The sequence below is a fragment of the Lytechinus pictus genome, chromosome 11 (assembly GCF_037042905.1).
Source record: "Lytechinus pictus isolate F3 Inbred chromosome 11, Lp3.0, whole genome shotgun sequence".
NCBI classification, from domain to species: domain Eukaryota; kingdom Metazoa; phylum Echinodermata; class Echinoidea; order Temnopleuroida; family Toxopneustidae; genus Lytechinus; species Lytechinus pictus.
The window spans coordinates 26976657-27120835 of NC_087255.1; the positions used below are offsets into that span (position 1 = coordinate 26976657).

The window sequence follows — 144179 nt, forward strand, 5'->3', positions numbered from 1 at the left end:
CGTAGTCATGCATCATAGTCGATCGACGTTAGTCTCACTCTCAAACTTGATATTGAATACGTGGGACTACTCACCCGATAAGTGTGAAAGGCTTTTCCGATGGCGGTGATAACATAATGGTCTTTTGATCTGGCATGGTAGCGCATTCCATGTGGAACATTGTTGCATACAAATCCCAACGATCTGTATCCAGCAAAAATGTTACTTCCTCGATTATATTTCGCCATAATTGTCACAGACCTCCGGAGTGCTCGAGCAGAAGGCGCACGTGTGGCACTGGCTTTGCTTTACGTTTACAGTTCAGGAAAACATAAAGAGCTAACTTCATTTTACAATTCACCTAGAATGCGGTCATGACTAGTTGAAGATACTTCTTTATTTCATAAAAGCAGAAATATTATGGTGTCGCTTAGTGAACAAATGGATACCCGGTTTTAGACTTTTCTGGCTGCTAACGTTAGGCCCTTTTTAAATTGTATAAGTTTCATTGTCTTTTTAGCTATGGCCAGGTGGGTACCGTAAATAAATTTACTTCATTAGTTCACTTCTATTACATTTCTATACCTTCAATTTGTTTTTGGAAGAGTTAAACAGAGTCAAAATCGTATTTTAAGTTTTGGATGGGTAATAAGATGCAATACAGTGTATGGTGTTGAAATTGACATGTATCTGTTTATATATCTCAATCTCTTCTATATTGTAATCTACCTCTCTTTGCTATATCTATTTCATCTGTCTCCCTCTCTCTTCTTTATTATCTCATTCTCTTGTATCTCTGCTATACCCAGGACCAAAATCCAATTGAAACCAGTTGGATTTCCAACTGGTTTTAATTGGTTTCAATTGGTTTTAACTGGTTTCAATTGGTTTTAACTGGAATTTAACAATTTCCAGTTGAAACCAATTGAAACCAGTTGGGCAACTGGAAATCCTAACTGGAACCAGTTGGGTAACTGGAAATGACTTCCAATTGGAAATGATTTCTAACTGGAACCAGTTGAGTAACTGGAAATCCCAACTGGAACCAGTTGGGCAACTGGAAATCCTAACTGGAACCAGTTGGGTAACTGGAAATGACTTCCAACTGGAAATGATTTCTAACTGGAACCAGTTGGGCAACTGGAAATCCTAACTGGAACCAGTTGGGTAACTGGAAATGACTTCCAACTGGAAATGATTTCTAACTGGAACCAGTTGGGCAACTGGAAATCCTAACTGGAACCAGTTGGGTAACTGGAAATGACTTCCAACTGGAAATGATTTCTAACTGGAACCAGTTGGGTAACTGGAAATCCCAACTTGAACCATGCAGTTGTGTAACTGGAAATCCTAACTGGTACCAATTGGGTAACTGGAGATGACTTCTAACTGGAAAGATGGGTAACTGGAAATAAATTCAAATGGAAACCAGTTGGGTAACTGGAAATAAAACTGGAACCAGTTGGGTAACTGGAAATGATTTCCAATTGGTTTCCAATTGGAAATTTTCCAGTTACCCAACTGGATCCAATTGAAACCAGTTAATTTGCATATTATCTGCCAGTGTGCACAGATTAATGTTTTATGAGATTTATCATCATTAACAATGTATCTATTTAATTCTTTTTAATTTCAAGTACCACACTTTTTAAAGATAAGTATTTAGAATACTTAGCAGTGAAGACCATGTTCATAAATGTTATAGATTATAATTAAAACAGATTAAAAGATAATTAGTACACCACTAACTGTTACCAAATTACATCAAATAAAAATACATATATTTGAAGATCTTCCATATAAATATATACATATGAAAGTCTGTATTTTATCAATGCCATTTACATTGGTATTAATAGACATATAACATTGCTTCTGTGTTGGCATATGAGCAATAGTTAGTGCAAATGCTAATTAATTTGTAACTAATTAAGTTCATTCCAACTGGAAGTTCCAATTGGATCCAGTTGGAAACCAATTGGTTTCAACTGGAACCAATTGAAACCAGTTGCCTCCAATTGGATTCAATTGGTTTTAATAGGGAAATTGGAACAACTGGAACCAATTGACACCAATTGCCAACTGGTTCCAGTTGCCCAATTGGTTTTAACTGGAACCAATTGGCAACTGGTTTTCAATTGGAACCAATTGGTTTTAACTGGAACCAATTGGCAACTGGTTTTCAATTGGAACCAGTTGTTCCAATTTCCCTATTGAAACCAGTTGGCCAACTGGTTTCAATTGGTTTTGCCCTAATTGGTTTTAACTGGATTTTGGTCCTGGGATATATATAATATATATATATATATATATACATACCTATTGAACGTCTGCTACCGGCAGTTTCACGCCCGAACTTAAGGCGATCTTCAGGCAGACTGACGTTATTGACTATTTGTGTGGTGCGGCGGGTCAATTTGACGCTTCGGTGGTTTCCGGTTTGGTCGCATTCGGTGTCTGCACTTTGAAATCAGTTCCGACCTTTTGTTTAGTGAGTTTCTGTTTATTATTATGGACACTTTTTCCTCCAGGCAAAGATTGCACAAGCCACTTTTTCTTTGGTTTAAGTTTTACTTTTATTTGATGTCCCAAGTTAGCGTAGATTCAATGTTCTTTTCCTTCAGATTCCTATTTGAGAGTTGAGTTTTGTTCCGGTATCTTTCATGCTTAAATGATTTGATGTGGTTTTTGTATCTATCTTTGAATGTCCCCCCCAGATCATGGGAACATAAAATCAATATATATACATATGTATAAAACCAAGAAAAGACCCTGGATCGGGGGGCACTTACATTGACGAGTGGATACCATACGCGACCATAAAAAAACACAGAAAAAAGGTAACCCAGGGAGCTCCGGCCCGGAGCTCCCTGGGTTAGTAAAAAGGATGTCTATTTCAAGATAGGGCACATTATATACGTAAACACTAAAGTAATGAAAAAGGGTATTTATTTCGCTAGGAAAGCTCGTGCTTAGGGTCAAATTTGCGAGGGTATAATAAAGACAAATGTTTTAAGGATGTACTTTTTTGCCCCATAACAGTCAACATGTGTTTAGACTAAATTAGAGTCTGATTTGCGGGAGGTGGGGCCTTACTAAACCCGATGTACAGGTAAAGGCGTGGTAAAGGTAATGGTAAAACCGACATCCGTGACATATAACAATAATCGCTCTACTTGTTTAGGGGTTCAATTCAGGGATTACTTGCCAAGGGTATCGTTTTGTTTCCAAATACTTGCTAAAGGCAGGGTATCACATGCAAATACTTGTTAAGGGGTGCATTTTCAGAATATGGAAAATACTTGTTTAGGGTGCTTTTCGAGACCCCATGGTTGCGCATGGTATCCACTCGTCAATGGAAGTGCCCCCCCCCCCCCCCCGGATCCTGAAGAGTGCTCTACAATTGAAGGAGCTGGTATAATCAGAGGTAAGACAGTTCAATCAACATCGACGGCCTGATTGGTAAGGAACTTTCTCTCATACTACACAAACGGTAATCCATGTTACCATACCATTCTTGAGCAGTGAGCTAAAAATTAACAGGTGGCCTTATTTACCCCACTCTCCCATATAAATATATTCTCTCCTCTCTCTCTACTATATAATATTCTCTGATCTCTTCTACATTATTTCATTTTCTCCCTCTCCCACTCTCTTAGCTATATGTTTATCCCTTTTTCCCATATCTCACAATCTCCCTTATATCTCATGAGACTCTTATGAAAACGAAATTTAAAAACAATGTAAAAAGGCTGTTGTCTTGGTAATAGCTCATAGACATGCTTTATTAATGGTTTCTCATATTTGTTTTTCACAACTTTTTTTTTCTCTTCTCCAAATAGCAGCAGACATTCACAAAGTTTTCTTCAATAAATTTTGTACATCGAGGTATTACTTCAAAAAATAAAAACACAGGCATCACAATGCGACACATGACATAGTACTTTGAATCTACAGACAGGTAGCTCATAATAAATCTGTACACTTTCATTTGCTCTTGTATACACATATATACACACACATCAGTATAGTATTTAAAGATTTCTCGAAGATGAAATTCATTTATATTTTCTCCTCAGCATCAAAAGGCCTTTTCGTTCAATCTGACAATAAACCGGTTCATACAATATGAAAAAATTCTAATCTTACCAGTAATCATTTTCATGGTAACTAGTTTAGGACACCAAACCGTCATCTTAATAATTTTCATCAAAATACTGTTTTCATTCAGCATTACCATTATGCATAAGAATACAATACACTGTATATCAGAAATCAAATTAATTTTGGGTAATAAAATAAATACATCCAGGAAAAAATAGAAATTCAATCAATAATAATTTTACTCTATAAATTATGAAACTAAATATTTTTTAATAGTATTTTTTTCTGTTGAATGATGAAGATAAACAAGGGAAGAATAGATGGATGAATTTATCAGATGAGTGTACAAAGGGAAATAGAGACACAAGGGAGGAATGATCTAAAATGCGATAATAAAGTAAACACAGGAAATAATAATAATAAAACATATCAGCTACAAAGACATGTGGACAATGAAAATATCAAAGGTTGGAGAATTTATCCAATCTTTTTTGTGAATTCATCAGAATGTTGACCATTTGTATTAACATTCCCATTTAAAATACCTTTACCTCTTTCAGATAAGTACATAAACCAGATTCAGCCTTTCTTCGTATGAATCCTTTAGACAGCTTTACAATCACACTAGTGCATGACCTCAATGTGAATATTGACTTAATCTTGTTGATGCAAAAAAACGTTCCAGTCACATTTCCGCACACAGCATCCAAAAGAAATGCCCTTGTGTGATGCATGATGCTAAAGGTGTGAAATGTGCATAAATTGTGTACCTCTACAATATTTTACACCAACTTTCAATAAGAACTCTCTACACAGGTATGTATCATGGGGCGTAATGAGTCTAAATGTAACAATTATTCATGCACCAGATCGCAGTGTAACATGTGTGTGCATCATGTAATACACCACACACACAAAACATCACATACGATATAAATTGTAATAATTAGAACATCACCTTCAATTGAGAAGCATAAGGTCTCATATACCTAATATGAAGGTGAATTAGGTGGCAAGTAAAACCATCTGCTAACAAAAAGGAAAAAAAAAAACTCATTGTTTTACAACAGTCTATCTCTCTGTACCCAATATATATATAGTGGAAATGTAGGTGATTCTTGATAATGGAATATGATGTATATACTAGCTTCACCAAACTGAATGGCCTGAATTTAGAAAGGTTTGACTCTGTGATCTTAAAGCAGATTTCATGCAATGATTCTGTTATATTCAGCACATTCAGCACTACCTTTGTGAATTCGGGCCAATGGGTCCACTCCATTCTTATGTAAGAATATGATGTTAAGCAGTATCAGGAATATGCACAATAATGTCCATCATTTGCAACCAAATGACAAAGAATGTTTCACTTTTTTGTTTGTTTCCAAGTGATGAGAATAGATGCTTAACATTATCCTAAAGAGTCAAATTCTTAAAATGAATTACACCACATTCTTGTATTAAAAGAGTATTCTCATGGATTGCAAATAAGAAAGAAAAGATTATGATTGCCTCCTGGACACAGTTTTGAATAAAATTCTCTAGCAAGAATGATCTTGATTGGCCAGTGCCAATCAAAGATCAACTGAAAACACTTGTGTAATAGAAACCTGGGGAAAAATAGAAAAGTTTAACTCATTCCTCAAATACTCCATTACTCTTCAAATTTCTACCATGGGAATTCTAGTTAAGTATGACAAAATATATGCATTCGATTTATTTCACACAGCAAGACCGGGTGGCATTGCAAAACGTGCAGAGTATTATATACTTGCTAACACACACACACACACATCACTAAAAGCACACTATCAATCGTGCGGTAAATCAAGTATTTACACAATGAATGCAGATGAATTCCTACAGGTAGTTCTCGAAGATTGATAGAGAAGGTAAAGATTTATCAGCCCCCCCCCTTTTTGAAGTTCAAATGCAAAAAGAAAGAAAAAACTCAAGTGTATATCCTACCAGCATTTATATAGGATGAATTAAATGGAAAGAATAATAATCATGAATAAAATATGTAACGTTTCATGAAGCTCTTCAGCACTGATAATTTAATGTTACGTTGCCATAGTAACAATGATAAGCCAGTGCTCCTCAGTCAATCTAAGCATTGATTTCACTGAAACTGACTGAACTGACCACTTTCATGAAACAGCACCCTAAATTTCAGTCATAGGGATTTTCTTCAGAAGAGAAAAATAATTTGTCACGGTCAGCTTTTGTATGTTCCAATGCACTCTATGATGACCTATTCTGATGATAATAGGGCCTACATGTACAATATACAAAGTTATTTCATGATATCCCTAAATTCATTATCTCATTAACAATTTGTGGAAAAAAATCTTGTTTGTGAGCAAATCTTTTGATCTCCTCGGCAATGAGTAAATGCTCATTATTCTTATTTTGTTTTGAGTGGTTATTGGTCCTGAAGAGCAAAAAAGGCCTGATATAAAACATTTCTTTGTTGATATATACCAAATACTTTGTTCAAGGAAAAAACAAATCCACCCCTCCTCTGCCCACTACATCCCTTTAGTTTTGTACCCCCCCCCCTGCCACTACCTTGAAGCTATATATCACACCTACATTACTACAACTACCACAGTAATGCAATATGCTCATATGAATAAACTCTGACACCATTTCAAGACACTTCTATATAGGAATATATTTAGAATTTGATAGAAAAGCTTTGATAGAAGAAATAGTACAAATTTTAAAAATCAATCTTTCCAAGATAGAATAAATTCTGATAGAGATTTTACATGTACGTGTGTGCACAATTTCAAGCACAGTATTTACAGAGTGCACTTTAAGATATAACACCAAATCTAATATGTGGTACAGCAGGAGGCATCAGCTGTAATTAATGATAAATTTGTTCTTTAATACACATAAATCAAAGAGCTGTGTATTAAGGTCAAGAGTTAGTTAGAGGGAGATAACTCTTATGGCTATGGGATCTATTCTTAAAGACATGAGTCTGAAATAAGTAGACTAAGTAGACTTACTATGTACTATCATCATCATCAACAGTACATTATAGGGACAATGCAATATGTAGTCTGAAAATATAGTCTCCATGCTGGCTTTATAATATGGAAAGGACAAATTTTACAATCTAAGACTCTATTCTGTAAAAAAAAAAAATAAAAAAAAAAATGCCACATCCAAAGTCATAGTGAGGCGAATATAGTTTCCCCGCAACACATGAGTTTGATATGTGACCACAGCCATTCCTGTATGAAAGGAAGAATTCTTGAAGACCTTTTTCACAATGTAATCTAAAGATACAGGCATCGGCTCTAAGACTCATGTGTATTAACAAGTTACCTCCCTCTAACAAAATCAACCAGCTCTGCTTAACATACCTCAGGAATGTATTTGTAGTTTTTGTACATAATTATTTCCATGGCAACAAAGCAAGCTAAAACACTGTGCCTTGGTTGTCCATAGAAGATACATTGAAAGACAAAACAGATTTATCTGGCTATACAACAAAGGAAATTACTCAAGTTATTTTTGACCCAAAATATGTCAATTAAAGGGTAAAATAAAAGAGATTTATTAAAGATCCCGCTAATTTTATTTCCAAACCAATGAAAAGCAAGGAATTTTTTCTTCAAAATTAAAAAAAACCAGCAATTTAATTTCACTTCAACATTCCCTGCAATTAGAGAGCAATTTTTCACTGAAGAATCATGAAGAAAAGAAGAAAATAATTCATATCTTCAAATGGCAGTTAACATCTCAATGAAATGAAATTCTCATTCCTTCTGTGGATGGTCATTATCAGCACTTTAGAATTATTCCATTGCTCATGAGATAAGATGTAGTAATTGTCAAACAAACTGATTGCATGGCTGGAGCTAATGGTCCAATTACACTGTTACAGATAATATCAATAATATCAAAGATACTAGAAGGGGAAGATCGGACACTTCCACGATTGTTTGAAACGCTCCCAAACGCCCGAAAATGCTCCTTGGGAAGGGCACCCAGCAGCGTTGAGTAAGTAAACCATGGCACATCTGCATGCAGCTGTGTATAAAACATATGGGGGAAATGAGAGAGGAGACTTTGGAGAGGGCTCAAGGGTGGTGCATGGTAATGATTCCACTTTTGATTACCCAGAAACCTCTGAAATATATTCATCTTTAATTAAAGAAAAAACAAATTGAATGAATTTTTTTTTGGAATGTACAAATCGTCTATTCCTTCAACCCTTCACCATTTCTCTCATATGTTTTGTACACAACCATCTCGCGATAGGCACAGAGGTAAAAAAAGGTTGTTACTTACTCAACGCTGTGGGGCGCCCTTCCAGAGTGTTTCATTACGCGGTCTATGTACTGTGCGATCTTCCCCTTGTAGTATCTTTGATAATATTTCTTAGAACACCTTTTCCCAGTTTTAAACTACAGATTCTATGTAACAAAGAGTGGATCACCATTTTTAGGCTTTGAATTTTACCCATTAATTCCCATCATTAATGGGGTATAATTATAATTCAAACAAGAATATAGTTTTATCAAACCACTGCACATGAAGAGATTATACAGTGTTTGTTGAACAAGAAACCAATGTTTGGCATGAAAAAAAATTGCTAAGAAATAGATGATCATCTGTACATCATATACAACTTATCCACTCTGGTAAGAATAATTCTCTAGCTTACTCATTAGGTAGGCCTAGCATTAGTCCTTGCATTATGCACCACTACGTTTGATACATCATCAAATGCAAGACAACATTTTTCCTTCATAAGAACCATTCATTCAAATGCCAAGTAATTTTCTTAATGCAATAATACTGTAATCAAGCACAAATACTATTTCATTCATCAAAGGTTCATTTGAAGAGATAAAAACAAAGGAAAAGGTTAGTGTTTAGTGGGAATTAACGTCAATAATGCTGAAAATTAAGAATACCATATTTTTTATAACCAGATTTCTAAAATCTTTCATTCTAAAATTAAATTTCAATTGAGGAAATTGTTGAACCCATTAATTTTGCCCCAATGTTATTTTTTAAATGAGACATAATATGTTGATATTGAAAAATGAAATTACTTGCAATTCATTCTATGGATATACATGTACATTTGGTAACAGCAGTTTTAACACCTTCATTGTGTTTTCTTTGTCTTTGATGCATTTTTGGCATTTGTTCCCAAAGAAGAATCTTCATAAAAGAAAATACAACGTAATGAACTCTTATATTGCAAACATAACTTTGAATTTATGTAGCCATCTTAATTTCAAATCACAAACTTGAATACAAAATGGCTGTCTCTAATTTGCCTATAATGCATCCTTGAACCTTGAAGAATCAATCACTTTGATGCTCATTTTTGGAAGCTAAAGTGATAAAAGCAGTGCATGTTGATAATTTCATCATACTATGGTTTAAAGTCAATTGTTAAACTAACTTACTCAACTTACGTTTAACCATCTCCTAGCTTTAACAATCAAATAAACACCGGACTGCCATGTTTTATTTTCTGCATACTTAAATATACAGTGCACATGTATCATATGCTAAAAATGGTAGTCTAGGGTATGGGACCAAAGCAATGATTCTAATAGATTTCAAGATGAAGTCACTTCAGCTATTACTTATATCTGCACAATCACCAATCTGTTATTTCAGGATCTTTGGCAAAGCATACAGGCACAATAGCAAAGAATAAAGAACCAATGATGACTCAAAAGTATTTTCTAATCAATTATCTGGTGTAAAATTGTAATGCGTTTCTCTGTTGTATATCTGTTCAGCAAAAAATAAATCTTATCATGATTTCACATTAAACCATCAATGGTTCGATCTTAAAAGTGGCTTGTACGACACGGCATGACAGACAGGTGCTTGAGGGCCTTTAAATCAAATGCCCCAATATCAAATACAGTCAAATCGCAAAATTGTCTAATATACACATATAGCAGATTGAATACTTTGCATTTCTATACACATGATTTAAGATAAATCTTAAGTTGACCCTGTGGATTTTCTCTCAGCAACCCTCTCTTTGCTGACGATACCTAATCTCTTGAGGCTTCGCTCTTCTCTTGAGAGGGCATCGCAAGCAGAGTCTGCTCTAGGTCTAAGCTGAACATCAAACATGTCCAAGGGTACCTTCTCATGGTCTGGGGAGAGTGCCCTTCTTAAGAGAGGCGACGGTGGGGTCTCAAGGTTCCTAGATCGCATGTACTTCTTCGTCTTTACTTTCATAGGTGCTGCGAGCGTTGGGCTGCCCAGCATGTGTGCAGGGTAGGACTGGGTGGTGTTGGAACTCCCTGGAGAGTGCCCAAGACTAGTCACCACAGCCAAGGGGCTGGGGCTACGAACAGGAGATTTGGGGGCGGGGGACTGGTTTGGGGTCCTGGCTAGTGGGGACAGTGGGATGTGACCGACCGACTTCCTACGATTCCCACCAGGTCTAAACGAAAAGGGGAGTTTGTGAGCAAGACCTTGCAACGTGCTTGGTCTGGATGATGTGTAGTGTCCTGCAGGCGAGTTCGGGCAGCTTGATGAGGGAGAACTGTTAGGTGACGATGTCAATGGCGTACTGCTTGAATGTTCGTTAGGTACATGGAACATGGGTGGGGAACGCGGCGATCGTGATGTTGGCGACCTTGGCGACGTTTCTGACCCTCCCTGCCTACCTAATGCTGCTAGACTAGCCCTGCTTCCATCGGTTGATGCCCGTTTCAAACTGGATCTCCTGAATACTGCACTTCGTCGTCTTCGCTCCACGGAATCCCGTTTACGCTTGGGTTTCTTCCTCCTGGCCATCTTACTGGACGTTGAATTCCTTCGTCCGCAAGTTTGAATGGTAGTCTTATCCATGGGTACGGCATGGATTACAACCTGTGTGTCGCTGCTCATGATCAGTTCAACTATCTCACGGTGTATCAGGCCCTCAACGGGAGAATTGTTGATGTGAGTGACAAGGTCCCCTGGTCGTAATCCAGCTTCGTATGCTGGACTTCCTTCCTCAACATGCTGTACATACAAAGAAACAAAATACAATGGAAAACATATTACCTACGTAGGAATTGACTGCACTTATTTCATTAAAAAAATCATTTGTAACCATTTCAGATAATTAACTATCTACAAATCTATAACAAAATACCCACACCTCATTCTATGATGTAAATATCCTGACCATCAAAATATAAATTTTCAAATTTTTCTTCAATCATAAGAACTTTTGGTATTCAAATGAGTCAAATCAATCTGGAGCCCAAAAAGAGTATAAACTTAAGGTCTGAAACAGTACTACCCTAAATGAGAAGCAGACCATGTAAATGAATACTGTTGACTTACCCTGACCAGGTGATGCAGTGTGTATATGTTAGACTCTCCTAGGTAGACCTTGATAGCTTGCATATGGAACCCCATGGTCTTCCTCCTGGGTGGTTTCCTAATGATGATGGGTGACTTCATGTTACTCATCATGGATGGATCCCTGGAGGGAGAATCATCCCTGGAGCTGCTCGATTCTCCACCGGGAGAATTGATGGGAGACGGCACATGGAGCTCGTCTGGAACAACAGAGGATTAAATTGGTAAATAAAAAAGTGTGTTATTATTTTTCAACGATTCATATAAAGAAATGTTGGATAAGAAGAGTCAAGGGGCTTCATGTTCATCATGGAGGGATCCTGGGTATTTTTTTAATAGTAATAAACTGTCCCACATATGCTTTTCTGTGTTAGTGATCATCAGAATTATTGCTTTTTAGCTAAGATTTCATGATTTTACAAAGATGAGTTTACATTAATGTACCAGATAAAGATTTTTGAAAATATTTTGACAATTAACCTTGATTCAAAAGACTTTCACATGAAATAATTGTTTGCTGCAACTACTGTCTTATCTTTAAAGTAAAATCTTTTGGGACCACAGATATCTCTACAACTTAAGAGGAGAAATTTGACTTAGAAGAGATATATAACACATCAGTAAAATTGCTCTAAAGAAACCCCTGTTCTCTTGTAGAAGAGGCTGTCACACCTGGGGCTTGTTTTAAAAAAGTGAAAACTATTTTAAAAATATTGTAACTATGCAATTATGGCAAAGTTATAACAGTCCTACATGAAATGGGCCACAGGACATTTTAGCCAATATATGTTGACGTATGTATGACAAGCTATTTGATCATTTCATCCTATTTCTTGATATCAATAATTAGTTACTTGATATGAAATAATCAAATTCTTGATATCGAGAATCTAATTCCCGATGCCAAGAAAATTTCTTGATATCAATAATTAGTTACTTGATATGAAATAATCAAATTCTTGATATCGAGAATCTAATTCCCGATGCCAAGAAAATTTCTTGATACCAATAATTAGTTACTTGATATGAAATAATCAAATTCTTGATATCGAGAATCTAATTCCCGATGCCAAGAAAATTGCTTTGTGTCATTGACCATTGACTAATCTTGGGATCAAGAATTGATATCAATAAAAAAGACGAGTATGATAAAATGGCTTGTCATACATTGTCAGCTACACTGGCCAAAACGATCAAGGGCCCATCAGAGGTGAAATTGATTCAATCAACCATAACCATGGAAAGCCATCAAGGTTGACATATAAAGTGCATCTTTTTTTCATTTTTTTTTAAATAGATATGTATATTCACATATTCATTGTTTTCTTGACAATTCAGTATACTCCTCCTTGTTCACAGAAGGAAATAATGCAAATTTCCTGAAGGGAAAATTATGACAATGAAGGATTTCCATATAGTTGAAGTTGATCGGAACAATCACAACTCTTTTTAAGATGGGACCCAGGTATAACAGCCCCTTTATGGGAATATGTAAAGAATATTAAATAACCTCGTACCTGATGGTATAATAAGAGACAGCATACTAGACGATGCTGACTTGACTACCGTTCTACTCTGTCTCTCGCTGGACCCTATGTTCTTCCCGTCTCCTGCACCCAGGAACCCGGATGACCCTAATGACCCCTGAGACTCCAGCGACGACGCCAACGGGCTGTCCTCATCGAAAGAGATGGAGAATCGTGGGAGAACCTCCCGGAGGGGTGGCTTGTGGGAGATGCCGGTACGACGACGACAGCGTGGGGAGGAGTCGTGAGGCGGGGTGCAGGGAGAGGAGGAGGACGCATCGGAATGCTCGGCCGTCTTAGCACTGGCAGATGCAGTCCTGGGAGTGAAAAGGACAAGAGGGGATGTTAAGAATTATAATAGCATTCAGTTTTTTAAATCATGCCAATTACAATTGAGTCTCATACAGTGGTCTGAAATAGAAAATGAGAGGGTAAAATGAAAGAGAAAATAATCCTGTTATTGGAACTTACACTGTATCACAAAATATCATGACACGAATCTACTACTTTCAAATACATGTACAATGCATCATGAATAAGGAAAATTTTGGGTTAATCTTTTGAAGAGATGACACTTTGCCGTAGGCTTGAATAGATAAAGAGAAGAAAATTATTTCATATTATTTCAAAACTGCTCTACTTTGACAAAAGACTGCAAGTAACAAAGTGAAATTTCCTGTAAAGAGCAACATGACTAGATGTCAAGAAAATAGCATGAAGGTTAAGCTGGTTAACCAGCTATAATTCATAAATGCATCAGTGTTTTTCTATGAAAGTTGGAATGGAAGAAGATATTGTTTTGTAGAATGTACACACAGCAAAACTCAATTTCAATTAATATGTCGCTTGCTTCCTTTTATCGAAATAGGGCAACACAGTTCAAAATAGGTAGAGTTAAACTGATTGTCATTAGATGAACATTTACATGAATTGACAACTTTTTACAAATAATCAAATCTGTGATGAATGCATACGATTTCACTCTGATCACTGTGTACAAGTGTAATGTCATGCTTTTTAAATGCTTGTGGCTTTGGATTAAATTCTTTTTAACTCTAGCTATATGGTGACTTTCTGTTTGTTTATACATCTATTGTAGTTTTGTGATATTGTCATGCTGCTTTTATGATAGTTTTATTTTGAATGTTCAACATTGTATATACGTTAAATAGAATATTGAGGAAATAAAATCACTACCCTTGATTGTGCTAAGCAAATTAAACAAATAACCTATCATTTAAACACAGCATTCTATCCCATTTCTTCCTCCATAATTAAAACGAAAATGAAACTTAGCATTTTAATTTCCCTTAATTCAATGTCACAGAAGCTTGAATCTAAAAAAAACAAAAAACTGTACTTTCAAATTGAAGAAACCACACCAGTCCTCATCAAATACCAGGTGGGTGTTTCATAAAGCTGTTCGTAAGATACGAATGACTTTACGAACGACTGGTGATCCTTTCTTGTGCTCTGTGATATCCCTATGTAATTGATTTATGACCTAAGAACATGTTCCAGTCGTGCGTAAAGTCGTTCGTAACTTTACGAACAGCTTTATGAAACACCCACCAGGGTTGTAAATGTAGAAATAGAGACATTTGCCAAAATAGATTTGGTTAATATAATTCTTACATTTATCTTGACAAGATAGACAATCCAGACATTATTGAATGTGCACATAATGCAAATATACAAAATCTAAAGCACATAAAGTAAATGTGCATTGTTTGCAAGAAAAAAATAAAAATATGAATTTCATTCCCTTGCTTTAATAATGGACAATTTTTTATGCATTTATTTTCATTTTTTAAACACTCTGCATAAATGCTCATCGTAAATGCACTACTGATAATGCTTCTTCTTTTTTTCCGAAGCATATGGTTAAGATTGATGACACATTTTTGAAATATTCAGTTATTTTCAGTAATCATCTTTTGATACTAGCCCTCTAAAGTTTGATAACAATACAAACTATACTGCTTTCGGTAGCACAGATATTGTGTGGGTCTTCAAATTGTGCAATATCTGAAACCTCAATATATATCAGCAATATACCCAATGACAACTCATGTTAAACATTTCTATTTCATTAACCATCTGAACACTGCTCATTTACATTAATTAAGAGATAAATTATGAAATGACCAATTTTCATTTTAAGATAGCAATAACAACGACTGTAAAAAGTCAAAGTTATAAAGATATCAAATATATACTTCAATACATGTGAAAATCTATGTTGATTTTCAAAGTAACATAAAAAATTGTCTGCATTGTAAATAAATGATAATAAAATGGCGCAAAAATTAGATGCAAAAGAAAATGAAGCGCAAAAAATAATAACTATACCAAGAAGTAAAACCTTAAAATCATGAACAGCTTTATGTATGCAAAAGTCACATTTATTTACTTAAAAAAAAAAACCATATCGAATGAGCTGATCAAAGATGGTATGACCAAATTTTGGAAAAGAGTATCACAAATTATTGCAATAAATCTTTTTTTTTTTTCAACCTCCACCTTTAAAACAACAACCCACATGAATCATTTTCCTTTCCTGTATGAGTATCAGAGGAGTGTTTCTTGAAACAAATAATTATTTTCACTGACAAATTTGCCATGAGCCAATCAGATGCAAGGATTTTGGTAGCTTATAACAATAGCCAGTGAAAATCACAAATTATTTGTTTCATGAAATATTACCTAGGTGCCCCCAAATCAGTGACTTTGATCCTCCACAAACTCACTTATATCACAAGTTAATCTCTGGTATTGTGAGGTGTAGGTGAAAAACTTGAGATAAATATTGAAGATTCATGTTAAAGTGACAGAGTAAAAAAGCCTTCTGATGAAGAGAGTGAAGACAATAAAAGCAACAAAATCATTTTAGATAGAAAATGAAACATTTGATCACTTGTTGCACAATCAAAACACAGCAAAAAGATGGACCCTGTCACATAAGCATACCGAGTCACCAAGAACGGTACCGTCTACCAAAAAGATACAGTGTATTACATTTTGAGGCAAATTGTCATTTTAGGGTGGTCTGTATGCGGTAACAACCAACAATAAAATTTTAAAGAAGAAAAAATTATGAAAAATCAAGCTGCATGGGCATATTTCACTGGTCAAACAATTGATTGTTGTAAGCTCATGTAACAGGGTCCTGTGTTCACAACACTTTGTGTATTGTGCTTTTGCAGATAGTGCTGACACAAAAATATTGAGAGTAAATATAGATGACAGAAAGCAGTGTGCAAAATTGCAACTGGACAGACTTTGCACTGACTGCACATGGAACTGTCTCAGGCAAACGTTTTACCTGTCTCTCAAAATATTTCGATAAATAGAAATAGAGCCGTGATCATCGGTGGCGAAGCTCGCCGAGAAACGCCTCGATAGTCGTGTGAACTCCCTACGTTGCGCAGGTCGGTGAGGAAAGAACAAGCATGGTGGAATAAGTCACCAAAGAAAATCTTTAAAAAAGAAACGGTGTACTACTGCTCAGAGTCTTGTGCCCATGACAGAATGCAACGATGTGATAGACTCTCTTTCTAGCATACCTCATGACTGCTTAAGATATTGGGACACTGCACAGAATGGGAGAAGGGTAAGTGCAACCAAAAGGGTGATGCGACATTTGCTCTTGCGGCAATCGCTTCTGCCTTACATTTTTTGGAAAACATAGGAGCATATTCTGAACTCTGGCTTTATGAAAGCTCTGGTAGAGAAAAACGTTACGGTTTAACGATAGATTTATAACACAGATTATAACATTTATAACCATTTATAACACAGATCACTTTAATACAGTTCAGTTCAAGTTATTAGCTCATTTGATACTAAATTCATTGTAAACTATCTGAAAATGAAAACCAAAAGTATATTTTTCTTCACCAGGAAAGACCTCAGTAAACGACAGAATCATATAATGTGAACAAAATTTTGATGATTTTGACTTTCCATTATCTTAGCACAGAGATTGTCCATGGGCTAACATAAACTAGATATCAGAATATATGAGCCATAGTCTAAAGGGCAAGGTTGTGACACCAATGTTGGTTTAGAATACTAAGTAAGTGCAGTCTAGGTTTGAAGAAAGGTTTCAAGTTGGGTTTGATGTGCAGATTTTCACATGGAGCAATTGTCGCAAATTCTTCTTGCATTACTCCTTGATTCCAAAATGATATTAAGGGGTCACATCAAAAATTGCAAAAAGGGGGCTAAAGCTTTACCTGTCTGGGAGGGGGAGACTATTTCCCCGGTCGACATCTACTGTCAGGAGCTGCGGCGAGTTCCTAGCAGGCAAGGAATGATGGGATAGATCACTAAGGGGTAGAGAGGCACTGTGAGACCGCTCCCTCCTTTCCATATCGTCTGATGACTGTGATACGCTGCTGCATGATCGACTGAACCGCGGAGAGTATGTGGAGAAGTTGCCAATTTCAGGGATATCCTCATCATCATCCGAGTCTAAGTCATGGTTGTACCTTTCAGAGCGTGCTGGTAGGAGAATGTTTAAATTCAAATCAAATCTTTTCAATTCAATTCCATTCCATTCATTTCAATTTGCATTTCTTTAATTCTTGATTTAAAAAGTATATAAAAGACATAAGAAATTATTCATAAACACAGGTGAAAATGAAAATGAAAAGGGGAACTGCATAAATAAAGCCCATAGGCCTTGTAAAAGCACAGATTTTACAATATTTCCAACAATTTATCACCTTATTCACTAAATAGCTCATACAAATTTCATTCAACACAAACACTCAGTGATAAAATCAATTCAGGGAATAATCATCACTTGTCAAATAAAACAAAACTAAATAACATATTTCATGAATTATCATGTTACTGATTTTCAATGACAAATTTCTTGTCAACATACACGGAGCAAGTATTTCAGTAGCTTATACTAACTCCATGTATTAAAAATATAATCGCCATTGACATATCTTTCAACACATACAGCACCATGTAAGTGATATTCTTCGACAAATTTCCTTTGAGCTAATCAGGAGCAAGCATTTCAGTAGCTTGTAACATTCGTCTTAACCACTCACCATCAAAGTAACTGGTGTCTTCTTCCCCTTCCAGCTGTGGTATAAAATCAGCCTTCTGTCTGAGCAGACCGTTCCAGTCTACCCCTTGAAAGAATTTGTGTGCCTTGACGTCTTCGGCGCCCCCGGTGCCAAACCTGAAGAGGGGATCTTGCTGTAGGAAGCTGTTGATCAGGTCCATGGCCTCCTCGGAGAGGGCATCATCTCCTTCGGGCCATTCAATCATGACTGCAGGTAGAATGTAGGTCAAAAATATGTTTGTATAGTAGGAGGGGACACATTTTGAAGCAATCAATCTCCACTCCCCTAATTAGTCACATTACCAACAACCACATCACCAATATACCTCAAAATACCTTGGTAAATGAGATGAACACATTGTTGATTGCTCATAACCATACTTGATATATGTTTCTTGAGCAATACACCTCTTAGGAGCATTTTCATACGCCTAGAAATGTAGAAATCACAACCTTGTACATCTAGATGGCACAGAGTAGGATCCTGGCTGATCTATTATGTCATCTGTAAATGTGTAACAGACACTTCTGTGACAAAGTGGTAATCGATGAGTTGTCACAACAGCAACTCTTGGCCATTTTCATTGAGACATACTCCACTCCTTGCTTCCGTCCACTTACCATGAATTGTCTGTGCAAAGAGTTCTTCCGGAGTCTCCCCAAAGAAAGGGGGGCATCCTACCAGAAACTCATAGAGGACCACGCCCATGGACCACCAGTCCACTGGTTTCCCGTACCCCTGTCTGAGGATCACCTCGGGGGCGATGTACTGGGGTGTCCCGCACACCTGCTGGTCCTGGAACTGTTTGGTGTCTCGGTCGATGTTGCCTTCATACAAGTTTGTAGTCACTGCATAAGAAAATAATGGAAATGGTGATAAAATGAAACGAGTATGCCTCTGCCATAACTAAGCTGTACATAACACCAGCCTTGTAATCCCATTATAAGCATCAAACTTAAAGGTGTCATAGCTATGAGTAGAAGCTCTTCGCCTGTTCTGATACAGAATCCAATCCTACAATCAAACTTTGATAAAAATGTATTGAAATTAATTGGAATGACTTAAAGGCATGCCTATCTAAAGTGAAGACAGGAAAAATCTGGAGTCTCTGGTATAAATTCAAATCTGCTTGAAGGACCGAATGCTGATAAAGGCTAGTTTCTCACTTTCCATCTTAACTACTGATTGGTCTACACTGCTTTGTATACTTTCTATTTGGTACTCATCCCACATAGTCAGGGCCACAAAAGTTATATCATGGTAACTATTATGCCATCCATCGTTATCTTTCATGGAATCCAAGATATTGATTGGCCGATGACCATTACTACCAAGGTAGTTACCACTGGGTGGATACAATGGGCCCTCTCACTAGTTCTTTTACTAACGATTTTGTCTAATAGCTATTCAACCTATCTAAAAAAAAATCTTATATCTAGTTAGACTATCTCCTTTTGTCTAATATCCACTTGGTCTAAATCCATATTTCATTGTTCCAAATCAGCAATGAACTAATCCGAACATTTGCTTTGCCCAATTGATCATGGGCCCGGCAGCCGCTGTGCAGCGCCAGATCGACGAGGCTCTATCCCTTTAATAGCTGAACGCCAAACAAGGTAGCAAGCAGCAACTCCCATCTTTTAACGTCTTTTGGTCTAACGCAGCCGGGGTTTGCACTCCCGACCTCCCGGTTGTGAGACGGACGCTCTACCAACTGAGCCAACACACCGGTCAAATGAACCGTACATACACCAGATTTTCATTAGACAAAGTAAAGAGAAATAAGTAGACGAAGTGGAAATTAGACCAACTGGGCATTAGAAAATGAGAATTGGACCACATTGATCTGTAGCACAAACCAAACAGCAATTTAACCAATATGATGGTACACCAAATGGGCATATCCCAAGTGGTATTAGACTATCTGAGAAGTAGACCAACTGCTAGTAGACCAAGTGAATATAAAACACATATACTCACAGCTCATGATACCAATCTTCGACAGGCCAAAATCAGTCAGCTTGATGTGTCCTGTTGATGTTATTAACATACTGAGGGGGAAGCAGAAACAAGCATTGATTGAAACAACATTGAAAGCAAGATAAAAAATAGTTAAAAACATGGGCTAACAGTGTGAAGACCAACACATGCCCATAGCAGAAGCTTTCCAGTAATATAAAAACAAATTAACTGATAGTTATAATCTGCACATCACACCAAGATTTCATACAATTACATCAGGGGATCATTTCATTTGCTTGCTTGTTTGCTTGCATTTATTTCTGCGTTCAAAAACACAATACAAAAATATTTACAATTACAATATACATGAAAGGAATTGTCAAGACATTTTATCTGACAAGTACTGTTTTATCCAACAGTTATGGTAACAGTGACTCTCAGCCAATCTCTCTCCATGAAATTTGTTAGACCTAATAACTTCTTGTCGGACGAAAATGTGGATGAAATGCTCCCCAGGGGAGCGTTTCATCAATATGTTTACCCGACAAGTTGTCAGATCTGACATCTTGCCCTGATTTTGATTGGCCGACAGGCACTGTTCCCATGGTAACTGTCGGATAAAATGGGACTTGTCGGATAAAACGTCTGACAAGTCCTTTCATGAAACGCTCCCCAAGTCTTAACGTCAAAGACTTAATTTGTCACTTAATACCAAAATGTCAATCGAAGCTGAAAAACAGGAAAACACCTTCTTTTTATAGGAAATCTCTGGGTAAAATCAAATACCCCCCATTTTTTAAACAGTGTGGGTGGGGGTAGAAGGGCAACCCCTCGAAAAACTCAACTGGATAAAAAAAAACTTACTTGTCAGGTTTGATGTCCCTATGAACTATTCCATAACTGTGTAGATACTCAATGGCTAGTACTGCTTCAGCAAAATATAATCTGAAAGATATGTGGCAAAAAAAGCCCAAAACAATGAAGATACATGTATGTACTGCTTCAGCACAGCAATATATAATTTTAGAGGGATTAAAATAAATGATTAAAAGATGGAATAAACAATGCTATTGATTTATCATTTCAAGCGTAGAAGACTTACCAATAATAATCTAGTCAAATTGATTGAAAAAAATAGTAAAAACAAATAAGGATGATGATGCCATCTGCTGCTTATTTTTAAAGCTATTCTTAAAAACAAACATTTTTTTTTCTTCATTTAACCCTAAATCTCCCGGGGTATTTTGATTCTTGTCATTCCCGGGGGGGGGGGGGGGGGGGGGGGGGCATTATAGCCCCCCCTTAAGATCTCGGCCGCCGATCGCGCAAGCAACGCAAAAATTTGCACGCTGGTAGTGTGTGATGTAATCTACAAGGCTGTATGGTAAAATTTTCCAAAATTATGGCCCCCCCCCCCCCGGGAGAATTAGGGTTAAAGACAATCTTACATCACAAAACATCCTCCAAACATGTTTACTCATCTTTAAAATGATAACAAATATGAAGTATCCTCCAAAATGTGTTTTCTTTGTCATTTACTGACGATAAAACGTCACAATTCTTCTATAAACTTATTTCCTACATCACTGAGCATTCCTGAAGCATGTTTTCTTAACACTCAATGACGTCAAACCATCACAAAAACAAAGACAAAGCACACAATCAGAAAAACCCCAGCTTGGGCACAATACATGGGGAGGGGGCCAAGAAAACATACTAGGTATCAAAACAAAGTCATCATAATTTGTGATCATAAATCAGAGCGTGATACGTCATGGGATTGTAATGACAGTGTGAAGATTGACCTTGTTAATGAATACATCCTGTTATGAAAGAGGAGACTGACCTCACAGACAAAAACAAAAGGAGAAGGATTGTTTAATGAAAGTAAGTGATCACCGTTGGTGAAGGTTATGGGCAAACTATCACTTTCGAGGCAAACTGGATGCGACTATCTTTTTAAAGCAAAGCTAAAGAAAGATAGCGAGTCCATCCAGCTTGTCGAGGAAGTGATAGTTTGCCTCCTCACCTTCAATCAAGAGATGATTATATGCTTTATGTGGAACCACTATAAAAACAATAATATTCCGCATTTATATAGCACTTAATACATCGGAACGAGGTCTCTAAGCGCTTTACAGATATATAATTACAGTAATATTATTACTTTACAGGAAGAAACCAATATTTTCACTTCTTTACAAGAAGGAATTAAGAAAAAGAAATCAAGGTTTTTCCTCTGGTAGCTTCTAAGTAGAATTTGCATTGAATAAAGAAAACACTCAAGGATGTAAAAAAAAAAATCCACTAGCTCTCTTGGCCCACTCCATCCAAAGTGACTAGTCTTCTGCAGGGTCCAGGTGCCCGTTTCATAAACTTGTTATAATAACAAATTTGTATGAACAGTTTAAAGCTACTGAAATCCTTCAATTTAATTGGCTGATAGTAAACTTGCATTTGTTACTATAACAAGTCCTTATGAAATGGGCCCAAGCCTGGTGAATAGATTATAAAGATAACAGTTTGAGGATTAACGTAAGACTTTGAAATAAAGTAAATATTTTGAAAACAAGATAGTATTCTTACCTGGCTAATTCTAGAGGAAGTGGCCCTATGTGTTTGATCAATGTAGCTACGTCCCCTCCTTCTACATACTCCATCACCATACATAAATATTTCTGATCAAGGCAAAAAATAAAACAAATGGAGTTATGGAGGAGATCATTGCATCAATTTCACTTAAAATTCACTATACTGAAAATGACAGGTGATTGGTAAATTTTGATTAGGTTATAAATGATAAATCAATTTCTTTTTCCTGAACTGTTTTTTGATGTGCTAATTGAGGCTAGTTTCATACTTTACCACTATGCTAGTGTTGTCATAATGGAAACCAGATGCTGTTTTGCTTACAAGTATCTGTGCAACCAATGTAAATCTGGAAGCTTTAAAGTTCCCCTTTCTATAAATGCATGATTGTCTCAATAAATCAAATAATGCACAGGTTGAGGCTTGTGATGTTAGTGGCAGTGCAGGCACCTGGGTATTTACAATGTTATAAAAGCACTTCTCACTTTATCTGCAGGAAGAGACCTTGATTGAAACTTTAATCAACAAGCACAACTAAAACTTGCTGTTTTTCATATTCTATACGCGAGTCAGAGTCAGTGATTGTTTCTTCGGGACACTTTCCTTGAAGAGATTGCACAGCTAACTGCTCTCTGCTAGTGTGTCATGCTAAATGCAACATTGCAAAAACCCTGTGTGTTTCAACACCACACTATTTACAATACCATTGAGTGTACTGCATCGCCACACAATCCCCACCTGTGCATTATTTGTACGATAATAAACGTCCTAATCGTACCTTTGTTTCAAAGCTACAGTAGAGAGCAACAACAAAAGGGTTTTCAGCGAACGTGAGGATGTCCCTTTCAGCGAAGACCTGCTCCCGTTGGTTACGAAGGGCGATGTTCTGCTTGCAAATCTTCTTCATAGCAAACCTCTGTTGGGATTCCTTGTGACGCACCAAATAAACAGCACTGCATTGAGAAAGATGAGCAAAGTTTTGAAAACAACCAAGCTATTATGTTAAACAACAGGGCCTGTATTCTCAAAGAGGTTTTTAAATTGATATACGGATTTCTCTAATTAGTGCAGTGAGGATTAAGCACCCTTTGCAAAAAGTGTGCATTTATAACTGGACTTTTCTAAGTGTATGCAATGAAATATGCGTACCCATAAAATGGTTTTGTACCATGGTACAATTTAAACCTCTTTTGAGAATATGGGTCAAAAAGAATTTTAAAAAGCACAGAAGGAATAAGACATCTAAAAGTTCAGAATTATAATTAGACATACAAGTATTAATTTAGGAGTTGCTTTATAAACACGATTAAAGGACAGAAATAAATTATAATACTCACCCATATGCTCCATTGCTGATGATTTTGATGTTTTCAAAATCTTCTTCCTTTGGTTCTTTAAAGCAGTCTCGTCTGTCAACATTTCCCTTGATAAATAAATGAATTCAACAATATGTTTTACTTCTTATCATCATCTCATTCTATATTGCATGATATATTACTCTAATTGACCACATTCTAAATATTTCATACGATGTTAGGGAAATAAATCTACATACATATTATCTAGAACAAAATAATTCGATTTGTTTATTAAAAACAAAAGCATGCATGTACCAAGTTGAATCCAAACTTCTTAATAGTGCTGTTGTATTTTGAAGGCTTTGAAGGCAGCCCATTTTAGATTTTAAGAAATTAAAAATAGTTACTTATTTGAAGATGATTTCTATATAAAAATGATAGCTCTATATATGACAATGGATAATTTTGTTTTTATGAGCAGGAATGTAAAACTTTCAGAAAAAAATCTGGCAAAAAACCTACAGATCTTTTCTATTTTCATGTTCATCTTTTTTTCTCTCTCCTTTTCTGTTGTTGCAAAACCTCACACAATACAAAATACTAAGAAAGAAAGAAAGGTAACATTTGGAATACTTAACCTAACAATGAACATTTCCCCCCACTCTTTATGAATATGATATATCTCAGTATTTCCCAATATTCATCTTTCCTGCCCCCAAGCCCTGTTATAACCCCTTTCGCTTCCCCCCTCCTTTCACCATTTACATTTGCAAACATCTGCACAGAAGAATGTTTCATGAAGTAAAAGTCAGCAATTTTTCCCTGACAACTGTTATAAGCTACTTAAATTCCTTGCATCTGATTGGTCAAAAAACACATCAGTTTGTGAAATTCACTAACAAGATACTTTGTGAAACACCCCTCAGGACTTACCTTCTCATCCTCCCCTGAATCCTGGCGGGGTGGGGAAGGGGAATCCCCACACAGGTCACCTACATCTGGAAAGTGATCAAAATATGCTATATGAGGTCAACCAGAGATAAGTGAGTAGGAACCAATCACAAACAAACATGACATGAAATGCAACAGGTGGGGCATGTGGGTCATAATTTATGCAGGATTATAAAATTTGCATTCATTTTTTTTTTTGGGGGGGGGGGAGTAATGATGATATATAGGAAAAGATGCAAAAGCATCATACAAATTCAATTTCATATAGTCAAACAGGCATGGAAGTGCGTGAATTTTTTCAAACCACGTGCAACATGGAATTGATAAGTATGGGAAAATGCGTAAATACACATGGGAATGTCATTGTGTCATCGGTGAGATGAAAAAAATTATGATTCAAGGGTAAAAGTACAATGTATCATACAAATATTCACAGCAAAAAATGCACAAGCATGCCATTGTGAACACCAAACATTATTTTCATTTTAAACAGGGGTATAAGAGAGGTTAAAAGGGTAAATTGAACCAAACCCATATTTAGTTTGTGATTCAGCACGAAGGAGGAGGTTGTTGAGGACCATAAGGTTGGAGGCACACGATTGGTACATGTAGTTGAAGGAAGAGAGGTGTGGAGATCAGTACACGCAAGGGAGGATTTCCACAGCCAATGTGATGTTGATTTCCATGGTAACCGGAACGCATCATGTCCAGAGTATGAAGACAGCAAGGGAATGGGTGGTTGGTTGGTAGAGCACACGGGTGGGTGACAGTAGTCAAGTGGTGTTGAACATAGATTTGGGAGATGGAGGGAGGAAAGAGAGAGGAAGTTTGCACATGCAAACGAAGCGGAAAGGAAAAAGGTGAGGTGAAATGTTAGTAGATGGAAGTGGGCAATAGTTAAAGATGAAATGATGGTAAGGTATGGATTAGAGGTAGGGGAGAAGGATCAACAGATTAGTAGATTTAAAGAATAATCAGGAGTTACAAGAACCAAGAGGAGAGGTAAGATGATGATGGTGGTTTTGTGCGAGATGGTGATGGGGGTAATGACATTGATAATGATGATGATAGGGAAGATGATGATGATGATGATAATTGTGACATGGTGGTGGTGGTGATTGCGTCGGTGATAATGAGGGTAATGACATTGATGGTGATGATGACGATGATGGCAAAATGGTTATGATTGTGAAGATGATGATGATGAGGATTATGGTAATGACAACAATGAAGATGATCGCAATTTTAATGATGATAATACAACAATGATAGTGGTCAAAGTGGTTATGATAATGATAATCAAAATATTTGAGGTAATGATCATTATTTTGTTGAAGAATTTAAGTTGAAGACGAAAAACACCAAAATCAAAAGCCACAAATGTAGAATAGCACAGACCACAATGGTAAATGGACACAAAGCGGGATTAAGACAATATTCATGCAGAAAGACGTCAATGTATCAATGATAAGTCAGCAAACAGTTAAATGTTAGCAAAGTGATGAGAAATGTTATTTCAGGGTGGTATTGAAAAGAAAACAGACAAAGAAAGACAGGGAGTAGGGTGTGGTTTGGAAGAAAAGAAAAAAGGAAATATTGAAATTAAAACCAATTGACACTTTTCACTTCATACAAACTATAAATATCCACAAGATTATATACTTTGCAGTGCATATTAAAAAATAAGATGAACAAAACTCCACAACAAACACTTCTAATAATAATTTTGGTGAGTTTACGCTAAAAGCTTTTACAACTTTGCAAATGAGTATATTTTCAATGAGTGCACACACAAAAGCACTTGTAACATAATAGTCACACATGACAGTAATAGTGATAGAAATAAAAATTGTTTGGAAATTTGCTGGAAAGCTTAATACATATACATTGACAAAATATACTAATATATATGCTGCATGTGACTTAAAGAAATATTATGCATATACAAGAGAATATTTACATAAAGATAATAGGTCACTGCCTTGTAATACACATGTGGTTGGATTGAATGAAGAATCTAAGAAGGGGGGGGTGCCTTTTACACAGTAACTTAAAATTGAAGCCCTATAAAATAATTCAGCAATTCTAGATTCTGACCAGTGCAGTAATGTGTTACATATATTCAATAAACAACTGGGAATTTTTGGTGTGATTATTTGGTCAAATATGAAGAGTTCTTCTGGGCCCGTTTCATAAAACTTGTTATTATAAACAAATTGCAAGTACAGTTAAAACCTACTGAATTAATTCAATCTAAATGGCTGATAGTAAATTTGTTATAGAAATCATGCATTTGTTATTAAAACAAATCTGTATGAAAGAGGCCCCTGATCCAGTGAGATGCACATTTTCCATGGGAATAAACAAAGGCTCTTTGAAAATACCACTGCCCCAAGTAGAATAACAGGTGAGATAGAAATGTTCTAACAACGATTGCGCAACTTTGTTATGTAACACGGATGGGGGATCTAGAATGAGTAATGTAAGAGAAGACACTATGTCTCACCCAAGGGATCTTTGTTAAGGCCAAGCTGGTGGATGATGTACTTTGGAAGGTCCTCAGAAATGGTGGATCCAACTTTGGCCTGGTCCTCAAACGATTCCAACAGCTGGAAAAATTCCTCAGGATCAAATTCCTATACAATAAAGAGGAATGAATCAGAAGACGTTAATGGGCTAACACCATTTTACAAAGAAAAAGACAAGATTTGTTTCCCTCTCAATTCACTTATCAAAAGATGTTAACAAAAAAAAATCAGTAAGGATATGAAATGCCTACTGAGTCCCTTCCACTCAGATAAAAATTACTTTTTTATGGGGATTGATTTGATAAAGAGATTCTTGAGTAAATCCAATCATAAAGCAATTTGTAAAAACTTGAACATCACCAAATATGGATTTGGCAAAGAATATAAAAACTTCATGTATATTTCAAATTCAACTAAAAGGGGGAAACCCTGTGATAAAAGCATGTATTAATCATTGGACACTTTCTCATTTATACACTCTAAGTTTAGTTAATGTGCAAAATCTGCCTAAGTATGGCTTTAAACCATAAATCAATTCAAATCTACTTTTCGACATCAAGCAATGATGCCAGCACGTCTCATGGGGTTTGACACAATAATTAATATGCACTAACCAGGCATTCAAGAAGCCCATGTCTATTTCAAATTCAACTAAAAAAAGGGGAAATCCTGTGACGAAAGCTTGCATTCATTATTATTATTATCATTAATATTATCAATATACACTCCAAATTTAGTTTAATCTATGTAAAAAAATCTGCATAAGTATGGTTTCAAACCACAGAACCTAACAAATCCACCTTGGTGAATTCGGGCCTTTAAGTTTCGACATTGAGCAATGATGTAAGCATGTCCTCCGGGAGGTTCGACACAATGATTAATACGTACTTACCAGGCATTCAAGAAGCCTAGCGGGTCTAGCTAGTATGATCAGGAGTTCTCGTACTACCCTTGTAAATGACTTGGCAGAGACTTGAGATCTATTCTCAGCCTATAATAAAATCCATAGAGAAAAGAAGATTTCGATTATAAAGTTAATGATTAGTCATTGGCTCAATGATAAATAGCTCTGCCACTTGTTAAAACTAATTCCATTGGCTCTCTGAATGACCCCCCCCCCCCATTTACCTTCTATCAGCAAAATTGAACAGAGATATTTTTCTGGATGAAAATGTATTTATAGCCATGATTTGTAACAGGAACTAGAACTGTGTGAAAGAATCTTGATATAACCATCGCAAATAATATTTTGATGATGCTGTGTCACAAATACTGCTTAAAGTTGCATGTACATAAGACAAATGATATTTTGATGATAAAATGCTTCTGATAGATGCATGTATAAGACTTTGTAAAGCTTATTTTTGTTTAAAGAATTTCACTTTACTTCATTCATTTAAAATCTAGTGATGCTCAGCTCAGGTAAAACCTATATGTTCTTGTTCACACAAAAAAAGGTCATTTTTATTTAATTAAATGTTGCACTAGTGTCCCTTCCCCTTCCATTTTTTGCTATTATTATTATTATGTAAGACCTTTTTTGCTTCCAGAATAAAAACTAAAGAACCTCTCAGAGATTTGCAATACTGGCAGCATCCCAAAACCAACTGCAGAGAGCTAAAGAATGATTTCTTTGAAAGAGTGAAAAACAAGTGGACAAAACACATCAGGGCCCTGAAACATAAAGCTAGGTAATCAATCTTGGGGATGAATATTACGAGTGATCATGCACAGTAATCAATGCAATCAATCGTAGAAATCAGCAAGGCAATCAATCGCTAAGTTTCATGTTACTGGGTCCTCATAATAAGAGGACGAAGGCATGTGGAGTACCACATTATTCATATCACATGCCACGTAGGTGGCTTAAAAAGAAGTGCTGCCCTCTGGAGACCCATACTTGACAGGTTTGGTGTAAGCTAAGAACCCAACTCTGACAGGTTTTCGATGCCAGGTTCACCCACGAGCCCAAAGAGTGACGTGGGATGCTCCACAAGTGGTTTGTTTGGAAGAAAATGATTGACTTTCATTTTCTTCATTTCTGAAAAGAACATCTTGAGTCGATCAGTCATCACCACATTATTTTGCTCTCCTTATGAATCACATGGGGAGTGTTTCACTGAAGCAAATACTCAGTGATTTTCACCGACTTCTTTGTTCTGAGCCAATCAGATGCAAGGATTTCAGTAGCTTATAACAGCAGCAGGTCAAAATCACTGACTATTTGTGTTGTGAAATGCTCCATTAACTTGATTGCTTGCTATTAAAGGAAAATGCTGATTCATATCATGTTATGACACATGTCTCATTGTTTGGAGAATAACATCTGTTTCTTTTGATGTTCTTATTTCTATCTGTTACGCTACATTACTGACACTGGTGCTCACTTTCCTCATATCCACTTTATTTACAAATTCAACACAGATGTACAATTCATCATAACAAAAAAAAGTGTGGAATTAAACTCTTATTTTAAAATGTTAAACCTAATAACAGTTATCACTAATCTTCTTTTCATAAAGTTGTTTAAGGGGCAGGTTACAAGTTAATCTTTGTTCTTCATACTTTGAAAATTGGCAATTTTTCTACTCTCTGAACGCACAACTGAAATATCTTAAGACTGTGGATCTAAGAGTCCAAGCTATGAGTGGCCTGAATGGCTTGCCAAAGTCAACCTGGTCTGTATTCCCTGGTAAATTTCTGAAAAAGTATTAGACTATGTGGAAATTAAACCGGCTGGGCACTTGACTAAACGACGGTGAGCCAAAGTGATGGTTAGAACAAAGTGTGGCAACTAGACCATATTTGAGAGTAAACCAAATGGGTTTAGCCAGAGATGTGAAGTTCAAATCTACGAGTAAGATTTTCCATGACTTAGCATAATAGTAGACCGGCCAAAACGATTTTTTTTACTTTGGACGACAAAATTTGTTAATGCTTGCTAATGCTTGGCATCCCAGCTAATAGTCTTGCAAAAATACCCAGGAATAGCGTACGGCCGGATGCCAAGCGCAATTTTGCGTGAAACTGTCTTTTTTAGCGTAAAATCTGAAAGAATGTCGAAAATCACGCATTTTGATATTTTGACGGATTATTTTAATATTTTTGATTATCTTTGATATGCAATTATTTTTATTGAGAGTTTCAAATTATAAGTCTCATAAATATGCATTTCAAATTTGAATATTACACACACACATATGGCACAGGGAAACATAAAACCGCGATTTCCTCCAAATAAAATTTTGTGAAAACTATCAATAGTTTGAAGTTTTTTTACGCAGCTTAAATTCTTCGATTTAACTGCGTTTATCCATCAAATGTATAGTAAATGTCCTAATGTCACAAATATTAAAAGAATTTTCAAGTAAGATGGAAGATATCTCACTTTATGTTATCCAAAAGGAGACAATGTGCATTTTACCAGATGCGCATTTTGAAAGAAAAATTGAAAATACCGTACATTATGTACATAATTACATGTATAAGTACATACTGTACTAAAGCGAGTTTTTAATTACATGTATAAGTGCATTCTAAAGCGAGTTTTTAATTGAATAGCACAATTTGTCAATTCTTTGCATCCCAGCTAAAAGTCTTGCGGAAGTCCTGAGGAATAACGTACGGGCGGATGCCAAGCGCAATTTTGCGTGAAACTGTCATTTTTAGCGTAAAATCTGAAAGAATGTCGAAAATCCCGCATTTTGATATTTTGACGGATTATTTTAATATTTTTGATTATCTTTGATATGCAATTATTTTTATTCAGAGTTTCATATTATAAGTCTCATAAATATGCATTTCAATTTGGAATATTACACACACATATATGGCAATATGAAATATAAAACCGTGATTTACTAAAAATAATAGTTTGTGAAAACTATCAATAGTATAATGTTTGTGTTCCGCATCTCAATTTCGTCAATTTTAGCGCTAACCGAATAAATACATAATAATTGTTGTCATGGCACATATAGTGAAAACAAATGTTGAAATAAGATGCAAGATATATCATTTTATGTTATATATGCGAAAGATAACAATGTACATTTATCGGATGCGCATTTCTGATAAAATACAAACAGCGCACAATATTACATCTATATTGCACATACTAATATTAATCAGTGCGATACTCGCCATGATAGTATATAGGATTATGTTTACTTTTGTAGAGTTCGATCTTCTTGCTATTTCCGCGAATTAATTGGTGCTGAACGTAAATCTACCTGTGGCGATATTCATAAATAGGTCTGATATTTAATTTGCCGTTACCGTGGTAATATTAATTTTGTAGGAATATCTATATCCAAAATCATAGAAACAGGAGCGTACCTAGGATTTTCCACGGGGGGGGGGGGGGGGGGGGGGGGCAAAACCTTCGGCCAAAAAATTTGACAAGCAAAAAAAAGTCTTCAAGCTCGTAGTTAGGGGGGGGGGTAAAAAAGGTCTTCAAGCTCGTCGGGGGGGGGGGGGGGGGCATGGATACGTCTTTTGCATGGGTTGGGACTCGTCAGGGGGGGGGGGCAGACTGCCCCCTCTGCCCCCCCCCCCCCCCCCCCGTAGGTACGCTAGTGCATAGAAAATAAACATTTATGAATAAAACGATCGAATTAGCATTTTTAAACTACTCTGTCAATCTACATTTTACTTCAATTATTGGATTATCAAAGTCTAAAAAAATATGGCCGTTGCCACGGCAATACCTATTTTTTGTCTTGCCTGCATGCATAGCAGAGCAGGACTAAAGGAGCCAGGGGGGAGGGGGGCAGGGGTACATCTCCTGCATGAGTTGTGACTCGTCGGGGGGCAGTCTGCCCCCCCTTTACGCTAGTGGTATATTATCTTGAAAACGGGACACTTTCAGCTCCATGTAATCCTTTCGGACACTATACATGACCTTAGGCAGCGGGGGGAGGGGGGGGGGAGGAAGAGGCAGTTGCGGCCAGAAATTTTGTAACTCGTTTTAAGTATGTACTTATTCATGTAATTATGTTAATAATTTACAGTATCTTCAATTTTACATTAAAAATGCCCCCCCTCCCCGCTAAATTTTGCATGCCCCCTTTCGCAAAATATTTCTTCCATCTTACTTGAAAATTCTTTAATATTTGTGACATTAGAAACGATCGATATTCAATAGATGAACCAATTTAAATCGAAGAAAATAACTTGTAAAAAAACTTAGAACTATTGATAGTGTTTACAAACTTCTATTTTGAGTAAATCACAATTTTTTTAATGTCATATTGCCATATATGTGTGTGTAATATTCCAAATTGAAATGCATATTTAGTAGATTTATAATTTGAAACTCTGAATAAAAATAATTCCATATCAAAGATAATAAAAATATGATGATAATTCGTCAAAATATCAAAATGCGTGATTTTCGACAGTCATTGTCTCCTTTCGGATAACATAAAGTGAGATATCTTCCATCTTACTTGAAAATTCTTTTAATTTTTGTGACATTAGGACATTTACTATACATTTGATGGATAAACGCAGTTAAATCAAAGAATTTAAGCTGCGTAAAAAAACTTCAAACTATTGATAGTTTTCACAAACTTTTATTTTGAGGAAATCGCAGTTTTATGTTTCCCTGTGCCATATATGTGTGTGTAATATTCAAATTTAAAATGCATATTTATGAGACTTATAATTTGAAACTCTGAATAAAAATAATTTCATATCAAAGATAATTAAAAATATGATGATAATCCGTCAAAATATCAAAATGCGTGATTTTCGACATTCTTTCAGTTTTTACGCTAAAAATGATACTTTCACGCAAAATTGCGCTTGGCATCCGGCCGTACGCTATTCCTGGGTATTTTTGCAAGACTTTTAGCTGGGATGCCAAGCATTAACAAATTTTGCCGTCGAATCCTTATCTAGAGCACTTTTTGACTTTTGGCCGGTCTACTATAAGATCTGTTGGCATTGTATATACATGTACATGTAATGTATATGGGGATAGGCTGCCACACAGGCATGAAAAAGAGATGGGGGGGGGGGGGTGAGCAAGAGTCGCAAAGCGGAAGTCTCACACCTAAAGCATGGGTCTTGGTATGTCTAGTTTAGCCCATGTAGTAGTAGACAATCACAGAAGTAGACCAATTCCTAATGGACCAAGTGTACGTAAACAAAATAAACATAAAATCAATACTAAAAATAAACAGAATATCATTTTTAAAACTTCAGAAAATTACTTTCGAAAAAATCATTTACTTACATCTTCTGCTAGCATTTGAAGCTTGTGCGAGACCTCAGTGAAGTAGATATGGGAGACCTGGTCCTCTTGTGATTTCTCCAAGCAATCCCGGGCTAGTTCTACAGTTTGATGGACCAAGAAAGCATAGATTGCATCGTGTCCCTCCTGGCTCATATCCATTGAATACTTGTTGATAAAATCCTGCAATGAGAAATGCAACCAGTATACATCAAATATTAATACATGGAGCCCTTTGCCTGAAATAACTTGGGCTAAAGTTAGTAGGGAATGTATACTGTACTGAAATCATATGGATGTTCAAGGTGTTAATATATTGCCATGACAACAATGACAATGACAACAAAACCAACATCAATAATAACTGAGTTTACATCGCAAAATTTCCATATGGATACTCAACTGTGTATGAAAGAATTTGGGGAAAATTACAGTTGAGTATGGCGCATGCATTTGTACATGCTGTGAATTTATTTATATCTTAGAATCTTGTGAGCCAAAAAGTAATATATTACAGTAGTCTAATTTGTTAAACAGAACGGAAATAAATTGATCTCTGCTGATATTATGAAAATGTTACTACATCGGGAGATTGTAAGGGAAATAGAAGACAACAGGGAGAAAATGAGGAGACTTTTGGGAGAGACTGGATCTGAACTTACAGTGAGCTTGGCTTCCATCTGTTGTTTAGCCTTGGGAAATCTCTCCTTGTAAAGGCTATTCATATGAAGCATCTCATGATCTGCGTTACCAACCAAGGGACTGCTTGCTCCACTGTATTGCCATGGAAACAAAAGAAAAACATATGCAATGTTTATAAAGTCAATATCACAATTTGGACAATATATATGACCAATGTGCATGGCTATACTCCGATCAAAATACTTCTGTGTACCCCATTAGGGTTACAGAGGATGAAGAGTCACTCTTCCTAATTTTAAGCATTAAAAAAAAATAAAGACAGGAACAAAATCAAGGATCCAATGTGATAGTGGATGACAGTATTGTGGTAAGCATCTACTATCTAGTAGAAATACATTAGGGGAATAATTGATTCAGCCCAATATTATAAAGACAATCTGTAGATGTACTGATGCCCAAATGTGGTTACCGGTATTCATAATTTACATATTGCTTTAGCTATTTATAAGTAATTCTGTATACATACAGTATTGTTGATACTTAGAAATATAAGCATGGATTGCATGCCCATAAAATATGGCATGAAGGTAAATTCTTACTCCTAATTGCTTGACCAGTTTGTTAATTCACCGAATTAACCAAGTGCATGTAACCGGCTATAATTGACGTGCACGCATATAATCCGTTATAAAATGCCACCATTGCTAACAGAGTCACCGTAATTCATGGTTATAAACCAACCAAGAATTTCTGTAGCCCTAGTAAATTTGAAAGTCCTTTAATATTTATCGTTAGAAAACAGAGTGTCCAGACACTTAAAATAATCAAAAGAAGCAACCTTATGGTTAGCAAATTCACTATATGTTTTTGATACTGTATGGGAATGAATGGGACTAGCTGTTTAATATGATACAATTACTATTGCTCATAGCCAAGGATATATTTTACAGTGCATACATGTAACAGTTTGATACATGATTTAATGCACAATATGATAGCACATCTGAATTGTAATATTATATTGTGGAGCAGAGCATTGCTTTAATACTATAATTTACATTATTGTGTACATCACGTTTGACCATGCACCGCATCATACATATACAGGAGTATAATAATAATGACAAAAGAGGCTAGAAATAATGATCATCATGTCTTATACTCTCATTATCTCCGAGATAGAATTATGGTAATATAATGCTCGTATTAAATAGGTGCATACTTAAATACATTCAAGGTTGAACACATACATGTACGTACATGTATTGTATCTGTTTTCAACTTTTTGTATGTGAAGTACCGTATCAAAATGTTATTCTGTATCTGCATAGCTATTTTGCAATGAAGGAGTGACACTTGGACGTAACGAGGAGGGAGTGACTTTTTTAACATATGCAAGATAACGAATACAGGGAAAGATTATTTAGGCACAAAACAATTAATTGTACCAAAGAATACAAGTAGCGTACTATAAACATACAATGTACATTACAATTAACTATTTACAACTCAAATCATCTGTTCTGTTAACTGCACAGTAGCTACATGTACTCTTTTTTCAGTGGAATGCAGTGTAAGAATGTTATTAAATTAATTAAAATGGTCTTTACTAGACTTGTAATAAATTGAATAACATAAAGAGATGGGCTCTTATAACCTTATTTCTGTTCGAGGGCAGCTTTTTTATTCTAAAATACAGCTGTATTCTAGAATAATGACAATGGTGGGAACCTCATATCAGGGAATAATTTTGCTGGTATCGCATCACAATTAGCTCCACATTTTTGAAAGACTGCTATACATGAAGTCTTATGTATAGCATATTTTTACATACATGTAGGACTGTACATTATGGTACTTTATTTAGTTGAGAGCTTTTCTCTAATGATCAAAAATGCTATTCAAATTTGTAAAGCAAAATTATTTCCTGCATATTGTCTGAAAATAGTGCCTGTAGAGAACTCCTTTGAGGCAAAAGAAGGTCGCCACTTCTGGGACCGTTGCATCAAAGTTACTGTCATGGTAACTTTGCCATCCAATTTCATTGATTCCTTGATTTTGACTGGCTGGTGAGCATTGTTACCATGGTAGCTACCACTGGATGGCAAAGTTACTTTAATAGTAACTTTTATGCAACAGGGCCCTGGTCATCTGAGCTGTCAGAATTTCTCCTTTTTTTTGGGGGGGGGATACAAGGTTTTAATAGCCCACTGGACTTCTACAGTACAAAGGATGTGACAACTTAGAAACATACAGTATCTTACTGGAATTGAGTAGAAAAAATGGGGGAAAAAAGACATTGCTACGACTGACACAAAACAATTCTCCTTTACCTAAAGACATATTTGTTACACAGGGATGTCACTTTATCACTTATAAAATTAAAGACAGTCACACAAAAGAAACTGACTCCAAACTGTCTGATGTATGTTTTTGGAAATAATGTACTAGATTTGGTTGGTCTGGCTGCTGTGACTGTACCGTCAAAAATGATGAAGAAAAAACAGATTTCATCTTGAATAGATGCTTTTCCACACACTGAGTAAAAAAAGAACCCTGTCTCAAAATTAACATCTCCAAGTATCTCATCAATAAAAGTCTAAGCTATAAACTAAATATGTGCCATATAAATGATTGACCAATCAGACCCATAATAAAATATATTGACCCTTTCAACTATAAACTGTAAATATCGATTACTTTAAAAAAGTTGAAAATGAATTATTGGACTAGCCCTCATGAAAAAGTCAATGTGTGATGGTGGAGGATTTTTCAATTCAACATTTTCTGAGCCAAATGAAAGCCATAAAATAATCTTTGGCAAGTACGGGTATACGTTACCATTTTCTGTGTAACCAACCATTCTTGTGCAAATAATATTGGTATGTATCCCAACACATGATACCGCAGACCCAGTAGAGCATGATGAACCAATGATCCCATATGTTTATATTTCTGTATCTTTTTTTTTCAAAATACTAATATAACCATGCCAGAATACCATTTAAGTTGTCAATACATCAGCGCAAGGTTTCACATTACCAAACTTTTCTTATCCAGTAAATGACTAACCAATCAAAACATCTTTCGTAATAAAGATGCAATGAATAGGCTTCATGATTTTAATACTCAATGAGTAACAGGAATAATATAACCCTGACCAACATTATATTTAAACATGAATTTAGAACCTTTGTTGATAACATTTCCATATGAACAATAAAGAGTGGTGGGGTTAGTTAGTTGCACAGTATATCACATATGTACCAGCATGCATTTATAAAGATCCTCACATAAAATCGGGGAAAACTGCCAGGGTACTGACGTTAAAGATTCAATGCAACATGCCTTGTACTTACAACAGCCATACATGTATTTCATCCATAAATGCGACATATCTCAAAACAATGATCATATTCATAAAGAGATATTCAGTCTATTGAACAGGATTAATCGAGAGATAGTTCTTCTTCAAATACTGTAGGAATCAAGGTTTCATTCCATAATTACTAATCGAAAGACAATCACACTATTAAAACAAAATACAATGGGTGAAAATGTCGTCAAAATGCTATTTAAGGCATCATCTCTAATTATTGTTATTCTTGTTTTCCTTTCAAATCTAAAGCCTCAAATGCAATAGTCATGAGATAAAAAAATATTTTACCCACAATATCTCATATCTTAAGGGCTCTAGTGGAAGTAGACTACCAAATCTGGATGTCAACACAAGATGTTTGTCTAAATTTGTTGAAAAATCATCTCAAATAGATGGAAAAAATACATTAGTGCAGTAGACAAGACAGATTGCATGAAATCAAATCATAGGCTACTGTATGTGGTAGAAAAATAGACCAGCTTGCTATAAATGAGGCAGAGTAAATATTTTAAAAAATGGTGAAGTTTTCTGATATTGAGGCTTACGCAGACTGGGATGTGAACGAGATGATTGGTCGATCGGGCAGGGACAGCCAAGATAGGCTACCAATAGCAAAAAAAGGTTGCAAGACAAGCAAAAGTGACCACGTGGGAAAAGAAAATGAAACATTATTAGGTCAAAAGGGTAGAGAATAAGAGAAAATCAAAATGCAAATCAAAATGGAAATTTGAGATTAAATAAATGTGAACAATGAAAGAATATATATATTTTTTTTAACAAGGGTACAAAAAAATTATCAATTCACTGCATTTCAAATTCCACATCTATTTGACTATTTCTACACATATAATTATGAAAACACATTTGTTTTTCCAAATTGCGAAAATACATTAATCTGTGCACACAAATATATATTCTAACAAATAACCATGAAAAAATATAACAAATCTTTAGAACTTCTGTTTTATGATGTACCTGTCATTCAAATATTCTCAATATTAGAAAAATCAATTTGGAAAGAGATAGAAGATAAAATACAATAGCATACAATTCAGTCACATTAGAAGGGACTTTGCGGTATCTGCTTGCAAAACAGTTGCAGATAGCACTCGATTGAAAGATGAGCTGAGGAGCATTTCATGAAAAGTTTTGTCAGTGATTTTCACTTACTAACTTGCTCTCAGCCAATCAAATGCAAGGATTTGCAGTAGCTTATAACAATAGTCAGAGAAATCACTGACTATTTGTTTGATGAAATGCTCCCCAGATATGAAAAGGAATTAACTTGTTCTGTTTTCCAACACGTTCTGTATCGTTTTCAAGGTAAGTTGGCTAAACATATAGAGCACGGTTTGAGGCATGGATGTACATCAATCACCTCCTGGAAGCAAGAAAGGCGTAACTGAACACCGATGGACACAACCAAACTCCCTTCTGGTTCTCATCTACCATATCATGTTAGGATACATTTGACGTGTGTTTAAATGCAAGCCCGAAGGCATGCATCTCTTGACGTGCTCTCTGACTGCATTGCAAGCACGTCCCACTGCTAGTAAGAATGCAGAATCCATGCAAACACCAGGGAGAGGGAGAGTACCAGGATTGGGGGCAGAACAGGGGAGTGTTTCATGAAACATCTTTGTCAACAACTTTCAGTGACCGATCTGTTCTGAGCCAATCGGATGCAAAGATTTCAGTAGCTTAAAACACTAGTCAGTAAGGAATCACTGACTTCTTGTTTTGTGAAATGCTCCCCGGGGATATAAGGTACGTGATGGCTGAGCTGGATATGAAAGTGGTCCCGTAATGCGAGATGGGGAAGTTTGATTTGGCGACCGTGTTACAGGAATTTCACTCTCATTGTTTGTACTCATGGTCAGGAATAAATCACTTTTACAGTCTCTCTTATCTCCCCTCTCTGCTTTTTCCTTTTTCTTTTTCCTCCTTCCTCATCCACCTATCTATGTTCTTTATCTTCCAATGTTTGCCTATATCCTACTGTAATAAAACCATTACTAAAACAATAAAGCACATTTTCTCAAACAACAATGTGGGAAGGAAGTAGGCAGTAATGAGGATACTAAAAGTAAAGGGGAAAATATGAGACGGAAGGCATATTCAATCCTGATATTCAATTTGGAGGGAAAATGAAAATAAAGGCAGAATAATATTGGGCTGTTATACATGGATGGTTGCAAGATGAGGAATTTTAAACAGAGAATCATGGGAAGGTAGCAACTAAAGAGTTTCGCTGGACAGTTTCCAGAATTTTCTGTGAAACCATTCACATAATACTCCTCATAGCATGCACACAAATTTAAGTTTCATCTACAAGATACGCTGCAGAGCCCTTTGAAGAATACAACAGAAGAAAGAAAAGCTTACCTAAGACTTCTAGATCGAGGTCTAAATGAAGGTGATCTTCTTCCATCATCCTGATCGCCTCCTACGTTGCTCTCGCTGCTGCTGAAGTGCTGCGAGAGAAGCTGGAGATCCTCAGGGGTGGGTTGGTAGGGTAATTGGTGAAGACGCTCCTGGCTTGAACAGGACGACTGCATGAAAGATATGGGGAAGGGGATGCGGGAGTATCATTTACCATCAATTGGAAATTCAAATTGTAGATTTGCAATTGAGTCAGGGGTGTCTTCAGGGGTGGGTCAGTAAGGTAACAGGTGAGAATGCTTGTGACTTGAACAGGATAATAGCAAGAAAGACATAGGGGATGCAGCAGGGTTGCACAAAATTATTTGCAATCGATTGTAAATTCAAAGCATAGATTTGTAACTGATCATAATAGAAAAGTGATAGGGTTTAATAATACCAAATCAATTTATTTAAACTCTATAGAAGACCCGCAAATTATTAATTGCAAATGTGCAATTGCTGGACTTATATATTTGTGACCTAAACTAGTTGGGACTATTATTATTTTAGATCATCTTCATGGACTGAAAGCTGAAAATCTTATCCTCAATAGTTCGAGTCCTATTTGTTTGCAAATATTATCTGTGTGAATTACGGATGGTTGGAAATTCCCTTACCTCTGACCATGTAATGTTGGTTTAGAGATCTATGCCATAGGCTTTTGAAATAAAGTTTTATGCAGAAGCTGGGTCCAAGATACTAGTTTTTGAGAAGTTCTAGAGGGTTATCTTGATGGTGATAATTCTGACATTCCTTGAGAACAGCACTGGTCCAAAAGAACAGGAGTGACATTGGGAAAACGATAGGGAAGTGCAAGTGTGAACTTACCGATACAGCTGAACTGGGTGTGTTCGTACCATATCCCGATGATGGTAAAGATGCCAACGACCACCTTCTACCATCAGCCTGACGCACAGAGTTGAAGGGGAAGTGGGCATGGGGATGGACTGGTACCCGAGGACTTTCTAATGGACTCCCTGTGTATTAAAAATGAATTGCAGATCGGTTGTGATATTATTTTTGGTGCTCCTTAGATTCTAAAAGGCAGTGTATCATGAAAATAGCAAAATACTACAATATTTCAGCTTCACTTAAATTTGAAGTCATATTTTGCGAGTGAATGACAGTTCACAACTCTCAAGATTTACTACAGGAATTTCAAGCACAAAATAATGTAAATGGGTTAGGAAATTGCCTTATATTCTGACACAAATAAAGGTTTAGTGAGAACCAGCAAAGTCAATTCAAATATATGAAACCATGACATTGTAAAGCTTTGCCCAGATGGTCTATATCATAAATTTGACATTAGAGTGAACTATCAATACATATAAAGTTTATTTTCAGATCTTCAATTCCAATTAGCATCATCACCAATCTTGAACAACACATGGGGTACATTTTATGACAGTAATTGCTTAGAACAGAAGTGTATCAGATATGAACATCCAATAATTACTACATCTTCACACATGGTATATATTTTTAATAATAGAAACAGTTTCATTGAGCGTTAGCAGTCATGAGCACTTAAATCAATGTAATACCCTATACGGTGCTTATCACGTATTCGCAGATAGGTGTTATCATACATTAGCACCTAGATTAATCTAACAACCTACAAGGTATCTATGACATTAACCACTCAACTGAGGTGTGTTTTTAGATTATCAATCAATAAACACATCCCTGATGGTAGTTGAAACTGATTGATCACATGTGCCCTTGTGTGTTAGCTTTTCGTGATTAATACTCATTCATCTTTTCCCCCACTGGGTTGAGAGAGTTGGATATACACATATACAACAGGGGGAAAAAATAAACAGGGGCTCAGGGCAATTTTGCCTCCAAAATGCTCGAGAGCCCTGGAAAAGAGCCCCTAAAAACCATATTTACTGCAATGTTAAAGGACAAGTCCAATCCCAACAAAAAATTGATTTTAATAAAAAGAGAAAAATCCAACAAACAAAACACTGAAAATTTCATCAAAATCAGATGTAAAATAAGAAAGTGATAACATTTTAAATTTTTGATTAGCTATACGCACATCCTGGTCAGTATGCAAATGAGGAGACTGATGACATCATCTCCTCACTATTTCTTTTGTATTATATTATATGAAATATTCAAATTTTCTCCTCATTGTCACGTGAAACAACGATTAATTCCTATCTGAACATGTGGAATTAGTATCGCTTAATACTGTATGGTTTTGTGAAGTTGGCCCTTTTTGTCAATCTGTAACAAATGAAATATTGTATAATTCAAACAATACAATACAAAACAAAAGAACTAGTGAGTGAGGGACATCATCGACTGTCTCATTTGCATGTCACTGAGTTGTGCATATCACTGCTTTGTGAAAATTAAGCAACGAAACTTTAAAATATCATAACTTTCTTATTTTACAACCGATTTTGATGAATTTTTCAGCATTATGCTAGTTTGATTTTTCTTTATTTATTCAAATCAACATTTTTCTGGGGTGGACTTGACCTTTAAAGCTTATCCAATGTTACAGATTTAGGCAGTAGGTTGTAAAAAATTGATATTTGTGTTGTTGTTATTTTTTGCCACAGATACAAATACAAGCAACTTGAGTCTTGAATAATCCAACAACTGACATGAATTTCATTTGAAAAATCAAATATAAATAAAATATTTGTATCATACAGGTCAGTAAGAGAGACTACTGTGTAATATCAATTAGAGTTAAAAATAATGCCATGGAGGTGTAACATAAAGAGAGATGCTTAATATGTAGAAAACTGTTTGTAAATTTCTGTATAAGGTTTGCCATAGTCTTTTATACAGTTATGCTTATAACATATTCTTTATTTTACAGGGCCAATATGCTTGATTTATTATGATCCAGGTCTGATACTGTCATGTTTGAATTCTCAAAAATGTTCTTGGCAAGTCATACTATTTTTGTTTACAAAACATTTAATAACAAAAGAATTTTATTTTCATCTTTGTTTTTATTTACAGGTTGGTAATGTACATATTGTTTATTTGTTGAGAGGCTTTTATACTACCATTTAGTTGTTCCCAAGGCAACCTCCCACACCCATGGCAACAGAGCCTTTTCAGATGTGGCTCCTACACTATGGAACTCACTTCCTTTTAGCTTTAATAAGATCCCATTCTTCTCTAAGTTCCTTTCAAGTAGCACTTAAGACATATCTCTTCTGTAAATCGTATGATTTTTACAGTCAATATGTCCGTAGTTAAGTTGGTATTTTAGATATGTAAGGTAGTTACATTGGATGTTTAGTTATGTAAGGTATTTAAGTTGATAAGTGTGTTTAGTTTATTAAGTTAAGTAGTTAGGTTTTGTGATGTAAAGCGCTCAGAGAAATTTTGATAGGCACTATATAAATATTGAATCATGATTATTATTACTATTTAAAGTACATACCATCTCCATGGGAGCCAGGCGAACTAGAACGCTTCATCACCGGGGAACTGTTCTTCCCTTTCCTTGTTCGTCCATAACTGTATCAAAGCGAGAGAAGAAAGAACGATCAATTTATCACATGAAATTACTTTTATATTTATGAGGAAGCAAAATTAATTTCCTTTTATATTCAATTACTAAACCTAATACTTCAGAAATCACTAACTTTTTGAATGAATATGATTTGAAAAATAAAATCAGTATTGAAAAAAAAAATACATATCTATGATCTTTAATATCAATAGATTGGAAAATGCATTTATTTTTAGAATAAATTGTATCAAACAAATAAGCATTGAATCTTATTCTTTGTAGAGCATCAATTATTTTGAAAAAAAAGTTTTGTAATCAATAGTGGGGTTTTATCAATCACCACTTAATCAATTCCTAACAGACATGAACAAATTGATCTTCAAGACTATATTCTACATAATCATTATGGATTGGAATGAAAATGATAGTGAAATGTCACAAATTTAAAATAAACAAAAAACCAAGAAGAATGGGGATGAATTTGAATCAGTCTGGATTGTGTACTTGCACATTTCTAGTTCAAAGTACAGAGGGGGAATGCAAAGCTTGTTCATCGCCCACGCACATGGCTACTGCACGGAAGTGGGTGAAATATTCACATCAGTATTACGTCAACAGGTCAATAGACGCAAGGCATGAAACACAAGCTAAGACCCTCTTTTTGCTTCTCTCTCTCTCTTTCAGTCCTCTCTATCTGTCTAATGGGGCATTGCAAAAAACTTGCAATCAATCACAAGTCTCTTTTTGGCCCCTTAATCAATCATATGTCTTGCCATTAATTGTAAATTTGTGATTGATTGTTGATGTGCTTCTTGAAACAAGGAGTGTAATCTGGTTTGCTGTTGTTAAAAGTGATCAATCAATTGTAAAATTTCAACAGAATATTTGCAATTGATTGCAAATATTTTCTTGCAACACCCCCTTAAACTATCTCTCACTCACCCACTGTGTGTATATTAATGACTTCTTCATCTCTATAATAATAAAGCTCTCTATGCCTCTCTCTCTATCTGTATGTGTTTCATTCTTTTGCCATCTGTCCATCACTCACTCACTCACTATGTGTGCATGAATAACTTCTTCAGTAAACACAGCTTCAAGAAATGGTTTACTGAGTGCATTTGATTTAAACATTATATGTTTGTTGAATATTAAACTATCATTGTAAATATAAAAAGAGGGAAATAGATTCATTGAATTGAACTCCCTGAATACAAGTACAATCATCCATTTATTTGTCAATATTGCTTATATCTAAACATATAGCAACAATGCAAATATGATGTAAAATTGCCTGTAGCATTCATTATGTAATGCTAGGAGCCAGGCCAGACTGGAACACAGAGACTGGCGAGTTGGGGGGGATTTTCCCCTGGGCCAAGCCGGTCCGGGTTCAAGCCAGGTTTTCCTTCTGGGCCCCAACATTATCATTATGTCTTTATGAACTGAAAAATATTCCTTTTATTTTAAAGTGTCATCTTATAGTAATACATGAAAACACTTTTACGCTAATATTACACATTAAACTATCTACAGTAGATGGCAACATGGTATATTGCAGATCCATCAAAAAACACTCAAAATGCCAATATTTCATCCCAAAAATGTAGGCTCCATTTTAACACTGGAGATTTTTTCTCGCTTCATATTTTTCAAGTTCAACTGCTCTTCTCATAACAATTTCATATTCTCAAATGATAGCCAATTTTTATATAGCGCTTTTCCCAGAACGGCTCAAAGCGCTTTACAGCATATTATTACCCTGGTCATTGGATTCATTTAAAAAAAGTGCACAAGTTCCACTCCCTGGGGAGCATTCCTTGCATTCATCGCAGCCTCATTATGGCGCTGGCAAATTCTCAAACATTCTGTGATAATTTTCTTATTTCTGTCCCCCCCAGCATTCTTCTTATGTTTCCAGTTTCCACTGCACTGCCTGCTCTCTATACATAATACCTCTCCAATCCTCTCCCTCAGTACTTCACCAAAATTTAAATACACCAAATCTTATGCAAGTTCTCCATAACTTTGACATAAAAAATTTTAGACACTGGTCTAACAGCACAAGGACAATAATATAATGACAAACTTGTCTGGAAAAAAAGAAAGGTCTGGGGGGATAAGTGAATCTAAACACTGTCCAATAAATTTGAAATTTGTGAAAACTTTCTTGCATTATGATATTGATTTTATACCTGACACCATCCCAATAAAGTTCCTCACTGGAATCTAGAGGAAAAAACCCACATCAGAACTATTGTTGGAAGGTTTTACAATTGGTGGCTTAAGCAATCGAAAACCACAAAATAAAAATCAATCCTGTTTTATCTCTCCTGAATCGTTAAGACAAGAGGGTTAATACCGCGACTTAAGTCCTCCCACACCAAAACCCTCAGGTGGGACTAAAGCAAAAGAAAACCTGCATGGTTGGGGGCTAGCAGACTCGAGTGAGACAAAACACTGGCTGAAATATTGATAAAAATAATAAAATCTAGCCAAAGGCATAACCTGTCAACAGTCTGACCCAAGAATATTTGGGGCTATGGTAAATGGTGGATGAAAACTAGCAGCCGGAAACTCATAAATCAAGAAGGGGATGGGAGCTGCTTGAGGCTGTTGCCAACTTACTGTCTGCTTTGATAAAAAGTGATTTTTATGATGCAGCATAGACAATATAGTTATCATTTTGGTGAGTTAAATACAAGGGTCTTCTTCACTGTAATGATTTTTTTTCCAATATCTGAAGTTTGAAATATGACATTTGTAATTGTACATTTTATTCCTACTAAAACATCAATAGGTTGTTAAAACCCCAGATCTTAAAATGTTTTGAGGGCAGCTCAGATAAAGCTGCATTTTAGAAATATGTCTCATATTGTATGGAAATGTTCTCCTAAATTCCTGTAGAGAACTCTTTCTAGGCATAAGAAGGTTGATGTCATAAATCTGAAATCAAGCCTTTTCTGAGCCATTCCTCAACCATTTTGATTTTGATATACAAGGTTTAAACACCCTAGCATCCAAAAGCAAAGGTACAAAAAGTTATACATTAGTGAAGATCACACAATTCTTCACCTCTAAATCTCAATGAAATTACCTTTCTGTGTTAACATATCGTAATAAAGTTACACATAAATAGTGGTGAGAAAGGCAGAAAAGAGTCATCTTTTTTTTTCCATCACTGTGTTGCCTTGACCAAAGACAAATAAGCACTCATGCACGGACTCCTCTTTGAAGTAAAAATCATCTCCAGCTACGGATGAGACTAATTAATTTAGAATAATATTGGGACTACTAAAAGGTACGGTTGCCATGGGAACTTGACATTTGCAGCTTGCAAAGGGATGACGCATTGCGGATGACCTCCTTTTCAGAGTTGGGGGAGAGGATCAGCATGTACAATTAGCTGGATGTTGATTTGACGACAATGACTACAGGCAATACATTTACCTGTGTGATGAGCTAGAATAGACTCAATATCTTTCACGTCCTCCCAGAAAAAAGAAAGCAGAGAACAAAAAAATATAGATTTTCAAATATATTAATTGAGAAACATATCTCTGAATGAAGAGTTTTCTAGAAGAGAAATAATAACAGGGTGAAAGGTGTAGATGGATGAAGGGTGTACTAGGAGAAGTGTTTCATGAATAGGTTTGTCAGTGATTTAATAATTAATTTGCTATCAGCCAATCAGAAGCAAGGATCTGCATTTATAGCTAACAAGGAAAGACAGTGAAAATCACTAATTATTTGTTTTATGAAATGCTCCCTCGGTGAGAGGTGGAAAAGCAAAATGAGATGGTGAGAGAATGAGGTTATCCAGGTGTGAAATGGAAATGGAAAGTGAGAGAGTGAAAAAGAGACACTGAAACACAGATACCCTTTTTACACAGGATTTTCTTAACCCCGGACTATCGCTAACCCCGTACTATCCTTAACCCCGTACTATTTTTTTTCCTTTTCACACATGCCAAATTGTTATTGCTAACCCCGGATAAGGAATGCTTGCTTTTCACACACGAAACTCGCTAACCCCGGACTAGTGGTAGCTCATGAATATTCACGAGCGCACTGATGGGTCATTCATTGTGTTTATGGCGCGCGCTTTTTCTCATCGCCGTGTTCGCTGTTCATGAATATTCATTATGCTTACCTCTGATTGGACAACAGGGCCGGCTCTGTTGCGGGGCATGAATGGGAGCGCTTAGCCCACTTTCGTTTTACACTAGCGATCTTAACCCCGTACTATCGCTCTTAGCACCGCAATTGCTGGGATAACCCTGCTTTTTTGCAGGGCCAAATAATCCCGTACTAAAGGTGGGGTTAGCCCACTTTGCAAAAATGCTGTGTAAAAAGAAAGTGGGCTAAGCTTAACCCCGTACTATAGGTGGGGCTAAATGGCAATTTAGCCCAACCTATAGTACGGGGTTAAGGAAATTTTGGCGTGTGTAAAAAGGGTAAGAGAGGATAAGGAGAAAGAGTGATTGAGGATGGGGAAAGGAAGGGGAAAGGAAGGGGAATTGATAGTTTTTGCTGAAATATAGATATTTGTAAAATGATATCTTGGAAGATGCAGGAAGGAAGGTGAAGTGAGAAGGGATGGGGAAGTGAGAAGGGATGGGGCAGTGCTTGTTACAGGGACAGACAGGAGATAAGACTTTAAGAAGGGGGGGGGGGAATGGAGAGAAGACACTCTGAGAAACCGAGATGGAGAGAAAGAGATAGATGGAGAGTTAAGAAAAGAGACACACAGAGAGAAATTTGAGATATGAATATTTGTAGAATGAAATGATGGGAGATGGAGACAGATAGGGATCAAGGATGAAGTGAGAAGGGATGGGAAGAGAGAAAGGGAGAGGAGGGGAAAAAGAGAGCCAAGACGACACTGTGAGAGACAGAGATGGAGACAATGAGACGGATAGAGATAAAAGGATACAGAGGAGAGAGAGAAAGAGAGAAAGAGAGGGTGATAATAGAGAAGAGGATGGAGTTGATGGACAGAGGTGTGAAGAGGAGAAATTTCTTTCTCTTTGAAGAAAGAGAGAGAGAACAGGATGAAGGAGAACAGAAAGTAGAGGCTTAAAGAAGTGATGAGGTAAGATCCAATGACAGGCAATACATGGTTGGAGAAAGGGAAAGATGAGCAAGATGAAAATAAGAGTGAGAATACCAAAGAGACTCCCTGTATGATGCACCACAAAAACATCATATAACCACTAATTATCATCAAAGAAGAGAGACAGAAAAAGATAGGCTTCCCAACAGCCGGAAGATAAGACCACAAGACAGGCGAAGATAGAAATCTTCTTCACAGACAAACACAATTGGATTGAAAGGATCAGGGGTAAACAGCCTCAAAGTAGGCAAACATGAAGAAAACTGATGAGATGGGTGATGGATGAGAAGGCAAATGCAGTTTCTAAGGAGAATGTAAGGGCGCAAATTTTAAAAGAAAAACATCGCAGCAACATCGGATTTGAAGTACGTAGACCTAATTTACATCACAAAGTATGGTGCAAAGTACTGCAAACTAAAAGTGAGTAAAATCAGTGCATTATGTTTGCCTTGAGCAAGTATATTATTAACTTATTATAAGATTCAAGTAATATGCTTTCATATCTATTTCAGTACCATATATTGTTTTACATTCCATATTTATAACACAATCAATAAATGAAAGGCCAATCATTTATGTAAGCCTGTATACATGCACGTGTATACATATTTAAAAAAAAACGTTTTGCTGCAGTAGAAGCTGAAGGGTGCAAATTCAGCCGATTCTTAAAGCAGTACGTTGATACATCCTTGCCAATTAAAATAACCCTTATTTATTAAAAGTCAATACTCATCATGTATTGACAGCAGTCCTGGGGAAAAATCAAGGAATGGGACAGTTGTAAACAAACTAAGAAATACATGTATCTCAAGAGATCCCAACCTTTAGGAAAGATGGATAAACAATATGAATTTATGGAACGGAATAAATCAGGAGGAAAGGATTGAGGCAGATGAAGACGGTAAACAGACATGCTAATCAGACTGGACAGGGTAGATGGTGATTGATGGGTGGTAAGCAGGAAAGGAGGATCTGCTCCAGACAAGTGGATTTTGATTAGGAATATTGAGGTCACAATCTGATGCAGCTAGAGATGGTGGAGTTGAATAGGAGAAAACATGCTAGGACCCCATTCTCACTGACAAGGTTGCACAATGTAACATGTATGATTATAAATTGTGCTATATTTTTCTAATCCAGACAAGTGGATCTTGATTAGGAAGATTGAGGTCACAAACTGGTCCAGCTACATGTACATGAAGAAAGATTGAGATATTTGAGTACCAACAAAATTTTGCTATTCCTCGATCTGCTTGCCATTCAAAGAGTATCATGTATAGCATTTTTATTCGTATATTAGTTTTCACATTAATTCGACTGAAAACTTGAAATCTAATGAAAAAGAGAGATATTAAAATGATTATCTGTATTTTCATGGATTTGGTAACATATACTCATGACATTATAGGCCTCAATTATGATAGAAAACAAAGTGAGGGATCACTTTGCTACATCACATGTATGTTTTGTCTAATTATAGACTTGAGTTATCAGTCAAAGCATCATTCCACATGAACCTAGATGGGTCACAATACATTGAGCAGTCAGGTTGCCAAAGCATGCATCTACCACGAGGAAGAGACATCTGAAATTCTAAACGCTTGCCTCAAGTAATTTTTATAGAATATTTAACGAAGTCACTTGCAAGTTGATCTATCTGAAACTCCCCTTGAGCATTATAATATAACAAAGTTTTGATTTTAGGATAGGAGAAGCATGGGGAGAGAAACACAACACAACAACATTTTAAGAGGAGGAGGGGGCATTGAGTGGGGAAGGGAGATGGATAAATGGGGAAATGAAGGAAGAGTATACAGAGATGAATAAGAGCAAGGGCTAGAAAACGAGGGGATAAGGAGAGAAAAGACAAGTGGTCATGGTGAAGGTGGTAGCAGCGGTAGTGATGGTAATGGTGGTAGTGATGGTGGTGGTGATGATGATATTGGTAGGAGTTGTCTTGATGAAGGAGGGATGGTAGTAGAAGTCCTGGTAGCATTTTCCCCTTCTACTTGTGGTGGTGGGGGGGGGGGTACACAGGCAGAGCTAAACAGATTTTAAAATTCCAATTATTCCTCAATAAAACCACTCAAGAAACCACACATGCTCACATTGTGAAGAATTTCATGAATTACTCAGGCAATTATGGCTCTGGTTCCCCTCTAACGAAAACTCAATACATTCACTGCGACTTCACAATAGCAGAAAACAGAATAATCAGGGCTGGCAAACAAGCTGGGAAGTCAAGTCACGGAGATCTCTCATATTACCTGCAGTATTCAAACCAACGAAGACAATGAACTTGCACACTAGTGTATTGTACACATTAAAGAAATTATTTTAGAGGAAATCAAGCATACATCGTGAGGAATATGTGTAAAAACTTTTTTACACAATACATGCTGACACAATTAAACGACACAATACAATGACACTTGATACAAAACCTGGCTGATTGCTTATTCATCCTTACTCACAAGTAGTATTGCTCTACTCTTTTGATGACTTGAGTTTTTAACTAGAGCATGAACCTGATTCATGTATGCTTTCTTTCAAATGATACTCAGTTTTGTTGAATATTAATCAATATTACTAGGCCTTCTACCAAATTCATACACTTAATTCATTCATTAAAGAAGTTATCATCTCTTTATGTCACATCCCAGAAATGACATATAGACAATGGAGATTCAAGCACACAAAGAGTTGTATATAACTTGCATGTGATTAATGCATGAAACCTGAACACAGTGATAACATCGAATACAAGTGCATCGTAGCTGATGTTATCAAGATATTGTTGTGCAGGTACGTGTAACTGTGGCCTACTATATGGTTCAGTTATTGATAACTAATTTTTAAATACAACTTGGACAATGAAGTGTGGTATTCTGGAAAACTGCCATTTCTTTTGTCATTTCTCTCAGAGAAAAGAGACCGCTATTATTGTCACAAATTAAGAAAAAAGCTATGACAGTTATGACATTTCAAAATCACTTTCACAGTACCACTGAACAACTCTCACTGCATTCGTCAATGGGTTCAGGAAAGTGACTGTGAACAGGGGACCGTAACACAAAGCTTAGCAATCATCAAAGACCTTTTTATAATGATTGATTTCATTGACTACAATGTACAATTAATAATGAAAATTAAGCATACGATTAATTGCTAGCATTGTGTTACACAGGACCTAGGATTATACTAACCCTCAAGCATTGTATCTATCATAAACCCCCCAGAGAGATAAACATATTCCACAGAAATCAACAGTAAGGCCGTCTGCACCAGCCCAAGTTTTCAAGTAATTGCGCTATTTCTAATCCGGCATATTATCCCGATATGATCAATCTCAAGATTATTTTAGTGGAGACGCAATTATCGCAACATTACGCAATCCTACAAGTAAAAGAGTCAACTCAGGATTATTTGCAAAATACCACACTATTTAAGAATTATCCCTCTAATTCGCAGGGGCAGACGCACTCGAGATTCAACTCAGGGGAGTGTTTCATCAACATTTTCATCCGACAAGTTGTCAGATCTGACATCTTTCTCTGATGTTGATTGGCTGAGAGGTACTGTTACTATGGTAACTGTCGGATAAAATGGGACTTGTCGGATAAAACGTCCGACAAGTCCTTTCATGAAACGCCCCCCAGGATTATTTATTAAAAACATCAGACCATAATGCATCGATGCCTTGCTGGAGAACGAATTGCTCTTCTTGCGCTGGTGGAGAAGGGGTTTCCTGAATCTCAAGATTAATCGCGACGAGGGCTGATCGGGCTAAAATCTTGAGATTGAGCAAACTCTGGCGGGTGCAGCACCGCCTACTGAGACTAATTCTAGATGAAGGCTTGTAAATCCCATGACATTTCTGAAGGATTACGGAGCTTTAAGCCGTAGTCTCTCAAGAAACATTAAAGAGATTTCTACCTTGCTATTCTTATTCTCTATGGATTGTGCAAGCATGACTAAAGTTAATAAAGAGAGTGTATTATGTCTCTTGACTGTCTTCCATGAGAGGGAGACTCAAGATACATTTCATATGCTAGGCAGCAGAATGGCATCAAAATTGGATGCATGATGAGGTGAATGTCCTTCTTGTTTACAGAGAAGATAGTTTAAGAACCTCTTGAAAAAGGATTTTTCAGTAAGGAGAAAACATTTCATAGATACATCCCAATGCGACTTCCGCTCTTATTTCTTCTACCCGAGGTTCAACAGGGAGATGGCATCTCTCTAGTCTTAGGATTTGGTGAAAGCTAAATGTATCTTTTTCACCAAGGAACAATATGATTTGACGATGCGTTTTCTTTCTTTCCAGGTTTCATGTTACCAACAGGAAATGGACAAAAGCTCTGCGGATAAGAGATGTCACCCGTGGAGCATTTCATGAAACAGGTAGTCCATGATTTTCACTGAATATTGTTATAAGCTAATACAAATCCTTGCATCTGATTGGCTCAGAATAAAATGGTCAGTGAAAATCCATGACTATTCATGAAACACTCACCTGGACTTAGGCTCATTACGTGAAAGAGAAAGAAGTGAAACACACCGGATTGTTCATAGCAGAGAATAGGGATGAAAATACCACTTTTTAACCAAATTTCCCGAAGCTTCTTCTTCCAAAAGCCACAAATAAATCCATTCAAATATGTGACCAAACCAGGAAAACCATTTCACCTGCTTGTAAATATATTGTCCTTGCTGCAGTATTTTTTTGATTTTCAGGAACTAAAATACATTTTTTACTTGTGGAAGCGCCGTGGTGTAGCGGTTCTGACTCTCGCCTTGCAATCAGAGGGTCGTGCGTTCGATTCCACTCATGGTCTAGCGTCCTTTGGCAAGGCGTCAATCCACACCTTGCCACTCTCACCCATGGTTTAGCAAGTTTGCGCCTGACAGGCTGCTTGAAATGCTCTGATGAATCCAGTGACCAGGTAATAATAATTGTGAAGCACTTTGAGCAGTCGTAGATTGATAAAGCGCTATATAAATACCAATTATTATCATTATTATTATTTTACTGCAATCTTTCACATGCTGAGAAACTAGTACAGGAAAGGAATTTTGAAAATCACTGATTAAACTTTAGGATTTCTTGTCATGGATATATAAACTACTAGATGCCAACCACCAATGCCACAATGAGTGAGACACAAAAGGATTCAACCTTGTATTAATTAGCGTTTGATTCCAACTCTTTCAATAACGGTACATGCAGAAGGATGGAAAGGTGTTGTTTTAGTGCAAAATAATAGTATTAAAATGAAACTTGCAGCAAAACAACAACTACAAAAAGGGCACCAACATTTTTCTTAAAAAGTATTTTACAAGAAAAACAGTAGGCCTATATTCAATAAAACTTGCAATAAAGCATCCTCACTGAAATAATACGTCAGGTCTAGGACGGGCGTATAAAAACCCGTCCAGAATAGGGCACTGATATTTTTGTTACAAGGCATTTTGTAGTGAGAGGTGATAAACAATATTTTAAATAAAAAAATTGCAGTGAAGCGCCCCAACTACAAAACTCTGGAAAAGGCACCAAATTACAACAAAATAAAGTTACAGATTTGGTGGTACCATTCATTCTGTAGACTTCACATTTCCATTTTTTATTTTCCTTTTCATCCCCCCTCTCTCTCTCTCTTTCTTTTTTTTGTGGGGGGGGGGGGTGGAGGTTGCTGTTTGTAGAATATACCCGGTAGGTATAAGTTCCGAAAGAGGATATCCCAAAACAATTTTTTTTACAACATTTTATTCTCTTATTTATGCTGTCATTATTGCTGGAATATATGTGATGGTACTACAAATATACTTATCCCAGGTTCCCTTTTTCCATTTTTTTTTTCATTTGCTGCTTTAACATAGAAGGTCATAAAAAAAATTAACTATTTAATCTATTAATCTATTTTTTCCACTTTCTCCCCCCTTTTTGGGGGGTTGCTGCTTTGCTGGTGATGGTCATAAAAATAGACGTATCCCATGTTCCCATTTTTTTTTTTTTTTTTTTTTTTTTTGAGGGGAGTGGGGGGGGGTTGGTAATGCCACAATATAGATGATGGTCATAAATAGAGACTATAGTTCTAGGTTTACAGTTTTTTTCTTTTCTTTTCTTTTTAGGCTGCTACTTGAATATAGGCCTAGGTGATGGTCATAAAAAGAGACTTGTTCCGGGTTCCCATTTTTTTTTTTTACTTTAGATATTTATCTATTCATTTTGTTGTTGTTATAATATAGATGACAGCCAGAGCCTCATCCCAGGTGAGGATTCTCCTTCACCTTGTTATGAATCCGTTTCCAATTTTCTCCAGACAATGCATTTCACTTCCAGACGGAAATTGGGGACCCAGAGGCATTGAAATTAGAGCAAGAGGCAATTACAGTTGGACTTTGCCACAAATCTTCCAAAAGAAAAAATGAACACAATACAAAAGTATTTACGATATACAGACAGGTTGAGCTTGGGTTTCACTCGTTGAACAAAGATAAAAACTGGAAAGAGTATTTGAGAATATCTCTTCTGTAGTTTGATAAATATATATACAGGCCCATACATTTTGTTTTTTGGGGGGTATTTCATATTGTATCACTTTGATGCACTTTTTGAAATGATAAAACAGAAAAAAAATTCTTCATACTTTAAGTTTTACCACAAAACATGATCAATTATTTTATTTCTGAAAAATGTCAGCACTCCATCGGCTTACTTCTATTTTTTCCCCCAGATTTGTAAACATTGCTGACAGGGGATCGTGTCGTCGGTTTAGATCCCACACTCGATGAATAGTGGGTGACTCATGTTTGTTGAAGGGCTTCCCTCGCAACCATGCAGACATAACTATTACAAAGGGTATGTTCATTTGTGGTCAATTTCATGGTTTGGAATGTGAACACACCAAGGACACCCTGATGATGAATCATTCTATTGCATGTCATACCCTAAATTCTCAAGCGAGGGCATTATGATGATACAACATGAAGGAAACATACAAGGTCTAACTTAATTTCTCAACTAATTTTCACTGAAAAAATAAAATATAAATGAAGGATATCACTAAAAAATATAGCATTTGTTATAACAACTGAACAGTTCTTCAGAAACCTTAAGCTATTTCATTCTCAGTCATTCTGTGACTCATAGATTTCAAGAGCCATTTTGCACCAGACTGAGTGTCTTGAGTAGGCAGACTTTACATACCAAATACTACTGCACACTATTCACCCATACTTTACAGTAAGACTTAATTTACTATGTTAATAGCATCTGTTTTTATATCTATCGTGCTTCATAGAACATCGGAACGACCTCTCAAACTTTAAACAGAATGAATTACTGCATAAAAGAAAAGTGACTATTGATGTAATATGTAGCCCTACAGATAAAATTGAAAGTTCTAAAGTGATAATTCAAAATTATGCCTTGTTCATGCTCAAAGTCAATGGAAAGCCTGTTATATTTTTTAAAGGAAAAGATTTTGGAGGGAGACAGAATAGATGGAGAATGATAAGGAGCTCAAAAGAAAGCTCAGACTATATTAAAGGGCTCTTGAAAATGCAAACAATTTTTTTTACCAAATGATAAAAAAATGAATTATTAAAAGAGCCCCTGCAGAACTCAAAAGGTGCAATAAGAAACTATAAGGATGTAATATTAGAGCACTTAGTTTTCAAAACATAGCCCATAAATTTGTTTTTCTTATTTTATTTCATTCTTCTGAAAGGAAATAAGTATATTGAGAGGTTACATCAGCATGATTCAGCCTAAATGATTACGCTCATTTCAATAATCTTTACAGTCAGCATTCATGTGTCATCAAGAGATTATCAAATATGTCAGTATTACGAGAGGCATACACCCAACATGTGGTATGATGCTTGACGGATAAGGTAGGAAGAAAGCATGAAAGAGAGGAATTGGCATATGTGAATGGACAGAAGGGGGGGGGGGGATGGGAGGACAGCCAAGAAAAAATAAGGTCTTGTGTTAATTTATGCCTACTTTTTCAAAAACAGACAGGGAAAACACATGAACAAAAAGTAAATACAGTAACTCAGTGATCAACAATGAACTCATACTTACATGTACTTAATCATATGCTATCTGAACTTTTTGTAGGCTCTGCCTATGCCCCCATATAATTTCTTTCCTTGATTGTTCTTCTTCATTTCCTTCCTCAACTTTTGCAGACCATTTCTCTCAGCTTATACTATTTGCTCACCAACCATCTTTCTCTCTGTCTTTGTCTGTGTTTGTTTTCTCATGTTTTAAATTCTATCTTGTATTCGAAGATGATGAGTCATGAAAGCTGCAAGTACCAATATGCTAATACCCCCCCCCCCCACAAAGAGTGAGTTTATGGCTAATGTTTAAAGGCATAATAAATGCTTTAAAACGTATAATACATAGTCAGCATTGATCAAAAATGCATTTAACATGAGTAAATGTACAATCTCTCATGAACATATGCAGGCTAGAGATAGAGACTGCTTGTCTACCATGCAGGTAAGATTTTACTCACAAAAAGAGGGTTGAGCTCCAGTGAGAGAGATCACGTGTTGAAATTTACACTTTGGAGAATGTCCCTCTCACTTCCTCTTACTCATCACAGAAGGTTAAAGGAACAATGCCATAGTATCAGCTGGAGATAGGACAAGTTGTCATTACAGATCTCTTCAAGCTAATAGAGACAGGGCAACCTTGACAAGGCTTCCAGTTGTTCAAGCTAACTGAGACATGGCAACATTGTCAAAGGTCTCTTCTTCTTGTTCAAGCTAATGATATGGCAACATGGTCATTTAAGACCTCTTGTCTCATTCAAACTAACAATCTCAGTTCCATTCATTATTAGCCATATTCTTTATCTTTCGTCATAACAAATGACAGATTGCAGATTGGATTTTATGGAGGTGTCATGGTGTAGTGGTTCTGACACCCTTGATGAGAGGGTTGTGGGTTCAAATCCTAATTTCCTTCAACAAGGCATTTGTCCATACTGTGCTGCAAAAAAACCTTGGTGAGGTAAATGGGGATTTTTCTTCTCTGGAAATGCTGAGCACATGAAAGCAGCTCTGCAAAAGCCAGGGTAATTATCCTTTTGTGGGGCACCCACCCCCCCCCCCAAAAAAAAAGAACTAAAATTTGATTCCATCATTTCTCACTTGTAATACTGAGTATTCAAAATCGTTTTTACAGTAAAGCATACTTTTAACTATCAATCGCCTCTTAACATTTAAAGCATCTCTAATTGCCAAATTCTATTATAATTTATAAACATAACAGGAAATTTATCCCATTATGAAGATTGGCAGCATATAATAAGCTAAAGATCCTCCATTATATGAACAATTGTGGGGTAGAGTAATGAAGCAAAATATAGGGGACAGACAAGGTGTATGGGGCAAATTTCCCCTTTTTTATTCTTAGTTGTGAAAATTTTGGGGTGTCCATGGCCCCTATGTAAGCTTGAGAATTTTTGGGTAAGTTAAACAATTTAATAAAATGATAATGATGCAGTATTACCCAAAAATTCTCAAGCTTACATCTAAGCCCCCCCCCCCTTTCTGTATGCCAGTGCTTCCATAGGCAGTCCACAACTTGATTCTAATGGGACAATTATTTTGGGGTTGTTCATTGAGCATTTGGTGTATTTAAGGCAGGTAATGGGTATTCACTTCATTAACATGAAATAACCTAATTGAATCACAGAATGAAATGAACATTTAGTAAGTAATGACCCTTAATGAACATATTCAATAATGTGACGTATAAAGGCAAGAATTTGAAGCTAAAAAATGCTAATTAATTTTTCATTCAGTAAAAAAACAAAAACAAAGATGTTTATGTTATAAATTTTTCATCTTGCAAAAACAACCATGAAAATTATTATATTTACAAAAACTGACTGTAATGGATGAAAAATCTTAAATAAAAATACATTAAGACAATTGTAATGGACTGAAAGTCTTATAACAAAATTACTACAATAAAATAAAGAAATATCATTGCCGCTGTGGAAGAAAATAAGCACAAATACTGAGATACATGGGTGTGTTCTTTCAATGTTGATTTAGCCCAATATTGTGCAAATAAAAGGGAAAAATATGAGAAAAAGAATTGGACATGTACCAATATTGCAATATTGCAGTGCGGCCTAACAGCAGAGCCAGTCAGCTACTGTGACCCCTTGATATTATTGGTATTCTATTGTCAATCTAAACACACATCGAGAGTATAAATATGATATGAAAATACCTAGCCCAAGGCTCTGGGAATTTAAAGGTACACTTTGACGCACAACTGACCGATTTATATATGATTTCCAAATACATCGTTTTCTTCATAAGAAATATGAATTGCGTTGGTAAACAGATTTGCACAACAATTTGCCAAAGGAAATTCTTTAAAAAAAAATTTAATATCCATTGTCTTTTTAATATGAAGATCAATTTTATCAGTATTATATAGGGCCTACATGTCATTTACATAAATTCGAACTTGATACAAGATCAAAGATAATTAAACATCATGTAAAAATCACTGAAATTGCTTTTATGCATTCAGAAAAAAAACCCATTATGAAAATAAATACACTAATAATGCATTTAAATACAAGTGGCATCATGACCATCTGAAAGACACATGTATGATTTTATTGAGCATGTTTTGTCTTTTACTGCTATTACCTTTGTTAGCACATTTCTCTTTATGTTTACAAATGATATGACTATGAATCATCTCAATTATCAACCATATTATTTGTCTGACTGTTCAAGCAAATATCCACTGCACCACACTGTCCACACCGGATGACTGACAAAATAAAAGGAGAACCAGATAGCTGTGACTAACCTCATAATACTAGGGAAAAAATAATTTTGTTAATTGATTATAATTCCAATAGGAATGATACAGGGGATTTCTAGTTCTCCATGAGGGTACTTATAGTTGATAAAGAAATGATGAACATAAATTATATTATTAATTGAGCTGAATGGAAGTCTTACAATGAAGAATAAAGTTTTATCCCCCCCCCCCATTTTTTTTTTTTTTTTTTGGGGGGGGAGTACATACATGTAAAGAAATTTCATGGAACTAGGTCAATATTGTGGAGGATGCAGAATGTCTTGACACACATCTGTAGGAGTAATCAAGCAAATACAGAATGTATAATTGCTTGTCATGCCTGATGACAGCATTTATTCCCTCCAAATCCTGCCCATTACTAATCATATTTTGTTGTTGCCAATCAAAACACTAAACACAGAGGCCTCTGTAGGACACTCTGGAGACAAGGATCTGTTCAGTCAAAGACTGTTTCATGAAGCATCTTGTCAGTGATGTTCACTGACATATTTGCTCTGAGCCAATCAGATGCAAGGATTTCAGTAGCTTATAACTTCTGTCAGTGAATACCACTGACTATTTGTTTCATGAAATGCTCCCCCAGGGACTTGCGATAGATTGAGGGGTCAACAATAATGCATGGGATGCTGCAATTATCTGAGGGATTTTATTTTGAAGTGGATGACAGCGACTTAATACACGTAGAGCCAAGAAAATGCTTATAAAAACAACTGTCCTCTAGTGTATTTTCAACAAGTGCAATTTGAAATTTTGAAGATACAATACTGCAGTGGAATTGTACATAAAATACTTGCTAATTCTGGCATACACAAACTATGACGATATGAAATTGATTCAAACTGCATTATCGAGATGCAGAAATTCAAAAGTTGGTTGCAAGTCCCTAAAACTTCATGAATAAGATCGATGGCAACTGTCATGATAAGCATAAACCTCATTGATCAAATTCTGTCGGCCGCATAAGCTGCTCATTTTTGCTCATCACTGTTCATTCTTTCTCGCGTTTGTTGGTTGCCATTCCTCTATGCTTGTAAGGAATTTGATCTGTTCAATCGCGAAAGTTTGAAAAAAAATCAAACTAAAGCGAGATGAATCCAAGTGACCTTGTATGATCTTGTCTCATCGCATCAATTGTTTAATTTGACTGCATTTTTCTATGTTGGGGCAATACAAAGCTGAACGCAAGCTGAAAATGCAAAGGTGTGAAACAGGTTGAAAGTCAAAGTGTGAATGGCTCCACCAAGTATCCTAGGGGCAATTGCGCTTCCCAGACAGTTGAAGTAAACAACCTTACTCACTATCTCTACTGGAAAGTCTAATTAGCAAAAATGGCTGCCAGTTTCCTTCCCTATCTATATGACTTTCTCAAGCAAGGTTCTGTTACATTGGTGCAACCCTCCGTGAGAGTTTTCACACGGGTAGCAAACAAGTATTGCAAAATCGTTTCATCATATTAATCAGCAGTAATAGTACTTCTGCCCAGGCCCTGGTAAATGCCAAATACAACCTTGAAATATAATTTTCATTTCTCAATTACCATTACTAATGGATTTAGTCTAGCTCAAGGAAATGCAATTAGAACCCAGAAGGCTACTTCTGATACGCAATTCAAAACGTTTGTTTCCAAATCTTTGCGTACATGTTTCTTTAACATTGGGAACTGAACCCTTGACTTTGTGGTGCACTGTTCAGCACCTGACCCACTAATCCTTGCCATCTCAACACTCGTGTGAAAGTGCCCAGCGATACAAGCACATTGATTGAAAGAGATAATTTTGAAGTCATTCTCAGGTTACTGATAAGCATGGGGTTGTGGATTGGTGATAGAGGGAGTAACTCAAGAAGAGGATAAATTGGTCTACAGGGAACAGGTTCATATCTACCCATGATGATTCCATCAGTGAGTTGGACCATATCTCAGTTATCACATCTGGTGGGTGTTTCATGAAGCAGTTTTGTAAGTTATGAAACCACTTTACATATATGTGACTGGTGACCCTTTCTTGTGACGCAAGATATTTCCCTATGTAGCTGACTTTAAGAACATGTTCCCATTATATACTTGAAGTAGTGCATGACTTCATGGACAGCTTTATGAAGCGCTCACCAGGCATTATTACCACCAACTTTTTAAATTCATCATTACATTTCAATGAATTCAAAAATTCATAATGTTCACCAATTTTATAGGTAAGAAAATATTCAATCTTCTTTTATAGAAGCATCTCTTTGTAGTTTCAATGTATCCATATGGTTTTTTACTTTTTTTTTTACAAAGCAGAATACCTTTGAAACTATTTTACCATTAGGGACAGTGATTTTTTTACTTGTAAATCATAATGGAAAATCTGATTTGTTTCTTCACTTTTCATGTAAAAATTCAATAAATTTACCTTTGTGAAATGGAATTCACGTTTTTGCAATGTACATTTTCTATAAAGACAAAAATGATTTTACATTTTAGGAAAAGACCGTTTATTGAAATGGAAAGTCTCTGTCCCCATGTCTGCAGTGAAGGTACTCCAAGCATGCACTAGGTTCTGGTCATTATCTTTTAAAATGCAAATTTAAGCAGAGACAGAAAATTCAAAAGATGGAAATCAGAGATTTAGGTTGTCTGTATCGTCCATTTATCATTAGGATAATTCTTCACAATGTAGCACTCCAGTGTCCCTAATTTGTACAAAATTGGCGTGATTCACGTCATATACTGATTGACGGTTCTACATGTATTTTGTTTTTAAACTTTTGCATAAAAAAACTGCAAAATTGATCCTAAATAAATGTTGATAGTATTATCGCAATGACTGTGATTTGTTGTTGTTGATCTTTGATAACACTGAGAATTGCAATGGGTGACACAAATATTGCATATTTTATTTTTCATGTCAAATAGCATCAATATCAAATAGATTTACTAAGATTGAACAGAACATTTTAACAAATTCAACAACTTTTATAACTACTACTGAAAAAATACTATTGCTACTTCTACTACTACTACAGCTTCTAAACTACTTCTTCTTCTATATGTAACTACTAAATACCACAACCATTTACTACCACAACTATCCCATGTGACAACTATTCAAAGTCAATCTCATTTCCCCCGCCATTGCCAATAATAATAGTCCCTGTGCCAGGGTCTTATTATTGCCAATTGAGGTTGAACAGCTGTCATTTAGCATATCGATGGAATATCCTACTTCAACATGGGTATCAAGTAATTAATTCTTCTTCCCTCTGAATGAGAATGATAATAAATAACATAATTTTTTTTGTGTCTTGTATTTAACTTTTACAAGTGATCATTAAGACAATCATAATAAAACCTGTTGTTGTTGTGTTTGCTGCAATTCAAACAAATATGTACAGAATAATTATCTATGACTGAGCTTTACTTCAATTAATTTTTACAATAATCTTTTATTTGCTGGAAAAGGCAATTCTAACTGGCATTAGAATAACAATAGCTATAAAATAAAGCGAAATGAAGTAGACCTAAAAAATAAATCATCACTGTAATTGTTTGTAATACAATCCTCACGTTGTCTTAAGAAGTGTTCTATTAACCTACAAATTATTAAGGTATAAAGAATCCCAGTTATGAACAAAACTTAATCACATCATCAAATTATTCAAACTTTGTAATGCTGTAGCTCAGAACAGGTTAGTCCAAAGCTCTAAAAATAATGAATTGTCTCCTTTAAAGGCATAAAATATCTACACCCCCCAAAAAAATTATATTTTGTGAGTTGCAATAACCACAAAAACAAAATGGTGAAAGTATTGTTTTTTCCTTCAGTTTTCCCTTCCGAAATACATATCAAGTTGCTACCAGCAGGAAAATTTACATACGTGACAAGCCTCTAAAGCCAGCTATATAAACTTGTGAAATTAAATATCAATTGGAAGACATTATATCGCACTGTGATGACACTAATAAGTACTTAGATGTTAGGATAAAGTAGGGTTTATGAAAGGTCTGTAGAGCAACTACAAAAGGTTGCTTTCATAAATGATAAATTTTATAGACTGGAATTAGATTTTTTGAAGTTTCTGTAGCATTTTTGTTCAAACCCGACTGCATTCTGGGGATTCTTCATATATTTATGAATATTCATGAATAGAATATACATCAAATGCAGAAAAAGACACAATTTGAATGGAATTCTTCAAACAAGCTGCTCTTATATGGTAATTTCATTCTCCCCTTAACATTTTCCCACTTTAAAACCATTGACCACAAATCCTCTGGAAGAGGCACTACAATGTATATAATAATCAAGTTAATTATTATCATTATTATTATTTTTGCCTAAAATACAGTATAATGATAAAAGCCTGCCAGTTTATATTGGGTAAAGTCATGGGATTTCAACTGGAGATTCTTTCTAGGAGGTCATTTGTGCGATTAACCTGACCCTCTGCAATTCCTACTTCCACTGATCTGTAAAAAGTGACCTGTATAGGTGTCCCACTAGGTGTTGCATTTGGAGATTTGTGTTGTCTTCCATCTTTGGTCTCCCTTCCTTGAACTCCTAAGGAGTGTATCATGAAGCATGTAGTCAGTGATTTTCATTGACTAATTTGCTCTAAGCCAATCAGAAGCAAGGATTTCAGCAGCTTATAACAGTTGTCAGTGAAAATCACTAATTGTTGCATGAAAAGCTCCCGTTTGCTTTGTTATGGCCCACATCCTTTGTCTTCCAAACTGTGCTTCCTGCCAAGAACTCTGCCATAAACTTTGTTTCAAAACAAAGCACTTTAAAAATATAGGTTACTGTGGTTGTTTTCAAAATCTTTTGACTGGCAAACAAATACCAAATGGTCAACTGGTGAACAAAGTCTCGACTCCATTCTCCAAATTGACTCTTGAGGTAAACAAATGACCATAATCTGAAGACTTTGCATGGAAGTATTCAACCGCTTCGTGGAGATTCTGACAAAAGCTGTCATGTATAATTCTCAATGTCCAGTTAAATGTTGTGTGACTTGTTCCTGTGACATCTATTATCATGGATTGGTTACAAACAAACAAACCCATTTACAAAAATATAGTAGGAGGAAAAAAGGAGAGAAATAGAAAGTGAAATGCCAATATATTTGCGTCCATAAGTTGTTCAGTTCATTAAAGATTACAACCCCCCCCCCCTCCAACGAAATATGAATACGACAAAACCAGTTTTTAAATGTCATCAAATATTTTATGAAGGGTCTAGTCAATGATGTCACCGATAATATTTTCTTTCATCCCAATCAGATGCAAAAAATTCAGTACCTTATAAAATCACTCCATGAAATGCATAGACATGCAGATAGCCATCTAACTTGAAAAGTTCATGCACAGGCCTACATATCACAAAATGTAAAATGGAGATGATTACATCTCAAAAGAAAAAGGGTGGGTAAGGAAATTCACACCTGGGGCCTGAAACTTACGAACAGCTTTATGAACGACTGGTGATCCTTTCTTAGAAGCTAAAGCAACATCAGTGAAAATTTGCTGTATAATCATTTACCACAAGGAAGAATCAACAGTTGTTCGTAAGATTGCTCATAACTTTCACCAGGACATTTTAGCTTGCATATATGCCAGCATATGTATAGTTAAACCATTCTATATAGTATCTTATTTCTTAATATTGATAATCACCTTTTGTGAACAACACAATTTATCAAGAAATCTAACATTTACATCAAGTAATCATTCTATGGTTTTTAAGGCAATTCTTTTATTGAGCAATATGATCAAATAAGAAAACAGCTTTCCATGCGTACACTGGCTAAAACGTTGATATGTGACAACCCCTTTAAATGGAAGATGTTTTTGAAAGGGAATACGTACATGAAACGGAAGAGAGCAGCCACATCCATCTCAGTAATGTAAGGAATCACCTTAAGCTAAAAAAACAAAGGCATCGCTTCCCATGGATCGGTGTTCCCAGAAATCAAATTGTCATCCCTCTGGAAAACCATCACTTAGAAGTCTCATTCGTCAAACAAATACATTTGCAAATTGTATTTAATTGTATTGTGTTAAAGCTAATATAAAAACAAATGCATCTCATACAATGGATCTGTCTTCCCAGATATTGAATCAGCATCCTTCTAAACACCATCGGTTTGAAGTCTCATTCGTCAAATTATATGCTTTCAAACTGTACTCCCTTTATCCTTTTTTACCGACATTAGATGCTCTTCATTTTCCAAAGTTATATGCTTTAAAAAATTCCTTCAGTAGCACTCCATATATAATGACATTGAATGTAGTATGAAGAATCATGCAGGAAGCTGGATGATTTGCCCTTTCCTTGGAACCAGCTGAGGCTTTCAGCATTACTAATGTTGAAAAAGACTGATGTTTTGTCACAAAGCATAGAATTGGTGAGGACTTAGGTAACTAATAACTACATTCCCTGGTATGGATGCATAATATTTTCTCTGATCCATTCACCAATGAGAAGATGGAGTCCATCTGGTCTTGCAAAATTGCAAAAAGAATAAGCTGTTATTTTTTATAGAAAAATTCGGGGGTTTTCTGTTAAATAAAGTGAATATAGAGTACTTTTGAAAATTTAATTGCAGAATCTGTTCATATTCTGCAGGTTTGATGCTTCTTAGAAATGCTTGCTTCAAAATCTATATCCTGCAACAATCAGGCAATTGCTGTAATATTATTAAGATAAATTAAAATTTTGATCTCTGACACCCCACCAAATAACCATTGTAACAGAGAATTTCTGATAGTTCCATCATATGGCGAAATTGGAAATAATAAAGCTGTTGGTCATCATATTCATATTTGTTGAATTGGCAAAGTCAGAACAGGGTTCTAATCACCATCTCATTCAAGCAGAGGAAATATCCACAGTATCGCTTCCAAAATCAATATAAAACTGATGAAGGCACCAAGTGCGGACTCTCCCTTATTAACGCGAATAGCAGTCCTTCTCATCAAATAATCAAATAAATGGGTCACCGGACACAAATCACATGTTGCTCTTTTTTGTTCTGCTGCAGATCATTTTACAATACAACATAAATTTCATCAGTATTTTGATTACAGTTCCTACCGCTCGAGGTAGAATCTCTCAAAACTTTTCAAAGTAACTGAGCAGTCTCTTTAGAACAAGACCAAGATGGGTGAATAAATTGGTGCACTAATGGATGACAACTGCATACACAATGTCTTTCAAACGACAACAGAGCACAAGTTGGGCCCATATATGCAACACTTGTCAGTAGACAATGCATTGAAGGTAACAAAAACATCTTTCACAATGACAGTAAGGTGCACTTGTTTTACTTCTTCACACCTTCTTTTTTCTCTTTCGTTATCTTGAACTCTTTTCTAAAAATTCATTTTAAGGATATCTGTTGCATGTAGGTCACTATGTGTCGCTTGCTTATCTGTATATTTTTCTTTCTTTTATTCTCTCTCCTTCTTTTCCTCCTCTTCTTTCTCTCTCTCTTCATCCTCTCCTCTCTCTTTCACTCTCTTTTTTCTTCCTCTGTTCCTCGGCCTCTCCACCTCTTTCTCGGACTCTCTCTACTTTATACATCAAATCTCACTCGTTTTTTTGTCATCAAATGGGGAGAAAATAAAGCAGTTGAGCTGTCAATAGCAAAGTCCTTTTCTCAAAAAAAATATGTAGGACTTTAACAGCTTTTTGTGACGTCAACAGAGCGGGGAAAGACAGAAAAGTCAACCGATGAAAATATTTCCAAACTCCTAGGGACTGATTTAGCTCTAAAGGCGTTTGTAAATGAGTGAGTGTTTGGTCTTAACCCTTTCGATGTAGGAACTGGGAGCTCTATGTATGTGTATGGAAAGGGGGAATTCATGATGGGGGTCAATTCTAATCATGCCGCCAGATTTCTAGATATACTGACACAGAAGGGAAACCTGCGAATGAATCAACAATATTCTTCATTTCCTGTATCAATTAGCAACCAATGTAGGGCAGTTCTTAATTTGCGTCAAATTAGAGCTAAATTATTCACATCAAAATTGGGAATACGTTAAAAGTTTCTTCCTCTATTTTCAAAGAATGATGCCATCTTTTGGGACATCACTAAATCTTCTCCCATGCTCTCATTCTCTTTCTCCTATTACTCCCAATCCCACTCTCTCACACACCCAACAATGGCCTACTCAATTCAAAGGATATATCACTTATATTTATAAATAATTGGGAATACGTCTATCATAATAATTCTATTTTTCAGAGTTTAAAAAAGAAAATAATTATATAAAAAACTTACCTCCCTCTTCGTACCAAAGACATCTCCTTCTGAAATTAAACAATGAAAGAAAACGAATTACTTGATTTGCATCAAAGTTATCCCCCAAATGCTGCTTATCCCCACATATGATACCATATACACAGGGATAAGGGAAGAAGGGCGTGAGATTGCCACTATTGCAACTGGGCAATTCCATTAAATTATCAACCTTTTTGTGTACGTCCGACCCCCATTTTCTCAAGTCTAACTTCACTTCATAACTGACCAAGTCATGGACCTTTGAGAACATTACAGACTGCCAAAAGAACAAGAAATCAGAGACAGAAAATTTCATGAAGGTCCCACATATAGGGGGTCGGATGTACATATTTTATGGAATTGCTCTACTGATAATTATTCATGAAAGTGGCTCCTTTCTTCATCATTTATAACTACAATTTCACACAAAATAAAATTAAAATAGCAATATTGAGAGTGTGACATCATCAGGTCTTTCATTTGCAGATCACCCTTACTGTATGAAGACATGTTTTAAATTGAGAAAATATTTTTGATTTCATGACTTTCCTTTTATACAGTACACATACACCTGATTTTTTAATGAAATTTTCAGTGCTGTGCTTGCATGATAAAGGTGATTCCATATTTATGCTGTGGGGTGAGTAATGCCTTTAAACTCGGGTTACACCATGAATGTGTACATACTTGTATATCATGTATATTTTGAGAGTGAAAGTAAAAATGGTGTATAATTAAACATGAACCTGCAATACATACAGGAAATGAGGAGTGATTGAAAGTTAATGGAGCTTTTATCTATACTAAACAATTTCACACAGAAAAAAAAAACATAAATCATTTAATACTTATTGTGGGGCAAAAAGAAATAAAACTAGACAAATTCACAGGTCAGAATTTCCCTGATTTTGCTTTTGTCTACATTGATTTCTTTAATGTAAGCCTGAGATTATCCCACATCTGTTCATATCTTATTAAGTGGGCAGGTGCTATGATTATTTTCATGTAGAATGTTGACCCTCTATACTTCAGGCTGGGTTACTTGGTGACCTGGCCGAGGAGCACTTTCAAATAAAAGAGCTACAGCATTACTGACACTACATTGTATACCATTTGAACCTTAAGGCAGGCTCTAACACCAACTAAACTTTTCATATTGTAATGAATCATATTATTTATCTAGGATCTATCCCATTAACTCTGTAAAACTTGAGAATTGAAAGCAGAGAAGGAAAAAGCACAAACACTCTTCAAAAATTAAGTGCTAATTTAGCACTGAAGGAGAGAGTCTGCACTTCGGAGTGCCGATTTTTAACTACAAATTCAGCACTCTGAAGTGCAGTCACTTTTCAAGCTCATTGTCAGTGTTAAAATTAGCACTTCAGTTTGAGAATGTACATGGGATGAAGGGGTCATCAAAAGTACCAAATTATACATTACATATTCGACTCAAGTAGCAAGTCTATGAAAAACAGGCAATTAAAGCCCTTTTGGCTCCAAGAAGGTGATATCATTATCAGATTATGAAAGGAAAACTTGTATCCTCAGGATTTCCTTGTTGTGGTAAGGTTAGGAAGTGTTGCAATGACCAGGGCCAGGTAACATCAAGCTTGGCGATTGATCATTTGGTTGATTTCTACAATTGATTGCATTGGTTATTGTATATGATCGATCACAAAACTCTGCCACATGATAGGTCGCTAAGTTTTATGTTACAGGCCCGGTTTAAACATTCGAAAATTCCTTCATGGAATAGAAATTACATCAACATTTCGTAATTTTCATTGTTCTTTCTCCATAGAAAGAAATTTGCAGTACTAATATGTCACCCTTTGCTAGAAGGTATTGATGTGGCCATAAGACAGGAAAACAATAATACATTAATACAGAGATTCAAGGATGTATGTTAGACATGAAACGGCACACATGTACACAAAAGACAATGATCACTGAGAAGAGAACTAACAGCACTGTGACAAACAAAAGCAAATATTTGATAGGAAAACCAGACAGACAAATAATTACTAAGATTGAAGGACAGATATGAAAATTGACATAAGTAATTATTTTATGTGGACAGTTGGAAAGAAAAATGAAACATACAATTACACAGAGCAAAGAACCACTCACCATGAATGTGTACATACTTGTATATCATTTATATTTTGAGAGTGAAAGTAAAAATGGTGTATAATTAAACATGAACCTGCAATACATACAGGAAATGAGGAGTGATTGAAAGTTAATGGAGCTTTTTTATCTATACAAAACAATTTCACACAGAAAGAAAAAAATCATTAATACTTATTGTGGGGCAAAAAGAAACAAGTGGAATGCCTCTGGCCGTCTCACCTGCATCACGCGATTCAATATAGCAGCAGTGCTGATTTTGAAAACTACTATAACTCGCACAAGATGTTCAGTGATACTTGGTTACTCTTATTTCCACGTTTTATGAACTAGACCAATACACTTATAGAGATATGATGTCAATTCAACAAATACCCCCAACGTGGCCAAAGTTCTTTGACCTTACATGACCTTTGACCTTGATCATGTGACCTGAAACTCGCACAGGATGTTCAGTGATACTTGATTACTATTATGTCCAAGTTTTATGAACTAGACCAACACACTTTCAAATTTATGGCTGTAATTCAACAAATACCCCAATTTGGCCAAAGTTCATTGACCCTAAATGACCTTTGACCTTGATCATGTGACCTGAAACTTGCACAGGATGTTCAGTAATACTTGATTACTATTATGTCCAAGTTTCATGAATCAGATCCATAAACTTTCAAAGTTATGATGGTAATTCAACAGATACCCCCAATTCGGCCAAAGTTCATTGACCCTAAATGACCTTTGACCTTGGTCATGTGACGTGAAACTCATGCAGGATGTTCAGTGATACTTGATTAACCTTATGTATAAGTTTCATGAACTAGGTCCATATATTTTCTAAGTTATGATGACATTTCAAAAACTTAACCTTAGGTTAAGATTTTGATGTTGATTCCCCCAACATGGTCTAAGTTCATTGACCCTAAATGACCTTTGACCTTGGTCATGTGACATGAAACTCAGGCAGGATGTTCAGTAATACTTGATTAATCTTATGGCCAAGTTTCATGAACTAGGTCCATATACTTTCTAAGTTATGCTGTCATTTCAAAAACTTAACCTCAGGTTAAGATTTGGTGTTGACGCCGCCGCCGTCGCCGTCGCCGTCGGAAAAGCGGCGCCTATAGTCTCACTCTGCTATGCAGGTGAGACAATAAAACTAGACAAATTCACAGGTCAGAATTTCCATGATTTTGCTTTTGTCTACATTGATTTCTTTAATGTAAGCCTGAGATTATCCCACATCTGTTCATATCTTATTAAGTAGGCAGGTGCTATGATTATTTTCATGTAGAATGTTGACCCTCTATACTTCATGCAGGGTTACTTAATGAGCTGGCCGAGGAGCACTTTCAAATAAAAGAGCTACAGCATTACTGACACTACATTGTATACCATTTGAACCTTAAGACAGACTCTAACACCAACTAAACTTTTCATATTGTAATGAATCATATTATTTATCTAGGATCTATCCCATTAACTCTGTAAAACTTGAGAATTGAAAGCAGAGAAGGAAAAAGCACAAACACTCTTAAAAAATGAAGTGCTAATTTAGCACTGAAGGAGAGAGTCTGCACTTCGGAGTGCCGATTTTTAACTACAAATTCAGCACTCTGAAGTGCAGTCACTTTTCAAGCTCATTGTCAGTGTTAAAATTAGCACTTCAGTTTGAGAATGTACATGGGATGAAGGGGTCATCAAAAGTACCAAATTATACATTACATATTCGACTCAAGTAGCAAGTCTATTGAAAACAGGCAATTAAAGCCCTTTTGGCTCCAAGAAGGTGATATCATTATCAGATTATGAAAGGAAAACTTGTATCCTCAGGATTTCCTTGTTGTGGTAAGGTTAGGAAGTGTTGCAATGACCAGGGCCAGTTAACATCAAGCTTGGCGATTGATCATTTGGTTGATTTCTACAATTGATTGCATTGGTTATTGTATATGATCGATCACAAAACTCTGCCAAATGATAGGTCGCTAAGTTTTATGTTACAGGCCCGGTTTAAACATTGGAAAATTCCTTCATGGAATAGAAATTACATCAACATTTCGTAATTTTCATTGTTCTTTCTCCATAGAAAGAAATTTGCAGTACTAATATGTCACCCTTTGCTAGAAGGTATTGATGTGGCCATAAGACAGGAAAACAATAATACATTAATACAGAGATTCAAGGATGTATGTTAGACATGAAACGGCACACATGTACACAAAAGACAATGATCACTGAGAAGAGAACTAACAGCACTGTGACAAACAAAAGCAAATATTTGATAGGAAAACCAGACAGACAAATAATTACTAAGATTGAAGGACAGATATGAAAATTGACATAAGTAATTATTTTATGTGGACAGTTGGAAAGAAAAATGAAACATACAATTACACAGAGCAAAGAACCACTCAAATTGATGGCCAAAATGATTATTTGATAGCGAAAGAAATATGTATTTAGTCTACAGGTATAACAAAAAAAATATAGGCCTACATACTGATTGGACGAATACATGTAGCGTATTGTGGAATTGCAAAGTACACACTATCCTTCAAAAGATAATGGCAATTTGTTTGACTTTGTTTCTAAATACCTTTGTATCATCTGCCGATGAGATTGCACAATTTCAATAGCATGTACACAAATGTATATTTGATGTGTAATATTACATGTAGCTGGTGTCAATATTGAAAATAAGATTTATACAAGGCCCTGTTTGTAGTTGGAAAGATTTCAACCGAAATGTTATCAAACTAAAACATTTTTTATTCTAAATAGACATCAGACCTAAGGAAGTACATGTAGAGATCACAAATATTACGTCCTTTTGAAGAATAAAATAGATAAGAGGCATATACATTAAGCATTTAACAGTTTGCATGGCCTCAAGGCTGCATCATGTGGCCATTACTTTTCGAAAAATTTGGCAAACACATAATGATATTGGTAATGAGTTTAATGTGTCTGTTGAATGCAGTTCCTTCCTGTATGGGAGCTAGGGTCATGTCTGGTATTATATTCCTTTATGTTTTATAATGTCAATGGCAATGAGATGATGATAACAAGTGAGGCAGGACGTGACTAGTCTATACAACTCAGACATTTTAGTATTACAATTAGAAAGGGGTTTGGTACCTCGCAAAATATGAACTGTATGAGTATAGTAGCACAAGCCCACACATGATAGCAACTAGAATTACAAAAGAAACTCTCACAAAAAGTAGGGTAAAGCGTGTGCAATTTATGACGACGATGTTGAAGGTAATGGCGGCGCGAGTATTGTGGTGGTAGTGGTTATGGTGATGTTTATGATTAGGATGAGAAATGTGAAAGTGATGGTGATGATGGTGATAATGATAGTGCTATTCATACATGGGATCTCATCTCTCGAAATGTTCCCCTGACATGTACAATTCTACACAAAGCTCAAATACTAACCCTCATCTGACGATTGGAAGGGGGAAACGAATATCTTTTCATTCCCTTGAGATAAAAATATCAAAATCATACTGGATATCTTAAAGCTTTTCATGATTCACAAGCATCCACATTGCGAACATTGGCTATAAAAGCATATACAGTGCATGTAGGAGTTTCACTAAAGTAAAAATATGAACATATAACCCAAAGAGATAACACATGCATACAGGCAATAATGGACGATAAAAACTGATAAGCTTTGTTCTTTGCAACCTTCATCTTTAATCTCGAATAACACGGTGGTTTCAAACCGCCTCGATCATGAGAATCCCTGTTAAATTAGGAGAACTTTTTAGGCTAAAAAATACCCATTAATTATTCATGCATTCACATCGCCCCAAAACATACCCTTCGGGATAAATTCCTGAAGTTATGAGCATGCACAGTATGGTCTGATAAGCAAGGGAGGCGCGAGATTCAATATCACTAGCTCAGCAGCCACCCAAGGCACCTGCGCCCAACTACACTCTAGGCTAAAAGTTCCCGTAAATTGCTTTCACATTGCCAAAATACCTGCGACCTTGGAAAAATCCCCACGAAAGTTCTCGTAATTTTTACAAGTATCTACTATTTAGTGGGTATTTTCTTTCGGGGAGATTACGCGTAATTTGCTTTCACATTGCCAATATTACCTGGTATTTTCTGATCGGGGTAAATTTCCAGATCAGAAAAACACCTGGAACTGACGAACTTCGAGGCGGTCTGAAACCATATCTAATGATATGCTTGGAAATAATTTTAAAAAAACCTGATATGGACTAAAGGAAGAAAGCTCCTGGTTCTTCTGGGTCCCGTAATTCACAAGACTTTACTAACTCATATTAATGGGGCTGATTAACACAAAAGGTTACATTTATGTGCAATATACATGTAGGGTACAAATAAATTGTCAATGGGGCTCTGTAATAATGTTAATCTTATCATTTTCAAACAATTTTAAATAGTGAGATTGTCTCAGATGCTAACGATACAAGTTCCTGGATCTGACCAAATGCGTGCCTGGAACAAGAGTTTCATCACAGTATACTGTAACATAAGACTGGGACATCAACTACATGATGATAGGACTAGAAGGGATTCCCTATAAGAACACTGCATGCTACTCACCAGACTGGCTGACAGTGAAGGTGCCGACTGTCCAAGAAGAGGCCTCATTCTGGTAAGATTACTCCCAGAGTCCCCTCCTAGATTCAAAGCATTGGTCGTACTCGACTGATAGCCGGTGGAACTCCCTACGCTCAGGTGGAACGGTCCCATCATCGCTGCCCCAAGACTACCACGCCTGACATAGCGACTCTCGTCAATTGAGAGAGGGCGGGCTAGCTTGAAACCACGGGGTAAGGATGTAGCGAATCCAGCACTCTTTGGTTTAGGGCTCTGTGCATCTAAGTTCAGTCTATCACAATCCTCGCTATCGGACTACAAGAAATGACAAAGAGAAAGAGAAACAACTTATTGTATTGGAAAAGTCATACCAATATCAACAAATAAGAATAATTATACAAATTTCATACTTCAAAACTCATTGCATAGTGCTTATACCTGATGGCTACGCTCCAATAATGGTAGCCTATAATCTAGGCAGAGGCTGCAAGCTACACGTATATCTTTGCTGCTACACGAAACGTAAGGGACACATGCACGTCGAATGAAGACTACGAACATTGGCTGTGAAGCAGTCATGGGAAATACATGTACACTCCTGCATTGCGTTACTTGACAAACAAACAGGATTTGGTGCAGGTTTCTGTATGAAAACTGCCACCGCACATTTGTCAAAAAAATGAAAGAAAACAACAACTAACGCAAGACTGGAGTGTATACTTGTAGGTGGCAGCTGCTTCTATGGTACAGTACTTGCTATAAATGGCAGAGTTATCAATTTTTTGTCAAAACCAAGTTGATAAATAAAAAAAATCAAGGAAAGGTGCATATGCATCCTTTTCCACACTGTCTAAAGAAGATGTGAAAGAACTGACGGACAAGAGACATGGTTAATTCCAGCTTGTGGAATTAGCATGAAGAGTCCCAAAGCATCACACTCTAACAGTATTCAATCACTTCATGATGAGTTCATCGCGCACATTCAACATTCAGTTAAAGGTCAAGTCCACCTCAGAAAAATGTTGATTTGAATAAATAGAGAAAAATCAGACAAGCATAATGCTGAAAATTTCATCAAAATGGGATGTAAAATAAGAAAGTTATGACATTTTAAAGTTTCGCTCATTTTTCACAAAATAGTTATATGAACGAGTCAGTTACATGCAAATGAGAGAGTCAATGATGTCGCTCACTCACTATTTCTTTTGTTTTTTATTGTTTGAATTATGCAATATTTCAATTTTTACAGATTTGACAACAAGGACAAACTTGACTGAACCATAAAATGTTAAACAATGGTAGTTCCACATGTTCAGTGAGAATTAAAACTTTGCTTCACAGGACAATGGGGAGAAAATTATAAAATTTCATATTTCATATAATAAAATACAAAAGAAATAGTGAGTGAGTGATGTCATCAGTTCCCTCATTTGCATACCAACCGAGATGTGCATATAACTGTTTTGTGAAATAAAGCAAAACTTTAAAATGTCATAACTTTCTTATTTTACATCCGATTTTGATGAAATTTTCAGCGTTATACTTTTCTCTTTTTCTCTTTCTATTCAAATCAAGTTTTTGTTGGATTGGACTTGTCCTATAAATATCCACAAAACATTCTTGAAAAAAGAAAGGTTGCAGAGAAAAAAGGACCATGTCGCCTAAAGGGAATGACACAATTGGTGTTTTTATAATACTTGCACGCTAGTTGGACCTTGATTGTGAAATCACTCCTCTGCCTGAATCCCAAGAGAGATTAGTCAACATCAGTGCACTCAACAACATGTATTTAGCACTGTATTTCCTTTTTCAAAGTGATTTAAAAATCACTTGTTTTCCTGATATATCACTTGTAGATTGACTTACTAATATTTTTGTTCTGTTGTCCATTCAACCTGCATGAATGAACCATACATTGGTTCATCTGAAAGCATTATTAGATTGTATGTAGATTCATTTTAGCTGTCTTGCATCATATTGTATAGAAATTGCTGTTTTATGAGGTGCAATTGTCACTAGCATGTGAGGTACTTATACCACTATCTGAGAAATCTTGTTAATAATGAAGTGGCAGAAATATTACAAAATCCTAACAGTGTATGGTACAAAAGTTCACATGGAAATCAGGCCGAAATCCATCTACCAGTCTCTGTTGCTCTTCCCTAAAACAATAACCAAAACACAATACAGTATGTGAGGTGTATTACATGTACATGTACATGTACAGTATAAGTTGCCTTTAACAGAATATCAATTCTTAGTACTTGTAATTTAAGGATGAAATTGTAGGAGCATGTGTCACGGAAAGAATGCATGAAATAGCCACATCGTTAGTTTATAAAGTGATTTACAGGAAATACATCAAACACATGATAATCTTCAACTGCATGATAGCATCACCACATGTTTGGAACGAATTTCCTGAGTTCTATGTTTGAATACAGTTATGGATCATTTAATCATGTAGGCCTACATACTGTGATTATGTTTACGGTACAAAATTTGTAAAGAGTTTTTATTTTTATACTGTACTTGAACTGAAATATTGACTGTTTATCAAGGGGCATAACTACTAGTCTAAAGGTGGTTGGTCATTAGTGCTATGCCCTAGATGCCCAGAGACAAAGTTGAGGTGCATCACTGACTAGAAATCACCATAGCCAGATATCTTAACCGTGAACCAAAAAGAAGTTCATATTTGTTTTGTTTGCAAGCCATTACTGCTTTATCTAATGGAAATCAATACTGGCTTGAATTTTTCTTTCTTTCAGATGATTCGACAATGCACAGTTCCAGAAATAAATGTAAGCCTATTTGTAGCAATATAGATTTCCTTGCGTTGGAGTGGACTTCAAGTTATACATCGCATTATATTTATGTGAGACTAAAAAAACCTCAACTTATATGTTATCAATCTATAAAGTTTGCAACTTTAAATGTCGTGCGCATTATATGGCTCAGGATCCGCTTCCCATGACTGTTAATGGCACTGTGATATTTACTATTTCTGATACATGGGAAACTCAGATGATTAATTAGCTAAAGTGAAAATGATTTCTTAAAGGTGGACACATAAAGAGCAAATAAGAAACCGTAAATGCTAGAAGATACTGGTTGAGCAAGGGTCAATTCCAGTCGATGGTAGAAATGGTCTGCTTCAATCATGGGAATATGAGTCCATACTCTATCAATCATTTAAACTTGAGAAATGCAGTTTCATGATTGGATTTCCACTGCTAGGGTAGCTTCTGTTTTACTTCTAGGGGTTTTATGATTTGAGGAAAGAGATTCTAGTTAGCACTTCATGTATGAATTCTGGCTACAAAATGCCCATTCTGTAGTATCCATAGCTAGAGCAATAGTTGCGGGATCAATTGTTAAAGGAGAATGAAACTCTTGGAGCAAGTTAGCTTTTGTGAAAGCAGAAAAATCAAAGAATAAGATCAACAAAAGTTTGAGTAAAATAGGACTAGCAATAGAAGAGTTATGAGCATTTGAATGTCGAGATCACTAATGCTATGGAGATCCTCCCATTGGCAATGCGACCAAGATCTATGATGTCACAGATGAACAACTCTCCCCTTTTGGACACTGAAAATATACCCCAAAACATCTCTTTTTGCTCATTCTAATCATATGACAAACGATTCATTAATGATATAATGTTGTGAAACCTCTGTACTTTTCTTCTCATAAAGAGAACACCTCACCTTGTGATAGACTCTATAAAAGTGAGAATATAAGTGAAATAAGTACTAAAGTAATGAGGGAGTTGTACGTGTGTGACATCACAGATCTTGGTCGCATTGCCAATGAGAGGATCTACATGGCATTAGTGATCTCAATATTCAAATGCTCATAACTTTCTTTTTTTTCATTCAATCTTCCTCAAACTTTCAACAATATGTTTCTTTGATTTTTCTCTTTGATATGGATTCAGCTGGTTTCAAGGGTTTCATTCTCCTTTAAGGAATTAAAAGTGACTTCATCCATATCCCAGTCATACCGATGAAACCGACTCCAGATCGACCAATATTATGTTAGTTTTAATTAGAGTACCATTGCAGTCGGTTTTGCATCGGTTTTCGTAGTATGACTGTACATGTAGCTCTTTACAATTTGTGAAAACAAAACAACCCAAAGAAATGGCAAATGCTAGGAATTAATCTTTAAATGAACAAGGGAAAAAAAAATTTGTCAACAAAATGCCAGAAACGACAGAAGAAGCACATGTTGCAACATGTGCACAGAGAGGATGTAACGTGAGATAACTATGTATGTTTCCTTGGCCAATGACCACAATGGAGTTGACCATGTACATGTCCACTTCATTTTCAAAAATGAAATGAGGGTTTTGAAAAGCACATTGTAAAAGTAGATTGAACATACATGAAGTAGTTGACCAGATTACATTATATGTTCAACTTTTGCTTGAGGAAATATAATGTGCCAATATATTGGACAAGCAATTGAAAGAGCTCTTCTTCCATGGTGGCATACATTGAAGTCAAACAACATATAGACCTGTACATTCATTTGTAATGTTACATTTATGCTAAACCCTAAAACTGTGTTTGGTAATGGTAATTAGCATTTTAAGATCAGCATCAGAGCGCAACCATGTTTGTACCATATTCAAATACATCAATCTAGTAGCCCGTAACCTAAAGCTAGCAAATGATCTTGTGCCTGATTTCTAATATGACTGATTGCATAGATTATTGTATAATTATGATCATTGTAAAAACCAATAAAGCTTGTTACGAGTCTAAAAAAAAGGAATTCAAGCATAAACACACCAAAACTAAGTCAACATAAATCATTAAAGGAGAATGAAACTCTTGGAGCAAGTTAGCTTTTGTGAAAGCAGAAAAATCAAAGAATAAGATCAACAAAACTTTGAGTAAAATAGGACTAGCAATAAAAGAGTTATGAGCATCTGAATGTCGAGATCACTAATGCTATGGAGATCCTCCCATTGGCAATGCGACCAAGATCTGTGATGTCACACACGTACAACTCTCCCATTCGGACACTGAAAATATACCCCAAAACATTTTTTTTTGCTCATTCTAATCATATGACAAACGATTCATCAATGATATAATGTTGTGAAACCTCTGTACTTGTCATCTCATAAAGAAAACACCTAACCTTGTGATAGACTCTATAAAAGTGAGAATATAAGTGAAATAAGTACTAAAGTAATGAGGGAGTTGTACGTGTGTGATATCACAGATCTTGGTCGCATTGCCGATGGGAGGATCTACATGGCACTAGTGATCTCAATATTCAAATGCTCATAACTTTCTTATTATTCATTCAATCTTCCTCAAACTTTCAACAATATGTTTCTTTGATTTTTCTCTTTAATATGGATTCAGCTAGTTTCAAGGGTTTCATTCTCCTTTAAGAACAAAACTGAGATAAACTGAATGCTGAAGGATACCAGATAACGTTATATGGCTCGGAGAAGATAACTTGATACAAATGTGCATGGGGGCCAGGAAGTGTGTAGCAACACAAAAGCTATGAAAAGAAATTACCAATTTAAATAATGAATACATTTATTAAAAAAGGACATAGTAAAGCCAATAATGACTGTGTATGTAAATCATGTGACATGTCATGGATTTAGGTGCAACAATGTCCATTTTACTTAGGGTGCAGCACTGTGCAATTTGGATGATCACTTATTCACTTTACATCTTGTGCATAAACAGTGAAATGTCATGAAATATTTTTTCAAAGAGAAGTCTATGTTGAGGATTTAACTGAGCATCATACCAATACCATATTCTTGTCTCTTCATCTGTGTACAAAGTCATTGTTTTCTTGTAATCCGCACTCATTATATAAAACAAATGATGCATAGGTTTGCTATCAACTCTAATGCACTCTCAACTGTGCATTATATATCCCTGTGTCTCTCTATCTCTCTGTAGTGTATATATATTTCTCTCTCTCTCTGCTTTCTCCCTCATCCCTCCCACACCCACACTATCCTTTCTTCTCTTTCTTTAATCCTCTATAATTATCATTCTCTCCAGATTACAGAGTTGTTTTGTATCACATCTTTCTTGGACTTGGATTTCTAAGTGTAAGACGTTATTAATCTCAAGAGAGAGCTGAAAACTGTGAAAAGCATCTCATGTCTAGCTTTCTGGTAATTGGACAGAAAGTAGATGATAAACATCAGAAATACATTGTAGCCGTGGTTAGATTCGTTGAAAAAGTAAACATGATATATTTACTATGCTTGATCTTCCCTCAGATGCACCATTTAAACAATAAATTACAAAGGGATGGAAAAGAGACTTAGCTTGTCCTAGAGGAAAACTGCCTCAAAGATGTTCTGGAAAAAAAAACCCTGGTTCCCTCCTTTGCCCCTTGAGCACATAATTAGATATAGGTTATTGTTTGAAAGATGGGATTGTTTACCAGACGGAGTTATCAATCCTGTCATTGCCACACCTGATATCACGAAGTGACAGAATGGATAGCCACATGTGTATCATGAAGACAAACACAGCATCACATATATGGGGCCCGGGGGGCACTCAGTATATAATGCATAGTGGGTATGTGCCGCGGAGGGGACCCCCATTTTTACACTCAAATTTCCATTCCAGGGCATAGCATTTTCATCTTATTAAGAAAAAGAACTAAGAAAGCCGCTCCAAAGCATAGCATTTTCTTCTTATCGAGAGAAAAGAAGAAATCTGCTCCAAAGCTTCGCATATTTTCTGTTACGCCGTTCCGGTCGCATTGATCCGCCACACTGAGCTGCAATTTTGGTGAAAAGCGGCCGCTGAGTGCTGTCCGACCATCGCCTCTGCACGAGCGCACCCGGCGCCCGGGCCGCTGGGCTAACTGCATATACTTATGCCCGTTCCATAGGGATGCACACGCAAGCGACCCGTTCCAAGGACCCCCGTTTTCACAAACATTTGTCGTTCCGAAGCCCGTTCCGAGGACCCTCCTTTTTACAATAAGCCCGCTCCAAGGCCCCCGTTTTTTGTCTCGCCTGCGGCACATACCTACTACTTTTTTGGTCGAGTGCCCCCCCCCCCCCCCCCCCCCGGGAGAAGGGGCTTAAGATAGGGGTAAGATAGTATACATACCTGGGGAAATGAGTCAATATGAATTGCCATGAAGACCATAGCCCACTCTTTTTATTATTTCTTTACAAAATTTGCTTCCAATTTGGCTCCAAAGTTCTCGAGTCAAACCATATACATCAATAATAATATTCCACCATTGTACAGCCCTGGCCATATTGGAATGATGTACATGTAGACCTATCTAAATGGTTGCCCACAAATGTTACATGCATTATTACATCCATTCCCTCTGAGGGAATATACTAGTAGAGAGCAATGTTAAAAGCTACTGGATTAACTACACAAAATGAGTCTTGAGTTCAAGTGCATAACAGTACTTCCTTGTAAATCAATTGCTGATTTATAAGCAAATTGGGTCAATACTGATGACAGATTTTGGTGAACAAAGTTAACCTGTTGACTACGATCTGATGTGATACAATACAATGATTCACGTTGATCAATATTAAAATGCATGAAGACATTAAATTGATTTCAATTATCAATGTTATCATATAAAATTCAAGTTATTCAACATTGCAATAAAAGACTAAAAAGACCTTCCTGTATGTCTGATGAACAATTTAACACATAAACACAAAACAAAGCATTCATCAATATCAAGACGGATTCAAGTCAGCATACAATATTTTAAAAAGCAGTACCAGAAAGAATGTTTGGGCCATAGCTCCACAAGGGAGTGTGGTAAATATGGAAAGACTGGGGTGGAAAGCTGAACTCATGTTACCTATTGTGACATAATTCATTAGGTGTGTTCACATAATACACAATCTTACCAAAATTAGGATTTTTGTTTTCTTACTTTATTTTTCCACCATACATGTACCTCAATATTCTCAGTTTTTAGCATTCCTATATTGAAAGAATCAAGTCAACATTGCAACCCGATCTATATACTACTGTTAGGAAACTTGGTTACCCTGAATATGATTCAAAATCTTGTATTGTTTCACTTTCACTCTTTTCCTGCATGAAAATGATGTATCCAAGACTTGTTTTTCTGATGAAATTTTTAAGTGCATTAGTTATTAAATCCAATTGAAAATCCAATTGAAATCCACAATTTCTCTGTAAATAACAGTGAGGCCCTATATAAATATACCACCTTACTTCTATGAAACAAAGCCTCAGGCATTAAATGCGTATCTAACATCAAATGTAGCCTATTATGCTTGTCTACAAACACGTAAAAATTAAGAAAAAAGATGCATCATCTGACTGAATCTCTTAAAAAAGTTTCAAAATTTTCTTTAGTTTGATGTCATAATGCACACCACAAAGAAAGTATATTAATATTAGTTGCGCTTGTGCAGTATAGAATAATATGAATATAAAAAAAAATTTGACATTGCTCTTACAAGGGGAAACTAAAATGATTTGATTTTCTGTCAATGGTATCTTTAAGAAAATAGCTTTGTGACAACGCATCTTCATCGAGTACATGTAGGCCTATATTTTCAAGTTGCTCTGAGTCTGCGGCACAGGCCCAATAGAACCAATCCATTTGCTGAAACGTAATTTCTGGAACTTACTTCTCTAGATCATGCTTATCGTGGGGACGCATCTGATGGGTAAATTTGCCATGTGGCGAGGCATAAGCCCACTTCCATTTACATGCAGCACACAGACGGGGGCAGGTGTAGAAGAAATGAACTACTCAATGCATGTCGGATGTTGCCGCTAAGTGGAATCCATTCTGCTAAGAGATAGATGGAAGTGCCCAAACAGCCCTTAGGAGTTCAGCTTGAGGCAACTTCAAGGGAAAGATCAAACTCTATCAATTTATCATGCAAGGAATTAACTCCAAGCATCTTCAACTCGCCTCATTTATGTATAATGACAGTAAAACCTATCTGTATGAAAATGGTCATAAAATAGAAATGCATGGACCATGAGGAACTGAATAACATTAAAAACCACAATTTTCTGAATAGATTGTTGGAAAACAATATTTACAATACATGTAATGTTGTTTCTAAAATCCAAGAAAACAAACTTTTAATATAAATTGCTCTCAAAGGACAAGTGTCTTTCTTGACTGAGAAACTTAAAAAAAAAAAGAAAGGTGACTGCTATTGAGGAAAGTTGCTTTCCTCACCAGTTCTTTGACTGCACATACGTGGGCAGGATCTCACGTAATAAATCCCAAGGAAAAATACTGAAAAAAAACAACAACAAAAATTATGAACTGAATAAATGAACTATTCACTAAACTGCCAGACTACTAATGTATAAATTTGTTTTCACATTAAAGCTGCATGTATATCGGCAGATTCTGCTTTCAACAACGAGTCTCACTTCTACAGCTGAAATGTCAGGCCAGCTTCAGATAAATGGCATGATTCATGTTATTTTTTCAAGCTAGCGGAATCCAATATGCCAAGGCTTGTTGAGGGATCAGAGGAATGAAGTTGAACTTCAGGGGAAGAGTGCAAGCGAATGAATTAAAGGGGATGAATCCATATCCCTATACTGGAATCTCCATTTATCCTCTTGTAATTCCCCTGGCGGTTACGATTGGACATTACTACCCCAGAGTATTGCTGATTCATTGAAATGTAGACTTTCCATGTTGAAAGCTCAGAGCATATCTACACAAGTAATTTCATAGTTCGATAATGTTATTGGTATAAACTGCTGTCAGCCCTTTTTTTATAGAAACCATTTGCTATACATGTTAATATATATGCAGGCCTATCTTTTTCATTATCATTTATTTTTATCAGTAGTTTCATAAGTGTCAAATGCACATAGCAGTATGTTTTGTTTCAGATACCAAAATTGTACACATCTCTGGAGATATGTAATATATCAATTTTATTGAAATTACAGAAAAAAAGGCAAGAAAGGGAGTGTGAAAATCATTTTCTTTTATATATACATGTAACGTGGTGTGGCAAATCTCTTCAATTAATTTCATTTCATTCAATGGTTTATTCAACAGACATGTATCGCAGTAAAAAAAACTTGAATTACACATGCTTTTAATAATACATGGTATCAATTGCAACATACATGGTAAAGAATACAGGGAAATTATTCACATACATGTACACGTAGAATTTGAACAGTAAAGTATTGATAAAAATAACAGAAAAATACATATAAATTGATAAAATCATTGATGATAAAGCTCTTAAAACATGATAAGTGAATTGCTACATGTATTTTCAGTAAATGAATTCACAATTGCTATAAAGCATGTAGATAAGATTAGGGAGGGCACTACTAATGGCTGATACACAAGGAGAAAAAAGGGTGGAAAGAGGTAAATACATATAACCCTTTAAAAGGGGCTAAAGAATGACAGTTTTTAACAAGGGTGAAAAACACTTTCACTTTTATTACATTCCTTTTCCACCTTTACGCCTTCCGTGTTTCTAGAGTGTAGTGATTGCCAGCCAAAATAATTCAAGAAGAAAGTAAAAAGAATAGATAAGAGGTGTATGGACATTCAGTTTGATGTTAAAACAATTTCAATTACATTGATTGATTGCCTACGAGCTGTCGCATCAGCACCTGATGTAATTGTATTATCAAAGTCAACTAAGAGAGAACCGTTTGTTGATTTGATTCCAGACATATAAATAAATGAGCCTAATGGAAATCTGACAGACTGACAACTGCCACAAAAGATAAGACTCACTCCTAACAGAACTGTAATCTACAAATGTATTAAAAATTACTACACTGCCCAGGAATATGTATATTTCCGGATATTTCCACATTCCTCCATGACCTTTAGCCCCTTGCATGATGTAATTGATTTAGTTAAAGTCGACTGGTATGCTTTCAATGTTAGCTTGGCGCACCGCAGACAAACAAACACAACTAATAAAAGGAAAAGTGATAGACCGTCATATGATTATAGGTTAATTGCTAACGTAACAATCTGAGTAATGCAAATTGCACGACTGTGCAATCTATTTTCAATTGACACACTAGTCCTTCTCAGTGGCGGATCCAGGAGGGGGGCACATCCGGCCCATGCCCCCCCCCCTTTTGAGAGCCATAATCAAAATTTGTAATGTAAATATGCCGTTCTTTAATACACAAGTGTGCCCCCCCCCCCACCTTTGAAAGTCACAGCATGTATTTTTCATGATGTCATTTGATTAAAAAAGAAATGTTTCTGTTAATCAATCTAAGTTATATCCTAGTAAATTTTCTCCAGTTGTTAGCTCTGTATCATTAAGTTTGAAACTTTACTTTCTACTTAATCAAGAAGGTGTAAGACAATTTGTATTTATGCCCTTATTTTTATGATTGTAAATAGCGCCATGAGCGTCGGGCCAGACGGATGTGTGCGCTTTAAAAGAATCCAGAAAGACACTGCTTTTTTTTCCTTCTGTTTTCCAAAGCATTAAATCTTGTGCCCCTCCCCTAAATAAAAAATTGAAATATTCTCTTTTTAATAACCACCAATATACAACCCTCAAACAGTACTAGATTTTCCTGTAGCTTATCTCTATCGTCCACAATGCCCAATGTCTCAAACAATATCCTTTACATTTCCTTTGAACTACTGTACAGTACTGTACCTCTATGAATAAATGACATGTGCAATTGCAGTGAATGAAAATAAGGTCTGGTATCACATTCATGTGATACACTGCCAAAGTGAATCCACTAATTTACAATGCATCCTCCCCATATTGGAAATCATATTGCACTTTATACTTATAGGCATCTATCTTTTTAAACGATAATGAATTCTTGTCAGGATACCTTTCCAACTGGCTTTCTAACGCAGCCAAGGGCAGGAGGGGGAGGGGGTCACAGATGTGACAGCCCATCAATAGAGGCTTTTACACCCAATCAATCACAAAAATTACCTGGTATTCTGGCCGGCATGAAAGCACTTAAAATATTCCAGAAATAAAATACCCATCAATTCCATTACTTATTAAAATGTCATTACATTTCAAAATTGTGAGTCCTTTTCAAAGGTCACAGGAATTTGAGCAGTGTGATAGCAAATATGAGAATGTTTAATGCGAAGCAAGAAAAATGATTTAATAAGAGAGAATCACAGCTGTGAGAAATCATATGTACCATAACTGTTTTAAGCAGGCGTGGATGCAGCAAATGTGGTCTGAACTCGTTACTATAACTTTGCAATATTTATTGTGATGAGGCGGGTGTGAATGCATCCATCTAGGAGATAAAGCCTACAGCTGTTCTTCTGCTTCTCATCATGCTCTGACCCATCAGTATTCATTATTCTTGAAGAGAGCTCATCAACATATCAATTTGGATGTACCTTGGGCTCTTCTCATTAACATACAAATAAAGATCCAAGTACAGATGAAGTACCATCCAGAGTTTATTAAAGCTCATGCTTTCCTAATTGAATAGAACATATTTCTCTTACAAGGTGAACAACAAGTTAATAAGCAAATAAACAAACAACAAAGGTGAAAGTAATTGGGACAACTAATGTTTCCAAGCAAATGTAGAGCCTTTCAAGGCAATGTCAAGGGATAAAGTGTCTTCATTCATACATGTATATCATCAAGGACATGATGTTTTGCCCATGGAGTTGTAGTTTGAATTGTCTGCAGAAGACAGGTGCATTATTTGCTTTATATTTCAAAATCAGAAATGATTTTCTCATAGCAACAAAAACATACATTTCCCTAAAATACTGTAGGTCATCTTAATTTCGGGAAAGCTTCATTTCACAATTTCAATCTCCAATCCAATGGATGTTAACATGTTACAAGCAAGCGATATTTTAAATATTTCTTGCAAATATGTTACAAATTGAATTGCAAATATTAAATTAAATCACATCAAATCAAATTGCTTGCATTATGGGGTGATTTCCATTGGGTAATTTCTAAACTTTTTTTTTCAGGGCTGTTCAGTGATCACAGGCTAGTAACACAGATCTCAAAGGTTGAACATGTGGAACATGTGGAACAAGTTATTGCATTGAGCAATATGTATAATTCAATATTAAAATCAATCCCTCAAAAAGATGCTAATCTTGATGACACAGGGCCCCGGATGGAATCTGTAGAAGCTTCAGCAAAATGGGCCCTTTTCAATTTTATTAAACAAAGACTTCAAGGGTGGGAAACTCGAAACCCTTATTCATCATTTTTTTCATACAAAGGTCAGATTCGATCCTACCGAATATTACTAGTACTACATTATACTTATAGGGATGAAGAAAAGATAGTGTTACTTATAACATTAGATATTGGATACTAAATATTGACCCTAAATCAATCCTCATTCACTGACTCACATCAACCCTCCACACAGAGGGGACTGCATGATACATGTCGGCCTCTCAGTATGTCAGCGTAATGAATAACAATCTTTTTCTTCAAACACAAACCTAGTAGCATTGTTCTTTAAAAAATTATATCCATTCTCAATTTCAAGTTCTTTTTTTCCACTGCAAATAATGAATTATAAGTATGAATGAATGAATGAATAATCAGAACACTGTAACTGGGGGACTTTAAAATGGACAAAAGCACCTTCCGTGGATTGTGCAATGAGCTAGGTGCGTTGCTATATCGGTGCATGAGTATTCTTTCGTTATGCAAATATAACCTCCCCCCCCCCCCCCCCCCCCCGGTTACAAACTGCCCCCATGAAAAGCTGCACCCAAACCAAATTTGTCTTTTAGACTTAAATTGGTGTACTTTCATTATCAGTACTTAAAAGTATGTATGCACTTTCTATGTACTGGTAAATTGTAAAAGGGGCCTGCAAGTACATGCAAAAAGTTTGAAATTGAACTTTCTTGATTTATCTAAAGTTCTCTCACCACAAACCTAGAAAGTAATGAACTTTTGCGTCACACCCGAAGTGATATAATATAAGAATCGACTGTAGGCCTACAGCAACAACAAAAAAAAGCAATCCCTTACCTTATGCAGTACCCCCTTACAGCTTTCTTTCCACTCCTCAATAACTGTGCCAGAGAGTGGTTAAATAATCCAGAGCAATGGCCCTCTGATGGGTTGTATATCGCAAGGGGTACTCTTTCTCACCCTAACAAATATCTTTTCCTGCCTCTTTTTATTTCTCTCCTTTTTTTCATTAGAGCGCGCAAGTGCCAGAATGTCCCCTGGTTGTTATGAGTAATTCGTAACAAAATGCGATGAGGGAGATTCTGAAACCACCTGTCGTGTAGTACACAGCCCCGGGTGCATGACCACAAGGGGGGAGAATGGCATTTTGCCAGTGACTAATCTCCAGGATGATTCCCATGATTTTGGTGAAGAATAATGGGGGTAACCACAAATAGGGTTCAAATCCATGTCTTTCAACTGAACGGTCTTCCTGAAGCTACAAACTGTAAGCTAATAAAAAGTCTTGTAAGTTTTGGATAATCAACCTTGAACAATGGCATCTACTACTGTACATGTACTTGCTCTACAGTATAGAGCCTGATATTACAGACTCCTATTTTCTTTCCGGAAAAGAAAAGAAAACCCCTTTCTCAAAAGTTGAGAGCATGCATGTAGGCCTATATAAGCATAAACCTCTCCATACATATAAACAGTCTTTCTCAACCTATCATTTAGCAATAACAAGGCAAAAGCGATTTTGTGTCTCACCCACTGATGAATATAACCAGAAATATAGTGGTTTGCGAGGGCACGCAACAGAAGTGTATCGAAACTTCATTGTGAAATGACTGGGATGGAATAACACTTGTAAGAGCCTTACACGTAAACCTTAATGTTGACCTGAAAATGACCTTTGACCTAACCATGTGACCTCCGACTGCAGCATAACATGCAGGTCCCCCAAGTCGATCTACCATCCAAGTTTGGTTGAAAAGTGACTTAAGGTTGCGGAGTTAGGTGTCATAAGAGAGTCTTGCATGTAAACTTTAACGTTGACCCAAAAATGACCTTTGACCTTACCATGTGACCTCTGACTGCAGCATCATATGCAGGTCCCCCAAGTCCATCTACCATCCAAGTTTGGTTGAAAACCGACTTACGGTTGCGGAGTTAGGTGTCATAAGAGAGTCTTGCATGTAAACTTTAACGTTGACCCGAAAATGACCTTTGACCTTAACATGTGACCTCCGACTGCAGCATAATATGCAGGCCCCCAAGTCCATCTGCCATCCAAGTTTGGTTGAACAGTGACTTACGGTTGCGGAGTTAGGTGTCATAAGAGAGTCTTGCATGTAAACTTTAACGTTGACCCAAAAATGACCTTTGACCTTACCATGTGACCTCTGACTGTAGCATCATATGCAGGTCCCCCAAGTCCATCTACCATCCAAGTTTGGTTGAAAAGCGACGTACGGTTGTCGAGTAATGTGTCATTAGGTTTGTGACGGACGGACGCCAGACGACGACGGAAGACATTTGGATCCCTAAGTTTCGCCTTCACCTCTGGTGGGCGAGACCAAAAGCTTGAGCATAAACACACTCTAGACAGTCAATACATAAAGTTCATGATTATGTTATCTGTCAGTATGAATATACACTTCAGGTATGCTGCCTGTGGTTTAGATATGATTAATTTTATTTGTAGAAAGGGAGAGGCATTGATTGTTGTCTGGTAATATATACTACATGTATGATCAAAATAAGAATACTGACTTACTGAGTTACATGATTGTTTGAACATTTATTTTTAAAAGAAATGCTTGAAAATCATCAATGTCATTATAGTCTATGCAGCACCTACATGTACATCAAACGTTTGCATATTTCCTAAAAAGAAACATCTACAACGAGGTTGTTTTTCATTTCAAGGGATATATTGATTTTTGAGTAATGACAAAATAAAATTTTGAATAAATCATCTGCTGTTCAATACCACAATATTTTCAGAGACTCCAACTATCCCGCGTTCAGCAGGAGATCTCCCGTCGAAAGCCCATTTTCGCAAATTCTCCCTTTCTCCCGCTTGACATTTAATATATCCTGCCAAGGCCCTGTGTCTCCCGCTTAAAATGACCTTTCTCATCGAGCATCTAGAACACTAGAGCTTTCAGGGCCCTTAAGCGGGCCCTGAACCCCGGCCGCAAGGGACTTCGCGCTTGTGATGTGCACTTCTGGCATATCAAGTTGGAGTCTCCAGTTTGCTAGGGGATCCAGGTGAATCTCCAGATCAGAAGGTGCTTGGGGTTGAAGTCTCTGTATTTTACTATCCTGGTACATGTATGGAGCAGCCCAATTAATGCACATGCATTTACACCACACAGTATTCAGATGAAAATTAGTGATTTCTGCAAAAAATTTGCACAATTAGAATTCCCTAAAAATGCTGGACCAAAGTAGTTATTAAAATGAAACCATTCGCAATTTCAAATTCTGGTGTTAAGGCTGAATAACTTCTATTCCCTCTGACTCAAATCTTCTTCGAAGTAATAAAGAGCATCACAACAACTCTTTCCTTTCAATTCCCTGGTGCCATTCTCCATGATAGTAACACCACATGGAAGGAAAAAATGTTTCAAATCATTCAAATCTCTGAAATGCATAAATACAACGGCAAATCTGGATACGATCTGCTTTCCTTCTGTATTCTTATTTCTGGATAACATCGGGAGAAATTGGTCATCACCTACGGGTATGTTACTGATAGCTACAGAGTATTACTACATTACAACACGCTTGCCTCAAAGTGCTGGATAGGCTTCTATTCCGGAGATGGCTTGAAGATAATATGATACAACTTCTGTCAGCATTGATTTCACTGTAACCCGGCTTTCTTTTCTGACATACGCAGTCTTTGTAGTCACACAAGAAGAAAATTTTAATTTTGAAAGAAAGAAAAAGCATGCTGGAAGTGTACATTTATGTAAGCTAAGTCATGAGCAGGGCTTATGCCGAGGACATTATCATAGGATAATTGCTGTTCTTAACAATGCTTGAAAATCTATATTATTCATTTGCAGCTGTATGCCCCACATTTTCATTTATATTCAATTATTTTCATTATTTGTAGCTGCATGCACATGAAGTTTGTCTAAAGTTTTCGTCAAGTTTTTCCCAACAGAGCAATATTCCAAAACTACCATTTACATCTGTTCTTGAAGCATTGCTGTAAAGTGTTAATGAATAAATTCCCCCCAAACAAGTTTGCCACACACAATAGAAATAACATACACTGTAGGATGAAAGATATGAAAAAATGATGATGGATGAAAAAATTGTACCTTTACCATTTTACCATACTTAATGCAATAGTGCATTTAATTCTCTTTTTTAAAGCTTGTTTACAGTATTGAGGTATCCATCCCAAATCTATAATACTCATTATTATATAATCAATGGATTACTGTATAGGGCATATCACTATCAGATACCAATTCTAATGGTTGAAAAACAACAGTTTTTCCAACATGGTAATTTCATGTAGATTTCCATAATCCTGGAGGTACAGTATACTATAAAGAAATAGAATTAGTAATTATGATTGATAGTATATTTTTGTACCTGTAGACTAAAAGTAATAAGTTTTAATTGATTGTAGGGCATATCTTATAACAGGGACAATGATTGAGAATACAAATATGGAAGTCAAGAGTAAAGAAAATACTTCTGCAAGAATCACAATAGTGTAAAATCACCAGAACTAAATTGGTTATATAAAAATGTTATGAAAATTCTCAATCATTGTCAAAATGACGTTGCACCGCCCAGTTTGTATTCTCTAACAAATGGAGATTGAAAGGACAGTAGTCTACCCCCATACCCCCTTCCATATTTTTTTCCCAATACAATTAATTACCTAATATGGACCAAAGTCACTGCCAAGTACATGTCTTTTAAGTGGCCATGGATGAAAGGGTGGGTATTTACTCTGCAAACACACATGTTTAGCCATGTGTACTGCAATGCGATCCATCCAAATCAAATCGCTGTTCGCAAGCTTGTCAAACATTGAACAAGATAAAAACATGAACTGATTCCAAAAGCAGTCCATGAACTGATTTAAAGGGTATTTAAAGGTCTTTTTTTTAAGTTCACAAAATGCTGATCAAGAGAATTCGAGAGGACCTTGAGGAAGAAAAGAATTAAAGAGCAAGATGATTTTGAGGAAAGACAAAAATAATTGATGAAAGAAGGAAAAGCGAAAAGCAAAAATAACAATAATAATATTCCTGTGTCTTCAGCACCTAACAAGGTGGATACGTGCACTATACAAATATCCTATATTATTATTATTATTTATTGTTATGAATAGAATTATAATTGTAATTCATGTTATTTGCATAATTTAGGGAATTATTATCATTATCATTCAGTTCTTGATGGTGCACAACATACATGGACCTTTCTTATGCACTTACAGAAAATCAAGAAATTAAATTATGAAGTATGGTATTGTTTGGTACTGAGTTCATTCTATGTTTAAAGGAAGGGTACATCCGTACAAGAAAGGGGAAAAAAGCAAAGAAAAGGATGATGGAGGAAAAGGATGAAAATGATGATGAAGCAGGATAGGAGGAAAAATAGATGACCAATGTGCAAGAAAATAAGAATAGTTAAGAGCAAAAATAGTTGGTACAAAAAGAATGTTAGGAGAAAGAAAACATGAAGAAGGAGAGTAAGGTTGGAGATGGTAGGAAAAACATGGGAAAATAAAAGATATAATGGCAGGGAGTTAGGAACAGGAAAGGAAGGGGAGAAAGAGGAAGGAGGATGGATGGACAATAACAGACGATGGATCAATGTGCAAGAAAAGAAGAATAGTCAGAGCTTTCAGTTGCACCATAAGAGCAGCACTATATAGAGAAGCAGGTCAGGGATATCACACTCGTACCTCCATCAATCGAGGAGAAAATCAGAGAATTTATTCAGCCAGCACTCACGCTGCTCACTTGCCAAGCAAAAGTAATGTGCCTTTGACATGACATTACTCCGCACCATTGAATTCCTATACTGCTAAAAGGTACTTGAATAAATACTGATGGGAAAATATCATCGAACACATTATATCGTCTGAAGTGTTTATTTTTTTCCAGCTAGAATAATTTTTTAAAGATTCAAGATACAATCCATACATGCTTAAATTTAGGCCAGATACATTTATTTCTTTTTTTTATGATTTAAAAAAAATTCCAACTGACATTACATACTCAGAAGTGTTACTCAAAAGTTGAGAAATGATGGCACCAAAGTTTCAACTTTAATACCCCCCCCCAAAAAAAAAAAAGTCTGAAAAAGTCTGAAAATGAAAATAGGTCTACGGACAGGTTCTAACAACAGACTTTTCAATGTTAATTTCGTTAAAAAATATATATACTTTTATCACATGAAAAAAAATACAAATTCAACACATCACAAATGGTTTCACACCCACAGCACGCCATCAGTCACATGGATAATGTTTTAGATAATCCTATTTTCTCCATGTATGAATCTATTGTGTAATATAACACCAATGGGTATTGACAGTTCACAGGTGATTTTTTTTCTGTTTTACCCACTAAATTTTAAGGGGCTGTCAAACAAACACATTTTAACAATATATTGACATACTCTATGTATGAAAAGCCATTTTTTCCGAAATATACAATTTCTTAATATCAAGGATTCATTCTGTCTAACCCAGCCTTGGCATTAAAATGTGGTATAGGGAAGGAGAAAAATAAATTAAACAGAATGGTGAAAATTTGAAAGAAAAAAAAAATAAAAGTTATAGCTGCTTTAAAATTGGGATCACTAATAGTATGTAGATTTCAAATTGGCAACTGGGTAAGTAAATTAGGACAAGGGGCAAGGACAACTTTCCCATAGGCCATGTACTTTATTATCAGGGATTTGTGGTTTTCTCCTAAGTACCAATTCCCCTGGGGCAGTAATCTAAATATAACCCAGGTAGTATATTGTTTAATGTCCTCATGAAAGAAAAATATAATTTGAAATAAAACTTTGAGGAAAAATGACATTTTAGCCGTAATATGTAGTGGAGTACATGGAAGAGTAGTCCTTGCCTTACATCACTATGACATCCCATATGCGGCCAATTTGAAGTCTCCATGAGTATAGTGATTACCAATATTTACAACTTTGAAAAAGTCATAACTTTCTTGTTGTTTGTCCAACAAGTTTTTACTTGGGTTGGATTCCCCTTTAATATCAAAAATTTCAATATGTTAATACAAAACATCAAGATGTCAAAATCTTTGTATAAAGTGTCACTTGTGTTGGTAACAAAAGGCAATTCTTGATGTATCGAGAAATGGGATGAAGAAAACAGCTTGGACTATATGCACGTCGGCATACGCTGGCTGAAACGTTCAGAAAGAACAATTTTGATAGGTTCCTTGTCAGTCTACTGAGCAAAATTAGCATGCAACAATGATCTTGATAGGCCGTTTCATTTAGCGATTGATCGCTAACCTTTTTACGGGGCCAAGGGGTGACAGCCCCCTTTAATAGAAAAGTAACATTTGTACAAATACTTTTAAGTAAAATAAATCACTGCATGATTGTGACAAATGCACGTATATAAACAATTATTCACAGTTCTGTAATGCCTGGCTAGGTAATCATACTACATTTTAAGCAGTTTCCATGGGCATTTGCATTTATTATACTTTCAGAAGAAAATGTCCATTGTAGACTTTTTCCTTTGAGTTCTGGTCTTTTCTGAAGGTACTTTGCCAAAATAAAGAGATATATCAACAATAGTTTTGTTATATATTTCTTTCTCTCTCCATGAAATACTTCCTTTTTCCCAATTTCTAAACTACTTTCTATTCAGATATTAGAAATGTTCAAAGTAAAATTCATTTTTAACACACATTGTTTCATTATTTCATTTATTGGATTGAAAATTAAACCCACAGTAAAATTTAAAGAAAGTGAATACTTTATTATTTTTCTTTCATAATTTTAATATATTTACAATGAAATAAAACATAAAAATCATAAAGTAGACAAAAAGTTTCAGTCTCTTTTCGAGGAGTATAATATGAGTGTATATATTGATGAGCTTGATTATTGAAAATAAAAAGTAAACAAAATGAATGATTTTCAAACAATCCAGTTTCGGTATGAACATTTGTTTTTGTTTTTTCTTCTTTTATTCAAACTACAATGTGCAATTTTAAAGCAATAAATATTAGAAACTGAACATCACTGTTTAAATTACTATTGTAACATTCTGTTTGTAATACAGCAATACATTATCAGTTCATAATAGTAAACCAGGTTATTTTTATAGAACATTTTCACTGTGTAGCTGCACATTCTATGCATTTTAACTAATTTTTATGTATAAAATTTACCTTCAGAAATCAGAGGAAGAGAAAGCAAGGGCATTGATAATTATCCCGCAAGGAAACAGAGAGTACATATTGCACATGTCGAAACCGTCGAATTAGGTAATTTTCGGTCCAAAAAAAATTCGATTTTGAGATTTTTTCGCAGAAAATGAAAGTCCTATTCTATTAATAACTAAATTTCTATGAAGCAATAAACTTAAGTTTTTGAGATATGAGGGGATTTTCACGGCGATGCCATACAATTTTTTAATAAAATGCGCAAATCCCATTGGAAACGTGTACTGTAACAGGGCGATACGTTTTGACTGACCGCGATTTCAATGCGCGCGGTCAGCCAAACCGTTGTATCAGCACTGGGCACTGCATTGACCTTGCACGTGAAAAGCGATACATTTTGACTGATCGCGCACACTGAAATCGCAGTCAGTAAAAACGTCTTATCACTTTTTCCCTATAACGTTTTTGTACAGGTCAAACCGCTCAAACCAAAATTACAAGCATGTAGCTCTTTTGCGATATTTTCTCTGATCCTTAGTTTTGTGTAAAAGTAAGGATTCCAATGTCAAGCAATTGTCTTGGTCTTCCCAACCATGTATTTTTCTAGCAATGAATATGTTGTAAGGTTGGGGAACGAAGAGAGAAAATTATAGAAGACTTTGAAGTCAATTTTCTCTGAATGTGAAAGTTCGATTGACCGCCGACAATGTTTACATTTTTAATGCAAAAAATGCATGTAAACACTCAAGCAATGTATATCCACCCATACTTGCAAGGTCAGTACAGCGATTGTGTTGTTCGAGTTCATGTGGAATCAAAAACAGAATGTAGCAAAAGAAATTGATTTGAAGGGAAATATTTAGGTCTATAGATTCTAAATAAAGTGTCAGCATTGCATGTTATTATTCGCATTCCAAACCTGAACAAAAAAAGTGGAAAATCCACAGAGTGAAAATTTGCTTACCACAATGGTGATATGACATGGGGCTCGAGCCCGCGGCCGACGCTGGACCAATGACATGACCACATCGCATTCCATATTGGAAATCATTTTGTTCATGTTTAAATGTACTGCAGTTGGAAAATATAATGCCCTGAAGCACTGCCTCTCTATTCAAGTCAATAACACGAAGCGTTCCTGGCCTATTCCCTAAAGTAGGGACACGAGCCAGATTGAGATGGCTTTAAGAGATGCGAGAGAGATGTCATGTTTCCTACATCTGTCTCGGAGTCAGCAAGGAAACTAGTATGAAACACATGGTAAACAGTGTGAGTTGCTTCGCTGTCACTGGCTATGAGATACCAGAGACATAATGATGCGGACACACAAACACACACGCACGCACACGTCCAATCCTCCAGCTCGAGAGATAACACTTGGCAGACTGATGGAGGAGTCTTCTCCCTACGGATGAAGCACCTTCTGGCAGAGCTGAGGAGACTTACGCTCACATCAGAATGACATTAAAAGAAAGCTTCTCCCACAGCTGGTCGTTACCAACACCATAAGGAATAAGAAGATAGTCAGAATCCACACCTAAGTTTCTTTTATTACCGCACTGCAAAATGATTCCCCTGATAGATGGTGCGTCAATACAGTATGAAGGAGTTTTGCCCACTCTGTGGTTTCCTCAGTTCTATCACACTTCTTAAGAAGCGGGAGAGGTAATTTGTTTGTTTGGATGACGCAAACCCATTGACGAAAGACAAAAACGCTCGGGACAAATGGCATAGATAATTGGTTTGATTTAACTGTAAACACGTTGATTATAATTTTTCTAGAAAAATATAACAGAGCACAGCAGTGACTTTTACACTGCACAATCCAGGGGGAAAGTGTATTCAGGCTAGCTTTATTCTGCTGATATTTAATTTTGAATGAAGCATATCTTGTCGCGACAACACGTTGTAATATAAAACCGTCTAGGCAATATCACATCACACCGGTCGGGAATAACAACGAGGAAGCACCAGATGCATTCTGGATCCAGGGCAGGTATTTTTCCCCTGTCGTTTTGATACATGTATGAAAACAATTCCTGACAGCCACACAAGATCTCTGCTTCCACTTCAATCAAGGGCAATCGTGTCTCGGCCTGGCCGCAGCACGTAACCAGGCAGAAAGAAAACCCCACCGCTCACAACTACCAGCTGAAGTCTAGTCAGATGAAACCTAATCCTTGGGGGACCTTTTCCCACTCAACATACATGTACATGTAATCTTTAAACCGACTGACTGACATCATTCCCATTCAATTTCCATCCAGTGCATTGCTGCAAGTCCTCAGCAGAACATAATGAGGGTTCAACCATGTCACTACTGAACACTGTTGCTACCAATGCACTGCCTCTGCTCTGCCATATGATACCAAACCAGCGAGTACCCAGACTGCTTCACCAGCTTACTGCTAGGCAGCATATATATGGAAGTAAAGCTACAATATGTACACTTCAAATGCAGTGATCCTTCCCTAATCACATTGGTTTTCCTCCTCTTATCAGCCCTCTATCTCTCAGTGCTACTAATGTGTGCTTTGTGGTTTGGGGTGTAATGAGATAATGGGCTTCATTACCCTATTACATCAGACATAGAACTTAATTCATGGCCACCATCCTGACAAGCGTGTTAGGCACTCTACATGTTCAATGTTTTGTGCTAATTGGGGTTAATTCAGCCACAGTCATGTCCCAGTTTTCTCTCCCATTAAATACACTCAAGACATATACAATGTCAGTTGAATTTAGTTGTGTTCACACTAATCTTCAAATCAGCCGATTCATTGAAAAATAATAAACTAATATGACCTACCCAATGCCACAGTCATATCGGACAAACCGACCCCAGGCCAATGGCAACTATTGGGTTATTACCAATGATATTCCACCTGCCGGTTTGGATTCGGCTTTGTTGGTGGGACTGTAACATAAACTACCCCTGTCACTGTGCAAAAGCAATTCCTTTATGTTGTCCATTTTTCAGGATAAAGTATATTTATAAAAATTATATATCACAAATTTCTAATATTCAATTCATAGCATTATAAAGGATGACCACTTTTTTGTGATAATTTATTTTGTGTGAATTTGTTTTTAAGACATGTACTGATGTAGTGTTTGGTTTGGGGTCATTAGGGTTTTGGCTAGGGAAAAAGTGACAAAAGGATTGGGGTCGGTGTTTGAAAAACAGCTTCTTGTTGTTATTTCATGGGACCATTTGTCACTGGCTTTTAAGTAATTTGGTAAGTTCAAATATCACTGACCCTCATTAAATTGATCAATTTACTCTCACTAACATATCATGGGAATGCAATTCATGTTCATTCACACTAGCAAGGCAACATGGATATTAAATTGAGGACTAATTTAAGCAGTCACATCATCTTTGTACATTATAATCCAATTGTCCGTCTGCAAAACATTGCTGGCCAGAGAAACAGTACAATGCCCTCTGGTCAAACTCAAAGTCACAATGCTCCCATTTCCTGCAGAAACAAGCGATCAATTACGCAGAGATTAACTGGTAGGAATAACAAATTAACGCCTGTGCAACACCACATTGCCTACGCTTGCTCCGAAAGAAAAATTCTTTGGATCGGCCTATAAGGGCAATTCCTTGCTGGCCACATACCCCACTTAGCAATGACATCCCTTTGTGTACATGTAGTAGTATATTTACCGTTTTTTGCATGTGTGAATATTTATTTTTGCAATACATAAAATTTTAGTACCAGACTTTTTACCAGTCATACATCTTTTTTTACAAGGAGAATTACTTTTGAATCAAATTATATTATTAAGATGTGAGCACAATAGAGTATTCACTTATAATTAGTGTTGACACAGGAGAGCTGAAAACAAACTGTAGATTAATATCAGGTAATTCATTATGCATCAACAAGCACTGTTTACAACATGAAGAAAATCAATCACTAATTCATCAGAAGTGGTCTGAATTTGCACACTGAAAGGAGCTGACTAGGAGTCATGAATGCACAGTAAAAATGCTGTTTAGAATTTTCATACAATGCCGTTTTCCTGTATGAACCATACAGAGTTGATTAAAAACAGTTTAAACAAATGTATAAACCTTAAAACAAAAAAGTTTAACTAAAAGTTAACTTTTAATACTTATTCTCAATAAATTAATTGTTTAAACAGTTAAAACAACTACTGTAAGGTTCAAATAGCAAACAACATTTACAATTTTAAACAGCGTATTTTCTATGTGTACCAAAGAGCTCTCAGAGTCAAAGACCAGAGTTTGAGGTAATGAAATTGAACTTGAGCTACATTATTTTATGTAGACTTGTCTATGGCCATGTTTATGCTTCCACTTTTCAGGCCAGAATCAGCGTTTCCAAACGTGATTAGTCCAAAACACGGTTGCGTCCATGCTTACTTTCAATTAAACGCTGTTTCAAAACGACGATCGTAAACTCACAAAAAGATGCGTTTGTAAACGTCGTTTGACCAGAATCAGGCTTTCTGGGGATGTATAAACAGAACCACGATCGTAAACGTGTTTAAATGACGTCATTTGGTGCATGCTTCCGGTGAGATGAAAATCCGCGGGCAAATACAGTCGCATTGCTCCATGGTCGCATGTTACCTCTACGGAATTACCTCTCATCTCCCTTGTTACATTTGCATGTGTGATAATTGATTTAAGTACTATCACTAGTATTACTCTTCCAATTTGTCATCACGATGAATGTTGTGGGATTTACAAAAAAAAAACCTGGAACATGAGTTATAATAAGGAGACATCGCCAGATGCCCATAAACAAAAAGATGTTTTATTATTTTATTATGTATACTTTAAAATTCTTTATTTTTTCTCACTATTATCCTCACCATGGTGGAAAATATATGGCTATGTCAAGTAGCTCCATGCAATGACTAAAAATATCGGAAATTGTTCGATGTTTAAATAACAGTCAACGTACCTTCCCCATAACAACTCTCGGAAAAAAAAAACTTTCGAAAAAGGGCGCGCCCAATTTGACCTCGCTTTCCTGCTCAACAAAAATTACGATGCGAAGCCAGCTGGAATTCGTGATTTCGCCTCTAAAAAGTGAAGCATAAACAGCACTCCCAGAACCACGTTTACGATCAGCGTTTTGAATCGACGTTTGAAAACGCTGATTCTGTCCTCGCAATGGAAGCATAAACACACCCAAAGAGAGAGTAAAGATCCACTTGTCAATTTAGGATTTGAAATGTTGACAATTCATGGAGCATGCTCGTATTGATGTAGCTGTTTCAGTGAGATTCCATGATTGATTTGATGTACATGTATATGTATGATGGAACCTATTACATTGTGATTTCCCCTTAACTCTAGAAATTCAAATTGGCACAAAATACATTTGAACATTTTTGTTTAATCACAAGGATTCTTTGATAAATTTATGTTATCGCTGTACACTACATATCCTTTGAATATCCAAGGGTCCCTCTCATTCAATTCCCTTCATCCATCCCCTTCCCCAAGATGAATCTACCTGGAAGAAATTAAAAGCAAAATTAATTTTTCAATGTCTTTAAAGCCTAAAGGACAAGTCCACCCCGACAAAAAAATGATTTGAATAAAAAGAGAAAAATTTGATGTAAAATAAGAAAGTTATGACATCTTAAAGTTTCGCTTAATTTCACAAAACAGTTATATGCACATCCTGGTCGGTATACAAATGAGGAGACTGGTGATGTCATCCACTCACTATTTCTTTTGTATTTTATATGAGATATGAAATATTCTAATTTTCTCCTAATTGTCAAGTGAAACAGTGATTAATTCCTCACTGAACATGTGGAATTAGCATTGTTTAATACTATATGGTTCAGTCAAGTTTGTCCCTATGGTCAAATCTGTAAAAAATTAAAATATTGTATAATTCAAACAATAAAAAACAAAAGAAATAGTGAGTGATGGACATCATGGACTGACTCACTTGCATGTCACTGAGTTGTGCATATCACTGTTTTGTGAAAAATAAGCGAAACTTTAAAATGCCATAACTTTCTTGTTTTACATCCGATTTTGATGACATTTTCAGTGTTATGCTAGTTTGATTTTTCTCTACTTATTCAAATCAATATTTTGCTGGGGTGGACTTGACCTTTAATTGTACATTACCCCGGAACTCTACAGCTGCCCAGTAGACAATCAGTCCGCAAGCCCTGAAAAAGTAGCTTCTTTTATCCAAGTGATATTCATGACTAGAGGGTTTTTGCATAGTTAATGACCTTGGTGCGAACCAAAACACCTCTTTTTATTCGGCCATTGCTGCTCTTAATATTGACCAAATTTCATGTTTTTGGTATCTTTGTAAAGAAGAAGAATAATTCTTTTAGGTCATGTGTTTGGATTTTTAAAAGGATGTTGTAATATAGGAAAAACTTTTGATCTAAAACATGAAACAAAATATTTTTTTTCATGCAACAAAAGTTGTTGTTTTCACACTTAATTTCTGTTTGGGCACAAATAATTTTTAAATTATGATAAAGCTGAAGATCTAAGCTTTAATATGATATAATTTTTATAAGAAGATGTATTTTAGATGGGTCAGCAGCCAGCTTTTCATAGGCCAAGTACATTTTGCAGCTCAAAAACAAGAATACTGTGCTCTGATTGGCCATAGAGACCACATACCCACGCAAATTCCAATGTTCCCCACACTGGGCCTCTGCAAGGTCACACTCACCATGTGGTAATCTCTTCAAATTACCCGCGCCTGTTTATTTTGAAAACAGTATTCAGCCAATCAGAACTCTGGATTTTATGTTACTCAGAAATTTCAGAAATCTCGTCTTGCATCTTGATGGAAAAAGCTGGCTGCTGACCCATCTAAAAGATGCCACATATCAAGAGTGACATTGTAAGAAAGTATAGAGTTTGAGCTTTCTGATGATATAAATAATGTTGGTGCCTAAAACACAAAATGTTGCACAATTTGCAAGTGAAAACAGAGGAAGAAAATTCTGTTTGATGCATCTTTTCAGGTAAAAAATTCACTTATTTATCAAAATATTTCATTCAAAAGAAATTACCAATATAAAAGAGTAACATTTACTCTTGCCCATGGTACAAAAATAATCAATATTACTCAAGGAGAAAGTGGTTAAATTCTTTGAGAAAAAAAGTCTCACAATTCACGAGATTTTGCAGGGACATGAATTCAGCCACGAGAGGACTTGGATAAATCTTGCTCATTTGCTCATTAACACAGGGGCTTGCGGACTGACTGTAGAGGGCAGCAAACCACTTCATTTCCTGAAATGGATTGATCCAAGTACAGTGTACATAATACATTTTCCTTTCCAATTCTGCTTTAAAATTTGCAAAGCAGTTTATAATTTCTCACATGCAGAGGGCAGCAAACCAATATAGTTTCCCCCAACTGATTGACAAGAATGGTAGGGGGCCCATGCACATTAACATGTACAATCTACAAGTACCTTTTCATACTGGATCCAGTATTCACTGCAATGAGAATTCAATATATAGTTTCTCCATCCCCCCCCCAAAAAAAATCCTTGAAATATAATATCCCTTAATAAAAGCTTAGAACTCTAACTTTTGGTAAATCTCTGTCACCTTTAAAGTTCTTAAGTTCATTCCAGCTTATTTTTTAATATGCATGCTCTGGCTAATATAAGAAATAAAAATACATAAATGGATGTACATGCTTTTTGTGACTTCATGATTTTGGTCAGGATGCCAAACAAAATAGAAATACTACTTTTTTCATCTTTATTACATAAAACCACAGCATTGAATGGGCTGAAAATGACAAGGTATTTTCTTATTTGAATGCAATCACAAAGCCCTTAAAAAAGAAATATAAACACATTTAATACAGAGAGGGTGCTGGATATCCTCAAAGGTAAAGTTAAGATTTGAAAGAGGTGTACATGTATGTATGTGCAGGGGATGCAGAGCCAGGTCAGAGGGTGCTTAACCCCCCCCCCCCCCATTTTTAGTAAATACAAAACATATAGTCTTGCATATACAAAACATAAAAATTACAAATCATGATTTCATGAATGTTCAGGCCCGCCCCCTCTCCATCCCTGATTCCCTGCACTCTCAGCCAACCCCTTCACTTTCTAATTCATTCCCTTTATGATTAAAACTCCTGCTTGACTTAAAACCATGGACCTAACTAGTAGTGTCCATGATTAAACCAATTAAATCAAGATTTTTTCAAAATAAAAGTGAAGGCCTAAGTAGTATTCCGGTGAATATACACAATAACAAGTTCTAAAAACAATCCCTATTCCAAGTTTTAAATATTGGTAAACAGGGACTCGATTTTAAGGCGCGCGAGAGCGATCGCGCGCTACATGCGCGCCTTAATCCATTTTTGGTAGCGCGATTAATAGCGCGCCTCGCGATAGCTGACCTGCGCGAAAATGCCTAAAGTCGCCCTCGAAATCACCCAAAATCATGCTTTCGGGGGCGACATAAAATCTGAATGTCGCCCCCGAAATTATTGCCGAGTGATAACAACTCAACGGCCCACTAGTGCCATATGCTCGAGCTCCGCTTACCATTTAAAAACCATCCAAAATCCACACTCAAAATCACGAATAAGCCTTAAAAGTAGCGAGTAGCGCAGTTTCAAATTCCGAAGTTGCGTTATTTTTTCTGTACCACGTATTTCCATACACATGGTACCAGGTATGGAAAAAAAAAAATCAACGCAACGGTCGGGAAAGAGTTGCATGTATAGGGGTCCATTATGACTACCACCGTGTGTCATTTCGAATGCACATGTTTCCCCTACAGATATCACAATTCTGTGATAAAATAATTCGAATTACACAGGAAATAAATCCCAGAGTCTAGTAACCTAGCATTGGTGAGTTGTCATTCGGCTTTGCTTTTCAAAACGGCTTATTAACTTCCAAAATAAGTTATCTAATTTATCAATTATAACTCAAAAATCATTTGTTTTCTTTTTCTAGGGGATGAGGTATTATATCAGACAATAAATCATCAAACAAAGCTCCATCTTTTTTACAAGGACGGCGGCAGGCTCACGCATTGGCGCTTTTACTAGCTAGCCAGTTGGAGCTCTGTCTCTCTGCCAGAGCTCTGGGGGACAGTTCGCTCAGTAAAGGCCTCAATGATGGTGATTTTCTGTTTCAGACAGAGTTTACATTTCAGGAATATTATTCAAAACTGCCAAAAAAGTTTGATGATTTCTTCATTGTCATGTATATTTAAGTTCTTAATGAATACATTCTCACCAAATTTAGACTCCCCCATAGAGAAATTAAATTTTCATGGAGATCTGCGTTTTCAAAGAACTTCAGGAAAAGTTAGGGTAAGTGGGCCTTTATTACATGTACATGGCTGACTAGGGTATTGTACTGGAATAAATGGAGTAGAAATTAGATATTGAATTCATTTATATCCAAGTCCAACTCACAGTCACACACACACGCACACACCCACACACACCCACCCATCCACACACACCCACATCCAAGATTCTAAACATGATAAATAACTTTAAAAATCATACAATATTAAACAAAAAGTAATAATTCCTTAATAAGTGAACAGGTATTCCTCAAAATACAAAAAAGTAGCATTTAAAAAGAGCCCCCGAAATTTGACAAAAAAATTAAAATAGAGCCCCCGAAAAAAAAAAAAAATTGTCAGTGACTTAACTTTTAGCCAAAGTCAAAACCTAACTAAAACAGGTTTTACAACACACAATCTAATTACAATACATTGTAAAACAATTATAAATACTTCCTTTGGTTGTTGATTGTAATTTTATAGTACATACATTTCCTCCATCCATTTTGTTAATTGGGCAAAAAGCTCCCCTTGTATGTTGAAGAAGAGCTTTTTGAAGTGCTCCTCTACCGCTCTCCTTAAAAGTTCTAGGAGAGCTTTTTATTGCTCCCCTTATAATTATAAAACCGAGTCCCTGGGTAAAATGTACAGGTATACCCTACTCTTTTCTTGGTAAATTTTCTACTTCTAATCGAATCAAGTGTACATCCAAAGTGACCCTTGGCATACATAATGCACATGAATATCCAATGGCCAGCATGGAAATATAAATGGTATAACTGTGCATACTGTAATACAGTTGAAAGACAATTCCCCCCTCCCCTGAGTAAAAATTTAGAAGCACAATAAACAAATTATGATTCCAAAGTTGTTTTGACAACACTTTCATCAATGACATGGCAAGTATATGCGCAAAACAATCATTCATAATTGATTACCCTTATGTCGATGTTTCATGTGCTAGATCCATAAACTTTTTAAGTTATGATGCCAATTCAACACATACTCCCAACACAGCCATACATGTAGTTCATTGACCTTTAAATGACCTTTGATCTTGGCCATGTTCCTAAAACGCGCACAAGGTATTCAGGGATACATTGCTGCTTTTGTGTCCAAGTTTCATGAACTAGGTCTAAAAACTTTTAAAGTTATGACAATTCCACAAATACCCCGAACATTACCAAAATTTGTAAACGCTAAATGACCTTTGACCTTGGTCATGTGACCTGAAACTCGCAGAGGATGTTCAGGGATACTTGATTGCTCTTATGTCCAAGTTTTGAGAACTAGATCCATAAAATTTCAAAGTTATGATGACGATTCCTTAAATACCCCCAACATGGCCAAAGTTTGTTGACCCTAAGTGACCTTTGACCTTGGTCATGTGACCAGAAACTCAGGAAGGATTTTCAGTAATACTTGATTAATACCTTTAGGTCCAAGTTTCATGAACTAGGTCCATATACTTTTTAAGTTATGACATTTCACAAACTTAACCTTGGTTAAGATTTCAATGTTGACGACGCCGACGCCGTCAAAAAAGCGGCGCCTGTAGTCTCGCTCTGCTATGCAGGTGAGACAAAAATGAAAATTATGAAGGAATATAACCCTTGATTCATGTAATAACTTGAAATAATGAATAAGTCGGAATACTGATAAAATGAAAGAAAAGAATTATAATTTTGCCCAAATCAAACGAAACTCAAATGCGATGAATATTTATTTAGGCCTACCTTGTGGTATGATATCCAGAAAATAATACCCTTACCATTTATAACAGCCAGAAACCTCCAAAGTTCCACATAAAAAACAATTTGCCTTTGCATACATGTAATGTATCACATATAAATCTTTCCTTGGTGAACAAAAGCCATTCTCTTTCTACAAAATGATTTCCCACGATGATGATGATGCGATATAGCATGTAATCTGCCTTGTCTTTACACAACCCCGGTCAAACAGCACTTACACGTCATCATGTACATGTTTACAAATTGCACCGGAACACCCAATCACCTTTATACATATTACATCCCCTTGCATGCATATTGGTGATTACTCTCAGTACTACAGAAGAACTTATAATAAAAGTTGGAAAGGAGGGAGAATTCCAATGAGACATCCCTGTCAGGGTTGCCATGGTAACGGGTCAATATGTAAAGATGCCTTTTTAGAGGAAATGGGTAAGGGGAGAGATGGCATCCATCATTCCATCTCTGTTCTCATCACGCTTCTGATGTAAGGTGATATTCAGAGGTGGATATTAAGAGCCAGATGAAAGAAAAGTAGATTTCAGAATTTCAGCCAGTGGTTGAACACTTGGAATGATATGACATTCAGATACGCAGTACTATGAAGATAATACTGAAGTCTGAACCAAAACGGCAAGGATGATTGGATTGTTTATTTAAAGCACCTGTTAAATTTGCCAGAATTAAATTATTAAGATCATACATATATCTGTTTGATAAGGATATATTTGGTCGAGAATACTGTGGGTGCATGTTAATGTTAATGTATGTTTTGCATATAATCTGAAAGTTTGTATGTACACGTAGACTCAAATCAGAGAGATGTTCTTATCAGCCCTGAATACATCCTTGCGAGATCATTTGAATTAATAATTTAATTAATAATCCCACTGATGATATCTAGCGCATTTCAGCTATTGTCGATATACGTCAGGGCAGTTGACCACGCTTACTCGATAGACATGTGATATATGCAATCACTTGAGGTAAAGATTACTCACTGATTTGAATAACAAGTACAATCAAGACTAGGATTTACGGTACATGCAATAGCCAAGCAAGAGCACATTATTGACTCAGTTTTATCTATCCTTTCTTTATCATTAATCGTGATGAGCAAAACATTTCAAAAATCTCACTTGTGAAATGAAATAAAAATCTACATTTATTCTTTTTAAAGAAACTTTTGTGTGAATAAATAGGCAATAGTATCCTCTTTATTAGAATTACCGAGATATATGCGCTTGGAGAGAAGATATTTTGACTGTTGTTATATGTGCTTTGGGCAAGTTTGATTTTTATATATATGCTATGTAACTAAAAGAATATTTATTGGGAGGCTGCACTCTACAAGCTCCGCTTTTTAGCAGCCTCCTCCATTTCCAACCTGATATGTAATAATCTTGAATATAATTTTTGTACAGGGATACTTGAAATATGTTTTGTTATTTATGTCAAAATGTACAAACAAACTGTTGAAAATGGAAATAAACTAAATGAAAGTTGGAATCGCAGAAAACACTCTTAACGTGTGTGCATGGATGTGTGTACTTAATATACAAGCTCATACTCAACTAAATTGATGTACAGTTTTTTCTCAGCTATTCTGACCCACAACAGTCTCTGCAAGCTACTGCTGAACTGTTGAAGTCATGCAAATATTGCCATTAATGCTCAGTATTAAGCCCATCTGACAATGCCTGTCATGGTGTTGTTGTTTCTATGGCTTGTCCGCTATTGTTCTGGGTATGATGAAAATGACCTTTAACTGTCAAAAATGCCCAATGTTGCGCTCAATCTCAGATGGATGAGTGCTCTGACCAAAGGCAAAGCAGGAAGGCAGGAATCAATGTCTCTGTATAAAGGCTTCAAGAAGATATATCATCATTATGATCATATGCAGGTGTCTGTCCTAGGACTTTAATACCTGATATTACAGTTCTGATATGCTTTTTTCACATTCAGTTTTCTCACTATCCTTAAAGCCATGTACTATCACTAGCCTATACTATCATTTTTTATGAAGCAATCGCTGCTGCCTTTTTTCATATTTGAGCTTGCCCTACCCCCAGACTGTCGGAAATTCATGCTTTGTGGTCTCTTCATGAAGTTCACCCTAATGAAAACTTTGTTGTAAAAATAGCAGAAAAAATATTGGTAAACTTTTAACACCTGGGTGGAGTGGCAAATTGTGGATTGATGAATTGCCAAAGGACGCTAGGCCATAGTGGGATTCGAACACACGACCCTCTTTTTACAAGGCGAGAGTCAGAACCGCTACACCACAGCGCTTCCACTTTGGTTATTTAAACACCCTTTGGTGTTGTGTTCAAACTTTAAGGAGTGATTTGAAAACCTATTAAGTGTACGATCATCTAGGGACACCAATTGTTGCCAATTTTAAACTCTGCTTTATGCTTTTCCCAGCTTTCTACAAGTATGTTTTTTTCCCCTAGTTAGCCAAAAATTATGAAATAAATGCAAAAAAGGGAAATAAAATGAAAGATGAAGCTTTAAATCTGACAGAACTTTGAGAAAGATTGATAAGATGAGAGGTACAGTAAACAACTCTGAAATGATTGGAAATTTATTCATAGAATTTCTCTGCCCTGATGGAGATATTGACAGCATTAATACATCATTATCCGTTGAGCAGCAGAAAGGCTATGATTCTGTCTAAAGCTTTATACTAATGGATGCCCTTCTGGCAATAAGAGAATAATATAATGAGGAAGATATTCAGAAGAAAATCTAGAGTTAAATAAAAGCTGAATCTTTGTCCCAAAATGCAAATGAATCTAGGATAATCCTTCAAACCGAATTCCCAGAAGGATCTTATATGTACGTACATGTTTCCATGATAACATATTAAAGTGGTTTTAATACCAGAGCGCAGGAAATATGTTTGTCAGAAGATTAGCTTGCAACGTAATATGCATTCGGTATGCAAGTTAGAACACAATATTGTGATTTTTATCTTAAATTTGAATAACTTGAAAAAATGACTGAATTACAATATAATCAGTCCATTGAAATGATACTCCACCCAGAAATTTATTAGAGGACAAAGATCAAGTGGGTTAATATGATGTACATGTATTGGCATCATTAGCTTGGTCAATAATCCTGCAGATTTATTTCTTAATAAAAAAGGACTTGAATAAAAATCTTTTGAAACTGCTAAAGATAAATCTTTAGGATTCAAGCAAAATCCATAAAATAATTATTCCCTGACAACAATTGATCTGGATTTAAATTAGTGCAATTTAGCACACTACACTGCCCAATTCTGGCAAAAGGAAGCAAGTGACACATCAGTCAAATTTTAGTTATTGTTGTTTCTGAAACACCCTTTGCATGTTGCACGTTCAGGCAAAATTCGCGGAAGAAATTATCACTCTATGGACAGATGTTGAGGAAAATATGCTGTTAAATTGCATTGATGCCAATTGATATGATGAACACACATTGCTCATTTACAACAAAATGATACTTACATGTACATGTATTAACTTGCTTCCTTTTGCCATATAGTACGGCAGTACAGTACATGTACATGTACTTGCTATGCATGAAGCATAAAAACCTATTGAATTAATAATAACAACAAGTGGAACGCCTCTGGCTGTCTCACCTGCATCACGCGATTCAATATAGCAGCAGTGCTGACTTTGAAAACTACTATAAAATGATTATTCACAAAAAACACCATTCATATAATGATACAATACTACGTTCATTGACATTTGACCTTGATCATGTGACCTAAAACTTGCCAGTGATACTTGATTACCCCTATATCCACATTTTATACACTACATATATATCTATAAACTTTGAAAGTTATGACAGCAATCTAATAATTCCTCTAAAATGGCAAGTATGACCTTAAATGACCTTTGACTTTGGTCATGTGACCTGAAACTTGCATGATATGTTCAGTGATACTAGATAACTCTTATGTCCAAGTTTGATGAACTATACCAATATACTTACAGAGTTATGATGGTAACTCAACAAATACCCCCAACATGGCCAAAGTCCATTGACCTTTGACCTTGGTCATATGACCTGAAACTCGAACAAGATGTTCAGTGATACTTGGTTACTCTAATGTCCACGTTTTATGAACTAGACCAATACACTTACAGATATATGATGGTAATTTAACAAATACCCCCAACATGGTCAAAGTTCATTGACCTCAAATGACCTTTGACCTTGGTCATGTGACCTGAAACTGGGACAGGATGTTCAAAGATACTTGATTACTCTTATGTCCAAGTTTCATGAATCAGATCCATAAACTTTCAAAATTATGACGGTAATTCATCAGATACCCCCCATATTGCCAAAGTTAATTGACCTTACATGACCTTTGACCTTGATCATGTGACCTGAAATTCGCACAGAATGTTCAGTGATACTTGATTACTCTTATGTCCAAGTTTCATGAATCAGATCCATAAACTTTCAAAGTTATGATGGTAATTCAACATATACCCCCAATTTGGCCAAAGTTCATTGACCCTAAATGACCTTTGACCTTGGTCATGTGACTTGAAACTCAGGGAGGATGTTCAGTAATACTTGATTAACCTTATGTCCAAGTTTCATGAACTAGGTCCATATATTTTCTGAGTTATGCTGTCATTTCAAAAACTTAACCTTCGGTTAAGATTTGATGTTGACGCCGCCGCCACCGCCGCCGTCGGGAAAAGCGACGCCTATAGTCTCACTCTGCTATGCAGGTGAGACAAAAATCATATCAGATATCAAGATTACTATTTCATGCTATTTCTCAGTATTGTTATTGATTTGTCTTAATCTTCACAATACCTTTAATACATCTCCTGTTGCTAGGCTGAAGTGTACATATGAAGTTATAACAGTTTAGTGTACATTAGATTATTGGAGAACGGAAAGAGATAATAATACTGTCTACTGGCACTGCATCAGTGATACCAATCCACTTAATAGCTCATTCAGACAAGAGGAAATTGGTACCATACTCGTATAAAGATAATCTCTGGAAAAATTGCCCTATCGAAAAAGCAATGAACATCACTTGGTGTAAAAACTAGGGTGTTAATACTAACACCAGTTGGTTTCTCTGGAGGAACACTCTGAGGTGTTAAAATTACACCCTAAAATGAGAATATTGTTACCAGAGTGCTAGAGTAACAAATGTGTTTTACTATTAACACTGATCAGGGTTTAATTAACATTTTTTATAAGTGGAGTAAAATGGTGTGGTCCTCTATTACTAGACAACACTACAGTTTTTGCCATGTGAGGTCATTATATGAAAAACCGCCTAATCCCGGGGCCTAATCATACTGTACATGTCGTCAGTGATTTTATAAACTGGCTCAAACCTCTGCTGGTCTCCAAAACATAATTTAGAGATAATCGCGTTCAATGTTTGGATGTTTTTCAGACGCTCATAACTTCGCACTTTGAAAGAAACCAGATCAATTATTTACATGAATACCAATTTAAAGCATACATTCTATTTTTTTGTAATGTACACATTTTTGTCTGCAATTCGTATTCATTCTTTCAATGTTTGAAATGAAGCGCATGTATGCATTTCAGACGCTGCTAATTTTTATCCAAAACAGGGGGTTTGCGCCAGTTTGTAAAATCGCGTGAACCATGTGCACTATTTTTAACGGCCTAACCACAGTTTGATCCAGTTCGTGAAGTCATTTTAATACATGTATGCCATGTGCATGTTTTTTTAGAGGCACAAATCCTGCGCAAACCACATACGCGCATCATCTAGGACGGGTTTTTGACCTGTGCGCGCCATTCCAGAGACTTCATAGTACACAAAGAATGGTTTGTGCCAGTTCGTAAAATCAAAGGAGGGGGTGGAGGCGGTTCGTAAAAAAATATGTCCTTTTTTTTTTAATACAAATTTTGATCTGAAATTCGGCAAATCAATAGAGTGAATCAAGGGCTTTCAGAATGTGCAAAAAAATAGATTTCAAAAATTTAACCGAAAATTAGGTTTGAGCCGATTCGTAAAATCAGACGATGTGCAAGCTAAAAACCTCCCTTATATTCTGATACATGTACACCTTCACATGTCAAATTTGAATCTAGTGGTTTGATATCTGATTTTTTCTAAAGCTTAAAAGGTCATGTCCACCCCAACAAATTGTTAGGGAAAATAATTACAATGCCACATTTTTATCGAAATCGGATGTTACATACAAATATGTTAATGTTTCGCTTGATTGAATAAGGGTAGCCTAATATGGATAATACAAGTGCAAATGAGGGAAGTGGTGTCATTATTCACTCACTATCTATTTGGTATGTCATTACATGATTTTAATGAAAAAAGGGACAAATCACTTTTCCTATTATTGTAAGACAATGTTTTATTACTCAAAGAGGAATGGCAAGTGTTGTACATGTACATACAGATTTATTGAAGAGACTCTTTACTGTCAAGATTTTATTTTTTCATAATGTAAAAAAAATAAATAAATAGGGAGTGAGTGGAATCTTCAGCTGGTTCATTGAAAATCACCTGTGTAGTGCATACTGTTATGTGAAAGTGAAACTTATCAAATCTCATAGCTTTCTTAGAAATTTTTGATCAGATTTCAATGAAATTTTCAGTGTTTCACTGGTTTCATATTTCACTATTTATTAAGAAAAATAATCAACTTCTTGCTGGGGGTGTACTTAAAACTTTATACAGAGAAAAATGATACTATCATACTAGCCTACCGTATACATTTTTCATACATACACATAAGTGTAGTGAAACAAACATATAAATAATTCATGAACAAGAATAAGGGTGGTCTGAAATGGGATTTATCCCAGTTTGCCTACAAAACCTCTAGAGATAGAGCCTTTCATCATATTAGCCCCCAAAAGTTATTTTCCTCTCCTTCACGATTCCTAATTCCCAATCACAATGTCTATCCAAGCATGAACATATACCAAATGAATTCTCTAGTGCAAAAACAAAGGCAGCCGCAGGTCTGGTCTACTCGCTTTCATCTGAGAAATGCCGGAAAGCAAGATGTTGCCACAATTCTTTTTATCAAGTTGTAAAAAAAAAAAACCACAACCTTGTTTTAGAAGTTTTTATATAAATTCTCATTTGTCAGCCGAGAGAAATATTGATTCAGACAGTCCCATGTGTTTTGTTTTAATTTCAATTTCCCTTCCGCTCTTGGCATATCTAATTTGACTCTGGAAATTTCTCAGTTGTAACCTCATTATAAAGCAAGGACGGAGAGAAAAACAAAAAGAAAAGGATACAGTATGTAACACAGTATTCCTTCACTTCATACATTATTTGCCCCACCCCCTTCTCTCTCAAAATTTTGTTTGAATATGAACAGATTGACAGTTTTCCTGTTCATTTCATTAGACTACATGTACATTTAAACTTATATTTTAAAAGCCTTTCTCATGTTTGGGTTGTTTCTATCATTTTGCAACATGACTTCAATAATTTGAAACAGCTTGAATGTTGTTTGTTCAAGGAAAGCAAACCATAGTGACAATTCATTCATCTAATGAAGATATTAACATTATATAATATGTACTGTGCATATATTCATACAACTTTGTGCAAATACATGACACCAATCACAATTTCTGTTACTATTTCAAACAGAATGGCCGTCTGGTCGATTTGACAGAATTGACTGTCTGTTTGAGAACAAAAATCTGTCATTTTGACGATTCCTTCATCTAATGAAGATATTAACATGGTGTACTTTAAAGATGTGCATGTTTATAAAGTTGTGCAAATTACATGACACCAATCCCAATCAGCAAATAAAGCACCACAAATAATTTTTTTTCCAAAATCTGATATACGTAGTTAAACAATATTTCTTCTTCTTTTTATGTGTGTGAGGGTGTGTGTGTGTGCGTGTGTGGGTTGTTAGGGAAATGTTCATTGAACTGTCTGTATCACATGATTGTAAACTCATGCTTGTACAGATATGTTATCATTCAATTTTATATCATATTTATTTACATGTATCTGTGATTTAATTATTTAATTTTTTTATCCAAGTATTTGTTTTCCTGCGTCAATCAAATGAACATTAATTCATTTAATTTCCGCTGTTTTCATACTTCAGATTATGTTTTTCTTGAATAAGTTTGGAAAGGAGACGTTAAGATAAAAAAATCATGAATTTCAAGACTTAAATGCATTTAATATTCACTATTGTCTGCTTTAATAGATTTCCTATACTGTGGCAAGTTGAAATGAAGAAAAGAAACAAGGGTGTGGCATATCTTTCTGTCCTAACTACAATTACATGTAAGTGCACGATAATGACATCATTTCATCTTTATGTTTCCATTATGCCAAGTACATGTAGCCTATAATGAGATGTTAGGTTTTTCCCATTAGCCAAATCGCCAATACAAACATATACAAGTACGTATTGTTGTGCATGTGTGTGTGTTATTTTTTTTCAGTCAGCTTTGACCATTTTAGGAAGTTTACCAAACTAAAAGTGATAAGAATGGTTCCCATATAAAATTGTTAAAGGTCATATACAGTAGGAAGACAAAACAGTTATACTGTAGTGGAAAATAGAAATAAAAATCCAGAGTTTAAACATTTTCACAGCTTACCAGCTGAGTGTGTATGTGCTCAACTTCACAAATTTTGGAAAATGGGATATGTGTACATACATGTGCATACAGTATGTACATATATATTGTGCTGATAATCACTGACCTGAATCATACATGTACATGTATGTGAAAGGAGACTGCTTTGTATGATAACGTGAACATTTTCATTATTTCCTTGTTTCGCAGGTTTGAAATTAGAACTTCAAATGATTTGCAAAAAAAAAAAAAAAAAAAATGTTGAAGTTAGAATCAAGCATGTGTTTATAACCAATATTATCTACATGTATTTTACAGCTCATTTGGCGCTACTTTTCAGCCATGATTCTGCTTGAAATTGTGGCAGTTTCGTATAGAGTGACAGCTATAGTGTAGAAGCAATCATATGGTTTAGGATTTCAATCTTCTCGTATTCTTTTGAATAAGAATTTTGATCTGAAATGAAAAGAGTTATTGACAGCCTTTCAGAATATATGCAAAAAAATAATCAATTTAAAAAAATTGACCCAAAACTATATGTAGGTTTACAATGTATGTATCAGGCCGGTTTGTTAAAATCACTGACAATATGATTCAGGCAGTACACTCCCTACTGTTGCAGAGATGCCAACCTAAAGGGATGGTTGTCAGGAATATTTACCATATTTGTCAGGAACAAATGGGAGTTTCTCAGGAACATCCCGCGAAGTAGCATCGTTTATACAGGGATGCCACTAGGTGTCCTCCAAAAATACTGAAACTCATCGCGGGCCGGGACAGTGTCCAAGAAAAAAAAAATTAGGGGGGTCCACCTTTAATTTTGGGATGGACACATGTAACAGGTAAAAAATTGGACAAGCAAAAAAAAAAAAAAAAAAAAAAAAAAAAAAAAAAAAAAAATAGGAGGGGGGGGTCTGCCCCCACCTCAAATTTAGGGGAGGGGGGGGGGGGGGGGAGGACCAAGTGGCTTCTTACCTTGTTGTGATCGATGACTTTGAAGTCAATTAGGTTTGAAAAACTGACGGTAGTTAGTTGTGTGTTTCTCATAGAACGCTAGACCAAAAGCTTCAGTCTCTGTATTTTGGTTGTTCAGCTGAACCGCGTTGGCTCCACTCACCAATACATAGACTGAAGAGTTGTTGGCCCGTACATTAAGACAACGTATCAGCTAGCTGATACGTACGTAACCCAAGGAGCTCCGGCCCGCTTTTCGGGCCGGAGCTCCCTGAGTTCCGTATCAGCATGCAGCAGTAACGTTAGATCTAACATTCGGCGGAAACCCGATTTTCGGATCGTTTTTGGTACATCAAATGTCACATTATGAAAAAATAATTACATCCAAACTTACGAGAAAATATATAAAATTCAGAAACATCGTACCTTAGACCGCAGTTACCGCTAATTCCTTTCAAATGATGATCAAAACTTAGTCATCCTCGAATCCTTCGTTGGTCATCGTAAGTTGCCATCTTGGATGACGTCATCATCTTTACAGTCGTATTTACCAGTCGCTATTATACCGCGATTCGTGCCGCTGATTTGTGCTTGTCTATGTGCGTGCGTTCGGAACTTGTCGCTCGCATTGATTGGCCAGGATATCGATAATTCTAATCAGAAAGCCTTGATAAAAGCATAACTCAATGAACGTAGTAGGCAGTGCGCGCGTTTATAAATTATAGTAGAGAAACTCCCGTTGGTTTACCGTTGGCCACACACACGATACATGTATACACAATATACACGCATATATACATGCACAATACACAATACACGGATATATACACATGCACAGCAAAGCAATACACAATACACATGTATTGTAATTGTTTTTTCCGTAACCTTTTTATTGTTGCCGTAACACCGTAATTGGAGGAATAAAATCGGAACAAATACGGCGAATCCGGAACGGTTGGCATCTCTGCTGTTGTTGCGCAGATACGCAAGTACATTCACTACATTCAAACAACATGAAGAGCATTGCATGTTCATGACTCATCATTTCAGTCCATCAAATCTTAATCAGCCAGACCAATGCTTGCATCAGCTTTTAGAGGAAAGTAAAAATGCAATCACACCCACATGGAAAAAAAACTATAAAAAAAGGCTTTAAAAATGAAACAAACAAGATGATATTGCATTTTCAGCTACCGGTATATTTGATAATCATATCGCCAGCGCTGGCATCAGATTTGGCAAAATACATGTATTGCCATCCCTGGAATAACCCTTGAATCATATTAACATCTAATACTGAACCATACATGTATACAAATAGAATTGTAAAAAGAGAAATTACATTCATTCATTTACTTTATTTTCTCTATTATTCATTGCCTATGATTATTATTCCAGAATGTCTAAGTTAAACTTTGCTACATGTAGGTACGCAATATATTTAATGAGGCAAAGAAATGCCTGGTATTTGTGTAATATTACAATGCATTATCTTAGCAGACAATAGAGACTGTTGCCTAGGAAAAAAAAGGATAACAGGATTAGCTCTGTTGTTTACACTGTTAATTTCACTGAGGTCATTCAAGAGTCTTCTAGAACATGAAAAAATGGACTGTTAAAAAAAGAAGCGGAATGTTCTTTTTAAAGACAATACTAGAAGCTTCCAGAATAGTGGAAATTAATATAAGTTGGCAGTTTCTTCAAGTATCAGATCAAAACTCAGAGTTTCACGCCAGTCTATATTTCAGAGCATTGTTCACGGTAGGCCTACAACATTAACTTCCGTGGAATAATGTGCACACCGTCAATTACATACATGTAACTGTTTACAGTTCAAGGAATTCTCAATTCTCATCAAGATCATTTTCAACCCATGGATTGCTGAAATCGACTGTTTATCATCATCAACTTCATCTTCACGGACATTTCAACTCACTTCAGTGACTCTAATATCCATCGCTTTTCAACTTCACCAGCATTGTGGACTTTAATCTAAGGAATCATTGCCAGCTAAAAATTTAATACAGGGATTTAACCAGAACTGACCCTTCAATACATCTAAGATAATTTATTATTGTGTTTAGTTTGTATTCTATCTCATACTTGTATTAAAATAAACAGATGAAAAAGTGATTCAACTAAAATTCTTTTGATTGTTTACATTATGGTAACTTTGCCATCCAATGGTAACTACATGTACCATGTTAACGCTGGTCAACAGCCAATCAGAATCAAGGATTCCATGCAAGTAACAATTGCATGGCAAAGTTACCAAATGGTAACTTTTATGCAACGGGGCCCTGGTCTCTGACTGTTAGTATGGTAATGTCTGTGACTGTGGTAACTGAAAATGTATAACTGACACTTTGTGAAAAGGTCCCTGTTTTAGCCTCATTTCACCTTATAACCCAAACGATTCCTTTAGAGATTGAGGAAACATATTTTGCAGTCTTGAGTATTTTCCAAAATGTTCAAACAATTTCTAATCATTTTTTCACAATAATTTTATAATATGAATAAGGTTTTCGATTTTCATCAAACAACTTTATTAAAACAACATTGTATCCTTGTACTGTACATGGAGGCATGAACAGATGGTTGTTACGATATTGAACAAATGAAAAAACAATCAAAAGAATTTTTATAGTTAAATCATTTTTTCATCTGTTGATAACCACCACATTTTACACACTTCTGATCGTCTCCAACAGGCCGTTCCCGATACTCCCCTTCTAGCATACCGACGCCCACCGAATCTCAGGGACCTCATTGTTCGTGCTGAAGTGCCCTCCCTCACTAACCATTCTTCTCCCATACAGCATGGCACCTTTAAATGCACCAGCAACAGGTGCATCATATGTGAAATACACCTTCACGAGGGCGATACTTTCACCAGCAACTCTACCAGCCTGTCTCACCAAATCAAGGGCAACATCACATGCACTACCACTAATGTTGTATATCTCATCACTTGCAGAGTTTGTAGGGTACAATACATCATAGGGGAAACCAAGACCACACTCAAGAAACGATTCTACGGGCACAAATCCACCGTCAACACAGCAAAGCTGGACACTCCAGTTGGCCGCCATTTTAACCTCCCCAACCACTCTATCACTGACATGATGCTACAGGGCATCGAATCTTTAGGTACCCGTCCTGACTCAGTCCGTACTAGCAGGGAGAAGCTCTGGATGAGACGACTTCGCACCACCCAACCTCATGGCCTGAACATCCAAGAGGGGAACGACTGATTATTCTTTCCTATCCACTTTCAATTTATATATACATATCATTTTTCCCCTCAGCTCTTTTGAATAGTTACAATACATTATAGTTTCTTCCTCTACTTTCCTCCCATATCTCATACAAGCTCAGCTCCAATTTTTCCTCCCTTATTCAGGCGATATAATAATTATTATATATATATATATTTGTTTTTTCTCCACTCACCTCTTTTAAATTTACCACATTTGCTTATTTACATGTATACTATGGTTTCTTCATGATACACCCCCTCTCTTCTATATTTGCTTTTACCTTTTTAGGCAATTTGCTTCCTCTTTTTCACATATACAGGTTTTTTTTTTCCCTACTATATAGTCTTATATTTTTCCCGTCACACCTAGCGGATTACAATATCAGTTACACCATATGTGTATTTATATTTTTTCATATACATTTCTTTTTTGGATATATTTATATACATATCACTTATAGATACATATTTACACTTACCTTCTTCTCTTAGTTTGTTTATTGCTTTATCATATATACTTATATGTCTTTTGCACATTATCAGTTGTTCCCCATTCTTTCCTTTTTTTTTTTTTTTCCCCCACTCTTATGCACCAGTTTATTATGCCTTTCTTTGTAACCTGTTTGACCCACCTCTCACTAATTCTCTTGTTATTCATCCCATTATCACTGTTTTGTTCCAGATCCTGTTTGATGTTGCCTGCCTCATTATCTTAATCCCTCTTGGCTTGAGGTCTTTTACTGGCCTTACTTACACTAACTTCCCTTTGTGTCTGCCTACTCCTTTTCTTTCATCCCCTTCACTAACCTGATTGGTCTTCTCTACTCACTAATGCCCCTTTTAGGTGGTTTCAAACCGCCTCGATCACAAGAATCCCCGTTAAATTACGAGAACTTTTTTAGGCTGAAAAATACCCATTAATTATTCCTGCATTCACACCGCCCTGAAACATACCCTTCGGGATAAGTTCCTGAAGTTACGAGCATGCGCAGTATGGTCTGATAAGCAGCAAGGCACGAAATTCAAAATCACTAGTCCAGCAGCAACCCATGCACAGCGCCGCACCCAACGACACGCTGGGCTAAAAGTTCCCGTAATTTGCTTTCAGACCGCCAAAATACCCACGACCTTGGAAATATCCCCGCGAAAGTTCTCGTAATTTCGCCAAGTACCTACTATTTATCGGGTATTTTCTTTCGGGGATATTACGCGTAGTTTGCTTTCACACCGCCAAAATACCTGGTATTTTCTGATCGGGGTAAATTTCCCGATCAGAGAATACCTGGAACTGGCGAACTTCGAGGCGGTCTGAAACCACCTTTTGTCTCCTTGTTTCTAGTGTTGCTGTAGCTTGTTTGTGGTCTATATTATGGTTGTTCCACTTTATATGTTTGTCATTTTGCCTCCAACAAAGATTCTGCTAGGATCGAAAGCTTAGGCCCCTTTTTGACTTTCTATTTTAATACACGAGATAGAATACAAACTAAACAAAATAATAAATCATCTTAGATTAAATGGAATCCTTGATTCTGATTGGCTGTTGACCAGCATTACCATGGTACATGTAGTTACCATTGGATGGCAAAGTTACTGGTAACTTTTATGCAACGGGGCCCTGTCCTTTTCAGCCAATCAAAACCAAGTGGATTTCACTGAAACTGTCAGAGCTGACAACTTTCATAAAACACCCCCTTGTCTCTATCAAAAACGAGCTACGGTATTGTGTTACATGTACCAGTGTATCAATTTAAATTCACTCTCCTAAATTTAGTTAATATCACTTCATAATCAAGCATTAACTTTTAATACCCTACTAAAGCATGCTACATGTACATGTATGTCCATGTAAGCAAGCCACAGCCATTCATCAGTACGGTACTTTCATTCATAAATCAACAGAGATCAATAAAGCATAAAGACAATGCTTTTAATAGCATGCTTGATTAAACATTGCATACTGTACGTCGATTGCATGAAATTACTGTACATACAGTATGCAAATTTAAAGTACAAAGCTGACATTCAATGTACATGTACACAAAGATGTGAGATATGATTCAACAGTCCAGCATGGTAGCTGGAATGCAATCAATATGAATTTAGCCTGGTTAATTTACAAATTGGAAACAAGCCAGCAGCCGCTGCTTGACATGGAGGCCTGCATACTGTGCAGTGTAATAAGGAGGTCAGAATAGGCAGTAGGCATCAGACACCCTCAGTCTGATATTTTTACATTTTGCGATGGGTGGTAAAAATGAAAGAACAAATTTGTGATTGCATCATGGTCAGTGTTTTGAAATATATGTGAAACAATGATGTTAATTGGCATTATAATAATAATAATAATATATAATCCGCTTTTATATAGCGCTTAATACATCGGAACAATCAACAACGTGTCTAAGCGCTTTACAGATATATTATTACCCCGGTCATCGGTTTCACTCAGTCGTTCCAGCATACAATGTGTGCACATCCTCCACTCCCTGGGGAGTATTCCATTCAGTCGCCGGTGAGGCGCACACAGTACTGGACAAGCTACATGTACAATGACTTTCACATCCTACCGGGTACCCATTTACATGTAGCACCTGGGTCGAGAGTGGCAAAGCGTGGATTAACGCCTTGCCAAAGGACTCCAGACCGCGGTGGGATTCGAACACACACCCTGTTTACAATGCGAGAGTCAGAACCACTACACTACGTCTCCTCCACACTGCCATAATTACTGCCATGTAGATGTTGATTGCAAAACCAACATGTACATACGAAGGCTATATACATGTACATGTATGTAGGCAAGTGTTTCACAAAGAGAAGTTTGACTTTATAAGGGGGGGGGGGGGTACTCAGTATCAATGTATGATACGTATGTGCTGTGGTTGAGACCCACTTTTTCAGCCTAAATTTCCATTCCAGAGTATCACCAATTCAGGCAGCCATAGAGATTGCCATTTTTTCCCCGTTCCCGAGACCCTCAAATTTGTGATTTCTCGCTGCAAAGAACACCCATCATGATCTACTCAGCCGGTCAGAGCGGCGAGCTTGATTAGTGCTCAGCCATTATACCAGCCGAAGCTCGAAGTGCCTGCAGCTAGCTTGCGCTTGGCCCGATAAGAATCTAGCAAGACGTGCGCACGTTTTTTACATACATGTAGCCGCTACCGATTACGCCTATGATCTAATGAGTTCCGGAGACCCCCATTTTTTATGTGGTCCGTTCCAGAGCATTGCATTTTTAGCATCGTTGATCCAAGATCCGCTCCAAAGACCCTCATTTTAAGACCGAGATTTAGTTCAGAGCCCCCTATTTTCAAGTTGGCGCAGCACATAGGTATCGTGTTATAATTCAAGTACCCCCCCCCCCTGGGGGGCCATGCTTTATGAATGACTTAATGCTTGATTATGTGCATCTTCTGAGCACAATCTGACCAATTTGGTGATGTATTAATACTACATACATGACATAACTTCAACATTATGTCATTTGATCGCTCTTACATGGTTTTATATATTCTTATTGTCTTATATCCCTTTACTTATGGTAGATGCAGTATTATATATCTATAATTTCAAACTTACGATTGCTTTAATGTTTGATGCTTATCATTCTAATGCTTGTAGATACATAATGATGTGATTGGGGAAGTATTGTGGGGGTTGGCTTGAAGTGACCAAGTTACATGTATGACCATTGTATTTTGCCGATTCTAAATATCTTCTTTTTATTTTCACCATTGGTGTTATGACCTGGATGGGGTTGGGAGGTTTGGGGAGGAAGACCTGTGGGTTATGGCTATTAAGTTAGCCTTTTCCATACCCAGGCAGCCTCTCCAACTCTCATCCAGGTCTTATTTTCTATATCATGTACAAGTTTGATTGATACTGTCTCTGATCTGTTTGTACTCTTATTTTTTTGAATGCCAAATAAAATAATAATAATAATAATACTGCACACAAGTTAGAAATAATGACGTGCAAATTTCAGTCACACTTGATTTACATGTGGGTTGTGAAATGCCACTGGGGTTTAGTTTTCAAATGAAACGGTAGCAACCAACCAGCAAATTCATCACTGGACAACGCACCACAGAGTAAAGAGTGACGGGGGGAAAACTCGTTGGACTTGGTTTTATTTCAGGTTGTATGATGTCAAAATTGCAAGTTCGGACTGGTAAAAAATCAATGGATCCAAAGTCAGCATACATGAATTTGCATACTGATGAATAATTCATGAAGAACAGGTACTGTATGTAGGCTAGGGTTCAAAATTCCTTGTGACTGAAGTTCATGGCTGATGAATCTGGCCTTTTTGCTCATTAGCATAGGGACCTGCGGTCTGACTGTACCTCTGTATGTAGATCTCTCTTTTGTTCTCAGCTCAGCCTGATATGATTGAAACTTTTATCAACAAGTGGGTCTTGACACAAGACTACCATTCATGTACATGTAACGCAAAACAACTAATGCAAAATTGAAGATGTATGTCTCAAAGCCTTGTCAAAAGGCTAATTACAAGATCTGTTCATTTATTCATAATTGGCATGTATTGCTCATCTCCTGCAATTTTCAAGGTATTCACCTTTTCCAGTTAATCCCCGGATTTAAAGACAATACATCTTTTCAGCAACAAGCCATAAGCTGGAATTAGTAAGGGCTAAATCAAGGCTAAATTGAAACGGTAATACATGTACATGTATGTGTACATCATTTACCTTCTAACCGTATTGGATTCCACACATTTATTAGTCCAAGTGTGTAGGAATTACATTGTAAAAATTAACAGCACAAAGGAGAATACTCCAAAAAAATATATCAATCTAGTTTGAACAAACAAAGCTCACAACCTTTTTTCATCATTCAGACACGGCTGAACAAATATCTCCACTCAGTGAAATGTATGGTACTATAAAATCGGCAACTCTCAGACAAATGAAAATTTTGTTCAAAAATTGCACGATTGAGATAGAATCATGGATTGCACTGACAATTACTTTTATTCTAAACCAATTTTATCTAGAAATTGTTGTTTCATGTATTTTGCAGAATCTATAGCATCGTTTATACCTCAGAATTCATGCTGTTCAAAGTGAACATTCCTCAACGAAAGTTAAGATTATTCACTATAAAGGGAGGGGGCAATCAAGACTGAGCAACATAATACATTTACAGTACAGGCCAAAACTTTTGGGCCACCCTCAGATTTAAAAAGATAATCATAACACTGCATTCTGTATAAAGCAAATACTGAATGGGCTATGACAGTTCCATAACATCATACATGTACAGTATGCATGTTTCCAACGAGTTTTGACTTCACTTAAAATTTTAAAGTACCCCAGTCCGTTTTACATTGAAATTTATGCATTATATACAATTTGAATACATATATTTAAACTTTGAATATTTTATATTGTTTTTGTGTTTTTAACGACTTGAAAGTTTGTCTGAGCCTTGTCTAACATAGCAACAAATAATATATGCACACTGGATTCTAGCAGAAGATGTCTGAAAGTTTGCATGGTTGCACCAACAATCGCTGAAGCGGCTTATACGGTACATTATAATGTAAAGTCCTGGAAAAGACTGCGATAAAAGTGGACAGAGGTAGAAGTGACATGGAGAGGCGAGAAAGTGGAGGTTAGAAAGAAAGTAGAGTATCTTCGGAAATGAGTGTAGTCTTAAAGAGGACTGTTAACCAGAAAGAGTGGAAAGCTTGAGCAGTAAGCAGGATGAGAGGCTTGAGTAGAAGGCTGGTTGAGTTGGAGGGGTGAGAGAAGATTGAGTAGATGACAGAAGGCTGGCTTGAGTACATGTAGATAGTGAAGTTTGTAGAGCAGGAGCAGGAGAGAAGACTCGACGTTCGAGGCAGGTTGACTTTACGATCGACACGTTGATTGTCTGCATGTTGACATACGTTTATGTTGCTACGTCAGACAAGCCTCTTACAAGCTTTCAGTTGTTAAAGAATCAACTTTTGCTTTATATGCATAACTTTAAACATATAAAGTTTAAAGGAAACCAAAACCCAAGAATAGAAGCAATCTTATTGGAAAGAATAAAATGAGAGGAATGGTTTAAAACAAGTTTTATCAAAATCGGTTATGAAATATTAAAGTTATGGACATTAAAAAAGTCTTGTACTTTTTATGGGGATCCTAAAATTGGCATTCATACTTCAGAATGGCAGATTTTGTGGACAACTCTCCATTTGTTTTGTACACCAATTTTCAGATTTTCCCCAAATTATCTTTTTAATTACATCTTGCCTCCTTCTGGGCATAGTGTACATGTATGTCATGAGAGAATATAATTCACACCACATACATGTATGTGAAGGTCAGTTATGTAAAATAAAGGGGAAAATCTGGAAATGTGTGTACATAACAAATGGAGTGTTGTCAACAAAATCAGCCATTTTGAGGATACCATAGAAAGTATAAGACTTTTCAAACTTCCATAACTCGCTTTAATATTCTATAACCTATTTTGATGAAACAGTTATATATTGCTCCTATCATTTCATTCTTCCTGTTAAGATTGTCCCCTTGTATTTTGGTTTCCTTTAAATTAAAGGTTATCATAAATTTGAATACATATAAACCGACTGGGGTTTGACGGAAGTGCAATAAAATCCAGTTGAAAATATTACTGTGACTACATGTATGTAATGGAACTGCCATAGCCCATTCTGTATCAAATACTATCGATACATTTGAATGAATGCAAAATGCAGTGTTTTATATGATTTGATTTTCTGTTATTCTTAGGGTGGCCCCAAACTTTTGGCCTGTACTATGTCTATATTTCAGCTAAATGATTGAAATCTGCCCTTTCTATACATCAAAATCCTCCTGATGCTTTTCCATCTCTCCTTTTTTTAATCCCCATAAGGTGGTTTCAGACCGCCTCGAAGTTCGCCAGTTCCAGGTATTCTCTGATCGGGAAATTTACCCCGATCAGAAAATACCAGGTATTTTGGCGGTGTGAAAGCAAACTACGCGTAATATCCCCGAAAGAAAATACCCGATAAATAGTAGGTACTTGGCGAAATTACGAGAACTTTCGCGGGGATTTTTCCAAGGTCGTGGGTATTTTGGCGGTCTGAAAGCAAATTACAGGAACTTTTAGCCCAGCGTGTCGTTGGGTGCGGCGCCGTGCATGGGTTGCTGCTGGGCTAGTGATTTTGAATTTCGCGCCTTGCTGCTTATCAGACCATACTGCGCATGCTCGTAACTTCAGGAACTTATCCCGAAGGGTATGTTTCAGGGCGGTGTGAATGCAGGAATAATTAATGGGTATTTTTCAGCCTAAACAAGTTCTCGTAATTTAACGGGGATTCTTGTGATCGAGGCGGTTTGAAACCACCTATACTCTCTAGTGTTCATGTATCTCATTCTCCTCCCTGTCCCTTATCTCATTCTTAATCCAACTCTATACCCCCTCTCTCTCTCTCTCCTCTTTAAAAAAAATCTTCTTCTCCCTGCAACCCCCCTAAATTCCTATCCCACCCCTTTTCTCCCTTTTTTCACACATCCTCTTCCAGCAACATGTAGGTCCATTCCCACCCCTCCATCTTCTCTCCCCTATTAATCTGTCTTTCTGTTGGTCTACATGTACAAATGTACATGCATCTCTGTCTCTGTCTCTCTCTCTCCATGTGCGTCTCTATCTCTCCCTCTTTTTTACCCATCTTCAGTTCCCCACAGAGTATCTATATACACATGTACATCTCCTGAAGGACAAGAGCGACAGCATAAATTTTCTCTTCTAGACATCACACCTAATTTGTACGGGTCCATAACAACTCAATCGATCATGGCCAGAGAGAGGGGAACTACTACAGGGAAAGATCGTTAAAATCTAATTTAAGAGTTGAAAGAAAGCCTGCACCTCCATGCCATAGAATGGGGGAAATGCAGAACATTGCAATTAAACCCGACAGAAAGGCAAAAATAAGGCCTCTTGATTTATATTTCAAGGCTCAGATTAGTCTGCTGGGCAAACCCTTCACTCAAGTTAAGGGTCTGAATGTGCAGCCTACTCATGCCTTGTGTACTGAAGGCTCTCTCGCTCAGGAACAGCAAGTTTTGTATGTGCTAGTCTTTGCGTGGAGGCACACTTATTGATCAAAGTTCCAATCAGGGTCTGTGCCTGCAGACTAGGCTCAGATGGTAATAACAGCGAAAAGAAAGAAGCTTACATGTACATCTGCATGTACCTACATGTATGTAAAAGACATTTGAGACCTCACATTATTAAAGCAAATATCAATTTGCTTTTTGTATTTTAAAGAATATGATTCACTCTTCATGGTATTATTTCCTTATCTATTTACATGTATATGCCAAGTGTGTATGCTCATATTTTTTTTAATGAGGTATAAAATGAAACAGTAAAAATTTTTTTTTGTAGGATTGTAAACATGTTCTACATACCCTTAATGATCTGTTGAAAATTGTTGCCTGAATGCAACTTATGTACATCTACTGTACATGTCTATCAGTATCAGTAGGGGAAGGCGGGGTAAGTTGAGCATAGGGGCAAGTTGAGCCACCACCCCCAGGCCAATAATGAATGAGTCAGACATTGTGGTGGTGTCATGTATTGATGACCCATTACATGTACATAAACCCTTTACCCCACCACATTGTTTTCGACTTTGAAACAAAAAGTACCTTTTAGAGGGAAAAATACAAATTTCAGCCAAAAAAGTTTAAAAAGGGTGTAAAATAGATCAGTGCTTTTTACCCACACACGTCTTTAAATATAATAAAGAAATAAAGAGCAATATTGTTAGTCCAGTTATGGATCTTCATTCTTGTCATGTAGTCTTTTACATGAGTGATGCATAAGAAATATGTGGATGTGAAAATATAGCATTAAGTTCGGACTGGGGTACTTTGAGCCAGCCAACATGGGGCAAGTTGAGCCATGGTAATTCGTATGGTAATGTATAATAAAAAAAGAAACAAACCTTGAAAAGCCATTAATATGCAGGCAGAAAGGTGCAAATTAACATGACAGTTCTTTTACTTTTAGAGGATATTAGTATTTACAGAGAATTAGCAAGTGAAAAGACTTGAAATAAAAAAATTGACATGCTGGTTCTTCCCGCATACATTTTGTACATAGTTTTTGTGGCTCAACTTACCCCACAAGGTGGCACAACTTACCCCACAGATGGGGCAAGTTGAGCCATTTGACATCGGTTTTTTCAAAGGTCACAATGAATTTCAGTGTGGGGTAGAAAGTTATATATAGGTGAAAAATATTTCCCAAGAATCAAATTTAAAGGCAAGGTACTTATTTAGATCTACAATATAATTAGTCATATTAATTCTAACATGCAAAATGCAAAAAGTGTCACAACTTACCCCGCCTTCCCCTATACAATTATACATACATGTACTGTACAGTTGTAAATGTACATTTTATTATCGTTGTATTTTATGAACAAGCTGCACAATTTCCTTGAAGGATGGGAACATATTCATGTAATATAAAATGCTACCCTTTACAATCCATTACCAAGAGAGGTCTGATGTCAAATATCACCTACATTACAAGGGAGATTTTCTACCACAGTTTGCATGATAACACATGGATCAGCAAGTCTGCCAATTGCATTAAATTATCCCAGTGTTGTTTTCTAACTTGCTGATGCAGAGAGGCATTGCATGCAAAACCCAGCCTTTGGCTCATTAGGCAACATCTGCAGAATATGCATACATCACATGTTCTCATTACATGAGGTATTATTACCCAACAATCATCTGACTGAAGAGAAATTATAGCAATTACTGAACCATGCAACCAGCCAGACTAATTGGGCTTACGATGCAATCACAACATGGTTTCTTATTGGCAAATATTGGTCATGAGTGTAAACAGTAAAAATGTCAATGATATACAATGTACATGTAGTTACAGTCCGACCTCTCTTATCCGGCCTCCCCTTATCCGGATCTCTCTATTATCCGGACGCACATTTGCCGAGATTTAATACGTGAGTAAATTGAGATGGCAATCTTAACTCAATCCTATAGGCAAACTCCCTTTGATTACATATATTTTTCAATATAGTCTACCTAAAACAACATTATTTTTCATGAAAATATCTCACCCAAATCACCGAAAGAACTTAGGCAGGATAATTTTCCAGGAAAATGGGGCGCAATGTAAACATTTCATCACGTTCTCTTTTTGTTTCCCGGGAAAAACAACACATGTCTCACTAGCTAACGCTAGGCCTCAATACGGACAGCGCCATCTATCATGTTTAAGCCTACAGTCAGTGTAACAATGGCTGACATTGCGAAGCTGCGATAGCCGCCGCGATGATCTTATTGTAAAACTTAGTTTCATCGAGTCATTCATTCTCTTTCTTTCGAAGTATGCTCGATTTATACCTCAATCATTTGAGCAGGTAAATCATCCAACAGTTTTGGCCACCAATCGATTTTATTTCCGTAAAAATACCGCCTATAATTTGCACTGACACTGCAGTGAATACTGTCTGTGTATGCCCACTAAATAGACTACGTGCAGCTTCTATTGCGGAGGCAGCTGCGTGTATTTAATATTGGGTCTCCCAGATCCGGATAAATCCCTTATCCGGATTGGTGCTGGTCCCAACGTGTCCGGATAAGAGAGGTCGGACTGTATAATGGTATCAATACTATTGATGATGATGATGTATTGCTAAAATTATCATTACAAGTAAAATTGCTGTTGTATTATCACCATCATCATTATTAGAGTCATAATTATCATCATCATCCTCAACAATAAAATTATCATCATCATTATAATCATAATCGTCATCATCATCATCATCATCTTCATCACCATCATCATCATCACCATCATTATCATCAACATCATCATCATTCATCATCTCATCATAACCATCATCATCAACATCAACATGATCCTCGTCATTCATTATCATAATCATCATCATCATCATCCTCAACATTAACATGATCCTCGTCATTCATCATCATAATCATCATCATCATCTTCATCACCATCATCATCATCACCATCATAATCATCATCATCATCATCGTCATCATCATTATCATTATCATCATCCTCAACATCAACATGATCCTCGTCATTCATTATCATAATCATCATCATCATCATCCTCAACATTAACATGATCCTCGTCATTCATCATCATAATCATCATCATCATCAACATCATCATCATCATCCTCAACATCATTATCATCATCATTATCATAATCATCATCATCATCAGCATAAATAACAATCACCATGACTAGGCATGACCATAACGTACAGTATTAATATTGATCATACAGATTGTTATTTTGATCATTGGTGACATTGTCTCTTAACCCTTTAGCACCTGAACCGCCCGAGACCGCCCTTCCTATTACACACTGAACCGCCTTTAACCGTCCGTACGTTTTCTTTGCGCTATAGTATCTCTTGTCTATGATTTACCATGGTAATATTGCGTGTGCATACCGTATAGGTTGGCTGCTACATAGATCTGCATAGAAAAGTGTATGCTCCTATTGAGTATAATAGAGAAAAACCGATTGACATGCATCGGTGTGTAGCAAGTTCCAGACTGTTGCGCAGTCGATCTCAGCAAAGATGGCTGCGTCCATGTCTCGGAAAACCACTTACTTCGCCGAAGAAGCTCGGGCCTTGCTATATGTTCATCAAAACGTTGGATATCACACAGAGTGACATCTAGATGTGAGTTGGAATTAATTTTTGACATATTTGATCCAAGATTTGGCGAAAACTTTAGTATTCTGTCAGTGATACTTTACATTTTTTTGAAGGCGTGGGACTGGGGCGGCTGAAACCCGAACTTTTTTTTTTTTTCTTCTCGCTCTGCAAACGATTGTCAAAGGTCAATATTCGTATATCTGATTGAACTTTACCATGTACCATTCTATTCAACAGGTCCTATGCTACAAAATAAATATAACTTGTAATGAACAAAAGTAAATTTATAAAAAAATATTTCAATTTGTTTGGAACAATGCCTACTTATTACCAGTTTTATTGTTTCCTCCAGTGAGTAATTGCCATTATGCATAGGAATCTGTAGGTGCTAAAGGGTTAAATATTTAAAAAATAACCATAGGAAATTGACTTTGAGTAGACAAACCATACCTCTCCATCAGACTCTGCAGCACCATGATGTGATCGCCTACCCAGCTCCCTCTCCCTATCATCGTACTCCTCCCTTGCCTTGTGCACAGCTCTCATCAGCTTGATGCGATCCGGGAGCTTCTCAACTCCGTAATCATCCTCCAAGTCATCCTCCGTCAGGGCCCGGAAGTGGCCCAACGTGAAATCCACAGGGAAGTACCTGAGGTAGGATTCCAGTCCATTGTGGTGCAGGAACAACTGGAATGGGGTGAGAGGTTTAGGAGGGGTGGGGCTGGTTACAGGGCCGGTGCACACCCCCACCTCCTCCTCCTCCTTCAAGTCCATCATTTCAATACAGATTCTGTGAAATCCATCTTGAACAATCAAAATCGGTGCGAGTGGGGTACAGGGAATGTGCTCTTCATGAGCCTATCCCAATGTTTAAGCTCTATGATGGATTTACACTGTCGGCCAACTCTGTTATGAAGGGCGCTGCTACATTATGAAACTAAACAATTTCTAAGGACAGATAAAATAAAGATCTCCATGTACAGGCCCTCAAATCTCACAAATTGATGCTTCAAACAGCAACCTGTGTGTGTGTAAAAGAACAAAAATTAGAATTTAGAATTTTCAAGAAAGTCATTGCAGTGGTGCAACAACAACAAATAATTTGTATTAACTACTTCACTTTCAATTCATACACTGTTGATACAGATTTTGTATGAATCCACTTGTAACCTAACATTAATACCAAGCTGTATTATGAAATATGAATTATGCTTATCAATAATGAAAGATCATTTTCAGTTGATGTCACACTCAGTCTACCGACATGAAAAGTCTGAATGTTGGACGACAATAATGTACTTATTTGGTCCCACATGTAATAAGTAAATTGAATTCTTACATTTTTTAAAATTGAAAATATACTGTATTGTTGAATGAATATTTTCTTGCAATTTTACTTTCCATCAATAGATGGCCTACACAATAATAATGCTCAAAATTCAAGTTTTTTAGCACTCTGGTGAATACATACGTAATAAAATGACCCCAAAGTTACTAATGAAAAATAAATCCAACTGTATGGAAATGAGTATTTTTGGTTGTAAACAAAAGTGATATTTTAACGATTTTTTTGTGTGTTGTATACTGCATATATATGTAGATCTACATGTAGATTCCACACGGACAAGGAACAAGTGGAATTGGTAGTTACAAATGTATGTACAGACTTGTTGTGTGTCCAGAAAATGGATTTTAAACAGCCATTTTGAAAAGTTATAAAGCAAAGTCTCATCAATTTTAAGGAAAAAATGTTACGCAATTATAGAGAACAAAATTGATAATTACAACTATATTTCTATTGAATTCATATTATTTTGTGTAATCCTTGGTTTCAGGGGACACAACTATATATGCACACATAAGTGGTCGCTAACTTAACGCTACTCATTCCAGCATATCACAATTTAAAAAATTGATAAATGGCCCTCCACCATTCACACGGGTGCTGCCACCCCCACCCCTCCTAGTCTTGGTAGGGAGGTGGGGTCAGGAAGGGGCTATCAATAATAAAGGGCAGTGTGATATGCTTGCACTTGAAGAGGTAAGTTTGGTGAAGTTAGCAGTGACTTATGGGTGCAAATAATTTAGTCCCGTTAAAATAGCTGGATTTATAAAGCGCTTTTTGTATGAGGATACAAAGCACTGCTATTATTACCCCGGCTTTAGCTCGAATTACCATCACAGGCGCTCAGTGCATTCACGGAAATAATCCTGCCGGGTACCCATTCACCTCACCTGGGTCGAGTGCAGCACATTGTGGATGAATTTCTTGCTGAAGGAGAACATGCCATGGCTAGGATTTGAACCCACGACCCTCTGTTTGAAAGGCGAATCAGAACAACTAGACCACTGCGCGCCCATTAAACCCAGGGGCCCGTTTCTCAACACTGTCATACGTCTAACTTCTTGACTAAATACAAAATAGTGAGCTACATTACGTTACTTGTCCGCTAACCATTTCATGAAGCACTCTTTGCCAAGATCGGGCTACAACAACCTGACTAAATCTGTGAGACACCTCCGAACCTGTCATAATTTCTTCCTTAATGATGTAGTGGCATCACATGGGTAGACTCACTATGACATGCAAAAGTGCCTCAAAATTTGAAATTCATAATCTTACAAAATTAAATCATATAATATAGAAGTTTAAATTACATTGCTAAACAAACTATATATCAATCAATAATAATTGTTATGTACAGAATCTATAAAAACTGTTGGTAAAAAGCCACAAAACTATTCATTTTGAAAGAGTAAAATAATTGAATCAATAAAGATTCTACCACGTCGGGCTGTCTATGACTGGACTTATATTTGGCCTTTTCAGAGTCTTAATAACATTTTGATAAATTCTATCACTAATTTATGCATAGAATTTGTAAACTCGTATGTTTCAGAACTAGATTTTATTTTTATGTCGTTTAGTTTTGTTCAACTGCACCAAATCATCCACATGTCATGTGTTTTTGTGATTGCGTCCTCAGTCAAGTACGACTATATACTCTATGAAGAGGACTGTACTCAATGGAAGAACCCGGGGCCCCGTTTCTCAACACCGTCATAAGTCTAACTTCTTGATTAATCGGAGATAGTGAGTTACTTGTCCACTAACCGTTTCACGAAGCACTCTTTGCCAAGACCAGGTACAACCTCACTAAATATTTATGACACCTCCGAACCTGTCATAACTTCTTTCTTAATGACGTAGTTGCATCACGTGGGTAGACTATGACATGCAAAAGTGCCTCGAAATTTGACAATTTTAATCTTACGACATCAATCATAGAAGTTTAAATTACATAACAAAACAAGTGAGATAATGCATTCAATAATTGTAATACAAAAAAACTATAAAAGTGTTGGTAAAATGCCACAAAACCATTCATTTTGAAAAAGTTATTTAATCGATAAAGATTCTACCACGTCAGGCCATCCATAACTGGACTCATATTTATCGTTTTTAGACCCCTATTAACATTGTGATAAATTCTATAATTTATTCATGGAATTTGTCAAATTGTATGTTTCAGTATCAAAGATTTAAAAAGTATATGTTAAACTATATTTTGATGATGTTTGGCATCATAAAAGACTATGATTATCATAATTTTACGAAGAAAACCATTATGGTTTACTTTCGTAAACTATTAAAATTGGATATCTCGGGGGTACCCACCTCAACGTCTACATGTGATTTTTAGTCATGAAATTAATTATTCATAATTTTATTTTCTCAGCAATTGAATTCTCCAGTCTTCATGGTCTATTACTATGATGCATAATTTACCTGTGCTATTATTCTGAAAAGATGTATTTCCCAATTCATCACAATATTTGCAATTTTGTCTGATTTTTTAAATTATGCTATTTTGTGAAAAAGGCTACATACACGTACGTCTCGTGACTCTCGTCTGCTCTTTGGTACAACTGTAAGAGTTCCATATGCACCCCCCACTAAAATTGAAAATAAAAACATGGAGTAGGTTCAGAATAATATATCTAGCCGTAATATACAACATATATGATGGGGGAGTGGAAATACATACCAAAATATGGCTTTATTCCGTCAAATTTCGAGCAGGATCTAGTGCGTGTAATTGTCCATCGGTTTATTTAGTCAGTAAAGGGTCTGTGAGCCAAGATTAGTCGAACTATAAGCTGATAATCGTTAAAATACCCCTTCCGGTATCAGTGCTTCTCTCTAGCATCTTCTTTCCTAGCAAAATAGATACCCTTTTTCCATTATTTTTGTGTTTTTGACACCCTTATCACGTTACGTACATAACGTGCCCTATCTTGAAAGACATCCTTTTTTTTTTTTCTGGTCGCGCATGGTATCCACTCGTCAATGTAAGTGGCCCCCCGGGGTATTGAATCATGAAAACCCATATTTCACAAAGAACACCTACACCAACCGGTGTGTTGGCTCAGTTGGTAGAGCGTCCGTCTCACAACCCGGTGGTCGGGGGTTCAAACCCCGGCCGCGTTAGACCAAAAGACGTTAAAAGATGGGAGTTGCTGCTACCCTGCCCTGTTTGGCGTTCAACGATTATAGGGATAGAGCCTCGTCGATCTGGCGCTGCACAGCGGCTGCCGGGCCCACGATCACTTGGGCAAAGCAAATTTTTTTAGTATTTCATTTCATGTCTATTTCGAACAATAAATTATGGATTTATCATTTATTTATTTTATAATCAAGCATTTTTAGTTTTACTTCTGTAAACTATTTGGTAGTATAACTATTAAAATAAAAAAATTTATGTGCCTGGCGGGGCTACCCATCTCAACTACAACGTGAACGTCCACGACGTGATTTTTTAGTACTCGATCGTGACAACTCAAGTCATGAAATGAATCAATCATTCATAATTTGCGCCATTACGTAAGTATAGTATAAATTTGGTCAAAGTAGCTATAGCCTATAGACTATGCTATGTGAGGAAAGCACACACATACACACATCAGTAACATCACATACGCACACCACATAATCATTAACTGACAGAGCAGAGTCTGAGCTGAGCGGAGTGCGAGGACCCGTACCCGAGCGCGCGCTCTCGGCCAGGCCAACCGGGCTGGCTGACATCAGCACAGCTGACGTAGACGTAACACTTAACAGTCATGACAGTAGCGTATAGCCGTAGGGAGATGGAGGCGACATGGGCGAGGGAAATCATGACATGCGGACGCGGATCCAGGCATTTGCTGCTAATAATATAAGAATACTTTATACCGGTTTCGTCTTCTTTAGACAGAAGCCAACAAGAACGGCTATCAGTGCGTTTGTCACTCACCTCTTCTCATAATATATCAAAGATTTGTTTGGTTTTTATTTTCTTGTTTGTATCCTAGCCCAGGCCTCAGCTACTATATATATTACTAATACCGGCTGCGCTGCGTACCATGTACCAGTACAGTACCACTGCACTGCACCGGCACCACCATTTCCAAGTTTCGTATCCGGTCGACGAATATGCATGCCGTTGATATCCGGATAAGACCGGGTGCTAGTAAGTTAGACAAATCTATCTGGATAAATACGGGGTGAATGCGCGGGTGAATGAAAAGATAAACTTCAGCTTTTACAATCAAATATTGTCAGTAAAAGGTTATTGAAAATATTTTTAACTAAAAAGAAAAATTAAAAGTGAATTCTACCTGAAATAACTAAAATTATACCCGAGTCTAAATGATAAAATTCAGAGAGCTCTAACATTTTGTCCCTATAAAAAGTGGACGTTTCTCACTATCCGATCGCCGAAATGCACGAAAGTTGATTTGACCGGATAGGTCTGTGTTATATCCGGAATAGTGCGTAATGAATTAATCGTAGTTTTGTAATATATATGTCATATTATAAATTGACGAATCCCTTGAACTCTTCCAGAGCTTCCGACATTTCACAGTAAAAATAATTATATACCTATAGATTACACAAGGTTCAATGTAATTGTACTTTGATTATATATATATAATTAAGCCCGACATTTTGTGGTCGGGGGTGTAGCTCAGTGGTAGAGCGCGCGCTTCGCATGCGCGAGGCCCCGGGTTCAATCCCCGGCACCTCCATACTCTTTATTTCCCGAACATATCTTTTTTTTCTTTTTTTGTCTTGTAACCTCTGCTAATAAGTCCAGTCAATCTAGCCAGAATAGGGGGGGGGGGGGTAACCATAGAGATGTATACGTAATTAGTATACATCTAAAATTTATCTACATCATGAAATTGGAAACTGAAGCCTTGATTAAATTGTTTTGTTCTTTCCTCTCTCACTTTCTTTATGTTTTCCACTAGCGTACATGTAAAGGACGTATCCCTGCCCCCCCCCCTCCCCCTGACGAGCCTGAAGACCTTTTTTTTTTTTTCTTGCTTGTCAAATTTTTTTCTGGTACGAAATCCTTCATTTGTGATTGAAGACCTTTTTTTTTTTTTTTTGGCTTGTCAAATTTTTTGGCGGACGGTTTTGCCCCCCCTGTGAAAAATCCCAGGTACGCCACTGATGTTTTCTTTATCTTTTCTTGGATATCAGTCTCTATATTCATTGTCAAAATATATATCCGAATGATTCCTATGTTTATTTTGTATATTTGTATATAATTTACAAGTTGTTTCTTTTTTCTTTTTTTTTCTTTTTGACGAAATACTATTTTGTTTTTGTTTATTTGCTTATATTCCTTGCATTGTATATTTGTCTTGTATCATTTTGTACTTCTTGTTATGAACAAAATACTGGCAATTGTCAGTGAAGTTCTAATAAACTCAATTCAATTCATCTCTATGGGGGTAACCCACCACTAATTGCAACACGAGATATTCCACTGAAATGCTTTCCAGGAAGGTCCCCTTAACAACATACTAAAAGTCCCAAGAAATCCAAGCAGCGGAAATTTATGAAATTTGCATATTATGCAAATTAGCCATGAAAAATTAGAAAAAGAAGAGAAATAATCCAAAGATTACAAATTAAATGTCCAAAACAATTTAATTTGAATGGAAATTCATGATAAATAACTGAATTCAATGTTTTTAATCAAAAGTGCAAAAATTTCTACCTCATTTGCATATTATGCAAATAAGCATCCTTATATGGAAAAAATGTCAAGATATTGTGATTTTTCTCATATAGACTGCTTAAAACCTTTCATTAATGTTGACATTAATATGCTACTTTATCACTAAGAATGAGAATTCATCCCAATGCCTGAAAATTAATTTGCATACAATTATTACGCAAATTAGCCATTAAAAAAAAGAAAATGAGGAAATTAATCCAAAGATTACAAATGAAATGTCCACAGCAAGTAATTTTGAACAAAAGTTCATGATGAATAAATAAGTTCAATGTCTTTATTCAAAAAAGCTAGAAAATCTGCCTCATTTGCATATTATGCAAATAAGTATCCTTATATGGAAAATGTCAAGAAATTTTGATTTTTATCACATTGACTGCAGTGAAAACATTTCAGTTTTTCAAATTGATATGCTGCTATCACTAAGCATTCAAATCTATCCTAATATGATTTATATTCAAGGAAAAATACTGGAAATATGTTCTTCGCTTCATAAGCGTTAGTCTGACAAGATGATGGGATTGGCAAGAACAAAGCACATTAATTGAATTGGTGTGTAGTTTGTTAGAGTTGACAACCCTTTCTTATATGGTTGGGAACGACTTAGACTTTCTTGAAATTTCACCGCATAAACATGATAAAGGGAGGCCAGGAAAAGCAAACTTATGGCAGGTAAGATCTGATGAGTAGTCTCATTAAGAAGTGCAGCAGAGATTCCGTCTGGCCTGGCAGCTTCATGCAGGTTGTTTTCTTTAACAATTTCTTCAGTAGTCTGGCTACACCAGTCCTGCTTGACTAAACAATATGTTATCTGGCCATATCTGGGTCAGGACTCGGTCCCTGGGGTGGTATTCTGAGATCCATTTTATCTCCGTTAAAATCAGTGAGATAAAATATCCTTAAAATCTCTTCGAATTGGTATTCTGAGAACAATTTTATCTTCATTTTATCTCTGTAAGACACACCTACTTTTTAATCAATATCCAATTAGAAACGCGCTTTTATAGCTCTCTCGTGTCACTCAACCAATTGAAATCCATTCCGCCAGGAGGTGTGGCAAAGGGATGAGATTGCGTCAATTTATTGACTTCAAATACGCTTGCACTATACGCTTGCGCGTCTTTACAGAGATTTCTTTTTAACAAAAAGGACAATACTCTCATCTTTTTGCGAAGTCTATATCGCATCTTTTCAAGCCTCATTTTCAGGACAATATTAGTCAAGAAAAGTCTTATGAAATACTCTCTGATTGTACAGGAATAACGTTAAGGTTTTATTCTCAATAAATATATAATTTTTCTTCATTTTCATGTCAACATTTGGGGCTAATTCACCTAGAAATATTGGTGAAATCAACGTCGCGGAGATAAAATAGCCCCTACCCTCTTTTAAGTTTATTTCATTTTTTTTCTTCAAAGTAACTTGGGCGCAAGCACATCATCCGCGTTGCAATACCCAGATACGCGATGGGTATGTCTACGCAGGCACTGTTCTGTTGCGTATCATCTATATTTACGCAAGATTAAATCTATACGCAAGATAAAATTGTAAATTTTATCTGAGAGATAAAATATCATCTCAGAATACCAATTTCATTTTAAGAGATAAAATAAAATATTTTAAAGATAAAATGACCTCAGAATACCGCCCCTGGGGTGGTATTCTGAAAATTGTCTTAACTTTTCTCTTAACTTTTCTTGTAAGTCAGCAAGATAACAGCGCGCTAAAATTCTCTTAAATTAGTATTCTGAAAATTGTCTTATCTCTGTAAGGGCGTCCCCTATTTTATCTCTGACACGCCCAATATTCTGTCATCAACCAATTATTAAGCTTGTTATATGCTTAGGTCAACCAATAGAAGCGTCTCTTCTGAAAAATAATGAAGCGCATTGTTGTTATGAGGCGTAATTTCCTTGCGCCTCCGACGCTTATGCTTGTGCGCTTCTGTGCTAAAAATACACGTGGCTCTTTTCAAAGATTATTTTCTCTCGAAAGATTCATCGTCTCGAACACCAATTTTTAATTTCTGAAAAGTCTACCAATCCGTCGTTATAATGTCTTTGGAATGTCTCCTTTTGTAAAATATGATGTTCTTGCGGGATGCAGCAAGAAATAATGTTTGCGGACGGTCAAATATCGCATGCAACAATAAGTTACAATAGCCCCCCACCTCTTGTAAATTTCATTGTATTTTCCAAGGAAGTTAAGAGAACGCAAAGATAAGAGAATTTTCAGAATACCTTGTAACTCGAGATTTTATCTTGCGCACAGACATAATGTGCGCCGATTATATATTTACGCATCATTATATCTCTGACATCATACGCGCTCAGTGAAAGTTACAAGAAAAGTTAAGACAATTTTCGGAATACGGATTTTATTGTAACTCTTAAGATACAAGAATATTTCTCTTAAGACAATTTTCAGTGATCAGTGGTGAATACTAAGACTACAAATATTTGCCTTCCTTTAATAATGATATTCCAATGTAGTCATAGCTATTGATATTAAGGGCTCCCAACATGCTAATTGTTACAGCCTGGATCATTGTCAATCTGGTCAACAAATTATGTATTATAGGCTTGTCTACAAACCCTCTTATGGTCCTCTTTAATGCATTGTAGCAATTCTGAGCTTTACCTTACTGATGCTTTTGGAGCTCTAAAATGTGCAAGCCTTCCTAGCCTTTGTCTAAAACTCTTGACATCTTCCGACACAACTTATGTCCATTGTCTCATTGAGGCAACTTGTGTCGGAAGAAGACATGGTTAACGGTGTGTTCTTGTTAAAGTCCTCTTGATTGGCATGTCCTATGCTCGACTTGTCGGATTTCAGTACAGAGAGTTGTATGATTGTCCAAAGTACATCTGCATGACACTTTTAACATGATTAAAGTCTGCATTCCTCCAGAAGAACATCCTTAGTCGTACCATAAAATGTTTATTCCTCTGGATAACCTCACAGTATACCCATGAGTAGCACATTGTGGCAAATAAATCCTGGAAGTGGTACACACTGTCTAATCAATGTTGAATGGTATTTGATGGTGATGTTAAGGATGTTACATTATGTTGTGTCCTCTTGTTGGAAAGGCAATAATCTGGCTTAGTCCTCCATCTGGTTTGTTCATTGTCTCACTGAGGAATTTCTTTTTACCATAAATATCAGGAAATTCATATTATTTTCATACGACTTACTTAGAAACTATAGCTTTAATATTTGGAGATGGATGCCATAGAATATTTATCCAAGAGTAAAGAACATAACATGGATACTTCATCATGAAGCAGCAACTGGATTCAGCAAGAACGTCTAATCTCGATTCCTGTATCTGAGAAAGATGCCTATAATGCACTTTAGGCCTTCATCATTAATTTATGAATGGCTTTCATGTCGCTCGTATAGGCAAATGCCCATTGTTACTCTTATTAATCATGCCCAGAGATCTTGTGATCCAAGCAAGTGCTCATATTCACCACCAAGACAAGTGATGATGATGATGATGATGGGTTCTTGTAAAGCGCCGGTATCCGCCTCAGCTGGGCGCTCATGGCGCTTGCTCAAATATAGGAAATATCTCACAAATTTCAATGTCTTCAAACAGTGTATAGGATCATCATTCAGTTCAAGTACTGTCCTAGTAATGCTACAATTGAGTTATTTTTGTATTGGGATAATGTTGGAGCGGGGAACAGAAAGGTCTTCAGGTAAGACTCAAAAGTTGATTGGGTCTCGATCTGCTCTCCTGATAAATTGGGGAAGGCTATTCCACAACTTTGGCCCAGAGATGTAGAAGGCTCTGTCACCCCAGGTTGTGTGGCTGAGAGAATCTGATTCCCTCAGCAATGCTTGAGCTGCTGATCTGAGACTGCGTGTTGGTCTATGCTGAGATAAGAGCTCTGAGATGTAGGGTGGAGATTTATCGTTAAACGCTTTAAATACAAGGATCCCAAGTTGTTAAGCTAATGGTGTGCTACAACATGGACCTATTATTACAATAGGTCCATGGCTACAAAGACCAAATATTCGAAGCTAATGGGCTTTTACTTGTACGGGTGTGACATCTTGTGCTGATCACTTGGCAATCGAGGAGTTGCTAGCGTGGACTATACTTGCAAGAAACGCAAAGTCTCTACAAAGTCAAGAAGAGAGCAAGACTTGGATGGAAATAATGAAGCATTCAAGCAGTGGGATCTATGTAGAATGGACTCATCATTGTACAATATGAGTGGGGTATCTGCTCGTACGCGTGACATAAGTCAATATCAACCAAGCAAGAAGTGTAGGGAAGGTCATCATGGTTAATACACATAATCTATATGGAATTTTATGTGTTTCCTCGAATATTTATAACATGTCGGATGCTTATTTGCATAATATGTAAATTACACTTCAGATATTAAGCTGATTATTAATGTATTTGCCATTCTTAGTGATCACATCATTTTGATCTAGACTTAAATGTTTTCATAACTGTTTTTGTGAGAAAAATCAAAATTTCTGGATTTTGTTTCCATATAAAGATGCTCATATATATGCAAATGAGGGAGATTTATTTACGATTTTTTTTTTTGGGGGGGGGGCCTCCGACGAAGATTCTGCTAGGATCGAAAGCTTAGGCCCCTTTTGACTTTCTAAAAAATAAATAAATTTGTAAAACTTATCATGGGCTTCAGTTCAATTGGTATTGATTTCTGCACTTGATTTCCAATATTTGGATTATTTTCTTTATTTGTAATTTATTATGGCTAATTTGCATAGAATGCAAATTTTGTGATTTTCCTATATGCTTGTATATTTAAGGACTTTTAATATGGTGTTTAGGAAACCTTCCTGTAAGGTGTTGCCATATTCCAATATCAATAGATAATCTACTTGCAATTTTTGAGGGATGTATCACCAGGGTGTTTTCTTGAATATTTATAACATGTTAGATACTTTTATTTGCATAATATGCAAATTACACTACAGACACTAAGCTAAATACAAATGTATTCAACGTCCTTAGTGATAGCAGCATGTAAATTCCAACATTAATGAAATTTTCAAGCAGATAATGAGAGAAAAATCACAATACCTTGACATTTTTCCATATAAGGATGCTTATTTGCATATTATGCAAATGAGGTAGATTTTTTGCACTTTTGACAAAAAACATTGAATACAGTTATTTATCATGAATTTTCGCTCAAATTGAATTGTTTTGGACACTCAATTTGTAATCTTAGAGCTATTTTCCTTATTTTTCTAACTTTTTATGGCTAATTTGCATAATATGCAAATTTCATAAATTTCCACTGCTTGGATTTCTTGGGACTTTTAGTATGTTGTTTAGGGGACCTTCCTTGAAAGCATTGCAGTGGAATATCTCGTGTTGCAATTAGTGGTGGGTCGAACCCTATATTGACTGGACTATAAATACAAGGATGATGCACGATAATATAGAAAATTATTTTTGATAGTTAATTTAAGATTTCTTTCTTATATAAACAAGATATATCAAATCAAAATGATATTTCAAGATACTCGTCTAATAAAAACATACCTTAACAACTACTCTCTGTATAACTAAAAAGAGGTTTTATGCTGAGAAACACAACCTTGAAATACA

The 144179-nt window shown here is 36.2% G+C and overlaps 2 protein-coding genes, 1 long non-coding RNA gene and 1 other non-coding gene across 7 annotated transcripts; 1 reads left to right on the plus strand and 3 right to left on the minus strand.

Annotated features, from left to right (window-relative positions):
• Positions 1–8038: 8038 nt before the first annotated feature.
• On the minus strand, positions 8039–43560 carry LOC129271097 (microtubule-associated serine/threonine-protein kinase 1-like). Of its 4 annotated transcripts, none has more exons than XM_064106240.1 (20): positions 43488–43560; positions 40895–41043; positions 40028–40194; positions 34284–34395; positions 33625–33804; positions 28276–28374; positions 27362–27491; positions 24838–24902; positions 23944–24029; positions 23385–23559; positions 22604–22695; positions 20882–20962; positions 20036–20106; positions 18676–18903; positions 18038–18262; positions 17207–17474; positions 16294–16386; positions 12960–13285; positions 11425–11642; positions 8039–11097 (listed from the first exon to the last, which is right to left on the minus strand). In XM_064106240.1, exons 1-20 carry the CDS (start codon positions 43522–43524, stop codon positions 10081–10083), a joined length of 3819 nt encoding a protein of 1272 aa, XP_063962310.1. In that variant the 5' UTR covers positions 43525–43560; the 3' UTR covers positions 8039–10080. The 4 variants fall into 4 exon arrangements, with proteins under 4 accessions (XP_063962310.1, XP_063962309.1, XP_054764432.2 ...); XM_064106239.1 differs by having other exon boundaries at positions 24838–24923; XM_054908457.2 differs by lacking the exon at positions 16294–16386.
• Positions 43561–67304: 23744 nt separating this feature from the next.
• Positions 67305–89919, minus strand: LOC129272054 (microtubule-associated serine/threonine-protein kinase 4-like). The gene is made up of 5 exons (XM_064107074.1): positions 89866–89919; positions 74537–74848; positions 73388–73432; positions 67820–67848; positions 67305–67368 (listed from the first exon to the last, which is right to left on the minus strand). Exons 1-5 carry the CDS (start codon positions 89917–89919, stop codon positions 67305–67307), a joined length of 504 nt encoding a protein of 167 aa, XP_063963144.1.
• A 30441-nt stretch (positions 89920–120360) lies between these two features.
• LOC135156003 (uncharacterized) lies at positions 120361–121295 on the minus strand. The gene is made up of 2 exons (XR_010295132.1): positions 121096–121295; positions 120361–120614 (listed from the first exon to the last, which is right to left on the minus strand). It is a non-coding gene; the product is annotated as an uncharacterized LOC135156003 (long non-coding RNA).
• A 16200-nt stretch (positions 121296–137495) lies between these two features.
• Positions 137496–137567, plus strand: TRNAA-CGC (transfer RNA alanine (anticodon CGC)). The gene has a single exon. It is a non-coding gene; the product is annotated as a tRNA-Ala (tRNA).
• The last annotated feature ends 6612 nt before the right edge of the window (positions 137568–144179 follow it).

What these genes read in the sequence shown, in the direction of transcription:
- LOC129271097 (XM_064106239.1), bottom strand. Translation starts at nt 43,524, where the DNA reads ATGAAGCGTTCTAGTTCGCCTGGCTCCCATGGAGATG. An exon ending in AGATGGAAGCCAAGCTCACT is followed by an intron (nt 33,805 to 34,283) that starts GTAAGTTCAGAT and finishes TTCTCATTGCAG; the next exon opens with GATTTTATCAACAAGTATTC. An exon ending in GAAGATTGGTATCATGAGCT is followed by an intron (nt 18,904 to 20,035) that starts GTGAGTATATGT and finishes TTTCTTATGCAG; the next exon opens with TGACTACAAACTTGTATGAA.
- LOC129272054 (XM_064107074.1), bottom strand. Translation starts at nt 89,919, where the DNA reads ATGGTAGATGGACTTGGGGGACCTGCATATGATGCTACAGTCAGAGGT. An exon ending in CTTCACTGTCAGCCAGTCTG is followed by an intron (nt 73,433 to 74,536) that starts GTGAGTAGCATG and finishes TTTTATCTCAAG; the next exon opens with GGAATGAAAAGATATTCGTT. An exon ending in TCTTTGGTACGAAGAGGGAG is followed by an intron (nt 67,369 to 67,819) that starts GTAAGTTTTTTA and finishes ACACATACATAG; the next exon opens with AGCTCCCAGTTCCTACATCG.